The 111,399-nt window shown below is 37.6% G+C and overlaps 1 protein-coding gene across 1 annotated transcript; it reads right to left on the reverse strand.

The window, feature by feature from the left end:
• Window positions 1-13,944: 13,944 nt before the first annotated feature.
• LOC138700893 (neprilysin-1-like) lies at window positions 13,945-95,192 on the reverse strand. Its single transcript, XM_069827293.1, has 8 exons — window positions 94,895-95,192; window positions 39,450-39,497; window positions 37,439-37,684; window positions 37,163-37,368; window positions 36,916-37,095; window positions 35,244-35,455; window positions 23,097-23,779; window positions 13,945-14,701 (listed from the first exon to the last, which is right to left on the reverse strand). The coding sequence occupies exons 1-8, from the start codon at window positions 95,109-95,111 to the stop codon at window positions 14,232-14,234; spliced, it is 2,262 nt and encodes a 753-aa protein (XP_069683394.1). The 5' UTR covers window positions 95,112-95,192; the 3' UTR covers window positions 13,945-14,231.
• Between the last annotated feature and the right edge of the window lie 16,207 nt (window positions 95,193-111,399).

Below are 111,399 nucleotides of genomic sequence, written 5' to 3' on the forward strand. Positions count from 1 at the left end.
ATATAGGGTGTCCGAGAAGTCCGTGGATTCAATTTAATTTATGTAGAAGAGTCTAAAATATATCTTATCCCTCAACTTAAAAATCGGCGTTGCACCGTTAGCCCGCTAGATGGCGTTAGTATCGGGAGTGCTGTTTGTTTAGCTGATACACTGGTTGGACCTATCTTAATTCCAGCCCGTATAAATGACGACACCCACCTGCAACTTTTACAAGAAACCCTTCCCCTTTACTGGAGCAAGTTCCCTTGGCAGTAAGTCAACGCATGTGATTGCAGACAGGTGGATTGGCCGTGGCGGACTTGTTGCTTGGCCACCAAGATCTCCTGATCTCACCAGCTTGCGGAGTTCTTCTTATGGGGTTATATGGGTATGTTAGTGTACGTCACTCCAGTAAATGATGAGGTTTTGGCCGCAGAGGACTCGAGAGTGCCATCTCTGGGTGGTTACTTTTAGTTGCCTCTCCAACTGCCCAGGGTGACGTGCTTTATGCAACTCTAATGCCGTCTAGCGGGCTAATAGCGTAACGTCCAGCCTAAGTTGTCGACAAGAAGGATTGTTTTCGCCTCTTCTGTCGCTTGAAGTTAATGCGTGTGGTCTTTTGGTATACATACACCCAAGCGTTGGGTTTTATTTTATGCGAAGTAAGATCTGTGGCTCCGAGGCAAAATGACATTTCTTAGAGTTTTTCAGGAGCGAGCCTTTGAAGTTCGAACGATCGTATAAAGTCATAGTACTCATGTTTCTTAACAACGAGTTAGAGAGTAAATTAATAGAGATATGCATACCATATTTTGCCACAATAAAAACACCATCAGGATGCACGTATACATCGCAAAATCTCATTTTCGCCAACAATTGACATATCGTCTTTTGCCTTGAAACCCCAGAGATTGTGATCGTGACCCTTCTCTGTCGCTGCGGTTCATGTCAACAATCGGAACTATTTCAGATCTTCCGTTCCGATGTCCCTACAGTTCTTCTGGAGTGCCCATTACTTCCGTTTTGTTAGAAAATGCAAAAAATAATCTTGCTGTACATGGTCCCAAGATGGAATCATGTTGAAATTTATATAGGCTACTGTAGATATCAGAAGAAGTCATGTTTTGGGGGGAGATGGCGGTCCTAACATTGATGAAGTTCAGTGAATTTATGTGAAGTAATTTCCTAGTTGAAAGAAAATCGCTCAATGGAATAGAGTGAAGAAAAGTCGTATGAAACGGGTAGAAATGTTCCAGTATTTCTCCTTGCAACAACTGTCATTTACAAATATTGCTAAAATTGTAAAATTTGACTTATCCCCGCCTGGAACCAGTACTCCTGTACAAACAGTTGCCAGAACGAATCAAATACGGACTTAGGATAAAACACAAAGGTTGACACATTGAAGGCGTTTTTAATTACAGAACTTAATTTCAAATACGATTTTCTTGATTTTTCCCCCCAATTTCTTGAAGGAAAATGAGAAAATTGGAAATTCATTTACCATAAAAATATGTCCAATAGGAATGTTACGAATAGAACGTAATTTTATGTTATAAGTAATGTAATTTTCTTTCTTCTTTTTTTTTTTTTACATGATAAATCTTAAACAGGTTATGTCTATCTAAATGAGGGGTTGGAAAGCAATGGTGGATTGTTAATGTTTAGGTGAGGGGTTTGGACTTTTTCCATTGCTGGTTGTCACAATAAAAAATTAAGACACAACGTTTCGAAGGGTGGTTCTCCCTTCGTCTTCAGGTGGAAGGAAAGAGAGAAGAGAAAAAACCTATTGTTGAGATCGTTACGTACAGCTATTCTGTATGACTGTATGAATAGCTGTACGTAACGATCCCAACAATAGGTTTTTTCTCTTCTCTCTTTCCTTCCACCTGAAGACGAAGGGAGAACCACCCTTCGAAACGTTGTGTCTTAATTTTTTATCGTGACAACCAGCAATGGAAAAAGTCCAAACCCCTCACCTAAACATTAGGTTATGTCTACATTGTGTTCACACGATTCTAAAATTGAAGAATTAGTTTTCAGTTTCCTCCACTGAATGTTGAACTAGGACAGTGAATTTCCTGCGAAGCTGTACTTCTAGTAAGTGGCCCATTTTGAGCTTCAGAAATCGGGATCACTGGCAACAATATCCGACAGTTGGAACAACGTGAATTTAAGACAAACAAATTCTAATGTTTTACGCTTTTCTACTGATTAGACGCCGGGGCACTAACACACTTCCCAATGACATAAATGCATTGCTGCTAATACATTCTTCTTCTTTAAGGGGAGAGGATGGTATTTTTTTAAACTTTTTTCCTATTTGGTGTAAAATATTAATTTTTTGTATATAGCGAGCTCATAGCTGTGGCAACTCAACCAAATAAAAATATTTTGAAAAAAAAAATATATATTTGGGGGCCCAAATTTGAAAAAAATACACCCAATGCAGGATTGTACTAAAACCGATATATCTAAACCGTTTTTAAAGATAGATTCAAACAGTTTTTTTCCAATGTATTTGCAAAAGCATGTTCTACAAACTGTCTGTAACAGAATTTTGATATTAGTCCCTACGTTTGTAAAATAAATAATTAAAATTTAATAACAATTTTCTGATTTCCTTTCTTGCAAACAAACGGACGTATTTTTTAAATGAAATCAATTAACAAAATTCTGTTACAGAGAAAAGTTTCCTAATAGTCGAAAGAATGTGTGTTATAAATTTAATGCGTATATCTTTAATAGTTCAGAAATTATATCCATTTTTGTCTGGCAATGTAGCAAAAAGAATGAAGTTACTGGAAACCGATAAAAGAGGGCGTGTGATTTAAAAATCCATAGCGCAGGAAGTTTAAAAATGACGTCTCAACATCCGATAAGGGCACAAATACCCACAAAATGTTACGCAATGCATTCCACTCATATCAAAGAGTATTTTAAAGAAAAGAAAATTGTTGAAAATGTAATTTACCGGAAACAACAATAAAAGTGGGCGAGTGATTTAAAAATCCATAAGGCAGGAAGTTTAAAAATGGCGACTCAACATCTGATAAGGGCATAAATACCCACAAAATGTTATGCTATGCATTCCACACATATCATACAGTATTTTAAAGAATTTTTTTTCTTTTGAAAATTTACAAATTTTACATCAAAAAATACCGTCCTCTCACCTTAACTTGAATTAGGGAAACGGGGACATCTTTTTACATGTAGAAATACAGTCTCAGTTTCACGACAATTCTGCAGAATTAATCTCTATTTCTCTCTCCCTCTCTCTTAATGTTTTTGTCAATGTAAGGTCAATAGAACAGTCTATGATAATTGTATAAAAAACTTATCAAACAACTCATAGTAGAAACGGTAAAAATTACGGAAAATATAAAAAATGGTCCAAGCAAAACGGACCCTAAAATGTAGGCGAACTTTCAGCTTGTGGGCAACACGACGCTGATAACGTGGTGAAAGAAGGGCATGAGAACAGTTAGCGAAATGTGAATCTCAAGACAGGGCTGAGGAAGTATTAAAAAACTATCTTCACGTACGGGGTAAACATTTCCAACCTAGAAACTAAGCGATACTTGCCCGCATGTGCGTGTATACATTGCATTGTAAAAATAGCCAAGCAAAATAAATTTGCTGTAGATTTCCGGCCATCTGGCAATGTTACATGCAAATATCAGTAATGGATAATAGTCCAGTATTAGGCCTAAACACAGATCAGGTAGGCCTATATCTTTGACGGCTGAAACCTTAGCATCGAACTCCTGTCTCATTCACAATGAAACCTAACCGTTAACTTAAAAAAGCGAATTTACCGTCAGACTAAAAAAATCGTAACACCATTCACGATGGAAACATACAGTAAACATAACCGCAAAGATACTTGGTAACCATGGAAACATAACAACGACGTCATTCCATCAAATACCTTACTATAATAATACCGGACAGCTATATACTAGCAGCATTGGCGTGAGTGCGAAAAATCGCTGACCTGACATCTAGCACAGAGGGATGGAATTACGTCCACAAATACAAATAATAACATAGCGAGATTCGGACTATTGTTTAAAACGTGAGTTACTAATGTGGAATAATATATGAAACACTTAAGAAATGTTGAATAATATTTAATGTAAAATTATTATCTTATATTAAAGCTGCATATTATGAGAAATACTGCATACTTCATATTATTTTCCCTAATTAATTGTTACATATTTTTTCTTTGGTTTACCGAGACAAAATCAATCTGATATTAGGAATGAATTTACAGTAATGTTTTATATACCCATTGCTGACAACTGCAAAGATAAAATTGATACTAATCTGATGCTTGTAATAATTAGTAAAGGCATGTGGACAACAATAAAACTTAATTTGATAAAACCTTAAAATCCAATACATTTTAACTTCTATTTATTTATTAGGTCTAAATAAAAAAACTAATTTGTATTTTTCTATCAACACAAAGACGAAGGAATTAGGCCTACTAAAGAATGTTGTTGAATTACGTTTTATGAACTGTCGGAAATCGAAAGTACGATTTGGAGCAATTTGGAATGCTGCAATTGTCACAATTATAAACAGCACATATACACCTGACATTTTAACACTAGTACTAATTCATAAAACTATTAACAAATTAACTAGCCCAGCAACAATATACATTGCAGTTGATTACAGCTTGTTTCGCGAGTATCTTCATCCCGGCAGGTAGGTAGCAGCACCAGCGTCGTTCGCATGTAAAACTGCTAGCTGTCCGGCATTATTATAATAAGGTATTTGATTTCATCAAAGTCTGTTGTAGACTTGAGCGCTCTACGATTGTATATTGTTTCAATGTAAGCATAAACATGAAAGTCGAGAGTTTCGGTAATTCTCTAGCATCTTAGAGCTTTCTGGTTGTGCTAATTGATGGCGTTACATGTCAACAATGTGCCGTTGTCTTCAGGTTTCTACCCAACGATAGCACCGATACTTTGTACTTTTTCATATTTTGAAGATTCATCACACTAGCATTCATACAAATTTCCATACTCTAGACACCCAGGAAACTTTTCTTCAAGGAAAGCCGAGCCCAGGATTCGAACCCGGGACTTCCAGACCTGGAAGCCAGCATGCTGGCTACCAGAACACAAGACAGTCTAAAGCTTGGGGTTTTCAGACTGTCCTGTTATCGTCTAACGGTAATGATAATATCATTGTTATGTAAATCGTTGTGAATCTATGGTGCGCTGTGAAAAGGGTGTAAATCAGAAATTGGTGGGTCTGCCTTACGACCTCCATGTGAATACAGAAATGTTCTTCTTCAGAAGGTATGAAGGGCATATATCTGTCCTCTTCCGTAGTGATGTAGGGCGTCATAATGCTGCACCCGTGAAACTGCACGTACTATTAATGCATCTGATGATGTAATGTAGAACTCCAAGTATTCCATGTTATTACTAAGGCTGAATGAGACAGACTAAATCGTTTTAAATGTTTCTGCCACACGGATATGTTTCGGTCAATGTAGAGTATCCACCGCCCACTGAACGAATATTTCACACTTTTATCACTGCCAATGTTGCGCTATAAACCAATTTTCGGCAATCTAATGTAAAAGACTGCCTACAAATGTTTGGAAAGTTTCAGAGAAAATACACAAATTCAATCTTCTAACACGATTTTCTTGTTTTTAAATTAAGTAATTTGCTTGGAGACATCGTTAGATATAGGCCACTCTTACACTAAACCTGGAGTAATTTAAGCTTATTAATCAGATATGATTCTACTTACTGTTTTTTTATATGCTCACCGGTATGTAATTTCTATTTTATACATATTTCATTGTTATTGCCCATCCAACGATCATTAAGAACGATGAATACTACTTAATATCTCCTATCTTTCTTCAAATAGTATTTATATGTTACTTTCATTTGTTTTCGTAAGTAACAATGATGCACATTGGGAGCAACTTATAAGAAATTATTTTCCTACACAATCCTCGCTATATTCACGTTGTTTTGAAATGATTAATCGAAGATGGTTTGCTTATTGTTTATTACACGCACATTTGTATGCAATTTCTGTTCCATACGTTTTTTTTCTATCCCAAGATCATTTAGAATGGTGAATATTATTCATGCTTGTTTTCTGTATTTCTTAAAATAATGTTATGTGGCATGTTAGTTTTTATTTGTCGTTATTTACGTAAAAATAATAATAATAATAATAATAATTTCGTACTCACTCCACATCCCTATATTCACATTTGTTTTTCAGTGATTTATTAAAGAATGTACCGGTATTTAAAAGACTAATAATTTAGAAACATGTTACATAAATCATCCCTGTGCCAAAAGAGAATGCTCCCTGGACCAAATATCGTATTTTGCAGTGGTACTCATTGAAATGGGTAATACCGTAATATAATAATATAATATTATTATCTTGTAGGTAGCAAGATCGATTATTCAATTAATAGGATATTTTATGAGGTTGTCACGACTGAGATATCTATTGTCAATTGCTTTTATTTGTCAGTAGGCCTTGACTGACGGGTATATAAGGACTGGCGCTCTTAAGGGTGCAGATCGGGGTTTGGGATGGCCCACAAGCAACAAGTTATACTAAATATGTTTAGGATTAGTGTAAAACTGGCCTATGTCTCCTATAGTGGGCGGGACATAAGTAACATTCACCTATGTTTCCTTGTAAGAAAAATGGTACAATGCTTATATGGACGTTTTCACTTGATTTTAAATCATCTTTTCATCTCACGGAATTTTACCACGTATTAATTTGCAATCAATGTATTAACCAGTCTGCCCGTCATCGAAAACCCTTTATGACTGCAGAGATATTAAAGGGAATAAGTTGAGAGCAGTCGATATAATTAGTCTACATCTGCCATTTTAAAATCTGACTTCAGGATCTGCTCATGTGGTCAGAATGGTGCAAGGACACAAAATTGTAGTACACGTCTTCCTCTGACTCAAATGGAACCAGATTCGATTCCTGGCAGAGGGTCTCGGTATGTGTCATGCCTATCTTACATTTTATTAAGAGATGGCCTTGCACCATATTAACCACATGGCTGAGGAGCCCCGTTACTTGTGAAGATCTAACAAGAGTGGGCACGAAACGGGCCAAAGATTGTAACGTTTTTGACTAAATCCAGAGGAGTCAGGTTCGATTCCCCTAAAAGAGAATATTCCATTAGTCTCCTACAGATATTTGGTGTGCGGCTTTGCGGTCATTCACAATGATTTGCAAAAACACTGACATCAACTTTACCGTTAGACGATAACATGGAAGTTTGCAAACTCCAAACTTTCATGTTCATGGTTACATGATCTTAAAACAACACACAGTCATATAGCGCTGAAGTATGAAACAGAATATTATGATGAAACGTAAACTATAACTTAAGAATGCAAACATTACCGCCTCACTAAAAATACTAACACCATTGAAGGCCCATTCACAATGAAAATTAAACATAATGTAAGCGTCAACTTAAGGAAGTAAACGTTACAGGAAACTCAAGAACTCAACCATCATTGAGGATGGGAATATAAACACAACCACAAAGATATAATCCGACCAGAATGTTATTACCCCTGGGCCTTGACGGCGCTGCTGTTCGTATACACTACGTCATGTTCCATCGATAGAAAGCCGCTGATTGTTGAGGGGACGGACAAATGTGTACACAGATAACACATCAGATCACAGTATAAAGAAGATACAGTAGAGACAACTCTTGTCGGCACCTTTGATGTTGTTGGTACTAAAATCAAGCTTAGGGAGGTCTAGTTCTCAATGAATCCAACCATGTCGCTAGTATCGGCAGCGCTAACAGCTGATTTTAGCGATCAGCTGTTCAGACATGCTAAACTTTCAGATGAAACTTTGTATTTACTGTTGTAATTATTTCTTTGTTCTGTAGTGATATTTGTGTCTTATTATGTAGGTCTAATGAAAATCCACTTTTTCTTTTCAAAATACATATAAAGTTGCAGTGTTCATGATTGAAGTAAAACATACTATTAGCGAAGTGCTTACTGTTTTATTGTTTCTTCACATCCATTGCATTTCTTTTCATATAATGTTATTAGCTAGTCAACAAAATGTTATTATATCCATTGTTGACGTAACTTCATCGAAACGAATGTCATGATCTATGTAGCTAATGATTCAATATTACGTTACCAACATAAGCATCTACCAGTGACTTTAAAATTAGCGTCAATTAGTGAATATTTTCATGATGTTTATATACGGAAGTAATTATTATTATGGTTATGTTGCCATTCCTTTGCCTCATGTCTTTCAAATTGTTAAAAGATGAGTAATAAATCTTTTCAGTTAATATTAAATTATGCCAGCCTGTCGTAGATGGAGAACCATCTGGTGGAGGTTCCAGAAAATACACCCAGTTTCGTGACATGCGCACTCAGAATTTATTCCCACGAAATGGGCTAGTTGACCTTATTGTATCTTCTTTATACTGTGATCAGATCTGTAATAACATTCTGGTGGGGTTATACTTGGTAACCATGGAAACATAACAACGACGTCATTTCATCCTATTCTGTTGTATACTTTAGCGCTCTACGATTGTGTGAACATAAACATGAAAGTTTGTAGTTTGGAGACTTTCATGTTAACGTCTTACGGTGATGTTAACGTCAGAGATACGTGAATGATCCCTTTTGGTAACCTGACCGCAAACTTCTGTGTTTACATTACGTTTATTAATTTTCATTGTGAATGGGCCTTTGCAGTGAAGACGAAATGGGTCAAAGTACCCAATTTTTGAAGTAGATGACGATGGTGATCTCCAAATCACCAATTTCCCGGTACGTACATTTTATTAGAAGACGGTGCTTTTACGCGGTGTTCCGTCGCCGCCAGTTCACGACGGGCAACAATGCATAACTGTTGGGCAGAAGGTATTAACAGTCTAGTATATACAGTCACGAAGCTTGAGTTGTGAGGGTGCTAGGAACAATAGACTGTGCCGGTACTATTTCGCATTGTCTGTAATGAGGCGATATTAGCGATCATAGTGGTTGGCAACCATCTATGGATGCATATTTGCTATGTATTGAGCTTCGTGACTATATACCAGACTGTTGTTATAATATGTCCTGATTGTGTTTAGTTGCTCCTTCGATGACAGTTCCAGTTCTGCACTGGACTGCAATCTCAATCCAAATTTAACCGTACATGTAATAGCTCGACATGACGTTATTCTAAGCGTTCAAAATGAGAAATCGTAGCTGTATATCAAAATCCGCTATGTGTATTCAAACAGATCTTTGGAGAGAAAGATAAAAGCCTCATCAGTTTAAATTCCCTTGATTTTCAAAGCTGCTTTCGGTATAATTATAACCCTTACGTAAAAATGATTAAATTATAACGAAAGTAGTTTCGGAAATCAAGGGAATTAAAACTATTACTTCTATTACGTCATACTACTTTTGACCAATAAAACTGTACGGAACGACGTGTTTCAACCAATCACGGCTGCTTATCCTACAAGTCTGTCTGATCCTCTAGTAATGTGGTCTTAATATTCCGGTGAAGTTGCACGAAAGTTGGATAGTAAGGGTGATAGCAAAGAACAAATTGAAAATGCCGTAGTCTAAATAAAGGCAACACAACACTCCCAGCAGTAGAGAAATTTTAGACTAAATGGAATGGCCTAATATAGGAGGTAAAGAATTAAATTATATTTATAGGGCGATTATTGAAGCAAAGATATTATACAGGGTGAGTAACAAGTATGGAACAAAGATTATAACTTCCTTATTTGCAATTTTATGAGGAAACTATTTCTACAAAAGTTGTAGGAATATTTTGAACATATTTTCAAGTACTATGCTTTTCATTTATAAAGGGGTGCTAATGAGTCTTTTCTTTTAAATGGCACCATGTACATATTTTCCCATTTTTGGATTCTTCAGACCTCAGTACGTACATAATCATATTTTTTGTCATTTATAAACTACTCTTTTATAAAAGTTACCTCTTTTGATGGCAATGTATGTGTACTGAATAAAGAGAAATTTTAATGCTTCAGTACATCAATTTGAGGAGGCTTTGGATTAAACAATTGCAGACAAAAACTAATAGAAACAAGTGAATAAAGCCAATAAAAACAAATGAATAACAATGGTTAAAATTAAACAATTTCAAAGACAGATTTATGCATTTTTGGCAGTAAATGGAGGCCATTTTGAGAACCTTCTTCGAACTGAAATCAACACATGATACAACACAACAATGCTAATTTTAATTTTAATGGGTTTTGTTGCTTTAAATCCATGTATTGCATTACTATTGCAGTTAAATTTCAATGGTGCATATCCTACAATGTGTTTTTTTTTAATTATAACTTTAAATAATATTAATATTGTTATTCAATTGTTTTGATTTGTTTTTTCACTTGTTTATATTAGCTTTTGTCTGCAATTGTTTAATCCAAAGCCTCCTCAAATTGATGTACTGAAATATTAAAATTTCCCTTTATTGAGTATACATACATTGCCATCAAAAGAGGTAATTTTTACAAAAGAATCGTTTATAAATGGCAAAAAAAAAAAAATGATTATGTACGTACTGAGGTCTGAAGAATCCAAAAATGGGGAAATAAATACATGGTGCCATTAAAAAAACAGACTTATAGGTACACTCTTCATAAATGAAAAGCATAGTACTTGAAAATATGTTCAAAATATCCCTACAACCTTTGTATAAATAGTTTCTTCATAAAATTAGTAATAAGAAAGTTACAAGCATTGTTCCATACTTTTTACTCACCCTGTACAGGCCTACAATATAGAATCTTGGAAAATGCTTTTCCCGAGCATATATCGATAGAATAAGAATCAAAGTTTGTAAAACCGTTTTATATATTCCATGGAATTCCTTAAATATTGTGGCAAGACTTGAAATGAGAATGCGAACTACGTTGATTAAGAAAATTAAATACTAATTTCGGCTTTTATGGAGGAAGGGGAAAATCTATACCTTAGAGATTATTTATGTTAAGTCCAAATTTAGAGATTATGGGGATGGGAGCTACTTTGATTAAGAAAATTAGATATTTATGATGTTTATGGAGGAAGGGGAAAATCTGTACCTTATAGATCTGTCCTGGTACCACTGATTTCGGATTCAATGATTTCTTTCAAAAGAAGAGGAAAATATATTACAGATACTACGATTAAGTCCCACATAATTCTGATCACTTATATTTTTAAAGGTATGCTATGATTCCACTATATAAAAATAAAAGGAATAGGTTTGTAACGTTACCGGTACCAGGTATCAAAGAAAAAACATGAAATTTTCTTTTTTGCTGTATCCTAAAGCCGATCAAATGGACGTATCTTACAATAGGCCTACTCTTGTGGCACAGATATGCTATCGAGATAAAATGTATGCAATTTGTGCACAAGGCGAAAATAAAGTCTGACCAAAGGGAATTAGAATGCAACGGAAGTTTGTAGTTACAAAGCTTATAATATACAGGGAGAACTGCAGGTGATGTCATTAATTTCAGCGCTTTTTAAATATTTCAAACAAGAAAGGTTAAAATAATTTTGATCGTTTTTGCTTCCTTTTCGAGATAAAAATTGTTTTATATGAAACATTTCATAGCGTGTTTTGGGACAGCCATTGATTTAATTCCCAATATGATCAGTCAATTTAAGAGAGCAGTGTATTATGATAATAAATGATTGAAAGAATTTTAGTTTTGTCCTTTAAATGTGCCCGTCTGGCCGCGAAACAAGGTGGCCCGGGTTCGAATCCCGGTCGGGGCAATTTACCTGGTTGAGGTTTTTTCCGGGGGTTTCTTTCAACCCAATACGAGCAAATCCTGGGTAACTTTCGGTGCTGGACCCCGGACTCATTTCACCGGCATTATCACCTTCATTTCATTCAGACGCTATATAACCTAGATGTTGATACAGCGACGGAAAATAATCCAATAAAATAAAAATAAATTTAAATGTGCAGTAATGTTATCTGAACAAATATAACTTTTCGTTCTGCAATAGTAATATGCGTTACAAGAGCGGTATGTTGAAGTTTTCATGTTCGAGGAAAAGTTTGAAAAAGCGAAACGTAGTTAAGCTTTTTTAATTTCCGAGAATTGAAAGAAAACATACCGCTCCTGTATCGTACATTATTTTGTGCGAAGATCGTTTATTACATACCTGAAAGTGGAATTTCTAATTAGTTGCAATGAAATCTCCATCTTGGTTTCTGTTGAATGACGGCAAATTTGCAAAACAAAAATATCTATCTTCAACATTGTTGCTTTAAAATGTTTTCTGTGTTTACTATACTCCAGGAGGCCGTGATATACGTCTGTCTTTTTTCCCCTAGTCTATAAATGCGAACTTAAAACAAACGGTTAAAGTTATGTAATGATTTATTTTTCATTTTAATATTATTATTTATATAACATATTGCAGTAATAACATCGGCATCTGGAATCTTGTTGATTTTTTCACGGCTTCCTTAATGTTACTTGCATCACGAATGCAGTAACTTTAGTGGAGTTGTAGAGTTTACTTAATTTTTGCAAATATTTAAAAACAATAATTAACATTGCAATTTAGGTGAAATTGCAGTGGTAAGTTTCCAATTTATAATTATTACTATGTTAAACGTCTCTAAAAATATGTTAAAAGCCTAAAGCAGTAAAATCAATATGTCACTTAAGCGGTAAGAAGAGGGAAATTGTTATGTGTGTTAGGTTGGGAATACTGAATGTGGAATTTTAGACTTTCCGCGGATTGGTTTTGTGCGGAAACCAAGCAAATACGCACGATCTCGCACAAACGAATTTTACAATGTTAAATTTATTCGGATCAAATTCCTTAAAGGACAAAACTGAAATTCTTTCAATCATTTATTATCATAATACATTGCTCTCTTAAATTGACTGAGCATATTGGGAATTAAATCAATGGCTTTCCTAAATACAGTATGAAACGTTCCATATAAAACCATTTTTATTTCGAAAAGGAAGCAAAGACGATCGAAATTATATTAAACTATTTTGTTTGAAATCTCCCGAAGAATACATACTTTTTAATAAGAATACATAATTTTTAAGGAACCCGGAGGTTCATTACCGCCTTCACATAAGCACACCATTGGTCCTTATGCTGTGCAAGATTAATCAATTCTCTAGCATCATATCCCACCTCCCTCAAATCCATTTTTATTTTACCTTCCCATCTACGTCTCGGCTTCTGCAAAGGTCTTTTTCCCTCCGGCCTTCCAACTAACATTCTAAATGCAAAGAATAACTCCTTCAAATGAATTACGTTTCCTCTACTTCAGTATATTGTAGATGGTCGCGTTTAATTGAATATTTCTTAGCCTCCATGTCAATGTCATCTTTACGTTTGAGGTGCCTTTCTGGACAACAGTGTTGCATCGTGATTTGCCGGACGAGTTCTGGGAGAGGCGGAACATTGCCTAAAAATCACTGGGCATGAAGCAATTTTCGATTTCAGCAATACTTTGAAAGAGGTAAAAAGCTCGGTTTGAAGCTCCATCTACGTAAGAGGCGGACATCTGTCCAGGGATATCAGCGAAGTTTGAATACGATAGCTTCACCCGCGCATACACATATATTGACGACCACGATATTATATTGTGTGAAGCAAGCACATTTATAAAAGTCTGCCTTGTTTGCACAGAACTGGAGTTATCTTCGTCGACTGAACAGTTCGACCGTGTTCATCCTGCAACTGAACAGATATTACATCGAATTAGCTACGCATTGTTGTCAAGATCTTGACACGTCTCTCACCCTGGTTACACTACCAATGAAGAGGTTAAATATAAGTCTGTGTTGTGGCATCCCTGTCGTCTCACTTTGGCACAGACCAGCAGTCCTCCCTCTACTTAGTAGAGACTGTCAGAACTGGAGTGCCGAGTAGAACTCGTAGCCTACTTTCCTCTTGAATGCCGTGCCAGAAATTAATGATATGGAAATGTAATAAAAGGAATCGCAGTGGCCGGGGTTCGAACCTCGGCTTATCGTCTGGGTTTGCGGCTGTGGGGTAGGTTTTCCTCGCGTACTTCGATTCCCCCGCCACTCTCAGCAGAGACTAACCTGTACGAGTCTAACATCTGCCTTGTACAAGAGTACAGCTGAACGGCGTTACTTCCTCCAGCAAGCTTCCGGATGGGTTAAGTACAGGTTGCGGGGGCGGTGCATGTCACCACACGGAGCACTTGTGCCGGGGATTCATGGGCGAGCCCAGCGGGCACTGGAAGGCGCGGGCGAAGTCCCACGAGTTGGACAGGGGGCCCAGCACCCGGATGGGGCCCGGCGAGTGCACGGACGAGCGGATCTTGGTGAGGGCGTCCTCGGGCCTCATGGAGCCGCACCAGATCTGCGCGTAGTTGAGGAAGAAGAGCTGGTCGTGCGTGAGTTCGATGCCGGGCAGGCCCGGCTCCTCGCCGTGCGCCGCCACCCACTTCTTGTAAGCGCGGAAGCTCTGCTTGAGGCCGCCGTTGTCGGCGATGTTCTCGCCCTGGGTCATGCGTCCGTTCACGTACAGGTCCACCTCGTCCAGCTTGTACTTGGAGTACTGGTCGATGATGCACTGGGCTCGATCCCGGAACGCCCGGATCGTCGCGTTGTTCCACCACTGCATCATGTTGCCGTCCTTGTCGAACTGCCGCCCTGCATAACATTACCACATTATCATTATCATCATCATTATCATTGTTATCATCATTAGCATCTTGAACATTAAGCAAAGATTGTAGAGTGTATTGATTTCGGCACTTTCTCTGATTTTCAAAAGGCAGTCTACGTCATCGAAAAGTCTAGAGAAATCAAGTAAAAGATTAAAGGCTCATTCACAATGAAAATTGAACATAGGTTTCATAGGTTGCAGCCGCCAAATTACTCTTCAAGGAACGACCACTCTTATAAATTGAGGGAAAGAAGGCAGAGGACGGACACTGGAAAGTTTTCTTTTCTCAATCGTACTATCAGGGACTGGAATGCTTTACCTACAGACTTACTAAAGGCTTTACCAACAACCAAAAATGCATTTAAAAATAGGCTTAAGGACCTTACTAATAGACGGTAATTATACACAGTATTTAAAGGGTGTAAATGATATGTTGTTATAGAAGTGTTGTATCAGTGAAGAATTATGTTGTGTCAGTGAAGTGTGTTGTATCAGTGAAGAATTATGTTGTGTCAGTGAAGTGTGCTGTGTAAGTGAAACGTGTTCCTGTCAGTGAAGCTTTATAGTTTATAGTGGCAGTGCAAAGTATTTGAACAGTGAAATGTTTTTGAAGTGTTAGTGAAATCAGGATAGAATCAGTGAAATGTGTCGTAGTTCCAGTGCAGTGAGTGAGTTGACAGCGAAATGAGTGTAATGTTGAAAGGTACTTGTGCAGATATGAACATATCATACTCGTGGGTTTTAGTTTGGTCTTAGTTTTAAGATACAAATTAGATTTATTTCAAATGTTATTTTAAGTGATCGTTTCATTTAATTTAGTATATTCCCTGTTGTTATTATTATTATTATTAATTATTGTTAGTATTAATTATTAGTATTATTATTAATTGTATTTTTAATTAATAAGTTTATTATTGTCATTATTGAATGAAATTAGTTACCACTGCCACCGGGTATATACCCACTGCAGTGTGAATAAATATACATACATACATACATACATACATACATACATACATACATACATACATAACGTAAGCGTTAACTTAAGAATGTAAACGCTACGGTAAAATCAAGAAGTCATACCATCATTCACGATGGGAACATAAACATAACAGCAAACATACTTGGTAACCATGGAAACATAACAACGACGCCATTTCCTCATATTTTGTCGTATATTTAAGCGCTTCACGATTGTGTTCTGTTTGCAAATCACGTAAGCATAAGCATGAAAGTTTGGAGTTTGCAGTCTTCCATGTTAACGTGTTACGGTAATGTTTATGTCAATGCTTATGTGAATCATTGTGAATGATCCCATTTGGTAGCCTGGCCACAAACTTCTGTGTTTATGTTACGGTTATGTTTAATTTTCATTGTGAATGGGCCGTAAAGACAGAAAACATTCTCTAGCCATTGAAACCTCAAAGCATCGGGATTGAAGAAAACAGGAGATAATCAAGTCAGACGAGGCGTCTGGTTCATAAAATTTACTGCAGCACACACTAAATCTTTGTTACTACTAGACTAGTTACTGCGCTTTGTTTCGTGTAACTACCGAAGTAATAGTATATTGCGATGCAAGATTGGGAATTGCGTTTTTCAAACCCGAGGAAAAGTTTGAAAAACGAGGGAAGCGAGTTTTTCAATTTCCGAGATTTTGTAATCCACTTCACAAACGTGTATTGTACAACATTTTTTGCACGATCATATTTTTAAAATTGCAAATACAATATATTTTGCATTGAAAATTTAGAGCAATATTATTCCAGAGCCTTCGCAAAACTGCACTGTAATGGTAACTAAGCAACAATAAGTGCACTGTAATGGGTCTATTTCAGTATAGTTTTATGTTATGAAGAATGGATTCCCTAGCAACAAGTTTCTGTATGGAAATTCTAACTTTCAGGGCCTAACAACAGTAGCTGTAAATACAGCATAAACACGATCGAGCAAAAAATAATTAGGGCTACCACAGTAACTGCTTAGAGAAACTGACATGCACTTTAGTTTTTAACCAGATTATACAGAAAGGTATTTCATATTATATTTTAGTGTGGTTATTTTACTTTAGGCAAATGAAAAGTTTGTTTTACTCAACTCTATAAGTGGGTAGAATTATTTGCTAGGGTCGATATATCAATGTCGAATTAAAAAAAAAATAAGGGGAAGAGCCTTCAAGTGATAAGGGTGATATGGAGAGGAAATCGCCATATATGGAAGACAAAGAATATATAGGCTAAAGATAGACTTTGATATCTTGAGATAAGACGAATTCAAGAAGGGTTTTAGGATCACATTCAGTAATTTAAAATGGTAGATCTAATATAAAACATTGGCCCATACCGCATGAAATCATGCCTTAAAACAAAGCAGCAATTATTACAAATAGCTGTGTTTTGTAAAATAATAATAATAATAATAATAATAATAATAATAATAATAATAATAATAATAATAATAATACTAATACTAATACTTACTTACTTACAAATGGCTTTTAAGGAACCCGAAGGTTCATTGCCGCCCTCACATAAGCCCGCCAGCGGTCCCTATCCTGTGCAAGATTAATCCAGTCTCTATCATCATACCCCACCTCCCTCAAATCCATTTTAATATTATCCTCCCATCTACGTCTCGGCCTCCCTGAAGGTCTTTTTCCCTCCGGTCTCCCAACTAACACTCTATATGCATTTCTGGATTCGCCCATACGTGCTACATGCCCTGCCCATCTCAAACGTCTGGATTTAATGTTCCTAATTATGTCAGGTGAAGAATACAATGCGTGCAGTTCTGTGTTGTGTAACTTTCTCCATTCTCCTGTAACTTCATCCCGCTTAGCCCCAAATATTTTCCTTAGCACCTTATTCTCAAACACCCTGAACCTATGTTCCTCTCTCAGAGTGAGAGTCCAAGTTTCACAACCATACATAAGAACCGGTAATATAACTGTTTTATAAATTCTAACTTTCAGAATTTTGGACAGCAGACTGGATGATAAAAGCTTCTCAACCGAATAATAACAGGCATTTCCCATATTTATTCTGCGTTTAATTTCCTCCCGAGTGTCATTTATATTTGTTACTGTTGCTCCAAGATATTTGAATTTTTCCACCTCTTCGAAGGATAAATCTCCAATTTTTATATTTCCATTTCGTACAATATTCTGGTCACGAGACATAATCATATACTTTGTCTTTTCGGGATTTACTTCCAAACCGATCGCTCTACTTGCTTCAAGTAAAATTTCCGTGTTTTCCCTAATCGTTTGTGTATTTTCTCCTAACATATTCACGTCATCCGCATAGACAAGAAGCTGATGTAACCCGTTCAATTCCAAACCCTGCCTGTTATCCTGAACTTTCCTAATGGCATATTCTAGAGCGAAGTTAAAAAGTAAAGGTGATAGTGCATCTCCTTGCTTTAGCCCGCAGTGAATTGGAAAAGCATCAGATAGAAACTGACCTATACGGACTCTGCTGTATGTTTCACTGAGACACATTTTAATTAATCGAACTAGTTTCTTGGGAATACCAAATTCAATAAGAATATCATATAATACTTCCCTCTTAACCGAGTCATAAGCCTTTTTGAAATCTATGAATAACTGATGTACTGTACCCTTATACTCCCATTTTTTCTCCATTATCTGTCGAATACAAAAAATCTGATCAATAGTCGATCTATTACGCCGAAAACCGCACTGATGATCCCCAATAATTTCATCTACGTACGGAGTTAATCTTCTCAAAAGAATATTGGACAAAATTTTGTACGACGTCAACAAAAGTGATAATAATAATAATATCTCTGTCTCCGAAGCGATGTTTGTCATAAAGGTATGTGGCTTATCATTACTTGATATATTACCAACAGAGACGGTAAATTTGATGATTTCTGCCCATTTTACTTGTTTTGTGTTTCTGTTTCCAGAAGTAAAGTATTTGCCCAATGAAAAGCCCTTGCTTTGTAAGAAACATAATTGCTTCTAAGCTTTATTGTTCATGGAAGCCATTTTGAGGATTAACAAGAACCATAGCCTCCAATGATAGCTACATGCCAGCCTACCAGATTGTGTACTATAGTGAAAATGTTACTAAGGCAGTCAAAATATATGAAACATGAAAATTAACTTCTGCACAAATCTAAATTTACTGTAGTAAACTATATACTGTAGCTTTATTAAACAGGCCCTAGAAAGAGAAAAGATTTATAATAAAATAAAAATACCAGATAATAAACTTTCTTTATATTGCGGTATATACTTACAAATCGCTTTTAAGGAACCCGAAGGTTCATTGCCGCCCTCACATAATGCCGCCATCGGTCCCTATCCTGAGCAAGATTAATCCAGTCTCTATCATCTCTACCACCTCCCTCAAATCCATTTTAATATTATCCCCAAAAGTCTTTTTCCCTCCGGCCTTCCAACTAACACTCTATATGCATTTCTGGATTCGCCCATACGTGCTACATGTCCTGCCCATCTCAAACGTCTGGATTTAATGTTCCTAATTATGTCAGGTGAAGAATACAATGCGTGCAGTTCTGTGTTGTGTAACTTTCTCCATTCTCCTGTAACTTCATCCCTCTTAGCCCCAAATATTTTCCTAAGAACCTTATTCTCAAACACTCTTAACCTCTGTTCCTCTCTCAAAGTGAGAGTCCAAGTTTCACAACCATACAGAACAACCGGCAATATAATTGTTTTATAAATTCTAACTTTCAGATTTTTTGACAGCAGACTGGATGATAAAAGCTTCTCAACCGAATAATAACACGCATTTCCCATATTTATTCTGCGTATATTGCGGTATATAGTACCACTTATTATGGATTAAAATTTGTATTACGCTATGTACAAAAACTTTTGTTAACTAACGCCTAGTTCTTGACAATAAAGCCATTAACTCTTTTGCTCTTCAATATTTCTCAATTTACAAAAGTAAGAAACTATCCAAAATGAAGTTTATAGAAAAAATAACTGGAGCTTTAAAACCAACACCAATAGCAACTATGCACATTACTGTATTACACAAAATGAACCTAGTTTATATTAATTTAAAAAATGGCTCTTTTATTGTTAATACGTCTGCCATATGACAATTACTGAAGAAGCTACGACCATCAAAATAGCCATTATGCAACGAGCCTATAATGATAGTAATTAAGACGCGAGTATATTTGTTTATGAAACGAGCGCAAGCGAGTTTCATAATTTTCATACGAGCGTCTTAATTACCATTATAGGCAAGTTACTTTTTATGCTCGACCATTTTTCTAACTTGAAATTATTCAGAAGTATTAATTTTATTCGTATCTGACTAAAGATCGGAAGTGACCTTGTGCATAGCTCGTAAATTGTGAGATGTGCGTAGACGCCAAGGTATTGTTTTTTTTCCGAGGAACAATAATGTCATTGTCCTTGATATAATCTAGAGAATAACATGAACTAATTTTGATATAACCTGGAAATTGATTTAGAATTGAAAAACGAGATGACAAATTGAATTTATTTGAATATTATTTACAATTAACGCTAATTATTATAGTAACAGAACATAACCTTCTGCGACAGTATTGGATTTCCAGCCTCCGTGACGTTTCCCTCGTTGTCTTTCGATTGCATATCCGAGAATAATCGAAAACCTGAACTTTAATGAATAAGTGTACTTTAATGACATGCATTAAAGGGCTGCTACCAGGTGTATAATTACTACATTTCGGCATGGTCGAGCATAAAAAAATAATAACATAGTCTAGGTTTATTGAAAAGGTACAAGTTTTACAAAAGGTTTATAGTTCTCCATCTATTCCACGATCCCCAGTTGATTACGTTGATATAGAATATAATCTTCAACTTCTGGAAAATACAAAGAATATGAATACACACAAAAAAAATAAATTACTAGTATTAGAAACTACAGATACATTACATCTAACATCAGAGATGGATCTCTGCAACAAATAATATTGCTAGAGCTGATGATCAATGTGATCTTTAGCTTACACTAACAGAACACTACACACTACAATGGTGAATTAGAAGCTATTAATACCGGTCTGCAACAATTAATTTACAGAATAAATCCATTTAGAAACTTGTAATTCAAAATCTGCAGTTCAGCCTATTGTTTTATTAACATCAGAAGACAGGAAAGTGAAAGAAATCTATACCAAAATTAAGTTAATGCAAAAAGAGACAAAATATTTGTTCTACAATGGATACCTTCTCACTGTGGATTAGATGGAAATGAAGATGCAAAGAAAGGAACCACAATCCAACAAAGATTTCATTCTGAGATATCAATTTATTCAACAAAATTTATTAATAAAGGGAAAATTTAATACAAATGGGCAATATTAAATACTAATAATGTTAGTGAAAATAAATCTTGGTGCGAAATTTTAAATAATGCAAATTTGATTTCTAATTCTCAAAGAAAAACAGCAGTGACTATCTTCATACCAGTAACAGTACATGACTGTTGGCAGCACATTTCTTATAATTGGAATTTATAGATCACCAAAATATGCTCTCTGCAGAAAAGAAGATTCAGCTATCAACGAACTGCAGCAATACTATAGTGCAAAGCTACCAACATTTCAGATAAAAGTGTTAATGACATCACAGGCGTTTACTGCCGTGTTTGAAAACAAGTGGAGAAAATACAATGTTCTGAACATTTGATTTATTATTAATTATTATTATTATTATTGTTCTTATTATTGTTATTATTATTATTATTATCATCATTTTTGTCAGTACGGATCGAAGTGTCCAGGTATCTGTCTGCAGTTTTCCACTCGCTGTCAAGGTTGTATGTCTAATCGGCATGGTCGTACCTTTGTCGTCGAACAGTTAAGTGTGTAGTGTCAAGGTATCTGTCTGCAGTTTTCCACTCGCTGTCAAGGTTGTATGTCTAATCGGCATGGCCGTACCTTTGTCGTCGAAGAGTTAAGTGTGTAGTGTCCAGGTATCTGTCTGCAGTTTTCCACTCGCTGTCAAGGTTGTATGTCTAATCGGCATGGCCGTACCTTTGTCGTCGAAGAGTTAAGTGTGTAGTGTCCAGGTATCTGCCTGCAGTTTTCCACTCGCTGTCAAGGTTGTATGTCTAATCGGCATGGCCGTACCTTTGTCGTCGAAGAGTTAAGTGTGTAGTGTCCAGGTATCTGCCTGCAGTTTTCCACTCGCTGTCAAGGTTGTATGTCTAATCGGCATGGCCGTACCTTTGTCGTCGAAGAGTTAAGTGTGTAGTGTCCAGGTATCTGTCTGCAGTTTTCCACTCGCTGTCAAGGTTGTATGTCTAATCGGCATGGCCGTACCTTTGTCGTCGAAGAGTTAAGTGTGTAGTGTCCAGGTATCTGTCTGCAGTTTTCCACTCGCTGTCAAGGTTGTATGTCTAATCGGCATGGCCGTACCTTTGTCGTCGAAGAGTTAAGTGTGTAGTGTCCAGGTATCTGCCTGCAGTTTTCCACTCGCTGTCAAGGTTGTATGTCTGATCGGCATGGCCGTACCTTTGTCGTCGAAGAGTTAAGTGTGTAGTGTCCAGGTATCTGCCTGCAGTTTTCCACTCGCTGTCAAGGTTGTATGTCTAATCGGCATGGCCGTACCTTTGTCGTCGAAGAGTTAAGTGTGTAGTGTCCAGGTATCTGCCTGCAGTTTTCCACTCGCTGTCAAGGTTGTATGTCTGATCGGCATGGCCGTACCTTTGTCGTCGAAGAGAGTTAAGTGTGTAGTGCCCAGGTATCTGCCTGCAGTTTTCCACTCGCTGTCAAGGTTGTATGTCTGATCGGCATGGCCGTACCTTTGTCGTCGAAGAGTTAAGTGTGTAGTGTCCAGGTATCTGCCTGCAGTTTTCCACTCGCTGTCAAGGTTGTATGTCTAATCGGCATGGCCGTACCTTTGTCGTCGAAGAGTTAAGTGTGTAGTGTCCAGGTATCTGCCTGCAGTTTTCCACTCGCTGTCAAGGTTGTATGTCTAATCGGCATGGCCGTACCTTTGTCGTCGAAGAGTTAAGTGTGTAGTGTCCAGGTATTTGCCTGCAGTTTTCCACTCGTGTCAAGGTTGTATGTCTGATCGGCATGGCCGTACCTTTGTCGTCGAAGAGTTAAGTGTGTAGTGTCCAGGTATTTGTCTGCAGTTTTCCACTCGCTGTCAAGGTTGTATGTCTGATCGGCATGGCCTTACCTTTGTCGTCGAAGAGTTAAGTGTGTAGTGTCCAGGTATCTGTCTGCAGTTTTCCACTCGCTGTCAAGGTTGTATGTCTGATCGGCATGGTCGTACCTTTGTCGTCGAAGAGTTAAGTTTGTAGTGTCCAGGTATTTGTAGTTTTCTACTCGCTGTCAAGGTCGTATGTCTGATCGGCATGGCCGTACCTTTGTCGTCGAAGCCGTGCGTGATCTCGTGGCCTATGACGACGCCGATGCCTCCGTAGTTGAGCGACTTGGGGAAGTGCTGGCTGTAGAAGAGCGGCTGCAGGATGCCGGCCGGGAACACGATGTCGTTCTTGTTGGGGTTGTAGAAGGCGTTGACCACGGCGGGCTCGGTGGACCACTTGTCCTTGTTGACGGGCTGCCGCAGCTTCTGCAGGTTGTGGTAGGCGTCGTAGCGCAGCACGTTGAGGATGTTGAGCAGGAACTGGTCCTCCGTCACGTTGAGCATGACGTACTCGCGGCTCAGCTCCGACGGGTCCGTGAGCAGCTCGGGGTAGCCGATGCGCTCGTTCATGGCGTCCGCCTTCTGCTTGGCCACGGCGCGCGTCTCGTCGTCCATCCAGTCGTTGTCGGCCAGCAGCTCGTTGAAGGCCTCGCGGATGGTGCGGATCATCTCCAGCGCCGTCTCCTTGGAGTCGTGGTTGAAGTTGTCGCGGATGAAGAGCGCGCCCACCGCCATGCCCAGCTTCTTGTTGGTCCACTCCACGCACTGGCTCCAGCGGTTGCGCTCGCTCAGGATGCCCAGCAGGATCTTGCGGAACTCGACGCGCTTCTGCTGGTACTCGTCGATCATGTGCGGCATGATGTTCATCACCAGGCGCCACAGCACGTAGTTGTGGATCACCCTAAAGAAAAACAAAAGCAAATGTTATTCAAAGTTGTGTCTGTGAAGGCAGGTGTTCCTCAAGGATCTGTTCTAGGGTCTCTAGTATTTGCTATTTATATTGTTATGTTGAGTCCGGATTTCCATGCAAGTGCATGTGGTATTTTATACAGGGACATCATTTTATTTTTACTAACATTTCTGATATTAACCTGGCTATACCTTTGAATCAACGGTTGTTATCCCCTTCCACGACTGGAGTTCGATGGCGTAATATACAAACAAATCACTTTACTAGGTATAGGAGGGAACAAAAGTAGTTCATCCATTTACGTAAACTATGAAATATCACGCTTTTGAGTTTGATAATTTTCATTAGGTTTTTGTTTAATCAGAATACAGTACAGTATTAACAGTGAGTGTTTTTACTCACGAACTGAGCAGTGTATATTATAGTGTATATAGCACATTAGCGTACACTATAGAGAATGAAGTTAAATTGAAAAATAATCATAATATGAATATTTAAACACATTTTTAAAAATGGTGGCGGTTCATTTCGATACAGGCTTCAGTTCTAATGTATGTAATTCCAATTACCAGTTTCGTCCTTCGTACTAGTAACTCATGTTGAAATAATTCTGTACCTACTCTGTAAAAGAATACCTTACGTACTGTAAATTCAATCTTCACTTTTGCTCGATCCGAAAAGATAAAATTACTCAGACATGCCATCTACTGTCCGTCCAAATGGTTATGTCACAGGGTCGTAGAAAGGATGGAAATCACGTGACGGTTAATTACTTAACGAGGCCCTTTTATTTAAGTTATTTTAAACAGATGTATTACGTAGATGTCCAATTCCTAACAGAAATTAATGTTCTCAGAAAAGAGCTAAGACAGCCCAGCCAGTAGCCTTTACAGAGAGAGAAAACCGGAATGCGACGTAGGCAAATGGACGACAGTACCTGTGCGAAAATGATGCAATTTTGAAAGCTCTTTCGTCACTGGAAAACGCGAACATATTTTTGGAACAAACTGTTTACTGTGACCGTAAGGCTACTATGACTGTATATGCGGTCTTGGATCTCTGTGGAGGACAGTTGAACTTCATTAGCAGAAGGGGTGGGAGTGAAGTACATTCAAAAACTCAGGTACAATAAAAATTGGAGTAAAAATAAAATGATGTCCCTGTATAAGCTTGTTACACTTCTCAAACTTTGCAGATATTCGTTTAATGACTTATCCATTCCAAATAACCGTACTATTTCCGTGCATGTTTCATGTTTTGGCCTTTTATGGGATTAAATTCATGTGTAATGTAATGTTATGTTTTATTTAACGACGCTCGCAACTGCAGAGGTTATATCAGCGTCGCCGGATGTGCCGGAATTTTGTCCCGTAGGAGTTCTTTTACATGCCAGTAAATCTACTGACATGAGCCTGTCGAATTTAAGCACACTTAAATGCCATCGACCTGGCCCGGGATCGAACCCGCAACCTTGGGCACAGAAGGCCAGCGCTATACCAACTTGCCAACCAGGTCGACTACGTAATGTATATTTTGAAGATTTTTATTTGGCATATTATGTCTTTTTTTTCTGGATTTAGTGTATTATATTAAGTTGCATAATAGTGCCTTTTATGAATGTTGCTTCGCAGAATCTGGTATTTACACGTTATTTGTCTATTGAGAAAAAATAAAACAAACGCTACCGACAATATAGTTTCGTGGTATCCTACTTGACAGCTAGTCTTTGGACGTTCCACTAATCTTCCCTTTGTTACATTGGAATTTCACGTTACAAGCCAGACGTCAAAATATTGGAAGAAAGAAAGGCAGCAGCATGCTTGCAAACTGCAATCTTGTATAGGCCTAATTTTGTGTCGAATTGTGGAGTGTTACTATAGTTCCTGCTGGAAGTGCAAGAAGAGATCTTTTGTCGAAATGGTTTGAGGAAAAGGAATTTCTAGAGACGGTCGGTGATGCAGTTCATTGTGGTTGTTGTAATAAAGACGTAAGCACTTTTGTATTTTGGGGCGCGCGATAGCGTCGCGGTTAAGGCGTAACGCTGCAAAGTAGGAAGGTCACGGGTTCGATTCTCGATGGGGTCATGTTCATACGGATCATTTTCTGTGTTTTCAACCACATGTATTCATTTTATTTACCAGTGGTTAAAGCTAGAGTGATGAAACTTGACATACTTATTCATCAATATCTCTGTTGTGAGATGTAGCAGCAGTTCTATTGACTTTGACGAATAAACTGAATTTAATAGTTTTTCCCGCTGTATGTTTGTCTAATCTAAAATACACTACCGTCATTTCCCATAACTATGGTCCTGGAACATAATTATGGTCCACGATACAACCATTCAAATTTTGTACTCCATAACGTAGTACCACGTTTATCTATAGGCCTATTTTTGCTCTACTATAGTTTGAAGTCAAGTCACAGCACCTATCTACGAACGGTCTGTGTTATGTTACTTCTAGAATGTTCTTTGAATGGTTGTATCGTGGACCATAGTTGTGTTCTAGGACCATAGTTATGGGAAATGACTGTACCTATTTACAACAACAATACCGGTAGTACATATAATAATAATAATAATAATAATAATAATAATAGTAATAATAATAATAATAATAATAATAATAATAATAATCACAGTCTACAGCATAACACAAGAACGAACCAATGTGCTATAAATCAGTGGACACAATAGATGGTGATTTACAGTGCTGATACAACATAGCGTACGCATTCAAAATGGCCGTGTTGTGAATTTCAATATAGGCGTATCAGATGACGTATACACAGAATAAGTTGTACAATTTCCTTGTAAGGTATTTCAAGAAAACCTTTAAATCCTATCTGACCGTCATAACAAGGACAATGTCACGAAAAATTCACACAAGGATCGAAGAATAATTTTATTAATAAATAATGAAATTGCGACAACTCAAGATATCTTCTACTTCTATTTCTGCTTGACACAAATCCATAATTTTCTAACTGTAATTGAAGGGTTCAGAGCCATAGTTTTATTGCTAAGTAATTATACGTAAAGCAGTATTATTTTTATTTAAGTTTGGACATTGAAGAAATTACTTTTTTTTTTAAGAAATGGACGAATTAGAGTAAGGCATTACTGATATTCTGTTGTAGAATATGCAGTATTACGTTTTAGAAAAAAAAACATTTAAACAGGTAATATTGTTTCTTTATAAATACGATGTTCACTAAAAATATTAAAGAAAACAAAAAAAAAATTATACTTTTTTAGTATTTACCAGAAAAAGATTAAAATAAACAATATATTATTATAATATTGATTAGCATATTCAGTAAAAATTTCAACTCTAGCTAAAAAATTATGGATTTTAAGAATTTCAGTAGTGCATCACAGACGTGGCGTGTATTTAAATATTTTCCCAACGAGCGATCTGTATCATAACAACTTGCATAGTTCGTTACAAATTATAGTGGTCACAATATTCAAGCTATTGTCCAAGCTATTCAACTTAAAACTGGTTCTAAAACACTTCATTGGGATTTTAAACTAATCTCAAGCAATTGGTTACAGTACTCGTTGATAATTGATGGAATTTCGAGGAAGATATTCCCTTGACACCCTATATTTACAGCAAGTCCCTGCTCTAACAACACTAAGTTCAGTTTTTTTTATAATGTCATAATTATTAATTTTCTAACGTAGATAGAATTAACCTGTATTGAAATACAGAAGTACTTTACCTAAATGCTAAATGTTATGTTTTATTTAACGACGCTCGCAACGGCAGAGGTTATATCAGCGACGCCGGTTTGCCGGAATTTTGTCCCGCAGGAGTTCTTTTACATGCCAGTAAATCTACTGACATGAGCCTGTCGCATTTAAGCTCACTCAAATGTCATCGATCTGGCCCGGGATCGAACCTGCAACCTTGGGCATAGAAGGCCAGCGCTATACCAACTCGCCAACCAGGTCGACGGTACTTTACTTATCTTGCCTAAAATTTCACCAACTTCAGCTCACAAAATTTCTTTTTATGGGTATCTCTGTATTTTTGATCTCATATCGTACTGGGCAGGATGATGGAATCATCGTTGATTAAAGTTTCAAAATTTATTTGTGAGAAATTGCTAAATACATTGAATAATTTCGAGGGAAAAATTGTTCCGGAGCCGGGTATCGAACCCGGGACCTTTGGTTTAACGTACCAACGCTCTACCACTGAGCTACCCGGGAACTCTAACCGACACCGATCCAATTTTTTCCTCTATATCCACAGACCTCAAAGTGGGCTGACAACCGTCAAGCAACCAACTTCGAGTGCACACTAACTCCGTGTGACTTAAATTGTGGTTTTCTGTTAACGAACAGTGACGTGTATTATGCAAATCAAGATTTCAGGTATAACTCCCTGTAAAGTTGATTTGAATAATTTCGAGGGAAAAATTGTTCCGGAGCCGGGTATCGAACCCGGGACCTTTGGTTTAACGTACCAACGCTCTACCACTGAGCAATTTTTTCCTCGAAATTATTCAAATCAACTTTACAGGGAGTTATACCTGAAATCTTGATTTGCTAAATACATTATTAGTAAGGCCTGATTTCGATGACGTCATATTTTCATCCTGGTCCCTTTACAAATTTAAATTAAATTAAACACATTAATTATAGCTTTTCTGAACACGATGACATTGTTTTTATTGATCATATAAATGCATATTTTACCATATTTTAGAATTAAGTCATATTTCACCAAAAAAAAAATCGTACAAAAGTATATTTTTGGCGATGTCTTGTTGTAATAATACTCAAAGTATTATTCACGTATCTTGTGTTAATAATGACAAGATATATTTTCGATTTCCTTTCCTTAGAAATATTTTGTGGTTAAATGAAGTTCGAAGTAACTGGATTCGGCAGCAGTAAGTTGTCAAAACGGAAAGCGCTCCCCAGAAGAAAAGTGTCGTACGCTAACTGAAAAATGCTAACATTTCAGGAGAGCGTTTTAAAAGTTTAAAAATTGCTTAGCAAATCAAATAGTTGATATGAACTTCCTGGTACTTATCATTTCCTGCCTCGCAGAAAGGGTCTAGGGAAGTCTTTGTTCACTAATCTTATCTCCGTCTGAATTCACATCAGAGTTTTTATCCAAATCTCCAGATACCTTTTTTTTAGATCAAATAAGTCGTTAATATCCCATTTTATTTATACTGTAAAGTTTTCCTGTTTCACTACTGGCATCCACTGATTAGGCTCATAAAATCTTGGCCCACTCTTGAGAACACATTGTTAAAACACATTGTTAAACACATTGTTAAAAATAATTCCCGATCGTGAATCGATCAGAGTACTTTAGCCCACATTTGACACCACGCGAAGATCTGACGGACCTCTCAGGTATTACGTTTCTAATCTTGAAAACGTAAGAGTGGCCAATGTTTCTTCGCATTTTCCTTTTAATTTCCTTCCAGTCTCTTTCGATGCCTTGACCTACGAACTTCAGCCAATCTCCTCCGAATTTGGCGGTGAGGCATTCGGTATACATAAATTGAGGGAAAGAAGACAGAGGACGGACACTGGAAAGTTTTCTTTTCTCAATCGTACTATCAGGGACTGGAATGCTTTACCTGCAGACTTACTAAAGGCTTTACCAACAACCAAAAACATATTTAAAAATAGGCTTAAGGACTTTATTAATAGACGGTAGTATATTATACACACTACTTAAGGGTGTAATTGATATTTTGTTATTGAAGTGTTGTATCAGTGAAGAATTATGTTGTGTCAGTGAAGTGTGTTGTGTCAGTGAAACGTGTTCCTGTCAGGGAAGCTTTATAGTTTATAGTGGCAGTGCAAAGTATTTGAACAGTGAAATGTGTTTGAAGTGTTAGTGAAATCAGGATAGAATCAGTGAAATGTGTCGTAGTTCCAGTGCAGTGAGTGAGTTGACAGCGAAATGAGTGTAATGTGGAAAGGTACTTGTGCAGATATGAACATATCATACTCGTGGGTTTTAGTTCGAACATAGATTTAAGATACAAATTAGATTTATTTTAAATGTTATTTTAAGTGATCGTGCTTCATTTAATTTAGGATATTCCCTATTATTATTATTATTATTATTATTATTATTATTATTATTATTATTATTATTATTATTATTATCCTAAATGGTTTTCAAACGAATTACGTCAGCTTATTAAGAAAAAAAATAAAGCTCATAAAAATTACAAAAAAATATAAAACTGATCATCATTATCAAATTTTTTTCTAATTTTAGAAAACAAGTCAAAGCCATGATTAAATCCAATAAATTCAAATGGTTACAATCAATTGATGATAACCTAAAGCATGAACCAAATAAATTTTGGAAATATGTAGAAACGTTTCGAAAAACTAATAGCTATCCCACAGAACTAATAATAAATGGCGTTCACATCACAGATGAAAAAGAAATTGCAAATGCATTTGCTAGCCAATTTAAATCTGTTCAACAAAATTGTAACTTCAATTTCATTACTTATGATTCTAATATTACTGACTGTTTGCCCCTGCCTAAAATTACATCCGATGATGTAACTAAAGCCATTAAAAAGCTAAAGCCTAATAAATCTGAAGGTACAGATAGCATTCCTAATTTTATAATCAAGGGTTGCTCTAATATATTCATACCCATTTTAATATTTTTATTCAATCTTAGTTTAAAAACAGGAATTTACCCATCACTTTGGAAGGAAGCATCCATTATTCCAGTTTTCAAAAATGGTAATAAAAACAGTGTTACTAATTATAGACCCATTTCTATCCTAAACAATTTTTCTAAAATTTTTGAAAAAATTATTCACAAACACATTTCATTTTATGTCAAAAATAAGATCAATTCGGCTCAACATGGATTTACAAGAGGGAAATCTACTACTACTAATTTAGTTTCCTATCTCAATCTCATTATGCCTGTTGTCGAAACTCAAGGTCAAATTGACTCGATTTATTTTGATTTTAGCAAAGCATTTGATGTTGTTCCTCACAAAATGTTATTAAATAAATTAAGTAATTTTGGTCTCTCCACTAGCTACGTTAATTGGTTTGAAAATTATTTAACAGATAGACAGTCTTGTGTTCGACTAGGTAATTCTCTCTTGGTTCCATTTAATAGTTTATGTGGAGTTCCTCAAGGGTCTACATTGGGACCTCTCCTATTTTTATTATTTATAAATGATATAAGTAAGAGAATAAGTTCTAGCTGCCTTTTATTTGCGGATGATCTCAAAATCTTTCGTAAAATTAATAGTTCGGCTGATTGTCAAATTCTTCAAAATGACATTAATTCAATTTCACAATGGTCTGTTGAAAATGGAATGAAAATTAATCAATCCAAAACTTTTGTTATTTCCTTCTCACGGAAAACTATTTCCCTAAAATTTAACTATTCTCTCAGTAATGTCGTAATTACTAGGAAAGATTGTATTAGAGATCTTGGTGTTCTACTTGATTCAAAATTATATTTTCATGATCATGTGCAATATATTTATACCCATTCATTAAGAATGCTTGGTCTAATTAGGTCTATAACTTATTCTTTTTCTACTCCTATGTGTTTATTAATTTTATACTATACATTGGTTAGATCCAAGCTTGAATATGCATCTGTTGTATGGAACTCCATTACTTCCACTGACTCGGCTAAATTGGAGAATATTCAAAGAAAATTTATTTCCCTGTGTTCTTATAGATTTTTACCAAATTTCGATTATAACTATGAGACTAATTGCGAATATTTCAATTGCGGTAGTTTGTTCACCAGACGTCAGGATCTTGATTATTTATTTTTTTGTAAAGTCATTAAGGGTGATATTGATTGTGAATCTTTCATAAGCAATATCAGTCTTCGTATTCCTGCTAATGGTTTAAGATTTCATAAATTGTTTTATAATAAGAATCCTAAATCTCTCTCTCCGGTCTGCAGATGTATTAAATATGCTAATTTGCATGGATTGAACTTGGATCCATTTAATGTGTAGTAATACTTTTCGAGTTTTATGTCAGTTTTATTATTTATGCCATGTTAGATATGTATCATACCATTCTCGTCATTTGCATAACTTTACAATATTAATTATATGATTCCTGTCTTCATTTATATGGTTTCATTAATTCATTTATAATACATTTTATTTAATTGCCATCATTTTAATTATCTCACTGAACTAATTTTAATAATATTATTTGTGCTATTTATTTTGTTGCATTTTGGTCAATTGAGTAATGTATACTGTATTTTCATCTCATTGCCATTTTCTTCATTCATTCTCATCATCATTTGTTGTTTTGTTTCGTTTTGTACCTGTGCAAAACTGTAATTGGCCTTGTGCTGTTGTTTCGCACATTAATATTCTAAATAAATAAATAAATAAATAAATAGATAAATAAATAAATAAATTATTATTATTATTATAAATTATTGTTAGTATTAATTATTTGTACTAATTATTAGTATTATTATTATTAATTGTATTTTTAATTAATAAGTTTATTATTGTCATTATTGAGTGTAATTAGTTACCACTGCCACCGGGTATATACCCATTGCAGTGTGAATAAATACATACATACATATTAATTTTCTGCCAGTGTAATGAAGAGACGCAGAGACATTTACTTCAGTACTGGCTTCGAAATTACTTGTAATTTTTCATAAGTACCTAAATCTTCCATTATTAAAAATGACAAGTAATTTCGAAGCCAGTACTGAAGTAAATGTCTCAGCGTCTCTTCGAATGGAGAAAGTTACACAACACGGAACTGCACGCATTGTATTCTTCACCTGACATAATTAGGAACATTAAATCCAGACGTTTGAGATGGGCAGGGTATGTAGCACGTATGGACGAATCCAGAAATGCATACAGAGTGTTAGTTGGAAGGCCGGAGGGAAAAATACCTTTGGGGAGGCCGAGACGTAGATGGGAGGATAATATTAAAATTGATTTGAGGGAGGTGGGATATGATGATAGAAACTGGATTAATCTTGCTCAGGATAGGGACCAATGGCAGGCTTATGTGAGGGCGGCAATGAACCTCCGAGTTCCTTAAAAGCCAGTAAGTAAGTAAGTAAGTAAGTAAGTAAGTAAGTAAGTAAGTAAGTAAGTAAGTAAGTAATCTTCCATTATTTATCTTATTTTACTATACAATATGGCTTTCTCCTTTATCCTATGTATTTCCAAGTTTTTATGTATTTTTTTAAAGAGCATAAGTGCAAACTAGAGATGAACAAAACTAACTGCCGCTCTCGCTCGCTGTGTTCGTTGCATTTGTCTTTCGTGTCTCGTCTCGTAACTCTCGTGCGCTTCAAGTCTCGCTCATCATTCTCGAAATGGCATTTGGTCGGCGTGGAAAGATTTCGTAACTTTGAATAACATACATCATTGAAATAAATAGCATTAGAGATGTTTGATTTATAGAAAAGACAAAACAAAACAGTGTCTTGGTTATCAAAATGATTTGGTTCAGTAGGGCCGTGGCATCGGTGTATTTGTATTAGTCTGAGGTGAACGTACGGACACCTAAGCAAGCATATTACGTGTGATGTATAGGCCTATGAGTATTGCGTATTATCAAATCAAGACAATACAGTTATTGTATAACAAGGGCTAATATCGGAAAGGTCAAAAATGCTGGTGAGGTTGAGAAATCATACTTAAATTGTCACAAATGTGGTAAAACATAAGTCTGAAAAGATGTTCTTTTATATTTAGAGTTCTGCATTACAGTTTTAGAATGCCGAAAACGTGTATGGCGTACAGTTTTGCTTTCTCTATATTTAACTGTTACATTAATTTATTTATCACATCTATTTCGTACCTTACTTTTCTTGCATGTTGTTTGCCTGGTTTTGGTTCCTGCTGCAATAAACAAAAAAGTTTGAAATGAAAATGACCCCCGAGTGTCGGATAACCTAACCTTGTATGCGGGAAAACTGCGTTCTACATCGGCTGAAACCAAGGGCGCATATGTAAAATATTTCATATTATCAATTTCATTTCTACATCACACAGTGATACAAAAAAAAAACGTGATTTCAATTCATGTAGAAACGAAATTAATGATGTGAAACATTTTACGTATGCGTCCTTGGTTTCAGCCGATGTTGGACGCAGTTTTTCCGCATACAAGGTTAGGCTATCCGACACTCGTCGGTCATTTTCATTCGAAACTTTGAAAATTAATGTTGTTGTTTATTGCAGCAGCTGAGAAGAGACGCTGTTATGCGTATTTTAAGACAGTTTTGGTCCAAGGAGCATTTCCAAGTATGAGAAAATGTTTTGGTTCAGGGACAATTTCTTTCTGAGTCTGCACAGTGTACTCATACTTTTGGTGCAAGGAGCACCTTCTAGTGTAGGGGAAAATGTTTTGTCCTTGGGTAATTTATTTTTGAAATTAAATTTCTTCTGCACCGTGTATATCTTTGCTACAAGGAGCACCTCCTAGTGTAGGTGAAAATGTTTTGTCCTTGGGTAATTTATTTTTGAAATTAAATTTCTTCTGCACCGTGTATATCTTTGCTACAAGGAGCACATCCTAGTGTAGGTGAAAATGTTTTGTCCTTGGGTAATTTATTTTTGAAATTAAATTTCTTCTGCACCGTGTATATCTTTGCTACAAGGAGCACCTCCTAGTGTAGGTGAAAATGTTTTGTCCTTGGGTAATTTATTTTTGAAATTAAATTTCTTCTGCACCGTGTATATCTTTGCTACAAGGAGCACCTCCTAGTGTAGGTGAAAATGTTTTGTCCTTGGGTAATTTATTTTTGAAATTAAATTTCTTCTGCATCGTGTATATCTTTGCTACAAGGAGCACCTCCTAGTGTAGGTGAAAATGTTTTGTCCTTGGGTAATTTATTTTTGAAATTAAATTTCTTCTGCATCGTGTATATCTTTGCTACAAGGAGCACCTCCTAGTGTAGGTGAAAATGTTTTGTCCTTGGGTAATTTATTTTTGAAATTAAATTTCTTCTGCAGCGTGTATATCTTTGCTACAAGGAGCACCTCCTAGTGTAGGGGAAAATGTTTTGGCTCAGGGTTATTTTTCTTTAAAATGCAATTTCTTCAGTAACCAATTATAATTTTCTTCTGTTCCCCCCCACAAAATGGGCTATTATTTGGTTATATCCAAAATATTCGCCATACTTTGTATCATTGTGATACATTCAATGCCATCTGAAATGCAATCGATTTGATTACTGCTAGAGAATGCAATGGAAACCATGATAGAAACAAACGAAAACAATCTTGAACTCCCCAATGTTGTCATTATTAAGATTTTCTATGTTGCTTGAAGAATATAGAGCACTGTATTTAATACGTTCACCTTATTTTATTGAAGAAATACTTTAAATCCGGATCCGTAATTGTTGAATCACATAAACCCACGCGATGGTGATACGCCTTCCCCCCACGCAACTGATCGTACCTGCGGTCCGTGCTCTGGACGATGCGCCCCATCTCCACGAAGTAGGGCATGGCGTAGCTGACGACGGGCTCGCTGTGGTCGATGTCCGCGTCCAGGAATGCCCTCAGGTACTCCAGCCAGTTGAGCTGCGGCACTTCCAGCTGCAGCTGCTCCAGGCTCAGCTTACGGTAGATGGCGCTGGTGTCATGACGGTCCGCCTCTGGCAGCGACGCCTGCGAAAAATACCAGATAGGTTACATTCGTGTTTACTATAGACTGCTGACAAGCGCAGGTGATTGGTTAGACTGCTCACAAGCGCAGGTGATTGGTTAAACTGCTGACAAGCGCAGGCGATTGGTTAGACTGCTGACATGCGCAGGCGATTGGTTAGACTGCTGACATGCGCAGGTGATTGGTTAGACTGCTGATAAGCGCAGGTGATTGGTTAGACTGCTGACAAGCGCAGGTGATTGGTTTGATTGCTGGCAAGCGCAGGTGATAGGTTTGATTGCTGACAAGCGCAGGTGATAGATTTGATTGCTGACAAGCGCAGGAGATTGGTTAGACTGCTGACAAACGTAGGTGATTGGTTTGACTGCTGGCAAGCGTAGGTGATAGGTTTGATTGCTGACAAGCGCAGGAGATTGGTTAGACTGCTGACAAGCACAGGTGATAGGTTTGATTGCTGGCAAGCGCAGGTGATAGGTTTGATTGCTGACAAGCGCAGGAGATTGGTTAGACTGCTGACAAGCACAGGTGATAGGTTTGATTGCTGGCAAGCGCAGGTGATAGGTTTGATTGCTGACAAGCGCAGGAGATTGGTTAGACTGCTGACAAGCACAGGTGATAGGTTTGATTGCTGGCAAGCGCAGGTGATAGGTTTTATTGCTGACAAGCGCAGGAGATTGGTTAGACTGCTGACAAGCACAGGTGATAGGTTTGATTGCTGGCAAGCGCAGGTGATAGGTTTTATTGCTGACAAGCGCAGGAGATTGGTTAGACTGCTGACAAGCACAGGTGATAGGTTTGATTGCTGACAAGCGCAGGTGATAGGTTTGATTGCTGACAAGCGCAGGAGATTGGTTAGACTGCTGACAAGCGCAGGAGATTGGTTATACTTGTGACAAGCGCAGGTGATAGGTTTGATTGCTGACAAGCGCAGGAGATTGTTTTGACTGCTGACAAGCGCAGGAGATTGGTTTGATTGCTGACAAGCGCAGGAGATTGGTTAGACTGCTGACAAGCGCAGGAGATTGGTTAGACTGCTGACAAGCGCAGGTGATAGGTTTGATTGCTGACAAGCGCAGGAGATTGGTTTGACTTCTGACAAGCGCAGGAGATTGGTTTGACTGCTGACAAGCGCAGGTGATAGGTTTGATTGCTGACAAGCGCAGGAGATTGGTTAGACTGCTGACAAGCGCAGGTGATAGGTTTGATTGCTGACAAGCGCAGGAGATTGGTTAGACTGCTGACAAGCGCAGGAGATTGGTTTGATTGCTGACAAACGCAGGTGATAGGTTTGATTGCTCATAAGAAGAGGTTGTTTGATTACTGGCAAGCGCAGGTGATCGATTTTATTGCTGACAAGCGCAGGTGCTCGGTTTGACTTCTGGAGAGCGAACTTAATCGCAATGCCTGTTTTATTGTTGGAGAGTTCGGATCTCTTTGACAGCCGCAAGCTCGGTGAACTCACGTTGGCCAGCTCGCGCTCGAACCGGATGACATCCTGTAGCTCGGCGGCGGCGCGGTCGGCGTCGGCCCCCAGCAGCTTGGCCACCTCCGTCATGTAGCGGTGGTAGGCCTGCAGGTCGCCCTCCGAGTCCGCCTTGAGGTAGTAGTCCCGGCTGGGCAGCGCCAGCTGCATCTGGTCCAGCTGCAAGACAAGCGCGCGTTAGACCGAGCGGGGTACCGAGCCCTGGCCCTCGTCACTTTGTCCGCACCTGCAGGATGTTGACGGAGGAGTTCTTGTCGTCGGGGCCCACCCACTGCTCGATGAGCACGCCCTCGTTGTATTCCCCCCGCAGGCGCCCCAGCAGCGTCTCGATGGAGAAGGCCGGCGGCTCCCACTCGGGCTGCGCGACGGGCCAGCCGCCCAGCGACGCCAGCACCTCCCGCAGGGGGGAGTCCCCCAGACGCCGGATCTGGGCTGCAAGCAAGACAAGCGCTGAGCGATGCCGATAGCGCGCGGCGGCGGCGGCCAGCGCTGCGATACTCACAGATGTTGATGCAGGAGTGGTAGAAGCGCTTGGCCTTGAGCGTGGCCTCGCTGTCCTGCGTGTTGACCGGCTCCTCCAGCACGCCCTTGAGGATGACCTGCAGCTGGTCCGCCAGCACCTCGAAGGTACTGATGCTGCTGCGGTCCTCGGGGATCACGTGCTTCTTGTTCCACGTGCCGCACGCGAACTGGAAGAAGTCGGTGCACGGGTTCGCCGCCCGGTCCATCGCAGCCAGCAGCGACGCGGCTGCACAACGACCATGAGACAAATGACGGCTGCGGTCACGTGACAGGATAAATCGCACTAATCAAGTTACAAGGACGCATGCTGTGACAGATCACGAGTTCCATTAAGTTGTATGGGAATGCAGAGAGAAGGAGAATCCATCAACTTATAAGAAGATTCCTATCAACCGGTGTATGAAACTAATAGAGGTCAAGATTTCTGTTAAATGAACCTATACGTAAAACATTAAGACACTTTGATTCATACCAAATTAACTTATTTTAAGAAACGTTGAAATGTCGAGATTTCTATTAAGATATATGGAAACTCAAAAACATCAAAATTCCTGACAAACTGTATGAAGAACGAAGAGCGAGATTCGTATGAAATTATATAAAAAAACATAGAGATGTCGAGATCTCTATCAAATTATATGAAAAATTTTAAAAAGACGTCGAGATTGCCATCAAATTATATGAAGAATATAAAGACATTGAGATTCCTATGAAATTATATGGACAACATAAAAATACATTGAGATTCCTATCAAATTATGTGAAAAAATAAAAAGATGTTAACACTACTATCAAATTATAATAAAACATAAAAACAATCTAAACTCTCGTCAAATTATATAAACAACATAAAAAGACATCGAGATTCCTATCAAATTGTATGAAAAAATAAAAAGACGTCAACACTACTATCAAATTATAAGAAAAATATAAAAACAGTCTAAACTCTCGTCAAATTATATGAACAACATAGAAATACATCGAGATTCCAATCAAATTATATGAAGAATATAAAGACATCGAGATTCCTATGAAATTATACCAAAAAACAAGAAGACATCAACATTACTATCAAATTATAAGAAAAACATAAAAACAATCTAAACTTTCGTCAAATTATATGAAAAACATAAAAAGACATCGAGATTCCTATCAAATTATAAGAAAACTTGAAATTATACCAAAATTTCAATCAAATTATGTGAAAAAAATAAAGAGACTTCCTATCAAATTATATGAAAAACTAATATATATGAAGATTCTTATGAAATTATATGAAAAAACATGAAAAGACTTCGAGATTTCTATCAAATTATATTCAAAAGACATACAAATTATATGAAAACATAAAAAGACAATATACCTATCAAATTACATAAAAAAACATAAAAAGACATCGAGATTCCCATCAAATTACATTCGAAAGACATAAAGAAATTTCGAGATCCCTATCAAATTACATGAGAAACATAAACGTAGAGATGTCCGGATTCCTATCAAGACAGGAATCCCAAAAACATCAAAATTCCTGACAAACTGTATGATAAACGCAGAGAGATGTCCAGTTTCGTATCAAATTGCATGGGACGCATAAAGAGGCATCGAGACCTTTATTAAATTATACGAAAAACATAAATAGACATCGATGTACCTATCAAATTTTATGAAAAGCACAAAGAGATATGGAGATTCTTATGAAATTATAATAAAAAACGTAAAGAGATGATGAGATCGCAATAAAATTATGTGAAAAACATAAAGACATATGGAGATTGCTATGAAATTATCTGAGAGCAACAAGGAATCAAGTGTCTATGAAGTTACATCCCGATTCATAGCAGGACTCTGTTTCCAATAGGAACGTGATTTACGGTATAAAGTAAACTTATCAGTTGGAAGGTGTAATAAATAATGTAGTGCTAGCTGTTGTCACTTGTCATCAAACTGATGTCTCTCCACCAGGGCGAAGGCTTGGTCGAGGTGGTCCTCACCTGTGCGTACACACTCCTCCGTGAGGCACACTTTCTTGGAGATGGCGGCTGCAACAAAGAAACATCAAGGGCATCAGACAAGAAGCAATGTCGTGGGGTTGCAATCATTTGATGATAGGTGGGCTGAGTAGTGGAATGGTGGCAAGGAAAGCCATAATACGGGACGCAACACACTGTGCACATTGCGAAGCGACGAAGTGCTTTACGAAGCTAGGGACGTGTTTGTCCTTGCATAGCTGCTTTATATTTTCCAATCCACTGTAATTTTGAACTACTGGTGCTTGCACTATCACCTTTACTTTTTAACTTTGCTGTAGAGTCTGCCATTAGGAAAGTCCAGGATAACAGAGAGGGTTTGGAATTGAACGGGTTACATCAGCTGCTTGTCTATGCGGATGACGTGAATATGTTAGGAGAAAATCCACAAACGATTAGGGAAAACACGGGAATTTTACTGGAAGCAAGTAAAGAGATAGGTTTGGAAGTAAATCACGAAAAGACAAAGTATATGATTATGTCTCGTGACCAGAATATTGTACGAAATGAAAATATAAAAACTGGAGATTTATCTTTTGAAGAGGTGGAGAAGTTCAAATAACTGGGAGCAACAGTAACAAATTTAAATGATACTCGGGAGGAAATTAAACACAGAATAAATATGGGAAATGCCTGTTATTATTCGGTTGAGAAGTTTTTATCATCTAGTCTGCTGTCGAAAAATCTGAAAGTTAGAATTTATAAAACAGTTATATTACCGGTTGTTCTTTATGGTTGTGAAACTTGGACTTTCACTTTGAGAGAGGAACAGAGATTAAGGGTGTTTGAGAATAAGGTGCTTAGGAAAATATTTGGGGCTAAGAGGGATGAAGTTACAGGAGAATGGAGAAAGTTACACAACACAGAACTGCACGCATTGTATTCTTTACCTGACATAAATGGGCAGGGCATGTAGCACGTATGGGCGAATCCAGAAATGCATATAGAATGTTAGTTGGGAGGCCGGAGGGAAAAAGACCTTTAGGAAGGCCGAGAAGTAGATGGGAGGATAATATTAAAATTGATTTGAGGGAGGTGGAATATGATGATAGAGAATGGATTAATCTTGCTCAGGATAGGGACCAATGGCGGGCTTATGTGAGGGCGGCAATGAACCTCCGGGCTCCTTAAGTAAGTAAGTAAGTAAGTAAGGTACTACCGAAATGAGACACTTTCTTCACCGAACAGATAAAGCTTCGACTCTCTTCCTCGGAGATCCAACTTCAAATACCAATAAGTACAAGTGGAATTTGTTTTGGCCAAGACAGGTTTACTGGCATTATATATCTTCTCCCTTCCTTCCACCATTCCAAATTTTGTGCCGTATAATAATAATAATAATAATAATAATAATAATAATAATAATAATAATAATAATAATAATAATAATAATAATTCTAAATATACTGATTCACTTGGGTGAATTTCTTTAATGCAAGGTCTTTTCAATCATTATTAATTGAATAGTGGGCCAGTTGTTGTAATTATGATACAGCAAATCAACGGCAGTTAATGCAAATGAAGCCAAAGTTGTGTTTTAAGCATTTAATGAAATAAAACTGGTATCTAGACATTCTTTAATAACATTTATATCCCAAGTGGCCCCTTTATACACTATCCCGGGTTGAACCGCTAAAAATTACTACTCTGCCATCAGCACATGAATATGGAGTGCCATTAAGTTTACCACAACTAACTTTAACAAGTCATTTACATTATACAGGGTGATTCACGAGGAGTTGCCGCCACTTACGGAGCATATTCCCGAAGACATTTTGAGCAAAAAAGTCATATAAACGTGTGTTCTGTTCTCGATATTTTCAGAGTTACACTAATTTGAAAGTGTTTATAAATACGTTTATTTTTACTTCGTTTTAAAGGTAAAAGAATATTACAAATAGAGAATGAATTATCCCGAAGTATCATTTCTTTAATTAGCTAGTATTCTGAAGCTAAAAATGTGTTGTTAATTCCATAGTTACTTCGTACAGAATTTTTTTTTTTAGATTTTTAATTACAAAATTATAATTTGTAGGTGTAGTGTAATTAACTTAGTTGTGGCATGTAATTAATTAAGTTGATATGTAATTAATTAATATGATATGTGATGAAGATGATTTCTAAATAAATTAAGGTGATATGTAATTAATTAAAATGATGTGTAATTAAGTTGATATGTAATTAATTAAGGTGATATGTAATTAATTAAGGTGATATGTAATTAATTAAGGTGATATGTAATTAATTAAGGTGATATGTAATTACTTAAATTGGTAATAGTTGGGTGAAATAGGTTAGGTTTACTTTTGCTTATTGTAGGAGTTATTATAGCATAGTTTTTATTTATAGTCCTAGGTTTATTGCATCTATTTATTTATAGTTAGAAGTAAATTACATTTTAATTTTTTATTGCTGTAGTTATTGTATTATTGTATATTATATACCACTGCCACCTGGTATATACCCAATTGTAGTGTTATTATTTTTACGCAGTTAATACAACAATTGTTACAAATCACGCCACTTTTGTAAACTCTTTAAGACTGTACATTACGATGCAAAATTGAATTCTAAAGAATCAAGCTCCTAGAAATCGTATGATTTGTAACAGTTTTGATAAGTACGTAAGAATAATGTAATTTTAGTTAAAAATTGGAACAAAAAAATCTGTACAAAGCAACTATGGAATTAACAACACATTTTTAGGTTCGGAATACTAGCAAATTAAAGGAATGATACTTCTGAATAATTCATTCTCTATTTGTAGTATTCTTTTATCCTTAAAACTAAATGAGAAAGGAATTTTACAAGCAATTTCAAATTAGTGTAAGTCTGAAAATATTGAGAATAGGACCCATGTTTATATGATTTTTTTTTTTTTGCTTAGAATGTCTTCAGAAATAAGCTCCGTCAGTGGCGGTAACTTTTCGTGAACACCCTGTATGATAATATCAACTTTTAACTGACAAATTCATCTTCCGTCAAATAACGTAAATTTGTCTTAAAAGAATAGCCCTCATCTCGATACGGTGTGTATAAGGAAATGGAATCTATCTTCATACTCCGCGCCGTCGACTAGATACCGGCAACAAGTCTTCCTGAGAGCAAACACGTACACTTGATTCACTTCAACCCTCTCCTGCGGTAGATATCAGTCATTAACTCCATTCTACTATACATTGTCATAAAATAGGATGATCAAAGTCCCATATTTAGAGAGATTGTCCCATGCACATTTCCCGACACAATATAAACGGGACGCAAATGTCATCTTTTATTTTCTTCACATCAGTGGCGAAGCTCTTAAAAGGGTTTTGAGACTTAGCCTACCCAAAAAATTCGAGTTATTATATCTAGCAACAGTATAAGTTCGTAATAAGATGCATCGTAACACTTGGTTTCACTCCGATCCTTCCATATATTAAGTTTGCTGTTGGCAGTATTTCCACTGCGAGAGGCTTGTGGAAAAAGCCTCCTCCACAGGCATGCTTGAGGGAAGACCGGAGAGGAGGGGGTATCGATTCTCTACGAGTCAGTAGCAGGATGAGGAGCTAGCCTCAACCGCGATATAATACGCCGCGCCATGTTGGTTTTCTGTAAATGCGCTGCATCGTTAAGTGTTAGTTTAATCAAAAGTGCTTGTATGTGTGTTACATACTAATTTTGTGTAAAATGCCTCATATTGAGAGAACTTTGACGTCATTATTAGCAGAATTAAAAGAGAAGCCGTTTTGAAATTGGGCATATGAAACAAAATGAGCTTACAAAGATAGGACATCGACACTCAGCCCTGTGACATCGATTGACCCGTGACGTGTCAACCTAGTATCGTGGACCACCACTTCCGAATGGTGAGCAGCAGCAGGTGTGCTCGGTTCTCTTGAATAATGCGCTGCAATCGATAGTTCCGAAGAATTTAAGGCAACAAAGCTCCTGATCATCAATGATGTATGGCTTGTACGTTCTTGGGAATATAGGCTACATACAGGGTGTACCATAAGTCACCTTACAATGTAATGTACTGTAGGATTAGTAATTACTAGACTTCGTGGAATTGCCACGAGAATTGTAAGGTTTACTGCGCACGCGGTATAGACTGTATGAGAAAGAGGCGTGCAACGGATGGAGTATGCCTCTAATGTAAATACTGAGCAGTATACTGCGGTTACAATAAAACCTGCATTCTGCATTCAAGAAATATAATGAATGATCATTGAAGTAGGAAATGTCTAAACATGTAAATACACAATTATTTTATAGTGACATATATTAACTCTTAAAATTTAATGTAAGATACTCACATCATCCTTGAATATGTGCATTGCAGTGAAGAGTTACGTACATTTTGAACTACTGCAAAGTGAACCTCCTCCGATGGTCACTTAAATAGTTTTTATTTCGGGAAAATGTACGTTCAACATCACACGATATGATACGTACATATTTGAAGAACGGGAAGTCACTACTTTTTAGTTCACCAACTTCAGATGTCTTGTCGTGACCTTATGGTACATTATTTATAGTACGAAGTTGTGAATACTGTAGGCAGAATTTTTTAGCAATAATATTTCTCAAGTTACATTTCATTTTTTCTGAAATTAGTGAATTGTTATTTTGGATAACGGTCTGTGATACTTTATACACTATATTAAGGGCTTCTGAGAGTTGCAGTTTAGACGATTCTAACAGGATGATGGTTTTGGACACGATTTCAAAATTAGAATCAATGAACAGAATATCTTCCAATAGCTGTTCAGAAGGCAATGATTTTACAGCTGCAACAGCGGAAATGTCTGTGCTATCCAATGCATCAATTACCTCCATTATTTGCTGTAATATTCTGCATAATAATTAACAGCACCTAACCACGTTTTCCAACGGGTCAAGACTGGCTGCGGGGGTAAGGGTATTCCAGGGGCAATTGTTTGGAACAGCAACACTCTCATTGTAGTATGTTTGATTGAATTCTTGTCTGCACTGAACAAATGTTAAGCTTTGACTATTCCAACCACAGTAATGCAAAAACAAGTGCTTACATAGGTATACATTAGCTGTAGCTGCTCTATCTATTTGGACCGGTCACAACTCTTAATATGAACTGCTCATACAGGGACATCATTTTATTTTTACCAACATTTTTAATATTAACTTGCCTATACCTTTGGATCAACGCCGTTTGCAACCCCCTTACACGACTGGAGTTCGATGATACTGGCGTAATATACAAACAAATCACTTTACTAGGTATAGGAGGGAAGAAAAGTAGTTCATCCATTTACGTAAACTAGGAAATATCGCGCTTTTGAGTTTGATCATTTTCATTAGGTTTTTGTTTAATCAAAATACAGTACAGTATTAACAATGAGTGATTTTACTCACGAACTGAGCTGTCCATGTGGACGTATTCATTATGCAGTGTATATTATACTGTCTACAGCACATTAGCGTACGATATAGAGAATGACGTTAAATTGAAAAATAATCATAATATGGATATTTAAACACATATTTTAAAATGATGGCAGTTCATTTCGATACAGGCTTCAGTTCTTTTTTGCATATTATCACATATAGACTATTATACCTAATTCCAATTACCAGTTTCGTCCTTCGTACGAGTAACTCATGTTGAAATAATTCTGTACCTAATCTATAAAAGAGTACCTTACGTACTGTAAATTCAATCTCCACTTCTGCCCGATCCGAAAAGATAAAATTACTCAGACATACTATCTACTGTCCGTCCAAGTGGTTATGTCGCAAGGTCGTAGAAAGGGGGAAAATCACGTGACAGTTAATTACTTAACGAGGTCCTTTTATTTAAGTTATTTTAAACAGCTGTATAACATTATGTAAGTAGACGTCCAATTCCTAACAGAAATTAATGTTTTCAGAAAAGAGCTAAGACAGCCCAGCCACAAAAGGACGGGCAGAAGTGGGTGGGAGAAACCGGGATGCGACATATGCAAACAGACGACAGTACCTGTGCGAGAATATGATTCAATATTGAAAGCGAACATATTTCTGGAACGTACTATACTCACTAACTCAGTACTGTTTGTGTTTACTATGACCGTAAGGCGACTTTGACTGTATACGCTTGGTTCTGTGTGAAGAACGGTTGGAAGTTTACTAATAGAGGGGGTGGGAGTGAAGTACATTCAAAAACTAAGGTACAATAAAAATAGAAGTAAAAATAAAATGATGTCCCTGTACTACGAGACCGGGCGGTCGCTCACCTCCTCTATACTACCGTACATCGGCAACCTGATTGCATGCTGCGTGTGGCAATTCAACGAAGTCTAGTAATTACTAAACCTGGTGACAAAAGGATGTGGCAACACTGAAAGACAGTTCATAACAATGGCCAAAATATTTGGTAGCAGTGACAATAATAGTTGAATCATTTGAATTGTGAGCAAGATGGCAGATACGAGTAATTATTGACTTGAAGATTGGTTGGTTGCGAGTGTTTGGATCCACGAAAGGCAGCACAGGAGGCAACAAATTATGACACAGTTTGGAAGAAGATTTGGAAGAAAAGCAACATTGTTAGCAAGGGGAAAGCGAGAGTTCATTAGTGGCAGCGTCAAAGTCAGTCCTTGAAGTGGTGGAACAGTTGTCAGACTAGACACATGATTGTGCTGCAGTTGCTGGATCTATTGGACATATTACCAGCACCATTACCATGGCCTCCATGAAGTCCCGACTTGACAACAGCCTGTGGGGGTACATAAAAAGGAAAAGTGGTTGCCAAGCGAAACAAACAAACGACGAACTGAAAGACGCTGTGACAGCTGCCTTTGCAGACGTAATACCAAACAGTTAAGTAAAATGTCACAATAGTAATATACGTTAAAAGAGCGGTATGTTGACGTTTTCATGGTCGAGGAAAATATTGAAAAAGCGAAACGTAGTTGAGCTTTTTTAATTTCCGAGAACATGAGAACAAACATACCGCTCGTGTATCGTACATTATTTTGTGCGAAGATCGTTTATTACATACCTGAAAGACGAATTTCTAATTAGTTGCAATGAAATCTCCATCTTGGTTTCTGTTTAATGACGACAACTTCGGAAAACCAAAATATCTTTCTTCAGTATTGTTGCTATAAAATGTTTTCTGTGTTTACTATACTCCAGCAGGCCGTGATATACGTCTGTCTTTTTGTTCCCCCAGTCTATAAAAGCGAACTTAAAACAAACGGTAAGGTTATGTAATGATTTATTTTTCATTTTAATATTTTAACAATATTATTTATATAACATATTGCAGTAATAACATCGGCATCTGGAATCTTGTTGATTTTTTCACGACTTCCTTAATGTTACTTGTGTCCACACCTGTGGAGTAACGGTCTGCGCGTCTGGCCGCGAAACCAGGTGGCCCGGGTTCGATTCCCGGTCGGGACAAGTTACCTGGTTGAGGTTTTTTCCGGGGTTTTCCCTCAACCCAATATGAGCGAATGCTGGGTAACTTTCGGTGCTGGACCCCGGACTCTTTTCACCGGCATTATCACCATCTCATTCAGACGCTAAATAACCAAAGATGTTGATAAAGCTTCGTAAAATAACCTACTAATATATTAATGTTACTTGTATCAGGAATGCAATAAGTTTCGTGGAGTAGTAGACTTTACTTAATTTTTGCAAATATTTAAAAACAATAATTAACAGTGCAATTTAGGTGAAATTGCAGTGGTAAGTTTCCAATTCATAATTATTACTATGTTAAACGTCTCTAAAAATAATAAGTTAAAAGCCTAAAGCAGTAAAATGAATGTCGCGCTTAAGCGGTAAGAAGAGGGAAATTGTTATGTGTGTTACGTTGGGAATACTGAATGTGGAATTTCACACTTACCGCGTATTGGTTCTGTGCGGAAAACAAGCAAATACGCACGATCTAGCACAAAGGACGTGGAGACGTATCCAACCATTAGATTAGGTAAGTAAGAAACAAAATATCTATGGGTATGGTGATTTTTGGCCCGCTCTGTGTATTAGGCCTACTTATGCATTACCATCGCAGTCAAAGACGTGGCTACAGATCAGATGATTAGCCACACGGGGCCTTCAGAATGCATTGCAAGAAGGGCCCTATCTCTATTCCACAAAAGTATAGCATTAGTAATGTGTAAGTTCGTAGCGTTTTTGTTCATCCTCACATCACTGCGTTGCTAGGAGATTGTTCGTCTTTTGTCATTTGTTATTTGAAGTGTTGTGCTTGTAAACAGACCTTGAAATTTACGGATTTTAAGAAAGTTCTTGCTATTTGTGGGCTAAAGAAGATTCAATGCCACGTAGAAAAACAAACAGACAATTTCGACATATTCTTCTGTTTGTGTTTAATAGAGGAGCAAAAGCAGCTGAGGCGATATGAAATATTTGAGCCTTATACAGAGAGAACGCCATCTTAGAAAGTAACTTACTGCAAGCAATGGTTCTGTCTGGTAGATGAAAAAAGCTTCTCAACCGAATAATAACAGGCATTTCCCATATTTATTCTGTGTTTAATTTCCTATCGAGTGTCATTTATATTTGTTACTGTTGCTCCAAGATATTTGAATTTTTCTACGTCTTCAAAAGATAAATTTCTAATTTTTATATTTTCATTTCGTACAATGTTCTGGTCACGAGACATAATCATATACTTTGTCTTTTCGGGATTTACTTCCAAACATATCTCTTTACTTGCTTGAAGTAAAATTCCCGTGTTTTCCCTAATAGTTTGTGGATTTTCTCCTAACCTAGAAAAACAGCTGATGTAACCCGTTCAATTCCAAACCCTGTCTATTATCCTGAACTTTCCTAATGGCATATTCTGGAGCGAAGTTAAAGAGTAAAGGTGATAGTGCATCTCCTTGCTTTAGCCCGCAGTGAATTGGAAACGCATCTGACAGAAACTGGCCTATACGGACTCTGCTGTACGATAAACCCAATATCATGCTCTATAAATTACAACTGGAAGTTATTGTCAAATACGAAGTTATACATTTTTGTTCCACAAACTTATGTGTAGCACAGTACATTATTAGTACAGAAATGTGAATAATGGTGACTAGAGACTGGGGCAATATGAAAGAAAGTTTTGCAAAATATGAAGTAAATGTTTTGGTGCTGAAATATTTTCGTTCCTAAAACAGTCCACCGCTGTGGAATAACGGTTAGCATGACTTACCGTGAAATGAGCAGGTCCGGGTTCAAATTCTGGTTGGGACAAGTTACCTGGTTGGGGTTTTTCGCGGGGTTTTCCCTCAACCCTTTAAGAGCAAAAGCTGGGTAACTTTCGGCACTGAGCCCAGGACTAATTTCGCTAGCATTATCACCTTCATCTCACTCAGACGCTAGATAACCACAGCAGTCGGTAAAGCGTCGTAAAATAACCAATCACAAAAAAAAAATAGAACGCCAAAAATACAGTAAGACTCTCAACTACTGCACTACTGAACTCAGGGACATGTTTGCGACTGAATATTTGTGGTTAAGATTGGTAATAGCACAGTGAGTGCAAGGATTTGCTGTAACTTTACCTGACATTTGCCTTACAGTTGGAGAAACCTCGGAAAAAGCAAGTAGGTAATCATCCGAACGGGATTCGAACCCCGTATCGTCGCAGTACGAGTCCGGTGGTTACTCCCGCAAGCCGCTGAGCTGCTGTAGTTGATTAGTGTCTGGGTGCGCAAGCGAACTCTATGCTGCAGCCTCGCTAACTAAATGAGCGGTCCAGTCCCCTTGCGTGCCGGCCACTCTGCACGACACCTAAACTTTGTTTGCGCTGTAATTGAGTTGTGCAGAGATGCTCTTCTAATGGACACATTGCTGTTGTTACACGGAAAGTAATTTGATGCAATTCCTTCGTTTGACGGGAAAATCTAGTTTCAGCATTCCGTAACGAGTACCTACGTAGTTCCAGGCCTGCCTATCTCCCTGTTTTTCTATCTGATACAGCTTTATAGTGAGGATCATGTAAGAGCAGTTCCTAAAAAGCTGATTTTGCGCCTCTTCAGTGTTGCCAACTAATACCAGATATCACCAAAGAGGATAAAACCACAATGCTATATACTATAATAATAAAACTGGCAAAATAGATATATATATTTTTAATTTTATTGGGTTATTTTACGACGCTGTATCAACATCTAGGTTATTTAGCGTCTGAATGAAATGAAGGTGATAATTCTGGCGAAATGAGTCTGGGTCCAGCACCGAAAGTTACCCAGCATTTGCTCGTATGGTAAAATAGATATATTTGGGGCTAAGAGGGATGAAGTTACAGGAGAATGGAGAAAGTTACACAACACAGAACTGCACGCATTGTATTCTTCACCTGACATAATTAGGAACATTAAATCCAGACGTTTGAGATGGGCAGGGCTTGTAGCACGTATGGGCGAATCCAGAAATGCATATAGAATGATAGTTGGGAGGCCGGAGGATAAAAGACCTTTGGGGAGGCCGAGACGTGGGTAGGAGGATGATATTAAAATGGATTTGAGGGAGTTGGAATATGATGATAGAAGCTGGATTAATCTTGCTCAGGATAGGGACCAATGGCGGGCTTATGTGAGGGCGGCAATGAACCTCCGGGTTCCTTAAAAGCCAGTAAGTAAATAAGTAAAGTAAAATTGATATAAAACTGGCAAACGACAGAACGTTACCACACATTTGTTTAGGCTATTATGATCAAGCAGACAGTATATACTGTAGTAATAAATAACTTGGAATAATTCTTCTCGGATTTTCAGTCAAGTGAATCTCAATCTTCAAACCCTTAATGCCATCAAACAGAATTTTAGTTGGGAATAATCAGTAGATAGTCTTCTTTTCTACAAGGCCTACTAATTTATTGCACATGGCCAGGTATATGAAATTCCACTTTCAATGTTTTATACATTTATTTCGTATGTCAATGTTAATTCCTTATGTACTCTAGTTTGAAATACACATGGCAGAGAAAGTTAAGTCTCTAACTTAATAATGTATAAAATAGAAATTCCACCCATTTCATCCCTTAACTGCTCTTTGGCCCCTGCAAGGGTCGCGGTGCTCTGCATCTTACATCGGACCTGCACAAAGTTTGCGCTCTCAGAGCCGGCTCACAGCTCATGAGCGGAATGCAGATATTAGCTGCGCTCTGTATAAGGGTGGACTGGAAGAAGGGATGATCTCGTACAAAATATACACAAAAGAAAGTACTATTACGAGTGCTTATGAAATGAATTCCCGTTCAGTGTTTGCAAAACTACCTTGGACTATTATTAATTAGTAACGAAATATTTATTTTACAGAAGTAATAGAAATTCTATAGCTATTTAAATATACAATATCATTTTGTTATATTTTTATTTATCAGTACATCAAAACGAGGTTTTATGCTGTTGGCAGCTGAAAGGAACAGTAGCCTACTGATCGTAATGAAACATCAGTTACAGATGTTCGATGTCTGTCTTTATTAAAGTTGATTATAGAAAACAGTTGCTCACAAAAATGTTGAGCCGAACATAGCAATCATTTTCACAGCCAGCCTGTGTAGTCGTGTATATTATTGCTAATGTTTAGTCTTGTAAAACTCAACCAGGCTAGTAGTATTATTCAAACGGTCTTTAGCCCTTAGGTCACATTGAAGATCACACTAAATTAAAATGAGAAAAAAAGGGCCTCGTCATCAAAAACTTTGAGAAACACTGATTTAGATCACATAAAGATAATTATTTTCTAACAATTAAAGTTTTTTCAAACAATGAATATCGTTGGTACAAGCCATAGCCTTCTGTTATATCCACAGCCTGCTAGTGATTTTTCAATAACAAAAAGCTGCTCAATATGAACACAGCTTTTGGCTGTAATGCTGATGTCACATTTTTTTAACTTTACAGATTTATCAGGGCATGGCTCTTACAGCATGCTTAGCATTGCACGAATACAGCTCAAGTCTGTGAAATTGGCCCCCGGTTGGCATTCAATGCATTGATTTGCGATCTGCTATGATTTTTAAATCTGTGTTGGATTTGAGTCTCATGTGCCGTGTGAGTAGCATTAATGTATTGATTCCAATTAACAGGCGTAATGAAGTGTGCGGCATTGCTTACGGCACAGCGAGCATTAACAAGCTTTACCGGCAGTAATGGAAAGGGGGGGGGGGCGCAAGTTCGTGTGTGCAAAGTTGAAAGCAATGCCACACAGTAAAATCACAAGAAATTTGCATCTAAATACGATAGGCCTAATGTCTTGTCTCAGTCCAGCTCTTGGATCCAGTCGTAGTCAAACTAGAGCAACCTGGTACTCAGATCGAACAGAAATTTTTGAACTTTGATGTGCTCCATGTCGCTGAGCTGCGAAGTTGCTTTCGATTTGAAATATTATCGTGCGCCTAGAAAACAACAGAGCTAGAGATACACAGAAGGCTTTGCAATAAAATAATAAACACATCTGAACTGGTCTGAATTTTCTAAAGAGCTTTTATTCCATGCAAAGGAGAAATGTGTAGTTAAATATTTAAATTAGATTCAATTTTCGCTTCTGTATCTGTATTTATAATGAAATGTTATACGTATTTATATTTATAATAAAATTGATACTTTTTTTTCGTTAATGCAATATGAAACATAACTGGCCGTATATATCGATTGTAACAATGACAGCACCCATGGCTAATAAGGAAGGCTGTGGAGTAGCATATAAACTGTAGTTTCACTATTTTCGTGTAGTATTCTCATTTATATTGTAAAATAAAAGTATATGATAAATTTAAAGGAACAGATGCATTATAGGACCCGCCCCGAATATTCCATAGTATCGATTATATATTGTATATTTTCGATTATTATATCAAGTATGCCATCTTAACAAAACTAAACACATAGTACTATAAACATGTATGATTTAATAAAACCAACAACAATGAAATTAATCTCATATTGGTCACCTTTGTTATACAATATATTAAATTTGATTCAAAAGAAAGTTAAAGAAACAAACCAAAGCTAAACTTAAAACACAGTAACATTAAACTTTCAAACAATACAACATTGGGATTAATACAAAAATGAAATTAAGTTCATATTAGTCATCTTTACAATACATTATAAAATACTAATTCTACTCCATTTATACTGCATTTTTGGTCCAGGGAAAATACTAGTCTTTCACAAAAACACATTTTTACTAGTATTTTCCCTGGACCAAAGAATTAAAAACAAAATTGGTATAAAATTAGCATTTTACCATGGACCTCACTGGAGATGTTCCATTTCATCTTCTGCGTTATCCGAGTGATTTCACAAAGTGCTACGATACAGCGTTCCTGTGATTATCATTTAATATCTTGTAATTTCCAATGACATCTCCACGGAAGTTCATCTCGTTTAATTTTAAATTTCTTCAGTCTCATCCTAGGATTACATGTTTCGCAAAACATTCACTCGGAAGTATGCCACATTCACATAAAAACCATAAACATAGTCTACATGTCTTTATTCATGGATCAAGCAACTACAAAGTTTACAACTTATTTATAATTCCATAATTTCCATTTCCAGGCCTACATTTTAAATCAAGAGGGAGAATTCGATCCACTTCTTTTTTATATTTAACTATAGCATTCGAAATTGCCGCCATGATTATGATCAAACTAATTTACAACAGTTTTGATTGGTTGGCAACATAATGAAAACAATATATATATTGATCATTTAATTGATCGAAACGCAACTTCCGTTGACCTTTTTTGTGGCTTTGCATATTTTTATATTTAGGGTGGGTCCTATAATGCATCTGTTCCAATTTAAAATCAATTAATATTAAATAATATCGTGAATATGTTACAAAAGTTGTATTTACGTGTTTTTAAAAAAACGAATCTCAGGAAAATAGCTTTCCATTCGCCATGTTTGCTAAAGTCTTCGGAAAACGATATAATTTCGTATCCGCATTTCTTATGGAGCCCAGTGTACCAATGCAGTGTAAGAACCTATTGAGTTTTAACCAATCAAAGCCAACTTATCAACTCCAATATGTCGCACTTGATGCGCATTTGTTTAATATCTCGTCACACCTGATGTTCTGATGTTAAATATTGTCAACAATACAGTGGACAGTAACATTGCGTGGTGGCTGTGAGAGCAAATGTAAGTATTATAATATATCTTAATTTATAATATAATCTGTTTCCGTATGTTTTAAATTACCTATTTAATAATATATTCGCAAAATAGTCTTATTCAGATCTCACTAGAGTTCTCATTCTGTCGATAATTCACTAAATGAAAGTGCCTAGTTCAAAATGAAATGTTACACTTGATCCCAAATATTTTTATTAATTTTGCTGTTTCACTAATCACAATAATTGTTCAGATTGGTGACAGGCATGACTGTTTATGAAGCCATTTACACCGACTAGGAGTATTCAGTACGCCTACCTGCATCGTATGCAGCACCAATAGAGAAATTAATGTGGGATGTGTTTAAAGATGTGCAAATACCTTGGTGCAAGAGTAATGGAGTTCAAGAAGACTAACGGCTTCGTTACCAAACGTCTGGACATAGGACACAATAATAATAATAATAATAATAATAATAATAATAATAATAATAATAATAATAATAATAATAATAATCGTACAGATGCATTATAGGGCCAATCTCCTTATTGGTTGAATGGTATGAATGCTATTATCGATATGTATTGTTGATATAATCGACATAAAATATGTTGCCAACTTCTAAATTAAGTCAGTTTTATATTGTTGACTTGTAGCCTACTTCAAAATGGAAATAACGGCAGTAAAAGGAAAAAATATATTTTCCCTGGACCAAAAATATAATACAAAGTGACTAAAATCACATCAGTAGTAACAAACTGTTTAAATTTTTCTATTTAATTTTTTTTAATTTGGTAACATTTAATGCTTATCGAATATCGAATGATAAAAACGCTAATCGAACCATTACTTCCGCTGACCTTTTTTTCTGCGTATAATTGTGTGATGGGTGGCCCCTGTAATGCATTTGTTCCAATAATAATAATAATAATAATAATAATAATAATAATAATAATAATAATAATAATAATAATAATAATAATAATTAAACACAGAATAAATATAGGAAATGCCTGTTATTATTCGGTTGAGAAGCTCTTATCATCCAGTCTGCTGTCAAAAAATCTGAAAGTTAGAATTTATAAAACAGTTATATTACCGGTTGTTCCTTATGGTTGTGAAACTTGGACTCTCACTTTCAGAGAGGAACATAGGTTAAGGGTGTTTGAGAATAAGGTGCTTAGGAAAATATTTGGGGCTAAGAGGAATGAAGTTACAGGAGAATGGAGAAAGTTACACAACGCAGAACTGCACGCATTGTATTCTTCACCTGACATAATTAGGAACATTAAATCCAGACGTTTGAGATGGGCAGGGCATGTAGCACGTATGGGCGAATCCAGAAATGCATATAGAGTGTTAGTTGGGAGGCCGGAGAGAAAAAGATCTTTGGGAAGGCCGAGACGTAGATGGGAGGATAATATTAAAATGGATTTGAGGGAGGTGGGATATGATGATAGAGACTGGATTAATCTTGCACAGGATAGGGACCGATGGCGGGCTTATGTGAGGGCGGCAATGAACCTCCGGGTTCCTTAAAAGCCAGTAAGTAAGTAATAATAATATAATAATAATAATAATAATAATAATAATAATAATAATAATAATAATAATAATAAATTATTAGTATTATTATTATTATTATTATTATTATTATTATTATTATTATTTCTATTATTTCTACAGATTTTGTCACATATTTACCCATGAATTTTATATTGCTGGATGTGCCCAGGCTTTGCTCGCCAATGAATTGTATTAATTTAATATTTTAAATACAGTATCTTGTTTAATAGTGATATAATATTCTTTCTATTAATGTTTTATTTATATTATTATTTTCAAAATAGCCTTATTCAGATATCAGTAGAGTTCTCAATTGACTCGTGCTGAACGCTCTAGAACATTAGCGCCTCTTGTGGTAGTCTATTACCTATAAGAGTGCGTTTAACCTCATTTCAAAGTGCGTGTGTGTTGCCTGAGATACTGATGAATGTTATTATTAGAATTTGTTGTGGTGTTTGGAAGTGATATCGCCTTTTTAATATATGTAGGTAAGAATATGTTGTCTTGCAACCAGTTATGTAAATTTTCCTGCAGAGTCTTGTGTACAGCAGTGACTTGTTTTGACCCGGATTTTTATCACACGTCGTATTCTTTTCTCTGAAATATATTCTCACTTCTTAAAGTAATTGACTAATATAATATTATAATAGTTTTCTACCAAATTTATTATTAATACAAAGCTATCACAAACGATCGAGGCTTTTTGCTCCTAGAGGAACTGATTTCTGTTCTGTCAAGTCACGCTCCAGTCATCCACTTTCAGATTCCAATGTCCTTTTGCGAATTGTCCATAAATCAGAAGCGTGGTCTTTCTAAGGCCAAAGTCCTCTCGAAAGCTTTTCTATCACGTGATTAATTTTATGATGAGAAAGGGCTCTGATGGAATGTCCTGACCATTTTAATCTTCGTTTTGACCACAATATGAGGTACTTTAGAAAGAGTGTAAATCTCTTTATTTGTTAAAATTCTTCAAATTTAATTATTAAAATCTTATTTTGCACCAAAGATTTTCTCTGTTTATGCTGTCAAAAGGTCCCGCGCCGTGGCGTCGCGGTCTAAGGCATCCTGCCTAGGACTCGCGTTACGGAATGCGCGCTGGTTCGAGTCCTCATGGGGGAAGAAATTTTCTCATGAAATTTCGACCAGTGTATGGGACTGGTGCCCACCCACCATCGTGATGCACTTGGGGAGCTACGATAGGTAGCGAAATCCGGTTGCGAATACCAGCTATAACGGCTGGGGAGATCATCGTGCTAACCACACGATACCTCCATTCTGGTTGGATGATCGTCCACCTCTGCTTCGGCATGTGGGCGTGAGGCCAGCAGCCGGCTGGTCGGTTTAGGCCCTTCACGGGCTGTAGCGCCACGGATTATTATTATTATTATTATTATTATTATTAGTATGCTGTCAAAAGCTTTTCTAAACTCAGTAAGTAATAAATGTACAGTATATCCCGTGGAAATTCATATTTGTAGGTTGCTACATATTTTTATTATCTATAAATGTAGGATATTAGTGCATTTCCTTCGTTGTAGAACATACTTCAGGTTAATTTTTAAGTACCCCATATTCATGTCGAGATACCGGCGTAGCTCAGGCGGTAGTACCGTTTCCCTGCTGATCTGGAACTGTGCTTGGACATGGGTTCAATTCCCGGACTACCTAATCGTGATCTTTTCCGAAACGTCGCCAAATATCTTCTCGCTGTCACCAATTCCATCGATGTTAAAATACTCAGTAGTTGATACAGCATCGTTAAAACTGAATAAAAGATTCCTGTAATCTTTAAATGCTCGTTTTAATTATTACGGAAATAATATTAGAAATGATTACAGTGTGGACTGAACTGTAGGCTGCAGCCCAAAGTCTTGGCTTGTTTTTTTCTGTCGTATCTTTCCCTCTTTCAACTCTTCTAAATTTCTTTTTGACGTACAATACGTCTCTCCCCGCGCCAAATATGGCTACCCGCTCCGGGATCCGTAATGAAACACAAAATGACAGAAATTCACATGTTTGCTATAACAATACTATGAGCTACAGCCGAATTCTAATGTTATTAGTGGTTGTGCCATGAACACATTATGTTACCACACCTCCCCTCGCTACGGGCATGAGGGCACCAAAGTTTCGTATAAAATAATTAGTCGCGCCGCGTGGCCTCTCTCGGTAATATCTCGGCATCGGGAGCAGCTACAGATCTGTACCACCAATCGTTTTGTTTGTAATTGCGAGTTGTGCAATATTAAAGTGATAGGCACGTACGATGCACTTTGAGTGAGCCATAGTGAACAATTCGTATAAGGTGGGACTAATTTCGGAATGCTACTTCATATGAGGAGAATAGTAATATGCGTTACAAGAGCGGTATGTTGACGTTTTCATGTTCGAGGAAAAGACTGAAAAAGCGAAACGTAGTTGAGCTTTTTTAATTTCCGAGAACATGAAAACAAACATACCGCTTGTGTATCGTACATTATTTTGTGCGAAGATCGTTTATTACATACCCGAAAGACGATTTTCTAATTAGTTGCAATGAAATCTCCATGTTGGTTTCTGTTTAATGACGCCAACTTCGGAACACCAAATATCTTTCTTCAACATTGTTGCTGTAAAATGTTTTCTGTGTTTACTGTACTCCAGCAGGCCGTGATATACGTCTGTCTTTTTTTTTCCCTCAGTCTATAAATGCGAACTTAAAACAAACGGTAAGGTTATGTAATGATTTATTTTTCATTTTAATATTTTAACAATATTATTTATATAACATATTGCAGTAATAACATCGGCATCTGGAATCTCGTTGATTTTTTCACGGCTTCCTTAATGTTACTTGTATCAGGAATGCAATAAGTTTCGTGGAGTAGTAAATTTTACTTAATTTTTGCAAATATTTAAAAACAATAATTAACATTGCAACTTAGGTGAAATTGCAGTGGTAAGTTTCCAATTTATAATTATTACTATGTTAAACGTCTCTAAAAATAATATGTTAAAAGCCTAAAGCAGTAAAATGAATGTCGCGCTTAAGCGGTAAGGAGAGGGAAATTGTTATGTGTGTTAGGTTGGGAATATTGAATGTGGTATTTCACACTTACCGCGTATTGGTTCTGTGCGGAAAACAAGCAAATACGCACGATCTCGCACAAAATATATTGCAAGCCCTGTGTTACTCTTCCTTATAAACCGACACGGAAATAAAACCTTCAAGCCAACACAACCGTAGTTTCATTCGCGAAACCAGCTCAGAGTCATATGTTATGTGTTAGTGTATCTCTGATCAGCACAGGTTTCTTTTTACTTCCTCCCGTGTTTCTGGTCACCTATCAGTAGTTCTTTCATGTGAATTTGCGAGTCTGCGCGTGCGTTAGGAACTGTGTAAGCATGTGTTTTTTCGAGGAAGGTAAAGGAGATCGCATGTAAAGCACAAATAACGTAAGAACCTGATTATGTAAATTGGACAGGAGTGTAAGTGATAACACGGAAAACGTAGTTGTGGCGGAAGCTTGTGCGATTTTTATTACATTATTTATTTATTTATTTTACTTATCTATTTATTTATTTATTCGTTTATTTCTTTGTCTATTTACTTACGTAGGCCTATTTATTTACCTATACACTTACTTTCTTATTTACGCATTTACTTCCTCGTATTTGTTCGTTTGCTCACTTTTTAACTTGTTTATTTGTCTTTTAATTAATTAATTAATTAATTTACTAGCCGTACCCGTGCGCTCCGCTGCACCCGTTAGAAATAAATATAAAGTAATTACATAATTAAAATAGGACATTTGATCCAGGGAACATTCGTGCTTGATAGAAGGATAAATCGTTTAATATGTTACTTAATTTAAATTGTATTTAAAATATTAAAATGCGATCATTTTGATCCAGAGACACTCATTTGGTGCAATGACAATTCCTTTAACATTTTTCTTAATTGTTATTACCAATTATTTTTAGAAAAGCGAAAATTAACAGAAAAATTTTGGCTACAGATTTATTATTATGTTTATATTATATTATATTATATTATATTATATTATATTATATTATATTATATTATATTATATTATATTATATTATATTATGTAAAAAGTGTGTTGATAACGGATGTACTCGAATTAGAAAGTTTTTAATTTGTTGTGGGAGCTCTTGAATCTCAGGAGGAACAGCTTTTACAACAGCGCAACATAATCTGCTTGGCTCATTACCCAATTTTTTTGCATTGCATTTATTGCATATGTATTTTATGTATTTTAACACGATTCAATTGAGCATAGTTAAAATTTGAATTATAAAATAATGGATTATTAGCTAACGTACTATTACTGCATACTAAATCAATACACTCTCGTTGTTCGTTAATTCTCTGAGATAAAAATGAATATGTTCATAAACATTATTTTAAGAAATACAGGAAATGAATATACAGAATAACCTATCAAGTTTTCTGTGCATAAGAAGCTATTTTAATCTTACCTGTCCTCGATTCACTCACAAGTTACTGTAATAACATTATAGCATTATGTCCATCTAGAGAAACTACACTTTCCAATGATGAAATAATAATTAATTATACAAATCGGTTAATTTAGCTTCCGATATTACTTCATACAAAAAGAGGAAACATTTTCTGTAGGCTATGTTTCATAGCTTTCGATTGTTGTGTCCAAGGCCCCTTATAGACGAAGTCATTTGTTTTTTATTTCAATACACCGCCTTAGATGGCAGTTATTTTAATTTTAAAACTCATTTATCTCATTAAATATCAGTCCTATCAAAAATTTTTGAGAGAATAAAACTTATCAGAAATCATTTTTAAAGAAACTTTTGTTATGTAACATATTTCACAAAAATAATAATAAGCGAGATATTTCGATTTATTTAATTCAGGCCCCCTTATAACCCACCTTTTAAATAACTTTTTTTGAATGCCATATAGCCTATAATCTAAGTTACAACGAACTTAATTTATATTCCAATTTTCATCGAAATCGGTTCAGCCATTATCGCGTGAAAAGGTAACAAACATACAGACAGACAGACAGACATGCAAACAAAAATTTCAAAAAAGCGATTTTCGGTTTCAGGGTGGTTAATTATATATTTTAGGGCCAATTATTTTTGGAAAATCGAAAATTACCAGAAAAATTTCGGCTAGAGATTTATTATTAGTATAGATTTATCTATTTACTTATTTATTTATTTATTTATTTATTTATTTATTTATTTATTTATTTATTTATTTATTTATTTATTTATCTATTTATTTATTTATTTATTTATTTATTTTATTTTTGAAGGTATGGCGGCCACACTGCTACATTTTTTTCACTCGCTGTTATTTATACTCGCTTTAACATCTTTGGTTATATCGCGAGTGCTGCTGCATTGTCTTGTGCAGAACGGTATTCAAGATGATTTCCGTTCATGCGCCAATGCAGTGTAAGAATCTATTGAGTTTTAACCAATCAAACCCAAATACCAACTGCAATTTTGCCGACACAATGCTGTCGCACGTGATGCGCATTTGTTTAACATCTTGTCGCACCTGATGTTCACATGTTAAATATTTTCATCGTTTCCTTAACAATAAAGTAGGCCGTGATGTTGCATGATAGCCGTTCTACAAATGTAAGTATTAATATCTTAATTTATAAAAACAATTTGTTTTCTGTTTCTGTATGTTATAAATTATTTATCAATATATTCGCGTTACAGTTTTACTCAGATATCACAAGAGTTCTCATGTTGCCGGTAATTCACTAAATGAAAGTACCCAGTTCAAAATAAAATGTCATAACCTCAAATATCTGTTTCATTAACATGATTTCTACAGCTATTGTCAAATGTTCAGCTTCTTTATTTATGTACTACTTTTCGCGAAACATTCTTATTCAAATATCACGCAAGGGTAATTTCCTAGTACCCGGTACCCGTTACATAGGTCGTTTTTATATTTAACATATTTACAGTAGTATAACTTGTTGCTTGTGAGCCATCCCAAACCCCGACCTGCACCCTTAAGAGCGCCAGTCCTTATATAGCCGTCAGTCAAGGCCTTCTGACAAATAAAAGCAATTGACAATAGATATCTCAGTCGTGACAACCTCATAAAATATCCTATCAATTGAATAATCGATCTTGCTACGTACAAGATAATTATATTATATTATTATATTATTACCCATTTCAGCGAGTACTGACGACCACTGCAAAATACGACAATTTGGTCCAGGGAGCATTCTCTTTTGGCACAAGGATGATTTATGTAACATGTTTCTAATTTAGTCTTTTAAATACCGGTACATTCTTTAATAAATCACTGAAAAAGAAATGTGAATATAGGACATGGAGTGAGTACGAAATTATTATTATTTTTGGCGTATTATTTTTACGTAAATAACGACAAATAAAAAGGGATTATGAGCAAGTACGTACACTGCGTTTGTCAAATGCGCATCACCATGCTTTCCAAAAGGCTCTTTTCAGTGTCCTATACCCAGACTTATATTTTATGATGTGTTCTTTCTTGCTTTAGGGGACTCCGCCCCCTAAAACCCCTCTTGGGGACTTGGCCCCCAAACCTTCATGCAATTAATTTATAGTAATTAACAGGTCCATCACATTTTAGTTGAAGGTACGAGTTACATTTTATAATGTGTTCTTTCTTGTTTTAGGGGGCTCCGCCCTCTAAAACCCTGTTGGGGACTTGGTCCCCAAACCCTCATGCAATTAATTTATAGTAGCCTAATAAACCGGTCCATCACCTTTGGGTTGAAGGTACGACTTATATTTTATGATGTGTTCTTCCTTGCTTTAGAGGGCTCTGCCCCCTAAAACCCCTGTTGGGGACGGCCCCCAAACCCTTGTGCAATTAATTTATAATAATTAACCGGTCCATCACATTTGAGTTGAAGGTGCCGGTACATTCTTTAATAAATCACTGAAAAACAAATGTGAATATAATAATTATAGGATGTGGAGTGAGGACGAAATTATTATTATTTTTTGGCGCATCATTTTTACGTAAATAACGACAAATAAAAACTAACATGACACATAACATTATTTTAAGAAATACAGGAAACAAGCATGAATAATATTCACCATTCTTAATGATCGTGGGATAGAAAAAAAACGTGTGGAATAGAAATTACATACAAATGCGCGTGTAATAAACAATAAGCAAACCATCTTCGATTAATCATTTCAAAACAACGTGAATATAGCGTGGATTGTGTAGGAAAATAATTTCTTATATGTTGCTCCCAATGTGCATCATTGCTAACTTATGAAAACAAATGAAATTTAACATGGCATATAGGATACTTAGATAGGAGATATTAAGTAATATTCAGCGTTCTTAATGATCTTCGGATGGAAAATAACAATGAAATATGTATAAAATAGAAATTACATACAGGTGAGCATATAAAAACAGTAAGTAGAATCATTTATATCAATATATTCGCGTTACAGTCTTACTCAGATATCACAAGAGTTCTCATCTTGCCGGTAATTCACTAAATGAAAGTACCTAGTTCAAAATAAAATGTTATAACCTCAAATATCTGTTTCACTAACATGATTTCTACAGCTATTGTCAAATGTTCAGCTTCTTTATTTATGTATTACATTTCGTGGGTAATTGTGAAATACAGGCACGCCATTTCGGGTGAGAGACATAGGCCAGTTTTACACCAATCCTAAACATATTTAGTATAACTTGTTGCTTGTGGGCCATCCCAAACCCCGACCTGCACCCGTAAGAGTGACAGTCCTTATATAGCCGTCAGTCAAGGCCTTCTGACAAATAAAAGCAATTGACAGTAGATATCTCAGTCATGACAACCTCATAAAATATCCTATCAATTGAATAATCGATCTTGCTACGTACAACATAATTATATTATATTATTACCCATTTCTGCGAGTACTGACGACCACTGCAAAATACGACAATTTGGTCCAGGGAGCATTCTCTTTTGGCACAAGGATGATTTATGTAACATGTTTCTAAATTATTAATCTTTTAAATACCGGTACATTCTTTAATAAATCACTGAAAAACAAATTTGAATATATAGGATGTGGAGTGAGTACGAAATTATTATTTTTTATTTTTTGGCGCATCATTTTTACGTAAATAACGACAAATAAAAACTAACATGCCACATAACATTATTTTAAGAAATACAGGAGACAAGCATGAATAATATTCACCATTCTTAATGATCTGGGATAGAAAAAAAACGTATGGAATAGAAATTACATACAAATGTGCTTGTAATAAACAATAAGCAAACCATCTTCGATTAATCATTTCAAAATAACGTGAATATAGCGTGGATTGTGAAGGAAAATAATTTCTTATATGTTGCTCCCAATGTGCATCATTGTTAACTTATGAAAACAAATGAAAATTAACATATAAACACTATTTGAAGAAAGATAGGAGATATTAAGTAATATTCAGCGTTCTTAATGATCTTTGGATGGGCAATAACAATGAAATATGTATAAAATAGAAATTACATACAGGTGAGCATATAAGAAAAACAGTAAGTAGAATCATATTATTTGATTAATAAGCTTAAATTACTTAATTTAAAAAAAAAGAACCTTTTAGAAGATTGAATTTGTGTATTTTTTCTGAAACTTTCCAAATAATTGTAGGCACTCTTTTACATTAGATTGCCGAAAATTGGTGTATAGCGCAACATTGGCAGTGATAAAGTGTGAAATATTCGTTCAGTGGCATTTCGTGGTGCTTCAGCAATAACATGTTTAGCAAGACTTCTGACTTCTGATGCATTCAAACAATTATAAAATACGATAATTTGGTCCAGGGAGCATCCGTTTTTTGGTGCAAAGATAATTCGTTTGGCGTGTTTCTTAATTGAAATGATGAAATGGCGTTCCTGTGCTTCACATTTAATGAGAACGTTTGCGATGTTACCACGATAATTGTTACCGGCGCAGCCATGTTGTGGCACAGTTTCAATGAAGTCCCATTGTACTAGCTACTGTATTTCAAGTGCGAACTGACTTGCAGATCTGAATGGAGCACAGGCAACCAGTTTCTCGATGAGAAAACGTGCACACCCGTGAAAATCGCGAAATCGATTTGTTTGCAGTTTCGTAGCTGTTTCTCTTACGCGTAGGTACCCGTGCGTATGGATCGCTGCAAGATACGCACAGCGTAGAGGCAACGCACGGCATGGCGTGGCCGGCACGACCCTCCGCGGCACGGGAAGTAGGTTAAGCCAGTGGCGGATCTAAGATCGGGGTCGTTGGAACCTTCGCCATGGATTTCGGCGCTGATTAGCTCGCGCCCGCCCTCGGATGACTCAGGCGCAATTGCACAATTGCCATCTTGACAGACACTTCCCGTACAGTCCGGTAGGCAAGTCCGCGAGGCAGCGAGGTTCGAACCCCCGACCTCAAGTTGTCCGCTGTTTTCCTGCTCGCTACAGCTTCATCCAGACAGAGGCAAACGGCCGTCCTCCAGGACAGCCACCCTAACAAGGCGGGTCGGTAAACTTTTGCTACAAGAATATGAGGAAATTGGGGTATTGTGCTGTTATTCTAAATCCTTAACAGATAAAAACGTAGTCAACTTGAAGCATCAATAAGTGGATTAACACCGGATGAGTAAAGTGGGATACTTGGGTAAACCAACTTACTTACTTACTTACTGGCTTTTAAGGAACCTGGAGGTTCATTGCCGCCCTCACATAAGCCCACCATCGGTCCCTATCCTGAGCAAGATTAATCCAGTCTCTATCATCATATCCCACCTCCCTCATATCCATTTTAATATTATCCTCCCATCTACGTCTCGGCCTCCCCAAAGGTATTTTTCCCGCCGGCCTCCCAACTAACACTCTATATACATTTCTGGATTCGCCCATTCGTGCTACATGCCCTGTCCATCTCAAACGTCTGGATTTAATGTTCCTAATTATGTCAGGTGAAGAATACAATGCGTGCAGTTCTGTGTTGTGTAACTTTCTCCATTCTCCTGTAACTTCATCCCTCTTAGCCCCAAATATTTTCCTAAGCACCTTATTTTCAAACACCCTTAACCTATGTTCCTCTCTCAAAGTGAGAGTCCAAGTTTCACAACCATAAAGAACAACCGGTAATATAACTGTTTTATAAATTGTAACTTTCAGATTTTTTGACAGCAGACTGGATGACAAAAGCTTCTCAACCGAATAATAACACGCATTTCCCATATTTATTCTGTGTTTAATTTCCTCCCGATTATCATTTATATTTGTTACTGTTGCTCCAAGATATTTGAACTTCTCCACCTCTTTGGGTAAACCAACACTAGATAAATACCATTGTTGTTGTTGTTTAGTCAACTGTCCGAAGAGAGGACTGAACCTCACAAGTGATACCAACAAGGCACCACTTATGAGACAACTAGGCCAGGAAATAATGGGGTAGGGTGGCCAGTTCCTTTCCCCCTTCCATTGCTTACATCGCTGAGTAGTAACATATTACACTAATCAGACTTCATATCTATACTAACAATTGATGACCGTTTTTTCAAAACTTGCTAACTGCAAAATTTGCAAAATTGAGATTTTGATGGACTCGTTAACATAAGGCAGGCCTCTACATAATGTTCAAAGCGTCTTAGTAAAATTGGGTTATTTCTCTTCATTGTAATGTGTCAAAGTGTGATCGTTTTTTCAAAACTTCCTTTCTGCTATAAGTGAGACATACAGCAAAACTTGCTAACTATAGTCTTTTGTCTCTGCTGTAAAATTTATTTTTTTTTCAGTTAGCAAGTTTTGCAAAAACGGTCCTCAATTGTTCTTCCTCCGACACATATCGTCAAGTGAGATGTACTGCCTGATAATAGATGTGCATATCAGCCAGAACCTCAGTCAAATCAGAGTTATTAAATGCCATTAAGAGATAAAGTTCTGAGCTGTGCTATTAGGGAGAAATGAATCGATTTTTTGTAAAACAACACGCCAGGATTTGGTATAAATTGAGTTATTGGCACTAGTTTGTTCCTTGGGTGTCGATCTACATGTTTGTGTAGTAAGTCCTCATGCTATGGTAATATCGGGGAGAAACTGCACACGTCACATTACATCCCAGAGGAATATAATCATTTTTATGATGTTCTTGTTAACTACCCTGTTGTTAAAGGTGATGTAGATGCTGAAAATGATGTATGAGGTGAGACTAACACAATACAATAAGCTTTTAAAATTGTTGTGCTATAGTATCCTAATAATTGTTTTTTTTTTCAAACCTGCAGAACAAGAAAGCTATTAATTTCCCAGGACAGCTCGGTAAAACTGTTTTTATTGTAGGATGTACATTTCCAACGCATTTCCTAAGTATGTACTGTACAACATACTTTTTTATTATTATCCAATTTAATAAACCCTATTTCACCCTGAATTATATTAGGGTTATAGTTGGCATCAAAATACATATTTTATAACCAAAAAACTATAGTAAAATTATAACATAAAATAGTGGTCACAGTTACAATTCACATGAATTATGTAGAAGCACGCACATTAGTGAAAGAATGGATCCTGTTAAAGATTAATGAGATGTTTGAGGAATAATCAATGGAAAAGTTATACAAGAATGTCTAACCGTTTCAGAGTAGATACACGACCTAAAAAGATAATCAATAGTAGATTAATAAAACAAAGTTTGACTTTCACTTTCAAATTAATACTTAATTCATGAACAATGGAACAGTTAAGGGTAATAAAAGGATATTACAAGCAATGATTTACGGTTAAAAGTTACATACGTGATTCAGGAACAAGTACAATAATTAAAATAGTAAGACAAGTAATGACTTATATTATAACTAACGAATAACGAAATTCTTGAAGGGCAATATATAATAGTAGGGGCAATGCAAAAGATTTAAAAACAAATGTAAACAGTAAAGGAATAGTAGAAAAATTGGCTTAAAATTACAAGTTAAACACATTATTTTTAACAACAAAGAGATATAATAACAATACACTGACTATAGTTACAGATTAAACACATTATTTTAAAAACAAACACGCAAAGGATCAATAGCTATTTCCAGGCATTATATACATGGACAATGTCTTTAATTCACATCTTCTTGATGTTACTTCGTATATTATTTTGTGTTTCAATCTATTTCAATTTGTTATTTTCCACTGTAACAATAAAAATATGTTTCATAAAGCCTCAAGGCATTTCTCTAGATTTATTGTATCATGGTACTCGTTGTCAATGGCAACCTGTAATGGTTATAGGAAGAAATATAGGCTATATATAAAATAGCTATTAAACATATTGTTTTAGAAGCAATAAATAGCTATACTAAGAGATGGCTTAAAATTTACGAATTAAATACAGTATTTAGTAGCAACAATTGGCAATAAGAAGGTATTACCAGAAATGGCTCAAAATTAGAAATCAAATACCTAATTAAAATAAAAATTAAAACCAATAGTACAAAATTATAGTATGCGAAATTGAAGACTTAAGTTTCATAATAGTTGATTAGAACTAATACGATTTTTTTTCCCGGAATAATTGAACATTTTAAAGTTTCACGAATATTCTATTCAAGAAGGACATGAAATAATTATATGATTTAAATGTACAACATACTTGATTTGTATTGTATTTCAAATAACTTTTTAAGAAGTTTTTTCTGTTTATCTCAAAACCAGTTGTTGTTGACAAGTGTTGTTTTACAAAAAAATCGATTCAAATGCCAAATTGAACTCTGCAAAGCTGGATAAGCAACAAGTGGTTAAAATCAACCACGTTGTTAACTCAACACTGTACTACGTCCAGATTCGGAAGTAAACAAAGGAAATTATAAGTTGAAAGAGCGGTTCACAAGGTTCTGTTTCAGTCCTGTTTCTTGAGGATCAAGGAATCACAAAATATGGGACATTGTAAGTTTATTATATAATTTAATGATCCAGTCGATCGCGATCTATCGACTGATGGCGCCTGCTTTTGGTACATCGCGAAAGATTGTTTTAAAATAAAACTTACTAAAATTAATCCGAATACTACAGTCCCGTCGCTCTAATTTCCTGCAGCCAATCGCGTTGCAGGTCGGCTACATTTAAACGTGTGCGTCTTGTGATTCGCTGAGGAAGACGTTATTCATTTCTTAAGGCTCGATAAATGCTTAATATAATCACCCACCATTTTGGCTCTTTCGTTGGCGTTCGCTGAAAGCACACGAGGACGTTATTTGCCGCTCAATTATTTGCTGAATTACAGAGCGTTTGATTTATTATCATAGGAGCTACGACATGATAATGTTTAACGGTGCGGCAAATAGATTCCTCGTATGGTAGCTCGGCAACGAAAGAACAAAAATGGGGAACGATACTACCTACCTAGACTTTATAGAGCCTTCACTTCCTAAGACGTAAGCAAAGAGGAGTCACGCCGGGAATAACAGCGTCGCGACTATAATGATTTATACATACACACATAATGTATTACTTAGTTGTGATTAGCATTTAAGCCCCCATTATGCGCAGATTTTGTATGCTTAGGTTGTTTATACATCTCTTTATGTAAGTAAAATTTCATGATGATCGCTGTTTTCAGGGTAATTCCAGATGGTACTGCTAGAAGTCCTTTACGCTCAGGTATGAAGCAAGGGTCATTGGAAAACTTTAAAAAGTTGTTATTCCTTCACAAGTAGCTGAAGTCAAAGTAAATGAAACTTTGGGAACATTTTTAATAGATTAAAAATCAAAGCTATATCGTTCCTTCTGTATAAAATAAATACAGTATGAGAATAAATTATTCTGACGTGACAGACAAAACTAAGCACAGTACCGGTAGCATAATCAGCGCACAATATGCCATAAACACTATTTCGTTTTTTAAACAAAATTCAAACCGACCAGTGCAATCCATAATAACACTTGTAGGCCCGATTGTATAAACCATTTAATCTTAGATCAGAGGTTAAATTGATCCCTGTTTCAGCTGAACTTGGAATGTTGTGTTGTATAAAGTCTAATCTGAGATTAATTTGTCTCAAACTAAAGTCAACTTTGACTGAAGAAATTTCTCCGATTAAGTTAGATGATCCAGGTTCAGTTATTTCTTTTCTGTTTGAAATATACGAGTGACAGATTGTGCAAATAAAATATCCATTATTATTAATATTAATAGATATGATAGGTACATTTATATATATTTCTTTCAATTTCTTGCCTTAATACACAAACAATCTTATATTTTATAAGGCTCTATCGTGTTCAGCAGTATCAAATAACATAACCTATAATTATATTATGTTTATAACAACCATTAATTATTAATGGATATGATAGGTACATTCATAAATGTTCAATTAACTGTATTACTAAACGAAAATTGTCGTTTTATAAAGCTTTATTATGTTTAGCAGTATCAAACACCATAACATGATAACAACTCGGAGAACAGTCAACCTTCTTCTTATTGTCCGCCATTATTTACATTGAAAAAAAAAACCAGTGTCTGCAACAGAGTGTAATATGGAAAGTCGCGAAAAAGTAGTTGTAAAGTCGCTAGATTTCTCATTATCAACAAAGAAAGATTAAATTTTGTCACTATGGGGTGCTAAAAAGGTCACTAAATTCCTATTTAAGCAATATGAAAGTTAAAAGAAATTGTTGTTGAAAAAGAGTTAAAATCGCTAGATTGGCAACACTGAACAAACCTCTCCGCGCATCACGTATTTCACCTGTTTATGCGATGTTGCCAAATCCTTTTCCCGTGAACTTAGATTGCATTTGAACCAAGGTAATTTGATCGCAGAAAAGTTTTATACAATAGAAGAAGTGTCTGAACTCGGTTTACTTTTCGATCTTCGATCAAAGTTGATCTTTAGTCAGGGATTTTTATACAATTGGGCCTTAGCCAACAAGGCCACAGTTGGCGTTTTTCTCGGATTTCTCCAGTTTCTACAGTCCGGATCAGATTACTTCATACCCTAAGGGTGAAACCTAACCATTTTCCCCTCATTACTACATATGCTAGTGGATTATGGTGATTTTATAGTTTTCAGGTTGAATTATCTTTTGCCAACTTCGTTTCGAATTTCGGTACAAAGAAATACTACAGCTGGTAGTGATTATTTTAACTGTTATGTTGGCAGCAGTGACAGCAGTTGTCGGTAATACAAATTCTGAAAATTCGAATTGTTCTAGATTTCTGAGGCGATTACTGGAAGCTAGTGAAATTTGAACATACTAATAATTAATTAATATCAGTATTAATATTAATACATAATAGTTATTTTATATGTTGCGTTGTGGTTAGAATTCAAGATTATAGTCAGATAAGTGTAAATAAATATAACATACGGTGTGATACATGCACTTGAGTGATCGATAGAAACATTATTTAACATTTTACTTAATTTCTTCCGCGTTTAGATCTTTATTACAATAATGTCAAAGAGAGGAAGTAGCTTGACAGTGACTCTTCCAAGAAAGAAACCGTGTGCCATTCAGGAATCTGTAGTTCACATGTATAATGAACTGAAGAAAGATAACGAAGAAGGAATTATGCGCATGGAGGCAGCAATTATAACTAGAATAGCAAAATTATTAGCAGTAAGAATGCTTAAGCTTACATTTCAAAGTGGCATTCGGATTTCGGAGTTTGTACTAATCATTTAACGTGATCAAACAAAATACATTTCTAGGTTAGGTCTCGTGAATTGTAAAAACTGTTGCGTTAAAGCATTGAATTTCATGTTGTTCCACAATAGTAATATACGTTACAAGAGCGGTATGTTGACGTTTTCATGGTCGAGGAAAAGATTGAAAAAGCGAAACGTAGTTGAGCTTTTTTAATTTCCGAGAACATGAAAACAAACATACCGCTCGTGTATCGTACATTATTTTGTGCGAAGATCGTTTATTACATACCTGAAAAACGAATTTCTAATTAGTTGCAATGATATCTCCATGTTGGTTTCTGTTTAATGATGGCAACTTCGGAACACCAAAATACCTTTCTTCAACATTGTTGCTATAAAATGTTTTCTGTGTTTACTATACTCCAGCAGGCCGTGATATACGTCTGTCTTTTTTTTCCACCAGTCTATAAATGCGAACTTAAAACAAACGGTAAGGTTATGTAATGATTTATTTTTCATTTTAATATTTTAACAATATTATTTATATAACATATTGCAGTAATAACATCGGCATCTGGTATCTTGTTGATTTTTTCACGGCTTCCTTAATGTTACTTGCATTACAAATGCAGTAACTTTTGTGGTGTTGCAGAGTTTACTTAATGTTTGCAAATATTTAAAAACAATAATTAACATTGCAATTTAGGTGAAATTGCAGTGGTAAGTTTCCAATTTATAATTATTACAATGTTAAACGTCTCTAAAAATAATATGTTAAAAGCCTAAAGCAGTAAAATGAATGTCGCGCTTAAGCGGTAAGAAGAGGAAAATTGTTATGTGTATTAGGTTGGGAATACTGAATGTGGTATTTCACACTTACCGCGTATTGGTTCTGTGCGGAAAACAAGCAAATACGCACGATCTCGCACAAAATTCATTTTAATATTAGATCGTATTAATCTAACACCAATATAACGTGCGAGAGGTCCAGGGGCAAAAGATATACTCTCACAAATTTAATAAATTGAACCATTTAGAAAACATAAAGATGAGATGTGGTAAATAAGCAAGACATCGTTATTGTTAATACTATATTATTATTATTATTATTATTATTATTATTATTATTATTATTATTATTATTATTATTATTATTATTATACATGACATTGTGAATTTACCCTCTTTGGTGACATCTGGTACTAGTTGGCAATAAGGCGCTTGCCTGCCGGTCTGAAGTTGCGCTCGGGCGCGGGTTCGATCCCCGCTTGGGCTGATTACCTGGTTGGGTTTTTTCCGGAGTTTTCCCCAACCGTAATGTGAATGCAAGGTAATGTATGGCGAAACCTCGGCCTCATCTCGCCAAATATCATCTCGCTATCACCAATGTCATCGACGCTAACTAACCTAGTAGTTGATACTTCTTCTTCTTCTTCCCCTTAGTTTAACCTCTCCCTTTTAGGTTCATTTACACGACCCACGCCACCCGGGCCTTACAGGGCCGCGACCTTCGGGAGAGGAATTAATCTATGGATCACATACATACTTTGTGACCACACAAGGACATGGAGGGCCTCCCCGGATGAGGGATCAGCTCAGTGCCAGGGCCACCTCCGATACAACACAAACATTTAAGACATTACACATCATTCACTCACACATATGAAAGGATTAAGGGAAGGATCGCCATCCATGGCCGGACTTTCAAGAGGTACAATCCCGGGATTTGCCTGGAAATAGCTGAGGAAACCATGAAAAACCTCAGTTAGGATTGCCGGCCCCTGGGATGGAACCCCGGACCTCCCGAATGCAAGGCCAGCCCTCTACCACTCCGTTAGCCCGCTCGGTCTAGTAGTTGATACAGCGTCGTTAAATAACCAACCAAAATTAAAAAAAAATAGTTGGCAACACTGAAGAGGCGGTCAGATTAGCCTTTTAGGAACTGATCTTACGTGATCCTCACTATAGGCATCTACATCAATCCGTGAACATTTATAGCATTCCTCCAACGCCTGCTGGCGACGCACGGAGGGGGCTGGCCTAGGGACGGGAGGTCATGGATAAATATATAATAGGATGCGAAACTTAATGAGTTTCCCGTAACACATACTAGAGGCGCTGTTGTAGAAATTGATCTTGCTGCCATCTATTTCTGGGAGGGGCGTTATTACATCTAGCAGCGCACCAAGTAGCGAAAAGAGTAATTAGCAGCGCACCTGGTGACGAAAATGTTAAACTGTGCAGAAAGTATTCCCTCCCACCCTCGTCGATATTCAAAACTAACCCAATTTAAAATAAAACATTTACAGTTTTATTCCTCACAGCATTATTCTATTGAAAATTCTTACCGGAGCCGACAGGAAGGTAAAAGAGACGATGTGTTTTACACTACCCGATTAAAATATAAGCAGACAGAGACAAAAAATAAAGCAAAAGGTTAGATAATTGGGATTGTATTCTTGGGGTATGGAAAAGTCTGCAAGAACTACTTAGATAGTTCAATTTATTCTATTACTATTACTTTATAATACATCCAACAACACTATTTTTACAACGTCCATAAACATCACTGTTTAACATACACTGCTTATACACACACGTATCACTTTATGTTCACTTATTAGCAAGTTTCAGTCCGCCATCTTCATATTCGACTCTCCCGTACAGCAATATCTCTAACGGATAAATAGAGAACTCTGGGTAATGTACCCAACACGTAGTTCTAATATTCACCACCTACGACTTTGGGCGCTGATCACCTTATTTCAAACCCCCAAATCCAGATGGTGCTGACCGCAGTTTCGCATCCTATTATATATTTATCCATGCGGGAGGTGTTGAACCTTAGTCTAGTCAGCTGGGAATGCACCTCGCTGGCTGGGGGTCAGCTCTCATGCACGTAGCGATAGGAATAGGGTTCGCCCTCTCCCTTTGCGATAATAACATCCGCGGTGTCCCCCCCCCTTCGCACCTTTCCATCTCCGGTCTTCCGCTCCCCACTCCCCTGGATGACCTGTTGACATTTCCCTCGGATCAACAGTCATCGCTCATTCCCCGTACGTGTCCATGCCAGGCGGTGTTGTGTTGCAACGTATTGCCTCCGGCGCGCTGTCAATGCATCATTCCTGATACCGACAAAGTGGGCTTCAGAGTACGTTTGTGTACAGTGATTCCTCCTAAACTACTGGAGAGAGTTTTTTTTTATTAGAAACTACGATTTAATTATTTCGGAATATTATACACACTAAATTATTCTTCAGAGTATATGATTATGTCTCGCGACCAGAATATTGTACGAAATGGAAATATAAAAATTGGAGATTTATCCCTCGAAGGGGTGGAAAAATTCAAATATCTTGGAGCAACAGTAACAAATATAAATGACACTCAGGAGGAAATTAAACGCAGAATAAATATGGGAAATGCCTGTTACTATTCGGTTGAGAAGCTTTTATCATCCAGTCTGCTGTCAAAAAATCTGAAAGTTAGAATTTATAAAACAGTTATATTACCGGTTGTTCTGTATGGTTGTGAAACTTGGACTCTCACTCTGAGAGAGGAACATAGGTTAAGGGTGTTTGAGAATAAGGTGCTTAGGAAAATATTTGTGGCTAAGCGGGATGAAGTTACAGGAGAATGGAGAAAGTTACACAACACAGAACTGCACGCATTGTATTCTTCACCTGACATAATTAGGAACATTAAATCCAGACGTTTGAGATGGGCAGGGCATGTAGCACGTATGGGCGAATCAAGAAATGCATATAGAGTGTTAGTTGGGAGACCGGAGGGAAAAAGACCTTTGGGGAGGCCGAGACGTAGAGGGAGGATAATATTAAAATGGATTTGAGGGAGGTGGGATATGATGATAGAGACTGGATTAATCTTGCACAGGATAGGGACCGATGGCGGGCTTATGTGAGGGCGGCAATGAACCTTCGGGTTCCTTAAAAGCCGTTTGTAAGTAAGTAAGTAAATTATTCTTCTTATAAAAAGCTATATCTTTCTATTGGAAAAGTCCCAAAATGCCTCTAACGATTTTTCAGTCAATTGCCTCCTGGCCAAGTACAACATTCTTGATCAAAATTGTACCGCGCAAAAATTCACATTTCACCCTGTTCAACCCCAGGACCAGTAGCGAAGATAAGGTGTAAATACTGGGTGGGCTGAAAAATCTGCTTACGTTATACAGGGACATCATTTTATATTTTTTAATATTAACTTGCCTATACCTCTGAATCAACGGCGTTTGCTACCCCCTTCCACGACTGGAGTTCGATGATACTGGCGCAATATACAAACAAATCACTTTAACTAGGTATAGGAGGGAAGAAAAGTAGTTCATCCATTTACGTAAACTAGGAAATATCGCGCTTTTGAGTTTGATAATTTTCATTAGGTTTTTGTTTAATCAAAATACAGTACAGTATTAACAATGAGTGTTTTTACTCACGAACTGAGCTGTCCATTCGGACGTATTCATTATGCAGTGTATATTATACTGTCTACAGCACATTAGCGTACAACATAGAGAATGAAGTTAAATTGAAAAATAATCATAATATGGATATTTAAACACATTTTTGAAAATGGTGGCCGTTCATTTCGATACGGGCTTCAGTTCTAATGTGCATATTATCGCATTATAGACTATTGTACCTAATCCCAATTACCAGTTTCGTTCTTCGTACTAGTAACTCATGTTGAAATAATTCTGTACCTACTCTATAAAAGAGTACCTTACGTACTGTAAATTCAATCTTCACTTCTGCCCGATCCGAAAAGATAAAATTACTCAGACATACTAATCTACTGTCAGTCCAAGTTGTTATGTCGTAGGGTCGTAGAAAGGGAGGAAATCACGTAATAGTTTATTACTTAAAGAGGCCCTTTTATTTAAGTTATTTTAAACAGTTGTAACAGTTCCTAACAGAAATTAATGTTCTCAGAAAAGAGCTAAGACAGCCCAGCCACTAGCTGGCGAATAAAAGCTGGTGGGGGAAACCGGGATACGACGTAGGCAAATGGACGACAATACCTGTGCGAAAATGATTCAATATTGAAAGCTCTTTCGTCACTGGAAAACGCGAACATATTTTTGGAACGTACTGTTTACTATGACCGTAAGGCTACTATGACTGTATATGCGGTCTTGGATCTGTGTGGAGGACGGTTGAACTTCATTAGTAGAAGGGATGGGAGTGAAGTACATTCAAAAACTCAGGTACAATAAAAATTGAAGTAAAAATATATTTTTATACAGTAGATGTTTTACGGCTTTTCTATCAAAATTTTTTTGATGGTTTCAGTATGAAGTTTCATGATTGTGTTCCACAAATGTACTAGTATTTTTTGTAACTGACTAGTGAATTGTCAAGTATTCTCTACCAGTGAAAGGAGAGTAATACATACTGTACTAACGCGATTTAAATATATTTATTTCAGAATATTAAGATATATTTTGATAAATAATTATATGCTATAGAATATCTTTTCTTGCTTCCATTCCCTTCAAAAGAAACAATTTCATATCTTTTGACACCATTTCAATAATATTGCAGTTTTCGTAATTCCGTAACAATTAGGTTTGAGGCTTGTTGGCTAATATGGGAAATTGTCAATAAAGCTTTATGCGGGGATCGCATAAGAACATGATGATGATAAGGAAGTAACATTTTCATTATTAAAGAAGTAGATTAATTAAACAACATTGCAGGGTTACGAAATTCATAGAATCTACGAATCTTTGCAGTATAACCTACCTTAATAGTAATATACGTTACAAGAGCGGTATGTTGATGTTTTCATGTTCTAGGAAAAGATTGAAAAAGCGAAACGTAGTTGAGCTTTTTTAATTTCCGAGAACATGAAAACAAACATACCGCTCGTGTATCGTACATTATTTTGTGCGAAGATCGTTTATTACATACCTGAAAGAGGAATTTCTAATTAGTTGCACTGAAATCTTCATGTTGGTTTCTGTTTAATGACGGCAACTTCGGAAAACCAAAATATCTTTCTTCAACATTGTTGCTATAAAATGTTTTCTGTGTTTACTATACTCCAGCAGGCCGTGATATACGTCTGTCTTCCCCCCCCCCCAGTCTATAAATGCGAACTTAAAACAAACGGAAAGGTTATGTAATGATTTATTTTTCATTTTAATATTTTAACAATATTATTTATATAACATATTGCAGTAATAACATCGGCATCTGGAATCTTGTTGATTTTTTTCGGCTTCCTTAATGTTACTTGCATCACGAATGCAGTAACTTTAGTGGAGTTGTAGAGTTTACTTAATTTTTGCAAATATTTAAAAACAATAATTAACATTGCAATTTAGGTGAAATTGCAGTGGTAAGTTTCCAATTTATAATTATTACTATATTGAACGTCTCTAAAAATAATATGTTAAAAGCCTAAAGCAGTAAAATGAATATGGCGCTTAAGCGGTAAGAAGAGGGAAATTGTTATGTGTGTTAGGTTGGGAATACTGAATGTGGTATTTCACACTTACCGCATATTGGTTTTGTGCGGAAAGCAAGCAGATACGCACGATCTCGCACAAAATACATTACGATTAAAGGGATAAACATAACCTAATTCCGTTAATGAAATATGAAGATTATGTGATCGAATAATCGATCAATTTCTATTGTAACATTAATCGATCAAAAATATTTAATCGAATAATCGAGCCGATTAATTTATATTTTTATTTTAGTAGGTTATTTTACGACCTTTATCAACATCCAAAGTTATTTAGCGTCTGAATGAGATGAAGGTGATAATGCCGGTGAAATGAGTCCGAGGTCCAGCACCGAAAGTTACCCAGCATTTGCTCGTATTGGGTTGAGGGAAACCCCCGGAATGAACCTCAACCAGGTAAATTCCCCCGACCGGGAATCGAACCCGGGCCACCTGGTTTCGTGGTCAGACGCGCTAACCGTTACTTCACAGGTGTAGACTCGAGACTATTAAAATTAATCGGTTGTACTTGATATTAATTATTATTTTGTTAATGCAAACTCACAGTAAAAATTCCGACAATATTCGTCTCTCAGAAATTGCTTACTTCAAACACGATAATACCGTTATTTTGTAACTGCGAAGCAGGTAGCATAGGGCAAATCTTTGCACAAACGCTTCACAAAGAGATTAAGATATTAGGACAATGACTTGGGCTAGCCCTATTGAAAGTTGAAACACAATGCGAAATCCTTATTAAGTTTGTCAACTTGTCTTCCTAGCATATGAAATACATACTTTTCTGAAATTCGCCCCCCCCCATCCCTTAGCCATGGCTGCACTGTGTGCAAGTAAGAGAGTAACCATTTTCTTCTCTTTCTAAAATTTTGTAACCCGATTACAATAGGCCAGTCTGCTGTCCTGTACAAAGTTTCTAGATGAAGCTTGTGTGTTTAGTTTCTAAAGAAAAAAATCGGATTTTTGTGGACTGTAAAAAAAAGTGAAAATTCCATTATGTGTTAGGCTTATGAGAATTTGAGAAGTAAACTCGGTGAAACGTCTAGATTTAAATTGAACGATCGTGGAGAAGTGCTTCACAGAAAAAAATTCGTGTTTAGTGATGCAGGTCGGAGAATGTGAATGTAGTCACATGTTTAAAATCATGGATGAAGCAGTATTAACTAGGCGAGTCTTCATACTCTTAAAATTTGTGTTTATATAAAAAATTCCCGGAGAATTAACGCAATAAATTATAAGCCTACACTAGTAATATGCGTTACAAGAGCGGTATGTTGACGTTTTCATGGTCGAGGAAAAGATTGGAAAAGCGAAACGTAGTTTAGCTTTTTTAATTTCCGAGAACATGAAAACAAACATACCGCTCGTGTATCGTACATTATTTTGTGCGAAGATCGTTTATTACATACCTGAAAGACGAATTTATAATTAGTTGCAATGAAATCTCCATGTTGGTTTCTATTTAATGACGCCAACTTCGGAACACCAAAATATCTTTCTTCAACATTGTTGCTGTAAAATGTTTTCTGTGTTTACTATACTCCAGCAGGCCGTGATATACGTCTGTCTTTTTTCCCCCAGTCTATAAATACGAACTTAAAACAAACGGTAAGGTTATGTAATGATTTATTTTTCATTTTAATATTTTAACAATATTATTTATATAACATATTGCAATAATAACATCGGCATCTGGAATCTTGTTGATTTTTTCACGGCTTCCTTAATGTTACTTGTATCAGGAATGCAATAAGTTTCGTGGAGTAGTAGACTTTACTTAATTTTCGCAAATTTTTAAAAACAATCATTAACATTGCAATTCAGGTGAAATTGCAGTGGTAAGTTTCCAATTTATAATTATTACCGTGTTAAACGTCTCTAAAAATAATATGTTAAAAGCCTAAAGCAGTAAAATGAATGTCGCGCTTAAGCGGTAAGAAGAGGGAAATTGTTATATGCACGATCTCGCACAAAATAAGTATGTTAGTAAATAACTAAAATAGTATTGTTTTGTAATACAGAGATACAATATATACAGATATACAACATTTAATACTTATGCTCAGGGAACGGATTTATATGGACTAAAAATATATGAAATATGTAAATATATATGTAGTTATTTTTACCAAAATATGGAATTAAATATGGATTTTTACCAAAATATGGAATTAAATATGGACTTAAAATTATAAAAAAATGACTATGTACGTTAAATATTGGTACATTTTAATCAAACTAAACAAAAAATATAATGGACGTACCTTATCTTCCAATGTAGTTTCAACAAAACACAATTTTTATTGTCTGTTACCATAACAATAGGTTACAAACATTTCTTTCAAGTGCTGAAAAGTGAATCTTCTTCTATTGTCTCTGAGGATAGATTTATACTGACTAAAAGAGCGTTCGACGTCACAAGAAGTAACTGGTACATAATTCAATTTCACAATGTCTGCTGGGGATAAGTCCAAGTTAATCTTCACTGTTGATTCACCACTCATCACAGCAACAACCTTTTGTAGTTCTTCATATCCAGGGTTTTTTGAAAGTACAGTGTCCATCTTAGCTCTTACTGCATCTGCAACTTTACCTCTACCACGATTCAGTTGTTCCACAGTACTATTTATAATTTCAAAACTTTCAGATAGTGAAAGGTGCCTATTTTGGAGACTTTTGAGCGTTTTTATGATGCATGAAAATGTATGCTGAATGTGAGCTAAGTCATTCTTCACACTTATGTCACAGGTAACTGTTTTCGCAGTATCAATTGAGACTGCATCTTCAGAGTCCAATGCAAGGAGAACATTGTTAATAGAGTCTATATGTTCGGCATAATATTCAACTGCTTCTAGCCATGTACCCCATCTAGTTAAAATTGGCTTTGGTGGCAATGGAATTTCAGGGTACATTTCTTTCAACACGTTAACTCTACTGGGAGCTTTGAGAAATACTTTTTTCACTGATGAAATCAACAAATCTACTTTAGGGAAATTGTCTCTGACCACTTCTGCCACACGATGAAATGCATGCGCCACACAAGTAAAATGAGTCAATTTAGGATATACAACAGATAATGCTTGTCCAGCTTTGACCATATAAGGGGCAGCATCGCTAATAAAGAATAACACATTATCGTACATAATACCCTTTGGCCACAGGATACCCATAGCTTCGTTGAACAGTTTAACTATAGTTTTGTTATTGCACTTTTCTAGAACATCACAATGTAAAAGAATTCGTTCAGAATATTGTTCACTTAACAAACCGATAACTACATTACCAACAAGTCTACCTTCTTTGTCGGGAGTCTCATCAATGGAAACCCAAATTGAACTATCTTTAATTTCATCTCTTATCTTCTGTATTGTCTCATCGTAGATGGATGGAGCATACGTCTTCCTAAGTGTTGACTCATCCGGGATTGTATGTTGAGTATATTTTTCAAGGAATTCCCTGAAGACCTTATTCTTTAGTTTGTAGAGAGGAATATCAGCAGAGATGAGAGAACGGCACAGGTCGATGTTAAACTCAGATCTTACATTCGATGTTGTTGGTTGTGTTAAAAACAATTGTCTCTGCTTGGAATTTAGTTGTTTGTTGGCCTGATGTTTACTAGTTGTAATGTGTTGTTGCACCAGGAACTTTTGTGTAGATGATACTGCACACTGACACAAATTACAAAATAATATTTTATTGTCAGTTGATAAACCATCTTCTTTAAATTCTGAAATGTAACTTGTTAGTTTTGATTTTAAATTGACTGAATGACGTACTTTTGGCATATTTACCGTCTTTATAGTATGATTTACAAAACTGAACCTATGTGTACTCTGACTGGCATTTAACTGTTGAGCTGCACAACTGAAGTCTGTTAAAAATTTTAAATTAAATTAATACAGTTTTGTAACTTACTTTCCCATTGTTGATAGGACTGCTAATTTTCAAATAACTCTGATGTTAAAGGGATTACTGAACATGTGTTTAAATCTCTATTGTTGAAATGTATTTTTAAAAGTTAATGGAATTTTGTTTTGTTTTATTGTTAAACCTAATATAATATGGACTGTTTTATATGAAATATGGAAAATATATGGAAATTAACGAAAATATGTACTAAACTCTAAAATATGGAAAAATATGGAAAATAAAAGTAGGATTTTTCAACCCTACACATTGTGAAACATAAAGATAATGCAAAATATAAATTATATTAGCTTTATAAGTAAATATGTATTTACATATAAATCCTTTCCCTGGTGATAAGTAAAGCTAGGAAATTTTAGGTGCTGCACTTTATTTATTTATTTATTTATTTATTTATTTACTCATTCATTTACTCTTTTATTCATTTATTTATTCATTCACTTATTTATTCATTCATTCGTTTATTTATTCATTTATTTATTTATTCATTCCTTAATTTATTCATTCCTTAATTTATTCATTTATTTATTTATTTTTATTTATTTATTTAATCATTCATTCATTCATTCATTCATTCATTCATTCATTCATTTATTTACTCATTTATTTATTCATTCATTTATACATTTATTTATTTATTCATTCATTCATTCATTTATTTATTTACTTATTTATTTATTCATTCATTCATTTATACATTTATTTATTTATTTATTTACTTATTTATTTATTCATTCATTCATTCATTTATACATTTATTTATTTATTTATTTATTCATTTATTTATTTAATCATTCATTCATTCATTCATTCATTCGTTCATTTATTTATTTACTCATTTATTTATTCATTCATTTATACATTTATTTATTTATTTATTTATTCATTTATTTATTTATTCATTCATTCATTTATATATTCATTTATTCATTTATTTATTTAAGCATTCATTGATTCGTTCATTTATTTATTTACTTATTCATTCATTCATTCATTCATTTATTTATTTATTTATTCATTTATTTATGTATTTAATCATTCATTCGTTCATTTATTTATTTATTCATTTATTTATTTATTTATTTATTCATTTATGTATTTAATCATTCATTCATTCATTCGTTCATTTATTTATTTATTCATTTATTTATTTATTCATTCATTCATTTATGTATTTAATCATTCATTCGTTCATTCATTTATTTATTTATTCATTCATTTATGTATTTAATCATTCATTCATTCGTTCATTCATTCATTTATTTATTCATTTATTTATTTATTCATTTATTTATTTATTCATTCATTTATGTGTTTAATCATTTATTCATTCGTTCATTCATTCATTTATTTATTCATTTATTTATTTATTCATTTATTCATTTATTTATTTAAGCATTCATTGATTCGTTCATTTATTTATTTACTTATTCATTCATTCATTCATTTATTTATTTATTCATTTATTTATGTATTTAATCATTCATTCGTTCATTTATTTATTTATTCATTTATTTATTTATTTATTTATTCATTTATGTATTTAATCATTCATTCATTCATTCGTTCATTTATTTATTTATTTATTCATTTATTTATTTATTCATTCATTCATTTATGTATTTAATCATTCATTCGTTCATTCATTTATTTATTTATTCATTCATTTATGTATTTAATCATTCATTCATTCGTTCATTCATTCATTTATTTATTCATTTATTTATTTATTCATTTATTTATTTATTCATTCATTTATGTGTTTAATCATTCATTCATTCGTTCATTTATGTATTTATTTATTTATTTATTTATTTATTTTCACTATTCAAATATCTAAATTGGCTTGTCTTGCAAAGAAAACATGAAATGAAACTTCTAATTGTGCTTTGCTTGCATCTTCTTGTATCTTTTTTCAATATCAGTACCTTTTATCACCTGTTGTCAATGTCAACACCTTTTTGCACATTTTTCCTCCTTTCTTTGGCTCCTTTGCCGCATTTTATTCTTATAAAAACTAAACAAGGAAAACCGACCGTGAGCGACTTGCCAACGCTCTACCCGCTGTTAAACACGCCACCCAAGCACCTTAATCTATTACTTTACTGTCCATATTTTTAAATACATGGACAACTCTACTGCTTTCTTAAAGTTTTTGTTATAATTTACTGTTTTTAGTGTCGTAGTGTATTACTTTCGCTTCAGTGCAGTCCTGTTTAGCAAAAGTTTCAAATTAGCATTCCCTTCAATAAAGTCCCGATTGGTAAATTGTCTAGAACTACTTTTCGCTTCATCGCGCCACGTTAGGCGAAAGCTATTGAATACAAAGAAAAAAAGGAATTTGAGCTTGCTCCTTCATTTTCCTCTGCTTGTCAATATCATCTGCTATATTGGCCGAACCCAACCGTAGGTCAGTCAGCTCACATTTATTGATTGATTGATTTATTTATTTATTTATTCATTTATTTATTTATTCATTCATTCATTCATTCATTCATTTATTTATTTATTTATTTATTTATTTATTCATTTATTTATTCATTAATTCATTTATTCATTCATTCATTTATTTGTTTATTTATTTATTTATTTATTCATTCATTCATTTATTCATTCATTCATTTATTTATTTATTTATTTATTTATTCATTTATTTATTTATTCATTCATTCATTTATTTGTTTATTTATTTATTTATTCATTTGTTTATTTATTTATTTATTTATTCATTCATTCATTTATTCATTTATTTATTTATTTATTTATTCATTTATGTATTTAATCATTCATTCATTCGTTCATTTATTTATTTATTCATTCATTCATTCATTCATTCATTCATTTATTTATTTATTTATTCATTTATGTATTTAATCATTAATTAATTAATTTATTTATTTATTTATTTATTCATTTATTTATTTATTCATTCATTCATTTATTTATTCATTCATGAATTTATTTATTTATTCATTTATGTATTCATTCATTCATTCATTTATTCATTCATTTATTTATTCATTTATTTTATTTATTTATTTATTTATTTATTTATTCATTCATTTATTCATTCATGAATTTATTTATTTATTCATTTATTTATTATTTATTTATTCATTCATTTATTCACTTATTTATTTATTTATTCAATCATTTATTTATTTATTTATTTATTCTGGTGTAGTTAAGGCCATCAGGCCTTCTCTTCCACAACACCAGGAATACATTCTCACCAAGGAGGTTGAAACTAAGCTGACTCAAGGAATTTTGTGCTCTTATACGTCATGTATTTGGTTTGTATTCTTTGTAATGAACATTTACATTTGAAGTTTGCACCTTTCTTCGCACCTTGCCCAACTAAGCTAAGGCTTCCCTTTCGCACCTTTTTGACAAAATTTTACACCTACAATTTCTAGCTCCAGTGATAGGCCGCCTCCTCCATCTTGCCCACGACAGTTATCGAACCCCAGCACGCGGAATGATTAGATCACGATCAACAGCCAGCTGCGTGATGAACGTCACGCCTAATGGACAGCGTATCAGTTGGTCTGATAATATCGAGTGGCGATTGTGCTATGAGTCCCTCGTCACGTATCGCGATCAGCCTTACTTATTCCCCGAAATGAACGACTTGCCAGGAGGGACAAAGTGACGAGTACGACAGCGCTGGCAGCTCCAAGCACTCCGCCGAGTAATTTAATGTGACCGGAATTATGACGCTCAAACGGGACACTTACTGGTGCTGCAGCTTCCCTTTGTAACGATCAGCGCCGTACAGAGACTCTTGGTTATTTAATTTTATAACACTGTGAACATAATGTAGACATTAACTGTTTAAGATTTATAGGGTGAAATGGGAGTATAAGAGTACAGTGTATCAGTTACTCATAGATTTCAAAAAGGCATATGACTCGGTTAAGAGAGAAGTTTTATGTAATATTCTTATTGAATTTCGTATTCCCAAGAAACTAGTTCGATTAATTAAAATGTGCCTCAGTGAAACGTACAGCAGAGTCCGTATAGGTCAGTTTCTGTCAGATGCGTTTCCAATTCACTGCGGGCTAAAGCAAGGAGATGCACTATCACCTTTACTTTTTAACTTTGCTCTAGAGTATGCCATTAGGAAAGTCCAGGATAACAGAGAGGGTTTGGAATTGAACGGGTTACATCAGCTGCTTGTCTATGCGGATGACGTGAATATGTTAGGAGAATACACGGAAATTTTACTTGAAGCAAGTAAAGCGATCGGTTTGGAAGTAAATCCCGAAAAGACGAAGTATATCATTATGTCTCGTGACCAGAATATTGCACGAAATGAAAATATAAAAATTGGAAATTTATGCTTTGACGAGATGGAAAAATTCAAATATCTTGGAGCAACAGTAACAAACATAAATGACACTCGAGAGAAAATTAACCGAAGAATAAATACGAGAAATGCCTGTTATTATTCGGTTGAGAAGCTTTTGTCATCCAGCCTGCTGTCAAAAAATCTGAAAGTTAGAATTTATAAAACAGTTACATTACCGGTTGTTCTGTATGGTTGTGAAACTTGGACTCTTACTCTGAGACACGAACAGAGATTAAGGGTGTTTGAGAATAAGATTCTTGGGGAAATATTTGGGGGTAAGAGGGATGAAGTTACAGGAGAATGGAGAAAGTTACACAACACAGAACTGCACGCATTGTATTCTTCACCTGACATAATTAGGAACATTAAATCCAGACGTTTGAGATGGGCAGGGCATGTAGCACGTATGGGCGAATCCAGAAATGCATATATAGTGTTAGTTGGGAGGCGGGAGGGAAAAAGACCTTTGGGGAGGTCGAGATGTAGTTGGGAGGATAATATTAAAATTAATTTTAGGGAGGTGAGATATGAATTAATCTTGCTCAGGATAGCGAACAATCGCGGACTTATGTGAGGGCGGCAATGAACCTTCCGGTTCTCTAAAATCCATTTGTAAATAAGCATTATTATTATTATTATTATTATTATTATTATTATTATTATTATTATTATTATTATTATTATTATTATTATTATTGTAAACACTAAAGTTTGAGAGCTGGGACGAAAAGCAAAGGCGATCGTCTGCTGGTGACTTCCGCAGGAAGCACGGCTTGTTTTCCTTGATGATAGGTTGAAAAGTAGGTTAGTAATCACGATGGCTGTTTGCACCTGTGACACTGCAACACGCACAACAGCCTGAGTGACTTTGCTCCAGTTCCGTCAACCACTTGTCTAACTCTGAGATGTGCGCTCCACGGAAGGGGAGATCACGTGACCTCGTAAAGCGTTTGCAGGAACGGAAGAGTGGACAAACCCTGAAGGAAACAAAGTAATCAGCCGCGGTTGCTCTGAGAGGCTAGCCCTGTTGACTGCTCCTCCGATTTCATCTGGAACTGGAATTCTCCAGAGTGCCGCTGTCATCTGCAGCTGATGGATGGCGTCCCAGCACGCACGTTCTACACGCATTCTTATCAGATGCGCCACGCACCGCGTGTCAAATAGACCACGACACTTGTTATGCAGCGCGTGCCACGATAAGGCGAAAGTCCTCCTGTGCAATGCCAAACGAAAGGTAGCCCCAACGACAGCTGGGTGAATGCGTGTATAAAATTACGGAAGTTCTCTATTATGTAGCCTGAGCTACTCCATCTCAAATCGACCGAAATATAGAGAAAATTGCCCTTATAATTTCCAAATACAATGAAACTTTTTTCTTACGTAGAGAACTGTGATACAGTGCTTTGTGCAAAGTTTGAGGCATCAGAACTTCATAGTGTTTAAATTAAAAATATTTAAATGTATCGTATTTTCATAAAATTAGCAACTTTAAACTGTTGTGGCTCCGAAACGCTTTCACACAATGATCAAAATCATGGTTTATTTTGATGCTGAGAAATTAAAGTTTATATTGACATATAAACAGATTTTCTTACTTTTTATGGAAATGGAGAAATTTAGATTTTTCCTCATTAAGACGCCTTTGCCACCGAAAAAAATATTTTAAAAATATATGGTTAGAATCCGCATTGAAAGTACAAATAAACACATATTTTTTACTGATGGTATGTTGATAAGAAAGTATTGAAAATATCAAACAAAGAAAATAAATAGTACGCGCGTGAACTAACCAGCTGACTGTGAGACGGGAGCTAGCCGAGACAAGCAAGGCCAGGAGACAAACACGTGATGTTTCGTCTAGTAGCGCATAGCTGGGCTAGCTTTACCACAAATTTTCATAAACACAGGAGTAAAATGACGCCCAACCTTGCTTATCTTTAGCTCTCGGCCAGTGTGTGCGGTACTGCGCCGTTCAAGTCCAGGCGTGTGAAAATAATCTATTTAATACCGTCGAAACTTATTGCCATACCACTAAGCAAACAATGCCGAATCCCTCTTAATAATGCAAGGTTTTTTCTCAATTTTTTTTTTTACATTTTTACAAATGGCCAAAAAGCCTAAAAGCAAGTAAAATCAGATTATCTGTCTCTCTGTATACAATAAAAATAAGGATTACTTCTTAACATAACCTACCAAATGTCAGCTTCAAAATGAGCTCCCGTTCAATGTTCTGCAGTAAATGGTTCCAGAGTTCTGAGCGCTGAAAGAGGCTTGTTTTTATAAAATACGCTAAATTTGTCGTCCTATTGAGGACTCTCTGTGCACACTTTCCCAGAGGCGGCACCTTTGACTTCACTGCACACTTCTAGATTGTTCATGACCCTATTGTGATCTGATAATCTAGAAATTTTAGAAGAATGGAATGACATAATTAACTCCAGTTCACATCATAGTTCTGAAGCGTTCAGTAAGAGTTTATAATCAGTGATTCTGAAGTTGGTAAGATCCTACATTAAAAATAAAAGCTGAAGGTGACATGTTGTACGCAGCATGACCAACTTGCTTTTTATTCCCACAATACTTGAAAATAAAAACTGCACAAAATGTATATTAGACTTGTTGTGTGGTCAACTGTCCAAAGAGAGATCTGAACCTCACAAGTGATATCAAGAAGGCATCACTTATACCAGGCATGTCAATTAATGCCCACAGGAGCAAGCGCGCGCTTTAGAGCCCAGGAGAGCCTGAGCGCTTTCCAGCGGAAAGGAAAGAGACAGACGAAAGAGGTGGTATATGCCTCTTGGTCGAGCTATATTCAGGGATGGCCAGCACTGATTCAATAGATAAAGGGAAGAGAACTTATTAAAACTGTATCCATGTTAATTTTTAGATTTGCCTGAGAAGTATAAGTGCATTATAAGAATGTAAGTTTTAATTTAATGCTCATTTTTCACAAGTTTGATTTTTTTTATTCAAAAGGAATATTTTCTCAACTTTTCGTATAGAAAAGTGAAATTTTCAGGTATGGGCCTATTTATTTAGTAGCCTTACAGAATGTTTTCGTAAATCTAATATAACTTAAATACGTATTACTGAAGATAGTGTATTGAAAATTTTGAAAATATTCGCATGGAAATTGTTTGTAAGGAAATGAATTACCAAAGCAACTACTGTTACATCATAAGCAAAAGATACGTGCCCATGTGTTGTAAAAATGTCAGCTCTATAGCTTCAGCAGATTTCGAGAAAATAATTTAATATTCTGATGATAGGAAGTTGCTCACAAATATCACCTTAAAAGCATAATGCGATAAGAGTTTTGTTATGTAATATTAGTTACACTTACAACAGATACAGTACCTAGGTAACTTTGCTTTGTACTGTAATATTGTTTTGATTAGTTTATTGATTACTTTTGTAAGGCTAAAGATACCATAATATCAATTCCAACTTATCATATCATACTCAATCTCTTTCTTTGGAATATCACTTTCTTTATGAATGATATGTTTCATCCACTTAATACAGTATAATATTACACTACTATGGAATTTAAGTGAATATTCCTTCTTAACTCTCTATTATGTTATTAAGTTTTAAACCCCAGTGCAATATTAAGAAATCAGTGTTAGTACTTTTGTTTTACAGACAATATAGATAATATTAAACAGGAAGAAGCCATATAAAAATAACGACATAAAATTTCACGTTCCATTTGAAGTTTGTGCACCACTGTTTTCTTAATCCAACAGGTTGCTTATTCATATAAACAACCCTTCCTCTTTCCATACTTTGCGCTTGCTGCCTACGCACGTCAAGGTCAGAAAAATGCGCTTGCTTTGACATCACTGACTTATGAGGTAACTAGGCCAGGAGATAATGGGGTAGGGAGACCAGTTCCTTTCCCCCTCCATTGCATACATCGCCGACTATCTACATATTACACTAGTCAGACTTCAGATGTACACAAACAATTGTTCTTCCTCTGACACATATCGTCAAGTGAGACGTACTGCCTGGTAATAGATGTACAGACCAGCCAGAACCTCAATCAGAGGATATAGTAGAGTATGTAAATTATTAATTTACCACCATGAAAATAATTTATGACGCCTCGTGTAAAATGTTAGTTTTTGTACAAGACGTAAATCACGTGTAATTTACCAATCCTGGCTACATCGACTAAACTATTGACGTCATTTCTGCTGGACATCACAGATGCAGAAAACATCCAGCGTGTCGCAGACAGAGATGAACTTCATCACCAGAGAAATGGAGGAAATCGGAGCATGTCTGTTTCTTTATCTTTACTGCTGTCCCGAAACGTTGGATGTGTCTGTCTCAAATACCCGCCAACCTCGCAGCACATCGAAGGCCGTGGCAGTCTCAAGTCTCTCCTTTCTTGATCCGAAGAACAAATTACCTCAACCTTCGAAACGTCGATCTCCGAAAGAAGTGTAGTTAATTAGTGCGTGGAGCTGGTTGTTTATTTAACGACGCTGAGCCGCCAGATCGATACGCCGCTGTCCGTCACCGCTCTGACGCAGGAAATTGAATTCAAGCCCCACTCGAGCCTGATTGCAGCTGCGGCAATGCAGCGCGCACATGTACCGACGCTGGGTTTCACGTGCTTCCTTTGTTTGTGTTGCCATGGCGACTGTGACAATATCTGCTCCTGTTGTGAGGCATTCCTCCTCCGGGTCGTGCCTCACAAGTGAAAGTTGCGTGGCCTGGGAGACGCCGGCGCTGCTGCACGTTGCTTGTTTGGCGACTGTGCACCAACTCTCGACGTCGCGCGTCGATCCGCGGCTATCAACTTTAAGGAGCGTCTGAGAACGCGACAACGCCCAGTGGCAACGAGCAACAATGTGTTGGTGACGACAACACGACCTTCACACACGCATTGCGATGTTCCAGGCTAACGGCCCTGCATTTGTAGGAAAGCATTATGCTGAGCTTCGAGAGCAGGACATCCATGATGCCAGAGTAGCAACACATTCATTGTGATATTACAGGTGCGAGTGAAAACAACACATGTCCGACAACAGAGACCTGCACAGGGACCTAATAACACAGCAAATTGTGATTTATCGATAACAGGGACTCGCAGAAGTAGTAATAGGCCTAACACATTTATTGTGACGTTTCCAGGCAAAACAGATCCACACGAGTATAATAACATATTTACTGTGGTATTTGCACATTTATTGTGATGCTTTGAAGCAAAACACACCCATAAGAGCATAACAACATATTTATTATCGTATTTCCAGATTTATTGTGATGTTTTTAGAAAAAAAAACGAGACCCGTATGAGTATAACAACATATTTATTGTGGTGTTTGCACATTTATTGTGATATTTTCAGGCAAAACACACCCATAAGAGCATAACAACACATTTATTGTCGTATTTCTAGATTTATTGTGATGTTTTTAGAAAAAAAGGGACCCGTACGAGTATAACAACATATTTACTGTGGTGTTTGCACATTTGTTGTTGTGTTTCCAGGCAAAAGAGACCCTACGAGTAATAACAACACATTTATTGTGATGTTTCCATTCAAAAGAGGCCCTACGAGTAATAACAACACATTTATTGTGATGTTTCCAGGCAAAAGAGGCCCTACGAGTAATAACAACACATTTATTGTGATGTTTCCAGGCAAAAGAGGCCCTACGAGTAATAACAACACATTTATTGTGGTGTTTCCAGGCAAAAGAGACCCTACGAATAATAACAACACATTTATTGTGATGTTTCCAGGCAAAAGAGACCCTACGAGTAATAACAACATATTTATTGTGGTGTTTCCAGGCAAAAGAGACCCTACGAGTAATAACAACACATTTATTGTGATGTTTCCAGGCAAAAGAGACCCTACGAGTAATAACAACACATTTATTGTGATGTTTCCAGGCAAAAGAGGCCCTACGAGTAATAACAACACATTTATTGTGGTGTTTCCAGGCAAAAGAGACCCTACGAGTAATAACAACACATTTATTGTGGTGTTTCCAGGCAAAAGAGACCCTACGAGTAATAACAACACATTTATTGTCATGTTTCCAGGCAAAAGAGACCCTACGAGTAATAACAACACATTTATTGTGATGTTTCCAGGCAAAAGAGACCCTACGAGTAATAACAACACATTTATTGTGATGTTTTTGCAGGCAAAAGAGACCCTACGAGTAATAACAACACATTTATTGTGATGTTTCCAGGCAAAAGAGACGCTACGAGTAATAACAACACATTTATTGTGCTGTTTCCAGGCAAAAGAGACCCTACGAGTAAAAACAACACATTTATTGTGATGTTTCCAGGCAAAAGAGACCCTACGAGTAATAACAACACATTTATTGTGATGTTTCCAGGCAAAAGAGACCCTACGAGTAATAACAACACATTTATTGTGATGTTTCCAGGCAAAAGAGACCCTACGAGTAATAACAACACATTTATTGTGATGTTTTTGCAGGCAAAAGAGACCCTACGAGTAATAACAACACATTTATTGTGATGTTTCCAGGCAAAAGAGACGCTACGAGTAATAACAACACATTTATTGTGCTGTTTCCAGGCAAAAGAGACCCTACGAGTAATAACAACACATTTATTGTGATGTTTCCAGGCAAAAGAGACCCTACGAGTAATAACAACACATTTATTGTGATGTTTCCAGGGAAAAGAGGCCCTACGAGTAATAACACATTTATTGTGATGTTTCCAGGCAAAAGAGACCCTACGAGTAATAACAACACATTTATTGTGATGTTTCCAGGCAAAAGAGGCCCTACGAGTAATAACAACACATTTATTGTGATGTTTCCAGGCAAAAGAGGCCCTACGAGTAATAACAACACATTTATTGTGGTGTTTCCAGGCAAAAGAGGCCCTACGAGTAATAACAACACATTTATTGTGATGTTTCCAGGCAAAAGAGAACCTACGAGTAATAACAACACATTTATTGTGGTGTTTCCAGGCAAAAGAGGCCCTACGAGTAATAACAACACATTTATTGTGGTGTTTCCAGGCAAAAGAGGCCCTACGAGTAATAACAACACATTTATTGTGATGTTTCCAGGCAAAAGAGGCCCTACGAGTAATAACAACACATTTATTGTGGTGTTTCCAGGCAAAAGAGACCCTACGAGTAACAACAACACATTTATTGTGGTGTTTCCAGGCAAAAGAGACCCTACGAGTAATAACAACACATTTATTGTGGTGTTTCCAGGCAAAAGAGGCCCTACGAGTAATAACAACACATTTATTGTGATGTTTCCAGGCAAAAGAGACCCTACGAGTAATAACAACACATTTATTGTGATGTTTCCAGGCAAAAGAGACCCTACGAGTAATAACAACACATTTATTGTGATGTTTTTGCAGGCAAAAGAGACCCTACGAGTAATAACAACACATTTATTGTGATGTTTCCAGGCAAAAGAGACGCTACGAGTAATAACAACACATTTATTGTGCTGTTTCCAGGCAAAAGAGACCCTACGAGTAATAACAACACATTTATTGTGATGTTTCCAGGCAAAAGAGACCCTACGAGTAATAACAACACATTTATTGTGATGTTTCCAGGGAAAAGAGGCCCTACGAGTAATAACGACACATTTATTGTGATGTTTCCAGGCAAAAGAGACCCTACGAGTAATAACAACACATTTATTGTGATGTTTCCAGGCAAAAGAGGCCCTACGAGTAATAACAACACATTTATTGTGATGTTTCCAGGCAAAAGAGGCCCTACGAGTAATAACAACACATTTATTGTGGTGTTTCCAGGCAAAAGAGGCCCTACGAGTAATAACAACACATTTATTGTGATGTTTCCAGGCAAAAGAGAACCTACGAGTAATAACAACACATTTATTGTGGTGTTTCCAGGCAAAAGAGGCCCTAAGAGTAATAACAACACATTTATTGTGGTGTTTCCAGGCAAAAGAGGCCCTACGAGTAATAACAACACATTTATTGTGATGTTTCCAGGCAAAAGAGGCCCTACGAGTAATAACAACACATTTATTGTGGTGTTTCCAGGCAAAAGAGACCCTACGAGTAACAACAACACATTTATTGTGGTGTTTCCAGGCAAAAGAGACCCTACGAGTAATAACAACACATTTATTGTGGTGTTTCCAGGCAAAAGAGGCCCTACGAGTAATAACAACACATTTATTGTGATGTTTCCAGGCAAAAGAGGCCCTACGAGTAATAACAACACATTTATTGTGGTGTTTCCAGGCAAAAGAGACCCTACGAGTAACAATAACACATTTATTGTGGTGTTTCCAGGCAAAAGAGACCCTACGAGTAATAACAACACATTTATTCTGGTGTTTCCAGGCAAAAGAGATCCTACGAGTAATAACAACACATTTATTGTGATGTTTCCAGGCAAAAGAGGCCCTACGAGTAATAACAACACATTTATTGTGGTGTTTCCAGGCAAAAGAGACCCTACGAGTAACAACAACACATTTATTGTGGTGTTTCCAGGCAAAAGAGACCCTACGAGTAATAACAACACATTTATTGTGGTGTTTCCAGGCAAAAGAGATCCTACGAGTAATAACAACACATTTATTGTGATGTTTCTAGGCAAAAGCGGCTCGTACGAATAGTAACAAAATGTTTATTATGGTGTTTCAACACAAAAGAGATTCGTATGAGTGATAAGAACACATTTATTATGGTGATGACAGGCAAAAGAGACTTGCACGAGTAGTAATAACATTTTATTGTGATGTTCTCAAATAAAGCAGTCCTGCAAAAGTGGTAGCAACCCATTTATTCCAATATTGCCACATAGCAAGGACATGAATGAGTACAAACAACACATTTATTGCGGTGTTGCCACATAATAGGAACCTTCGCAAGTACTAACAACAAATTCATTGTGATGTTCCCGGATGAAAGATACCCGGACGAGAAGTATCAGGCATTGTCAGATGGCATGAGCCTGAACAAAACAAAAACGAGTTGTTTTTCTAGATTTTCCGGACAATAGGCACCTCACGAGTAGTAACGTTGAATTTATTATGCTGATGCCAACTGCGAAAGAACAATGATCTACACGAGTAGTCACAACCTAAAACTGCACTTTGCCAGACAAAATACACCCTACACCAGAGGTAACGAAGCATTTATTTCAGTATTACCGACCTCCACGAGGGTAACAATGCATTTATAGCGGTTCACACAACAGACAGCTGCACTAGTACCGGTATTGATGCATACTCTGATGTTGCCGGAAAACAGCAGAGGCCAGACATCACGCCGGGCGGGCGGTACTCACCGTCGCTGCAGTCAGGTCGGAAGAGAAGGCCGAAGACCAGGAAGCCGAGGCAAGCGACCAGCAGGAGGACCACGACGGCGACGAGATGGCGGCAGCCTGTGCGAGGGGTCGCGGAGGACTCCGGTTCGTACCTGACCACGGTGTTCATTGGGTTCTCGGTGATGCGCATCTCCAGGAAGCCGTTGTGCGGCGGCGGGGTCTTGCTGCAGCCCGGCATCGCCGCCTCATCGCGCACTGAGCGGCCGCGCGCGCCCCACGCTTATATAGGCCGCGGGCCCTGTTACACGAGGCGGCCGATCAATAACAGCGCGGCAAACACTGCCCTGCTACACACACCACTCTGCTGCTACACACAAACACTGCCCTGCTACACACACCACTCTGCTGCTACACACAAACACTGCCCTGCTACACACACCACTCTGCTGCTACACACAAACACTGCCCTGCTACACACACCACTCTGCATGCTACACACAAACACTGCCCTGCTACACACACCACTCTGCTGCTACACACAAACACTGCCCTGCTACACACACCACTCTGCATGCTACACACAAACACTGCCCTGCTACACACACCACTCTGCATGCTACACACAAACACTGCCCTGCTACACACACCACTCTGCATGCTACACACAAACACTGCCCTGCTACACACACCACTCTGCATGCTACACACAAACACTGCCCTGCTACACACACCACTCTGCATGCTACACACAAACACTGCCCTGCTACACACACCACTCTGCATGCTACACACAAACACTGCCCTGCTACACACACCACTCTGCTGCTACACACAAACACTGCCCTGCTACACACACCACTCTGCTGCTACACACAAACACTGCCCTGCTACACACACCACTCTGCTGCTACACACAAACACTGCCCTGCTACACACACCACTCTGCTGCTACACACAAACACTGCCCTGCTACACACACCACTCTGCTGCTACACACAAACACTGCCCTGCTACACACACCACTCTGCTGCTACACACAAACACTGCCCTGCTACACACACCACTCTGCTGCTACACACAAACACTGCCCTGCTACACACACCACTCTGCTGCTACACACAAACACTGCCCTGCTACACACACCACTCTGCTGCTACACACAAAAACTGTCCTGCTACACACACCACTCTGCTGCTACACACAAACACTGCCTTGCTACACACACACCACTCTGCATGCTACACACAAACACTGCCCTGCTACACACACCACTCTGCATGCTACACACAAACACTGCCCTGCTACACACACCACTCTGCTGCTACACACAAAAACTGTCCTGCTACACACACCACTCTGCATGCTACACACAAACACTGCCCTGCTACACACACCACTCTGCTGCTACACACAAACACTGCCCTGCTACACACACCACTCTGCTGCTACACACAAACACTGCCTTGCTACACACACACCACTCTGCATGCTACACACAAACACTGCCCTGCTACACACACCACTCTGCATGCTACACACAAACACTGCCCTGCTACACACACCACTCTGCTGCTACACACAAACACTGCCCTGCTACACACACCACTCTGCTGCTACACACAAACACTGCCCTGCTACACACACCACTCTGCTGCTACACACAAACACTGCCCTGCTACACACACCACTCTGCTGCTACACACAAAAACTGTCCTGCTACACACACCACTCTGCTGCTACACACAAACACTGCCTTGCTACACACACACCACTCTGCATGCTACACACAAACACTGCCCTGCTACACACACACCACTCTGCATGCTACACACAAACACTGCCCTGCTACACACACCACTCTGCATGCTACACACAAACACTGCCCTGCTACACACACCACTCTGCTGCTACACACAAACACTGCCCTGCTACACACACCACTCTGCTGCTACACACAAACACTGCCCTGCTACACACACCACTCTGCATGCTACACACAAACACTGCCCTGCTACACACACCACTCTGCATGCTACACACAAACACTGCCCTGCTACACACCACTCTGCATGCTACACACAAACAATGCCCTGCTGCACACACCACTCTGCATGCTACACACAAACACTGCCCTGCTACACACCACTCTGCATGCTACACACAAACACTGCCCTGCTACACACACCACTCTGCATGCTACACACAAACACTGCCCTGCTACACACACCACTCTGCTGCTACACACAAACACTGCCCTGCTACACACACCACTCTGCATGCTACACACAAACACTGCCCTGCTACACACACCACTCTGCATGCTACACACAAACACTGCCCTGCTACACACCACTCTGCATGCTACACACAAACACTGCCCTGCTACACACACCACTCTGCATGCTACACACAAACACTGCCCTGCTACACACACCACTCTGCTGCTACACACAAACACTGCCCTGCTACACACACCACTCTGCTGCTACACACAAACACTGCCCTGCTACACACACCACTCTGCTGCTACACACAAATACTGCCCTGCTACACACACCACTCTGCTATTATTCATGCGATCTGCTATACTTTGCCTTGTGTACTATTCCTTGCTTAGTTCGTGTAGTATTATTAGTAGCAGTAGTATTAGGACTGCATCTTTTAACACCGCTCTGTCAACAGCATAGATTATTCAAAGTAGGATAGATATTGTCGAGAAATTTTTGCTCTGAGCCCTGTACCAGTATCGCGGTAGTCTAAACCTGGGGCTCGTCATCGGGAGGAAGTGATGCTAGGAATTGTCTTGCACTTGAAAGCCCAATGCCCGCTCTTGGGTTTGAACCCATGAACCTCTGTCACGGTAGCCGTTAGACCACGTCACTCGGCGCTACCTGTTACACAGGCCTGTCAACTCGCAGATTGAGTGCAGGAAGAGCCCCCTCGGGCAGGATCGCTCGTAATAAGCCGCTTCAATCGGACCGCTACATTATTCACGCCTTACACGATCGATGCGGGTTGCATAACTCGCGGAGTTGCTGACTTGAGTCTCAGACGTTGTTTAGGGAGCACTGCTGCCATCTCCCGGGAGTCTGCTTCACTTACGTATATCTCTCATCTCCTTGCAAAGTCTTCTTCCTCCGCAGTACAGGGTGATCCAAATTAACCTTCACAATTTTAATGAGTTATAATTTCTCTTTCGGAGTTAGTGTGAACTTTAAAATTGACTTATTATGATCTCTGAGAGAATTTATATTGCTGCCCCTATCATGATTGTTAATGTTGATGTTGTCTGTTATTCCAAGTTCTTTGTGTAATGATTAGTTTGCAAACATGCAGCACTTTGTTCAACAGAGTATTTTTGTGCTGAAGTCCACACCTGTGGAGTAACGGTCAGCGCGTGTGCCGCGAAACCAGGTGGCCCGGGTTCGATTCCCGGTCGGGGCAAGTTACCTGGTTGAGGGTTTTTCCGGGGTTTTCCCTCAACCCAATATGAGCAAATGCTGGGTAACTTTCGGTGCTGGACCCCGGACTCATTTCACCGGCATTATCACCTTCATCTCATTCAGACGCTAAATAACCAAAGATGTTGATAAAGCGTCGTAAAATAACCTACTGAAAAATTTTTTGTGCTGAAATTATACTGGGTGGCAAATCCCTGGTTAAAACACAACGAACATTCGAACAGAATTCGTTATGCGCGATGTTGAAACTAAGCCAACAATTTTATCGATAGTGAGAAAGATGCAGACAGCTGGCCAGAGTGAAAAACAATAGACCTGCAATGCCTCAAGCTTGTGTGGACGATGTTCGAGAACGTTTACCGAACTCACCAAAAAATCGTTGCTTCAGTTAAGCCAGGAGACAGACTACTCATATGATAGATGTCAGAGATCACGAAGGAATCGCGTTTACAAGAATACACAGTGCTTGTAGTTCAGGAATTAAAGGGACCAGACTTGCAAAAGCGAGTGGGTTATTGCCAAAACACGCTGTGGAAGTGAGTGCGACATTACAGCGAACTGATCACTACACACGTTCTGCAATATCAACAGTGGACGGCCATCGTGCCAATATTAATTCTTTCAGAAATAGAGTCATAGTGATAGTCTATTCAATTTCAAGTTGATACTGACTCCCAGAGAGCAATTTTAAAGAACTCGGAGGTTCATTGCCGCCCTCACATAAGCCCGCCATCGGTCCCTATCCTGAGCAAGATTAATCCAGTCCCTACCATCATATCCCACCTTGCTCAAATCCATTTTAATATTATCCTCCCATCTACGTATCGGCCTCTCCTAAGGTATTTTTTTACCTCCGGCCTCCCAACCAACACGCTATATACATTTCTGGATTCGCCCATACGTGCTACATGCCCTGCCCATCCTAAACGTCTGGATTTAATGTTCCTAATTATGTCAGGTGAAGAATACAATGCGTGCAGTTCTGCGTTGTGTAACTTTCTCCATTCTCCTGTAACTTCATCCCTCTTAGCCCCAAATATTTTCCTAAGCACCTTATTCTCAAATACCCTTAATCTCTGTTCCTCCCTCAAAGTAAGGGTCCAAGTTTCACAACCGGTAATATAACTGTTTTTTAAATTCTAACTTTCAGATTTTTTGACAGCAGACTGGATGACAAAAGTTTCTCAACCGAATAACAACAGGCATTTCCTATATTTATTCTTTGGTTAATTTCCTCTCGAGTGTCATTTATATTTGTTACTGTTGCTCCAAGATATTTGAATTTTTCCACCTCTTCAAAGGATAAATTTCCTATTTCTATATTTCCATTTCGTACTATGTTCTGGTCACGAGACGTAATCATATAATTCTTCTTTTCGGGATTTACTTCCAAACCTATCTCTTTACTTGCTTCAAGTAAAATTCCCGTGTTTTCCCTAATAGTTGGTGGATTTTCTCCTAACATATTCACGTCATCCGCATAGACAAGCAGCTGATGTAACCCGTTCAATTCCAAACCCTCTCTGTTATCCTGGACTTTCCTAATGGCATACTCTAGAGTGAAGTTAAAAAGTAAAGGTGATAGTGCATCTCCTTGCTTTAGCCTGCAGTGAATTGGAAAAGCATCAGACAGAAACTGGCCTATACGGACTCTGCTGTACGCTTCACTGAAACACATTTTAGTTAATCTATCTAGTTTCTTGGGAATACCAAATTCAATAAGAATATTAAATAAAACTTATAAAGGTTTATATTTATTACCCTGTATTTGGAATGAAAGTTTGTGGGTCAAAACCCCTAGAGGACAGCTAATTTTTAGAGGATAAAATAGTCCTCAGCAAGGATTCGTTAGTACGAGTGTCGTAGTAGTGCGTGTATGCTATGCACAGGAATTCTGCTTCGGGAAAATTATCTGCCTACAGTTTCCTCACTCTGCTTCTTGTGCAATGTTAAACATGGGTAACACATTTTACTGAATAGTTCATACCTAATACTTTTGCTTTAATGATGCCTGCGAGATCAGAGACAGCTGTAGGCCTGCAGGACAACGTAGCATGCTCGTGACAGCTTTTAGTTTATGGACTTGAGGGTAGAAAGGCGTCACATTTAAAGCTGCGGTACAATAAGAAAAGGCAGTGAAGAATATAGTGCTTTTCCTAGGAGCATTCATGGAATACTATACAACCTTAGATACACCAGTGCTCTGCAAGTTGCATAGACACCAGGCGATATTGTCTATCAATGCTATTAACATGATATAATAACCAGAATGTGTGACACGGGACTTCGTGGCTTAGCGGTCGGCATTGAACTATGAGATCCCAGGTTCGATTCTCAGCCTAAGCAGGGAAATTTGTCCGTAACGAGACTTTTAATACTTTCACTCGTAAAGATCTCGAATCGAAGTGAGTGTGGCTATACAAATAATAATAATAATAATAATAATAATAATAATAATAATAATAATAATAATAATAATGATTTATTTCAGCTGGCAGAGTTAAGGCCGTAAGACCTTCTTTTCCACTCAACCAGCAAAAAGTATACATACATATTGTGACAGCGACGTGAGAATCGAACTCACGACCAGCGTCCCGCAAGAGAGAAGATCGCGCGGAGCACTTTGGGACGGCGCGCGGCGGAGAAAGGGGAGAGGGTGTATTACGTCACGCGACGAGTTTGCGCGCGCATCTGGTGCTGGTAGAGAGGAGAGGGCCCTGGATTTCTCTGGAATGCCATCTCTAGAGACGGGTCGAACTTTCCAGGCTACGTCGCTGTAGTTATAAATTACGGTCGCGAAGGAACGACAGCAGTTTCAGTTTCTGAGTTTTCAGTTATTCAGTCAGTGAGTAAGCCAGAGCAAGCAAGCCAAGCCAACCGGAGTTCGACTCGAGTGTGCGTCCGCATCTGCGTCAGCATCCGAAGGCCTGAGTTCGAGTGCAGTGGATCGCAGTTGGAGGGACCTGAGTTCGAGTGCAGTGGACCGCAGTTGGAGGGACCCGAGTTCGAGTACAGTGAACTGTCTCTGAAGGTCTGTGGTTCGAGATACTGTGAACTCGAGTGACTGAGATAGAAGAACTGTGAACTGAGAACTGATAGTTCTGATTTGTAAATAGTGCTTTGTAAATATTAGTTAAGATTAACAGTTAATTGTTGTTCGTGCTAGTCCAAGTAAATTGTCATTGTCGTCGGTGGAGTGCTATAACGAATACTGTAGTGAAGTGAAAATCCAATTGTTGACGAGAGCGTTTAAGGCGAATTGTAGAAAGGAATTATTGTTGTGGCGAATAAATTACATTGTTGTAACTAATAAAGTTCACATTGGTGTCAGAATCGGGACATTATCGACAATGGAGAACCTTCAGCTGATCCTGCAAGCCATCGCAGAACTGAAAAACGACTTAAGTGCAGTGAAAGCAGAAATGAAAGACGACATGAACGACATGAACAAGCACATCAGTGAGGTTAAGAATGACATAAGTGATGTGAAAACGGAGATGAAAAGTGACATAAGTGAAGTGAAAACGGAGATGAAAAGTGACATAAGCGGAGTGAAAGACGACGTCACTACGCAAATTGAAAACGTTTCGGCCCACGTAGATGGAATTGTCGCCATCGTGAAAGACGAACTTAAGGCCGATTTGGATAAACTAAACCAGAATTTTACAACTATAAACGAGACAGTAGCCGAGTTGAGACAGGATGTAGACCATTTCGAAGGAAAAATCCGTGATCTCGAGCGTCGTCAAGAGCAGACGACCGAGTTGCTGGACAAGACGAGTGAGATGATGGATAAACACGCTGAGGAAAACAAGCACATTCTCGCGTTGGTGGATCGCCAGGCTAGAGAACAGAAACAGATAGTTGCCGAGGAGGTTCGACGTGCCATGCAAGAAGCGGCCACAGAGTTGAGGACTCCATATAGTGGCCCTGCGGAATCATCGCCTTCAGCCAGACATAACAACGTCAAGACGCCGAAGTTCGACGGTACGACGTCTTGGGCGATATTCCGTCGCCAGTTCGAGGCCATCGCAGAGCACAATGGGTGGACGCCAGCAGAGAAAACTACTCAGCTGCTGGCCGCGCTTCAGGGACAGGCGTCGGAGATTCTTCACAGCGTTCCAGAAGATGGGACAGCCGCTGAGATAATGGCGGCCTTGGAGGGACGTTATGGTGACCATCAACTTGCTGCAGCATTCAGGACCCAACTGAAAACGAGGGTCCAACAGTCAGGCGAGTCCCTGCAAGAATTCGCGATGGCGGTGGAACAACTGGCCCATAAGGCGCTCAGGGGCCTACCTAATGACTTCATCGCTGGAGAGGCGGCCTACACCTTCGGCAGCGGAGTTCGAGACCCGGAAATAAAGCAACAGCTACTCTTAGCAGAGCATCGCACCATCAACGCAGCTCTGGCGGCGGCCCTCAGGATGGAGGCAGCCAAGTTGACTGCGAACGTCTCGGCATCGCACCGGATTAGGAGCGTCGCGGCGGCCGACGTCGAGGAACGTCAACCGAAATCACCCGAGCGACGAAGACGAGGAGTGCCCACCTGCTGGTCCTGCGGCGAGCCTGGACACCTGAGGAGGGACTGTGACCGATCTGGTCACAAACAGGAAAAAGGGGCCGATGCGATGAGGGGCACGTCGGCGCCGTCATCACCATCCCCTCGGCTGATCTTGAAGACGGTTAACAGAAGATGCGACGATGGGCTGATTGCTGACGGATGGATAAGAGGCCGCCCATGCAGAGTACTGGTAGACACCGGGGCGTCGCTCACTATCGCCAGACCGGAAGTCGTGCGTGGACTACCTGGGAGGACGCCGCTGCGCCGGTATGAGCTACGTACTGCCTCAGGCGAGAACCTGCCCATCCAAAAGGAGGTTTTCCTGGATCTGACATTGGGAAAGAGGAGACTGGAGATGTGGGTGTTCGTCGCCAACATCACTGAAGACGTCATCCTGGGACTCGACGCCATGCGGATTTTCGATGCAACGGTGGACGTCCGGCGCCGTATCCTGCGTTTTGGTCAGGATGAAGTGTTCCTGAGGGACGTCGAAGACCAACCCATGTCCAGCAGACTCACCCTGCAGAATCATGTGACAATCCCGGCAGGCTGCGAGATGGTGGTGACGGCAAGACTGGACGGACAGCCGAAGAGAAACCTGCTCCTCGATTCGCAAACAACTCCGATAGATGGGGTTTATGTGGCCAGATCCCTACTCCCGAATCAGAAGGTGGTACCGGTGAGGGTCCTGAATGTCACCAATCGGGACAAGGAGGTGCCTAGTGGAACTGTACTAGGTAACGTCGAGCCGGTGGTGTCTGTGACGTCGCTGGCAGAAAACGAGGAGTGTCACCGACCACATCCAGATCTAGACCCATCACTGAAAGAGCTGGCTCGAGAATTGCCAGCGAATTTAAGCAAAAGAGAAAGAAGACAAGTCCACGATCTACTGACAGAATTTCAGGACGTGTTCAGTCTGTCTGAAAATGACTACGGGAGAACGGAGAAAGTTCAGCACCGCATCGACACCGGAAATGCTCGCCCAATCAGACAACCTCCTCGACGCGTCCCTCTAGCTAAACAGAGGGAGATTGACAGCCAACTGGAGGGCATGAAAGCAAGAGGGGTCATCGAGGAATCCGACAGCCCTTGGTCATCACCTGTAGTGCTGGTGAAGAAGAAGAATGGGGACCTGCGTTTCTGCGTGGACTACAGAAGACTGAATGACGTCACCAGGAAAGACTGCTTTCCCCTCCCACGAATTGACGACACCTTGGACACCCTGGCCGGAGCAGAGTGGTTCTCGACGTTGGATCTCAAGTCAGGATACTGGCAGGTGGCGCTACATCCTGAGGACAAGGAGAAAACGGCATTCTCTACAGGCCAGGGACTATGGCAGTTCACCGTTATGCCGTTCGGCCTCTGCAACGCCCCGGCTACATTCCAGAGACTAATGGAGTCCGTAATGAGAGGCCTGACATACGACACCTGTTTGCTGTACCTTGATGACGTCATCGTGGTGGGCAAGACTTTCGGCGAACAGCTGTTGAACCTGAGGAAAGTGTTCGAGAGACTGCGACAAGCCAGACTGAAGTTGAACCCAAAGAAATGTCATCTATTCCAGAAGAAGGTCAACTATTTGGGACACGTAGTAGGGACCAACGGAGTGGCCACGGACCCGGAGAAGCTACAAGCCGTCAGAGGATGGCCGAGACCGAGGGACAAGCAGGAGCTGCGCCGCTTTCTCGGCCTCTGCACTTATTACAGAAGGTTCGTAGCTGGGTACGCCAACATCGCTAAGCCTCTAACCCAGCTGACCGAGGAGAAACGACAATTCCAGTGGACGGACGAGGCGGAGTCATCCTTCCAGTCACTGAAAGAGGCGCTCTGCACTGCTCCTGTACTGGGATATCCCATCCCTGGAAGGAAGTTCACGCTCGACACGGACGCTAGCAACGTAGGCATCGGCGGAGTACTCTCTCAGGAACGGGACGGGCAAGAGAGGGTGATTGCCTACTTCAGCCGAACATTGTCCAAGGCTGAGAGAAACTACTGCGTGACCCGTAGAGAACTTCTTGCCATTGTGGAAGCCCTGAAGCATTTCCACAAATATTTGTATGGCCAGGAGTTCCATCTGAGGACAGACCATTCTGCACTCACCTGGCTATTGGGCTTCAAGAATCTGGAGGGGCAGACCGCCCGTTGGGTTCAACGACTGCAGGAGTACAACTTCACCTCCGAACACCGACAAGGGAAGAAACATTCCAACGCTGATGCCTTATCACGACGCCCGTGCCCGGATGGCTGTAAACACTGCCTGAAAGTAGAAGAGCGGGATGGCGCCCACGCAGTCGGAGCAATTGCCGCCCAGCCGAGCCCAGGATGGGATAACGCCGCCATAAGGAGGGAGCAGCTGGAGGACCCAAACATTGGACAGCTACTACGTGATGTGGAGTCCGGCCAGAGACCAGTATGGGCCGATATCGCCAACCGTAGCACCACTTACAAGAGCTACTGGGCCCAGTGGGAATCCTTCACTGTCAAGGACGGTATCCTGAAGAGGATTTGGGAGTCGGCCGATGGAAGGACCCACATAGAACAACTTGTCCTGCCCAGGAGCAAGGTGAAGGAAGTGCTGGAGGAGACTCATGCTGGAGTGACTGGAGGCCACCTGGGAGCCAACAGGACGCTGGACAAGTTAAGGCAGAGGTTCTATTGGTTGCATCAGAGAACCGACACGGAACAATGGTGCCGAAGATGCGACACCTGTGCAGCCAGTCGCGGACCAAGGACCCGCAGCAGGGGAGCCATGCAGCAGTACAACGTGGGAGCTCCTTTTGAGAGGATCGCCATTGATGTTGCTGGACCGTTCCCGGTCACGGATCGCGGGAACCGCTACCTGTTAGTCGCCATGGATTACTTCACAAAATGGCCAGAGGTGTATGCGATTCCCAACCAAGAGGCTTCGACGGTGGCCGACGCGCTGCTTGACAACTTCATCTGCCGATTCGGGGTGCCCCGGGAATTGCATAGCGATCAGGGGTGCAACTTCGAATCCAACCTGATGGGAGAATTGCTCGAGCGTCTGGGGGTGCATAAAACCAGGACCACTCCCCTCCACCCACAGTCCGATGGTATGGTGGAACGCTACATCAAAACCTTGGAAGAGCATCTGCGGAAGGTGGTGTCCAACCATCAACGAGACTGGGATGCCAGAGTCCCACTGTTCCTCTTGGCCTACAGAGCTTCGGTCCACGATACAACAGGGATGACACCGGCCAACATGGTCTTCGGGAGAGAGCTGCGCCTGCCCTGTGATCTGCTGTTTGGCACGCCACCCAGCGCCGACCAGCCAGCGACTGACTATGTGGCAGAACTCACCGAGAAGTTGAATGGAATTCACCAACTGGCCAGAGAGCACCTCAAGATGGCCAGCGACAGGATGAAGGTGCGCTACGACAGATTAGCCAACTCTGCAGGATTCCAGGAGGGCGACCTGGTGTGGCTGTATCGACCTACCAGGACCAAAGGGAAATCACCAAAGCTGCAGCGTGCCTGGGATGGACCATACCGCGTGGTGACCCGGATCAACGACGTGGTGTACCGCATCCAGCGACAACCTCGAGGGAAGATGATGGTGGTGCATCTGGACCGATTAGCAGCCTACCAAGGGACTGCCCGGGACGAGCAGCCCTAAGGAGGGGGCAATGTGCAGCGACGTGAGAATCGAACTCACGACCAGCGTCCCGCAAGAGAGAAGATCGCGCGGAGCACTTTGGGACGGCGCGCGGCGGAGAAAGGGGAGAGGGTGTATTACGTCACGCGACGAGTTTGCGCGCGCATCTGGTGCTGGTAGAGAGGAGAGGGCCCTGGATTTCTCTGGAATGCCATCTCTAGAGACGGGTCGAACTTTCCAGGCTACGTCGCTGTAGTTATAAATTACGGTCGCGAAGGAACGACAGCAGTTTCAGTTTCTGAGTTTTCAGTTATTCAGTCAGTGAGTAAGCCAGAGCAAGCAAGCCAAGCCAACCGGAGTTCGACTCGAGTGTGCGTCCGCATCTGCGTCAGCATCCGAAGGCCTGAGTTCGAGTGCAGTGGATCGCAGTTGGAGGGACCTGAGTTCGAGTGCAGTGGACCGCAGTTGGAGGGACCCGAGTTCGAGTACAGTGAACTGTCTCTGAAGGTCTGTGGTTCGAGATACTGTGAACTCGAGTGACTGAGATAGAAGAACTGTGAACTGAGAACTGATAGTTCTGATTTGTAAATAGTGCTTTGTAAATATTAGTTAAGATTAACAGTTAATTGTTGTTCGTGCTAGTCCAAGTAAATTGTCATTGTCGTCGGTGGAGTGCTATAACGAATACTGTAGTGAAGTGAAAATCCAATTGTTGACGAGAGCGTTTAAGGCGAATTGTAGAAAGGAATTATTGTTGTGGCGAATAAATTACATTGTTGTAACTAATAAAGTTCACAATATGTATCAACTTACAAAGAATTCAACAATTTGATTTAGATAAGAGCTACATGTATACAAGAGTTATTTACGAATTAAACAACAAATACTATGAACTATTAATTAAACACTGGAATACAAACTGTGTAGCAGAATTAAGCTAAAATACATGGAATGTTAATATATTTCAAATAATGTTAGATAATAGAAAGAGATTATTATGAGACTATTTTGAAAATACAGCACTATCAGGATGATGTCTAAAGGAAGAAGTAACAATGTAGTCAGTGATAGTTTAAGTCAGTATGATTGGAGTGAAATGCTAATAAGGTTATCTTTTAAGCTGTTCTTAAAGGTGTTTGTTGTCTTGCAGCCCCTAATACTTTGTGACAAGGAATTACATTGACGCGAGCTGGATACTGTAAAAGATGATGAATAACGAGATGTTCTATGAAGAGGTATACTTAGCGTGCCACAGATAAGTGATCTGGTATTTACGTCGTGGTTAGAGTATAGATAAGAGAAACGAGGCGAAAGGTAATTTGGTGTTGAGGTGTGCAGAATTCGAAAGAGTAAAGACAAAGAGTGTAAAGTTCTGCGTTCTTTAAGTCGGAGCCACGAAAGACTTGCGAAGGACGGTGATATGTGATCATATCGTCGGATGTTGCACACGTGTCTGACGCACATATTCTGAGCTCGCTGTAACTTGCCTGACAGTTCAGAACTTAGGTCACTTAACAAAACGTCACAATAATCGAAGTGCGGCGTTACTAGGGTTTGTACTAGGGTAAGTTTTAGTTGCTGGGGCAAGAAGTTTCTCAAGCGACTCAAACAGTGAATGGAGGAACAGATTTTTTTATCGTTTCTTTAACTTGAAAATTCCAATTTAGATTATTATCGACAAAGAAGCCAAGATTTTTTACGACATATGTCAGGAAGGAACACCTCAGTGTTCAAGTGAGTGCAAATTGTAACAGGATTCTTCTTAGCAATACGTTAGGCCTATTGTCCAAATATTGAAGTAGCATTCTAATATAAATCTAAAGTTAATGCTGATGTTGATGTTATAAGGTCTGCAATGTGGGAACTGTACGACACAAAACTAGGAAGATGACGTAATCGGATTTTGTAACTAACCAAACCATAATTTCTAATAATTTAAATCTTTTGCTACTAGTCAACGATGTATGCAATTGAGGGGGAAAAAGAACTGGCCAACCTAACCCATTATCTCATGGCTTAGTTGCATCATGATTGATGCTTTATTGGTGTTAATTATAGGGTTCTAACCTGTCAGACAATTGACTAAACAACAATGTAGATATATCTAATTTATATTGAATTAAATTGAAGGTTAATTCATATAGAGTGGATCGGAGGAAGATGCCTGACTTTTTCTCTGAAAATTTAAGATACTGTTCATTTAGTTTTGAATTTCTTATTGAAATACCAAAGTCTGAAAGGTATTTTGAAACTATATTTTTAGTAATATAATAATATTAAATTGGGATAACCGTCTATACTTACCTAGTTTATATTGGATTTAAACATTAACGTTTTCGGCACTTATGTGCTATTTTCAAATGTATGGAATTGCCTTATTACATGATCAAATAGATACACCTTCTGTGTGTGAAATATATGGTATGTACCCTTGATGATCTACCATCGTTTGCAAAATATAAATTAAAACACTTACTTGTTACTAATAATTAAAATCTATACTAATTTACTATATCTACAATAAAAGTCCCTTGTTTTATGTAACAATATGGTTATCTTGAAATTGTTATCACATGTAGTTCCCATATTTATTAAAATGTTTTAAGTTGGACTGTATTGCTTGTTATATGTTAACACACCAAGGATTCATGTTGTTTCACTTACTCAACTCGAAGCACTGTACCACGATGAAATGTTGCGTAATATCAGTTTCATTAATACTTGCTTTTGTTTTCCTTCGGTTTGCCAAAGTTGGATGTTACAAGTTCAGCATTGTCACCATACGATTTTCAATTAAGCCTTTTACACTGCGAACATAAAATGTTGTTATCACATGAAGTTCCTATATTTATTAAAATGTTTTTAAGTTGCACTGTATTGCAACTTAAAAACATTTTAATAAATATAGGAACTGCATGTGATAACAACTTCAAGATAACCATATTGTTACATAAAACAAGGTACTTTTATTGTAGATACAGTAAATTAGTATAGATTTTAATTATTAGTAACAAGTAAGTGTTTTAATTTATATTTTGCAAACGATGGTAGATCATCAAGGGTACATACCATATATTTCACACACATAATGTGTATCTATTTGATCATGTAATAAGGCAATTCCATACATTTGAAAATGACACATAAGTGCCGAAAACGTTAGTGTTTAAATCCAATATAAACTAGATAAGTATAGACGGTTATCCCAATTAAATATTATTATATTACAACTTGCTTATCGGAGAATCATACAAAATGAAAATATATTTTTGGTGCAAAACAGAAAACATTAATTACGTTGTTTATAGATACAGGTTTTCTTCTTACCTGCACTGTAGGCATCTTTCCCCGATAGTCGGGTAAGATGGCAAATGCAATTAACTCGTTTACTGATATGTGTATTTTACCTGAACTTGGTTTGATACATGTATATAACAAAATTGACTTAATCTAAAGCTCATGGACACTTTCTCACCCGTTTATCACTACTTAGCAACACAGTCATTGCACAGATTTTATTGCTGTGTGCAACACTCGTGAAATCACTTCTTGCACACAATGAATTCAATCTAGTACATTTTTTTGGCCATCATTCTTTTTTTAGGCTGCGTTTAAGGGTACGGTAAGAAATCCCGTGTGCTTGCGATGCTCTAAAACAGTTCATACCCTCTGTTATAACATGTTCCATCGCAAGTTGAAGACTGTCCTCGATCCACTGACTTCTATCAGAGGATCTTAAGTAATGTTTACACATTCCCTGCAATAAAACAGAAAATAAAACTCGTGCAACAGTTTGCCATCTTACCCAGAAAAAAATGGTCATATTCCCCAAGTATCGGGGTAAGATGCCTAGTGCTGTGACGCAACCTAAGATGGCGGAACAAGGTCGTTGGTTGTTAACAATACAAAGTTTAGAACCTTTACTACAATATCCATTACAAAGGTTTGACAGTTATTACGAATTCAAGGATTTATTAAAATTTTAACATACCTTTGCAATTATTTTATACCAGAAAAATGAGCAGTTTGCTTGCTTCTCTTCTTCTCACAACAAGAACACGTGGCAAAATGAGTTAGCTTCCACTCTACAGACATTCAACTGTTTCTGTGATCATGAAGACATGCGCGTGGCGTTATCTCTTGGAAGAATGTGAAACTACAAAGAAATAAGCATCTTCCCCCGATAGTCATCTCCCCCCGATTCACTATAATTTAGTAGTAGTAGTAGTAGTAGTAGTAGTAGTAGCAGTAGTAGTAGTAGTAGTAGTAGTAGTGGTAACAGTAGTAGTAGCAGTAGTAGTAGTAGTAGTAGCAGTAGTAGTAGTAGTGGTAGCAGTAGTAGTAGTAGTAGTAGTGGTAGTAGCAGTAGTAGTAGTAGTAGTGGTAGCAGTAGTAGTAGTAGTAGCAGTAGTAGTAGTAGTAGTGGTAGCAGTAGTAGTAGTAGTAGCAGTAGTAGTAGTAGTAGTAGCAGTAGTAGTAGTAGTGGTAGTAGTAGTAGTAGTAGTAGTGGTAGCAGTAGTAGTAGTAGTAGTGGTAGCAGTAGTAGTAGCAGTAGTAGTAGTAGTGGTAGTAGTAGTAGTAGCAGTAGTAGTAGTAGTAGTAGCAGTAGTAGTAGTAGTAGCAGTAGTAGTGGTAGTAGTAGTAGTAGTAGTAGCAGTAGTAGTAGTAGTAGCAGTAGTAGTGGTAGTAGTAGTAGTAGTGGTAGCAGTAGTAGTAGTGGTAGTAGTAGTAGTAGTAGTAGTAGTAGTAGTAGTAGTAGTAGTAGTAGTAATAGTAGTGGTAACAGTAGTAGTAGTAGCAGTAGTAGTAGTAGTAGTAGCAGTAGTAGTAGTAGTAGTAGTAGTGGTAGCAGTAGTAGTAGTAGTAGTAGTGGTAGTAGCAGTAG

The sequence above is a fragment of the Periplaneta americana genome, chromosome 6, assembly GCF_040183065.1.
Source record: "Periplaneta americana isolate PAMFEO1 chromosome 6, P.americana_PAMFEO1_priV1, whole genome shotgun sequence".
Taxonomy (NCBI): domain Eukaryota; kingdom Metazoa; phylum Arthropoda; class Insecta; order Blattodea; family Blattidae; genus Periplaneta; species Periplaneta americana.

Excerpts from the sequence above, each read along its gene's own strand:
- LOC138700893 (XM_069827293.1), bottom strand. The coding sequence starts at position 95,111 with ATGCCGGGCTGCAGCAAGACCCCGCCGCCGCACAACGGCTTCCTGGAG. Across the intron at positions 35,456-36,915 it reads TCGAGCGCGAGCTGGCCAAC|GCGTCGCTGCCAGAGGCGGA; the intron begins GTGAGTTCACCG and ends TATTTTTCGCAG. Across the intron at positions 23,780-35,243 it reads GTCCAGAGCACGGACCGCAG|GGTGATCCACAACTACGTGC; the intron begins GTACGATCAGTT and ends GTTTTTCTTTAG.